General features: G+C 39.7%; 16 protein-coding genes and 1 non-coding gene across 28 annotated transcripts; 9 read left to right on the forward strand and 8 right to left on the reverse strand.

Annotated features, from left to right (window-relative positions):
* Positions 1 to 3,494: 3,494 nt before the first annotated feature.
* Positions 3,495 to 7,503, reverse strand: LOC134632390 (transmembrane protein 80-like). The gene is made up of 6 exons (XM_063481079.1): positions 7,467 to 7,503; positions 7,290 to 7,306; positions 7,111 to 7,204; positions 6,941 to 7,033; positions 4,588 to 4,789; positions 3,495 to 3,881 (listed from the first exon to the last, which is right to left on the reverse strand). The coding sequence occupies exons 1-6, from the start codon at positions 7,483 to 7,485 to the stop codon at positions 3,869 to 3,871; spliced, it is 438 nt and encodes a 145-aa protein (XP_063337149.1). The 5' UTR covers positions 7,486 to 7,503; the 3' UTR covers positions 3,495 to 3,868.
* Positions 7,504 to 9,739: 2,236 nt separating this feature from the next.
* myrf (myelin regulatory factor) lies at positions 9,740 to 30,789 on the forward strand. Of its 5 annotated transcripts, none has more exons than XM_063479556.1 (27): positions 9,740 to 10,349; positions 18,182 to 18,272; positions 18,403 to 18,684; positions 19,143 to 19,204; positions 19,825 to 20,047; positions 20,143 to 20,243; positions 20,411 to 20,525; positions 21,164 to 21,359; positions 21,459 to 21,535; positions 21,630 to 21,740; positions 21,834 to 21,939; positions 24,331 to 24,531; positions 24,704 to 24,812; positions 24,993 to 25,102; positions 25,184 to 25,344; positions 25,434 to 25,506; positions 25,611 to 25,693; positions 26,263 to 26,331; positions 26,438 to 26,521; positions 26,733 to 26,800; positions 26,913 to 26,987; positions 27,065 to 27,292; positions 27,474 to 27,567; positions 27,859 to 27,921; positions 28,203 to 28,308; positions 28,490 to 28,564; positions 28,701 to 30,789. In XM_063479556.1, exons 1-27 carry the CDS (start codon positions 10,298 to 10,300, stop codon positions 28,782 to 28,784), a joined length of 3,099 nt encoding a protein of 1,032 aa, XP_063335626.1. In that variant the 5' UTR covers positions 9,740 to 10,297; the 3' UTR covers positions 28,785 to 30,789. The 5 variants fall into 5 exon arrangements, with proteins under 5 accessions (XP_063335626.1, XP_063335627.1, XP_063335629.1 ...); XM_063479557.1 differs by having other exon boundaries at positions 21,834 to 21,924; XM_063479559.1 differs by having other exon boundaries at positions 20,143 to 20,222.
* Positions 30,790 to 31,255: 466 nt separating this feature from the next.
* tmem258 (transmembrane protein 258) lies at positions 31,256 to 33,413 on the forward strand. The gene is made up of 4 exons (XM_063479565.1): positions 31,256 to 31,380; positions 31,673 to 31,782; positions 33,012 to 33,140; positions 33,236 to 33,413. The coding sequence occupies exons 1-3, from the start codon at positions 31,378 to 31,380 to the stop codon at positions 33,136 to 33,138; spliced, it is 240 nt and encodes a 79-aa protein (XP_063335635.1). The 5' UTR covers positions 31,256 to 31,377; the 3' UTR covers positions 33,139 to 33,140; positions 33,236 to 33,413.
* A 316-nt stretch (positions 33,414 to 33,729) lies between these two features.
* Positions 33,730 to 36,836, reverse strand: tmem138 (transmembrane protein 138). Of its 3 annotated transcripts, none has more exons than XM_063479562.1 (5): positions 36,696 to 36,836; positions 35,632 to 36,164; positions 34,801 to 34,972; positions 34,637 to 34,712; positions 33,730 to 34,559 (listed from the first exon to the last, which is right to left on the reverse strand). In XM_063479562.1, the coding sequence occupies exons 2-5, from the start codon at positions 35,757 to 35,759 to the stop codon at positions 34,447 to 34,449; spliced, it is 489 nt and encodes a 162-aa protein (XP_063335632.1). In that variant the 5' UTR covers positions 35,760 to 36,164; positions 36,696 to 36,836; the 3' UTR covers positions 33,730 to 34,446. The 3 variants fall into 3 exon arrangements, with proteins under 3 accessions (XP_063335632.1, XP_063335633.1, XP_063335634.1); XM_063479563.1 differs by lacking the exon at positions 36,696 to 36,836 and adding an exon at positions 36,417 to 36,593; XM_063479564.1 differs by lacking the exon at positions 36,696 to 36,836 and having other exon boundaries at positions 35,632 to 36,380.
* Positions 36,837 to 37,158: 322 nt separating this feature from the next.
* Positions 37,159 to 46,571, forward strand: cracr2b (calcium release activated channel regulator 2B). 2 transcript variants are annotated; one of them, XM_063481081.1, is made up of 18 exons: positions 37,159 to 37,186; positions 38,884 to 39,140; positions 39,429 to 39,540; positions 39,639 to 39,786; positions 40,240 to 40,386; positions 40,526 to 40,616; positions 40,702 to 40,797; positions 40,876 to 41,063; positions 42,433 to 42,504; positions 43,204 to 43,258; positions 44,362 to 44,441; positions 44,537 to 44,657; positions 44,879 to 45,005; positions 45,136 to 45,217; positions 45,290 to 45,404; positions 45,619 to 45,726; positions 45,818 to 45,894; positions 46,384 to 46,571. In XM_063481081.1, the coding sequence occupies exons 2-18, from the start codon at positions 38,886 to 38,888 to the stop codon at positions 46,466 to 46,468; spliced, it is 1,959 nt and encodes a 652-aa protein (XP_063337151.1). In that variant the 5' UTR covers positions 37,159 to 37,186; positions 38,884 to 38,885; the 3' UTR covers positions 46,469 to 46,571. The 2 variants fall into 2 exon arrangements, with proteins under 2 accessions (XP_063337151.1, XP_063337150.1); XM_063481080.1 differs by having other exon boundaries at positions 45,136 to 45,404.
* A 296-nt stretch (positions 46,572 to 46,867) lies between these two features.
* Positions 46,868 to 51,401, forward strand: cd151 (CD151 molecule). The gene is made up of 8 exons (XM_063479567.1): positions 46,868 to 46,999; positions 47,881 to 47,965; positions 48,384 to 48,575; positions 49,206 to 49,280; positions 49,946 to 50,050; positions 50,179 to 50,334; positions 50,438 to 50,524; positions 50,623 to 51,401. Exons 2-8 carry the CDS (start codon positions 47,882 to 47,884, stop codon positions 50,680 to 50,682), a joined length of 759 nt encoding a protein of 252 aa, XP_063335637.1. The 5' UTR covers positions 46,868 to 46,999; position 47,881; the 3' UTR covers positions 50,683 to 51,401.
* Positions 51,402 to 51,502: 101 nt separating this feature from the next.
* On the forward strand, positions 51,503 to 54,109 carry gatd1 (glutamine amidotransferase class 1 domain containing 1). Its single transcript, XM_063479568.1, has 7 exons — positions 51,503 to 51,645; positions 51,787 to 51,863; positions 53,183 to 53,288; positions 53,379 to 53,486; positions 53,596 to 53,687; positions 53,783 to 53,876; positions 53,970 to 54,109. The coding sequence occupies exons 1-7, from the start codon at positions 51,597 to 51,599 to the stop codon at positions 54,083 to 54,085; spliced, it is 642 nt and encodes a 213-aa protein (XP_063335638.1). The 5' UTR covers positions 51,503 to 51,596; the 3' UTR covers positions 54,086 to 54,109.
* Positions 54,110 to 54,219: 110 nt separating this feature from the next.
* Positions 54,220 to 58,392, reverse strand: chid1 (chitinase domain containing 1). The gene is made up of 12 exons (XM_063479566.1): positions 57,985 to 58,392; positions 57,672 to 57,815; positions 57,185 to 57,317; positions 57,040 to 57,084; positions 56,846 to 56,952; positions 56,692 to 56,753; positions 56,514 to 56,603; positions 56,290 to 56,391; positions 56,053 to 56,202; positions 55,131 to 55,211; positions 54,982 to 55,024; positions 54,220 to 54,895 (listed from the first exon to the last, which is right to left on the reverse strand). Exons 1-12 carry the CDS (start codon positions 58,087 to 58,089, stop codon positions 54,797 to 54,799), a joined length of 1,161 nt encoding a protein of 386 aa, XP_063335636.1. The 5' UTR covers positions 58,090 to 58,392; the 3' UTR covers positions 54,220 to 54,796.
* A 122-nt stretch (positions 58,393 to 58,514) lies between these two features.
* Positions 58,515 to 65,682, forward strand: ighmbp2 (immunoglobulin mu DNA binding protein 2). Its single transcript, XM_063479570.1, has 16 exons — positions 58,515 to 58,628; positions 59,365 to 59,447; positions 59,687 to 59,856; positions 60,314 to 60,509; positions 60,596 to 60,693; positions 60,843 to 61,006; positions 61,104 to 61,304; positions 61,387 to 61,528; positions 61,615 to 61,789; positions 62,570 to 62,752; positions 62,844 to 62,962; positions 63,057 to 63,151; positions 63,868 to 63,991; positions 64,118 to 64,927; positions 65,023 to 65,222; positions 65,355 to 65,682. Exons 2-16 carry the CDS (start codon positions 59,371 to 59,373, stop codon positions 65,550 to 65,552), a joined length of 2,952 nt encoding a protein of 983 aa, XP_063335640.1. The 5' UTR covers positions 58,515 to 58,628; positions 59,365 to 59,370; the 3' UTR covers positions 65,553 to 65,682.
* A 60-nt stretch (positions 65,683 to 65,742) lies between these two features.
* On the reverse strand, positions 65,743 to 71,300 carry LOC134631822 (zinc-binding protein A33-like). Its single transcript, XM_063480377.1, has 6 exons — positions 71,289 to 71,300; positions 68,790 to 68,936; positions 68,418 to 68,648; positions 66,586 to 66,608; positions 66,386 to 66,504; positions 65,743 to 66,302 (listed from the first exon to the last, which is right to left on the reverse strand). Exons 1-6 carry the CDS (start codon positions 71,298 to 71,300, stop codon positions 65,752 to 65,754), a joined length of 1,083 nt encoding a protein of 360 aa, XP_063336447.1. The 3' UTR covers positions 65,743 to 65,751.
* A 7,528-nt stretch (positions 71,301 to 78,828) lies between these two features.
* LOC134631823 (zinc-binding protein A33-like) lies at positions 78,829 to 82,615 on the reverse strand. The gene is made up of 6 exons (XM_063480378.1): positions 82,223 to 82,615; positions 81,959 to 82,054; positions 81,576 to 81,806; positions 79,655 to 79,677; positions 79,455 to 79,573; positions 78,829 to 79,379 (listed from the first exon to the last, which is right to left on the reverse strand). Exons 1-6 carry the CDS (start codon positions 82,613 to 82,615, stop codon positions 78,829 to 78,831), a joined length of 1,413 nt encoding a protein of 470 aa, XP_063336448.1.
* Positions 82,616 to 84,779: 2,164 nt separating this feature from the next.
* On the reverse strand, positions 84,780 to 88,637 carry rapsn (receptor-associated protein of the synapse, 43kD). Of its 2 annotated transcripts, XM_063481083.1 has the most exons (8): positions 88,413 to 88,637; positions 87,398 to 87,736; positions 86,610 to 86,768; positions 85,903 to 86,001; positions 85,674 to 85,796; positions 85,505 to 85,558; positions 85,116 to 85,315; positions 84,780 to 84,852 (listed from the first exon to the last, which is right to left on the reverse strand). In XM_063481083.1, the coding sequence occupies exons 1-8, from the start codon at positions 88,635 to 88,637 to the stop codon at positions 84,780 to 84,782; spliced, it is 1,272 nt and encodes a 423-aa protein (XP_063337153.1). The 2 variants fall into 2 exon arrangements, with proteins under 2 accessions (XP_063337153.1, XP_063337154.1); XM_063481084.1 differs by lacking the exons at positions 85,505 to 85,558; positions 85,674 to 85,796 and having other exon boundaries at positions 88,413 to 88,604.
* Positions 88,638 to 89,808: 1,171 nt separating this feature from the next.
* On the reverse strand, positions 89,809 to 94,648 carry kbtbd4 (kelch repeat and BTB (POZ) domain containing 4). Its single transcript, XM_063481085.1, has 5 exons — positions 94,561 to 94,648; positions 93,212 to 93,686; positions 92,982 to 93,123; positions 92,412 to 92,518; positions 89,809 to 92,332 (listed from the first exon to the last, which is right to left on the reverse strand). Exons 2-5 carry the CDS (start codon positions 93,671 to 93,673, stop codon positions 91,472 to 91,474), a joined length of 1,572 nt encoding a protein of 523 aa, XP_063337155.1. The 5' UTR covers positions 93,674 to 93,686; positions 94,561 to 94,648; the 3' UTR covers positions 89,809 to 91,471.
* A 2,317-nt stretch (positions 94,649 to 96,965) lies between these two features.
* Positions 96,966 to 101,694, reverse strand: ddb2 (damage-specific DNA binding protein 2). Of its 4 annotated transcripts, none has more exons than XM_063481089.1 (11): positions 101,617 to 101,694; positions 101,386 to 101,524; positions 101,197 to 101,306; positions 100,809 to 101,000; positions 100,127 to 100,293; positions 99,250 to 99,349; positions 98,822 to 98,999; positions 98,502 to 98,647; positions 97,581 to 97,736; positions 97,460 to 97,505; positions 96,966 to 97,372 (listed from the first exon to the last, which is right to left on the reverse strand). In XM_063481089.1, the coding sequence occupies exons 2-11, from the start codon at positions 101,516 to 101,518 to the stop codon at positions 97,128 to 97,130; spliced, it is 1,473 nt and encodes a 490-aa protein (XP_063337159.1). In that variant the 5' UTR covers positions 101,519 to 101,524; positions 101,617 to 101,694; the 3' UTR covers positions 96,966 to 97,127. The 4 variants fall into 4 exon arrangements, with proteins under 4 accessions (XP_063337159.1, XP_063337157.1, XP_063337158.1 ...); XM_063481087.1 differs by having other exon boundaries at positions 101,386 to 101,520; positions 101,617 to 101,683; XM_063481088.1 differs by lacking the exon at positions 100,127 to 100,293 and adding an exon at positions 100,498 to 100,643 and having other exon boundaries at positions 101,386 to 101,520; positions 101,617 to 101,683.
* Positions 101,695 to 102,134: 440 nt separating this feature from the next.
* On the forward strand, positions 102,135 to 116,937 carry LOC134632396 (kinesin-like protein KIF23). The gene is made up of 23 exons (XM_063481092.1): positions 102,135 to 102,304; positions 102,552 to 102,618; positions 103,650 to 103,778; positions 105,525 to 105,630; positions 105,789 to 105,925; positions 106,028 to 106,140; positions 107,006 to 107,176; positions 107,346 to 107,390; positions 108,091 to 108,203; positions 108,474 to 108,595; positions 108,700 to 108,802; positions 109,261 to 109,340; positions 109,423 to 109,542; positions 109,635 to 109,794; positions 111,317 to 111,478; positions 111,585 to 111,751; positions 111,831 to 112,004; positions 112,247 to 112,486; positions 113,651 to 113,884; positions 114,274 to 114,362; positions 116,315 to 116,384; positions 116,480 to 116,550; positions 116,648 to 116,937. The coding sequence occupies exons 1-23, from the start codon at positions 102,291 to 102,293 to the stop codon at positions 116,661 to 116,663; spliced, it is 2,703 nt and encodes a 900-aa protein (XP_063337162.1). The 5' UTR covers positions 102,135 to 102,290; the 3' UTR covers positions 116,664 to 116,937.
* On the forward strand, positions 108,248 to 108,345 carry LOC134632531 (Z30 small nucleolar RNA). The gene has a single exon (XR_010094537.1). It is a non-coding gene; the product is annotated as a Z30 small nucleolar RNA (small nucleolar RNA).
* A 4,686-nt stretch (positions 116,938 to 121,623) lies between the features above and the next one.
* LOC134631825 (kinesin-like protein KIF23) lies at positions 121,624 to 127,476 on the forward strand. The gene is made up of 11 exons (XM_063480380.1): positions 121,624 to 121,767; positions 121,864 to 122,005; positions 123,649 to 123,810; positions 123,916 to 124,082; positions 124,163 to 124,336; positions 124,576 to 124,815; positions 125,423 to 125,770; positions 125,987 to 126,220; positions 126,543 to 126,631; positions 127,234 to 127,303; positions 127,402 to 127,476. Exons 1-11 carry the CDS (start codon positions 121,624 to 121,626, stop codon positions 127,474 to 127,476), a joined length of 1,845 nt encoding a protein of 614 aa, XP_063336450.1.
* Positions 127,477 to 136,203: the final 8,727 nt, after the last annotated feature.

Genomic DNA, 136,203 nt, shown 5'->3' on the forward strand with positions numbered 1-136,203 from the left:
AAGGTTAATTCAAATCTATGTGCGTGCATATTTCAAAGTGGATTTTCTCCAGGAACCCACATAATTATGAAAACCTCAATATTTCTTTGATCATAGTACGCTACATACAGTTTGGACTAAATAAAGAAAGGTTTCTTTAGTGCAGGATTTGCAGAAAAGGCAATAGCTACAATAAAATACAGAAACATTCTACAAGAGGCTATTTCAGTTGCAGTAGGCAGAAATTTCAAAAGACAAAGTAAAAGTCTGCTGGCCTTCACTCTCTGCTCTAAGCCTGGCATATCCACACACATGAAATCTCTCGGGGTTCTCACACCCCAGGAGACTGCAGCTCCTTAAATTACGTTCAACGACAGCTCTAAAACAAACAACATATAAAAAGCATTCCAGCTCCAAGCAACACTGCAAACGCCCCACAACACACCTGAAGCTGCACAAATGAGTCACAGCCTCATTACTGTGACATAGTCAGCACATGCTCATTAGGTGCCTCTTGTATAAGGAACACTTCTTTTGAAGACTGATGTCAAATGAGTCCGACTACAACAGATACGCTTATTTTAAAAACATCAACGCTGCAAAGTTAGAAAACCAACAGCTTATATAGTAAGTGCTGCATCAATGATCTCTTATAAGTGCCATTACCATTGACCCATGGTCTTGAAAAACAATCTCATTAGTGATAACAGTTCCTCGCTTTTATGTAACTCGCTCACACTGTTATGATAGCTGGAAGTGAAGTCTTTTATAAAGACTGTGACTCTCATATTAGTAGCTATTACTTCTCTTTCGGTGATTAATGTGCAGCATATTGGGAGGTTACTCCTACACCCATTAATCTGGAATTAAACCATGATCCTTTGACTATCGAGTTAAATGCTGCAATTAAAACGGTTGGTGAAATCAGATGTAAACTAGGGTAGCAACGTGTACTTTTCTGCTCTGTTGCAAGCAAAGCAAATACATGCACGCTCAAAAACATGAAGTGATAGCTTTGTGTAAAATGCACCTAAAATATATCAAATCAAAGCGTTGTTAATTCAAATAATTCTTCATTGAGGAAAATGTGCTTGGTATAAACTGGATGTGTGCTAATTGAGCAAATTTCATTTGACCAGACTCCATTAAATGTAACACTTTACCACGTACTGTGTGAAATTACATAGGAAAATCTACATGTAATCAAATTACTTTTGATAATGCACATGCAGTACCTGATGCACTGCAAGAGTGTCAGTTATACTTCAGAGTAACAAGCTTAACAAAATGTGATAACAAATAAGCTACGAGTCTTTGTCTAATAACACATTTTTAATTAAAAATGCTTAGAGGTAGTGTGTGTGTGTGTGTGTGTGTGTGTGTTTCAAATAAAAAAAAACATTGACTACTACTATCTGCAGCTTATTCCTGAATTTTAGTCTTTTTTAACTTATAAAGTATTTGCACACTTGCAGGTTAATATCTAGTTTTTATATCTAAATAATGAATGTTCTGTATCAGTCAGGTAATATAGATCTCAGCTGGATACAGTGGCTTTATGTGAGATTATAGACTACACTATATAATATTTTTTAAAAAATCATGTATATTATAAGCTCATTCATTAACATGTAGTCTATGCTACCAGACCACCACCATTTTTTTTCTCTGCAAAATAATTGAAACTTTTTATTATATATATATTTTAAAACCTCAACACACCACGTCTAAAACAACAGCAAACATGACTTTTGACCACACAGGAACCAATTACTTGTTTATTATACTGCCATCTGCTTTCTTCCATGCCAGTAACTGACTGCTTCCATGAAGCCTGGTGGTTCCCATCCATTTGGTTCACATTGATGTACACAAGGTTACACAGAGTTTATAAATGAATACGTTTAACTAATCACGCAGCCTTATTAGATAAACTTAGACAAGACAAACTTAAAGGGCAAAGTTAAACTTTTACTGGCGCACAAGATCGTATGACACGACTGAAAAGCTCCAGTGTAGTCAATTTGCGATTTATGAAGCAAATACTTATTTATTTATTCGTTTTAATGTAAATTTAATGTAATGGCTTTAGAAACAAACAGTTGACTAGCATATCTTTTACCCATCATTGTAACTTACTGTGAAAATTTCCGGATTGGATGCGCAAGGTGACAAACGTGGATGAAACAGCGCCTTAAACATCAGCCAGCCATCCCAACCTGCAGCTAGAAGACTAAAAGAAAACCCTCCGCTGCAAATCTCGCACTATCTCTAATCTCAGTAAACCCGCTGGACTCCAAAACCGCACACCTGTAGCACAAGAAGCTTCCAGTCGGTTCTCAGAAACTGCGCCGCTGAGAAGGTGACTCTGCAGGTAACTTTAGAGGGGCGGAGCTCCTTGGACACCTTGTTTGGAAGGTGGGTCGGTCCTTGTGTTTTTCTCAGAATCTGTCAGGATGGTGACAGTTTTGAAATATGCTGGTGGTGTAACTCAAGTCATCCGCTAAAAAAAATGTCGGCAGTCACTATTCTTTACGATATAAGTTAATGCAAATGTAATCGTTTGGCGCCAAACGGGGGGGGTAGTCCTTCCTTATTCTCCCGCAGTTTGATTTTAAGGGATTTAAGTGGTTGAAGGAGTAATTGTGCAAACAGTTCTTTAAAAATTGTTACTTATTCCGGTTTACCGTGGGGGATCCTTGCGCAACGGTTGGAAGCATTGTTTCAAAATATAAACGACACGTGGGATCTCACATGAGATGTCGTGGGTGACATTCTACCAATGACAGGGCAAAAAAAACCCGTCAACTTTACATGCATTGATTGAAACGCATTTTCCATGAAAGCTCTTCTCAGGTGGAAGCTTTTAAATTCTGCAGGTTTGTCGTTGTGCAGCAGCACAGAGACTGGTCTAAACTAGTCGAATTCAGTGGGGGGACTGAAAGAGGAGCAACAGCGTGGAACACTGCCCAGGTTTCAGTGTCACCAGCTGGTAAGAATGACCACTCTTTGTATATTGTGCTGTCCTTGCAAAGAAAACCACTAAGATAATGCAGTTCTCAGAGAGGCCTTATTTTTGGTTGACCCCCCTGAATCACCTTAGAATTCACAGCACAAAAGTCTTTGTATAAACGTTGCTTCTGACATCCAGCCAGTGTTTGTGCGTGCTTGTTGCTCAAGGACGGGCACTCTGAAATGTGGATTGTTTTGAAAGTGGTTACTCTGGAAACATTGTCCCTGGGTTTGATCATTAACTTCATCTGTCAGCGGTGAGAAATCACCTGTTTGAAGAAAGGAGAGTCGGAAATGCCTCAAAGAACAACACTGACAAACTGCTCTGAGTGCCTGATCTGACATCTGATATGCTCAGCTGAAGTCTAAGAAGCTGGCATGCAGGATTCATATTTGATATGTGATATTTTCAGGTCACTTCAGGCTCTGTTGGCACTTAGAAATGTGATTTGTACATATGTGTGACCATGCTCCAGTTGACTTATTAAAACATCCCACAAAAAAAACCTATATTATTTATTTCAAAAATATTTTCCAAGGAAAATCATCTGTGGAGACTAAAACCTTTATCAAAGCAACTCTGCCCTCTACTGTACAAAACAGCAACACACATAAAAAAACAAACATATTTTAATATGAAAAAAAAATCCCTGAGAACCTCTCATCACAGATTAACTCATATTTTTCTATCCCTGCATTTCAACTTATATTACTTTTATAATAGTCACAACAGTCCAAATAAGTATTTACAACACAATCCAAGTGATGCTGTTAATTTGTGGTTTTCTTCTTGCAAAAAGAAATCACAGTAGACACACTGTGAGATAAGATGTAAAGAAAAAACAACAACAACAACATGACTTCTTCATGGGCTTCTTCATGAGTGGACCCTGAAAAACAAACAAAAAAATAACAACATATAAAAATAAGCTGTATCATTGCACATTCATTATACGCACAACCCACTCATGAAACGAGCTGTCCAACAGGAGGATTGTTAGTTTACATGGTTTTTCACAAAAACTAAACCCCTCTGACACAGATTTATTCACTGATCTGCTCCTCATGTACACAATAGAGATTCCGATCAGAATAAGAGAGGGAATTATCGTCGTTGCATCTGCCCTGGGAGGAAAATTTGAGGATGTGACGACATTGCACAAGGTATACAGTATCACTTGAAAGAATACTGCCATTATCAATAATTCAGACATGTCCTAAAGGGAACCGGGGCTTATTTGTTTCATAAACAATAGCATGAACACAAAGAAAGCGCGGCAATGTGGGGGCTTTCAAAACATACGTATGAGATGCTAATGATGTCGACAAATCAACTCAATCAAAATAAATGGAGCCTAAAATGTAGGCCAGCCTCCTGTGGGAATAATGAAGTGTTTTATCTGTGCTTGACACCAGATATTGTAATTTACCAACCTGTCTGTCAATTGTGCTGACTTGTCAAAATAAAAAAAGGGGGAGGCATAGTAGGGGTAATACAATAAAAGCCTCTTTGCCTGTCATGAATGAAGCCGTTGAGCTTGAATATAAAAGCTTTTGTTTAGTTTTGAGAAGTGAAATCATGAAAGTGAAACAAACCTGGCAAATCTGGTTAAAGTGCTGAAAGCCAGCACTCCGTCTAAACCATAGAGACAGAGTGAGACGCTGCTGATGATTACATCCGCCCTCATCACGTAGCTCTGCCACACTAGGAAGTAGACCGTCAGCAGGATGGTTGCCCCCGTCAAAAAGAGGTTGCCAAAAGCATAGGTCTCGCTCTCTGTCAGGTTGCCCTTCACACCTGTAGACTCAGAGAAAAGCAATGTGTAAAGACTGTCTTTGAGTTTACTGACGAATGTCCATTTGAAGCAGTCACATTCGTCCTTGACTACCCTCAGGCCGCACAGTGCCACAGTGGTTAGCACTGTTGCCTCACAGAAAAAAGGTTATGGGTTCAAAAACACCAGTCAGCTCTCTGTGCTAGCCTCTTTTTCTTTGCATAGCTGGTTAAGAAATTGGCTTCATGGATGGACTATGTTCGAATTATAAGTGCATGTATTTAGTGAGAACAATGCTTACAATATTACCACATGTAAACATATGATATGAAAACGCTATTATTTTGTTTTTAGATATTAATATCATCGCATTCAATTTACTAACAACATTTCTCAAAGCATATCAATAGTCATTCTGTTAATATGTATTTTCACAACCCAAGCCCTCATTTTTCACATATTTCAGTGTTTGCAAAAACTTTCAAAACCCTCTTAAGGTACAATTTGTGTCCTCCTTGCTAACTAGTAAGTGAGGATTAATAACATGAAGGACTCTCCTCTAACCTTAGCTGGATAAGCAACCATAAAACAACAAATTAATGATTATTACTTTTTTTGCTTTACTTTTATTACCTGGTTAAAAATATAATAAAATTATATATCCTCTCTTCTTTACTCACTTAAATGATTCAGGATCTGTTACCAGGCAGATATTTGTAATTGTTAATGTTTAAACTGCATCACATCGACTGATGTCAGCACTTTTCAGCTTAAGATAAAAAATCCAAGCGATGATAAGAGGATTATGAAGGAAACAAACTGAGTGTAAGGGGACTACTGGAGAGTCAAAAGCACTGCATGTGGTGGTCACTTTATTAGGTACACCAAATATCCCAACTTGACATTTGTGGCATTGTTTGTTGTCATTGCTGGAAGCAGCCATTAGAAGATGGCACAGTGTAGTCATAAAGGATCAGATGCGGTGTTTAAATGATGTTCAGTTGATACTAAAGACCTTGAAGTGGAGCCAAGAAGACATTCTGTATATACAACAACCAGCAGCCTGAACCCCATTGATACAAGGAAGGCTGAACATGGATGCATGTTTTCATGTTGTTTACACCAAATTCTGATCATACCATCTGAATGTCGCAGCTGAATTCAAGAACCACACCTGGCAACATTTTTTCAATTTTCTGTTGTCCAGTTTTAGTGAGCCAGTGTTGTAGCCTCAGTTTCCTGTTCTCACTCGACAGGAGCGACACCTGATGCTGTCCTCTGCTGCTGTAGCCCCTCTGTTTTTAGGTTCAATGTGTTGTGAGATGCTCGTCTGCATGCCTTGGCTGTAACGAGTGGTGAAATCCAAGCAGTCCTCTGACCTCTGGGATCAACAAGACATTTTCTCCCAGAGAACTGCTGCTCACTGAATACTTTCTCTTTTTTGGACCACTCTCTGTGAGGTACAACTGGTGCTATTGCTGCATATGGTAAATGGACTGGTTTATAAATAGTGCCTTTCTACTCTCAAAGAACCCTCAAAGCACTTTATTTACCCATTCATATGCTGAAGTGCTTTCTATCTAATGACATATATGTACCTTTACCTCCTGACCTACAGCACACCAGCAGCCAATAAACAATCTTTGCAATGAAGAGATGTTGCAAAGACCTAATTAGTAAGCCATAAATAAAAATCTGATATAATTTTAAACGGATTTTTTGCAATTTCCTATTAACTAACACCTTTGTAATAAAAAGTTACCTTATTTAGCCTTTTATAAAATCAGATTTGAAATTCTTTGAATCCAGGATCTTGTGATAATAAACCAAATCTGGTTAATCTGGTTTATCATGAGTGCGTGTAAGCGGTCGCACATGTTTTTTTCCCTTCTTTTCTCGTTTACATGTTGTGATAAAATGTAAATAGAAACTTGGAACACAAATATTTACATGTATTAAGTATATGTATCACACTTCACAGTTTAGACCTACAAATTGGATGGGTAGGATAGTTACGGGTAAGGAGTAATAAAGTAAATGTGAATTTGTGCAGGGTCCAGCATGTTTTCTATCAACCTTGCCAGCTTCAAGAAGCTGTATTAAACGTATAATAAGTAGGGCATGATAACAGCATGCTTGAAATGGTGCAACCGGCTTTTTGATCGTTTTCTCACCACTGTAGAAATGGAGAAACTCCAGAGCAGCCAGCAGGAAGAGCAGAAAGATGTCACACACCAGAGCATCGGAAGGATAAGACAGCACCAAGCCTGAGAGCAGCAGACACGGTTACTGAGTGCAGGTACATCAGAGTCTTTGGAAAAGTCGCGTGAGAGACATCACTCACTCTTTTTGATGATTAACCCGAGAGTGAAGAGGAAGTAGAAGACAAAATAGGCGGCTGTCACATGGAGCAGCAGCTGCAGAGTCACAGACGACAGCTGGGTGCAAAGTTAAGCATCACTCGTTATCAGATACTTTTCTGACTGTGGCGTGCACGTTTTAATAATAAAATGAGAAGGATACGACACCCGCCGGCCTCCCTGCAGACACAGACACACCGAATTAGACTCGGCACAGTGAACCAAAACAGGAAGAACACCGCTGTGAAGTTTTTGTGCGTTAAATTAATACAATTTAAACGTTGTGATACGTTTACTGCTAAGGTTTGTGTTTAGCAACCATAGCAACGCGTCCACCTACCTGGTCTGGGCAGCGCCATTTTGATTTTTTTACTCTCTTTAAACTACAAACGTTAACGTCGCCGCCTGCTGGTGGGAAGATAAAACTACACTCTGGACCTGGCCAGACACCCCCCCATTATAGCTAATATAGAAAATGGAAAATAAATAAAGTAAGTAAAGTAAAGTCATCTTTATGGCTGGACTGGACCCTTTTGGATCACAGGTGTTGGCTTTCAGATTAAAGCCTATGTTTGATACCACTGGTATAAACGATAGATTTAGTCATCTTAGATAGAAAAACATGTTTTTGTATGGTTTAGATATAATAAACTACACATCAGAAAGACATGCTGAAAGGGATAGCAGGGATAGCAGAGTAGGTAGAGTGCTTACCCCATGATCGGAAGGTCGGGGGTTTGACTCCATTGAACGGCTACCCTGAGGTACCCCTGAGCAAGATACCGTCCCTACACACTGCTCCCCGGGCGCTGCATTGGTGGCTGCCCACTGCTTCACTGGGTGAATGGGTTAAATGCAGAGGAGTAATTTCCCTACGGGGACTAACACATACACATTTTGAAAGAAAAACAACAGAACCATACATTCATCTATACCTTAAATAAAACACATACATGTTTAATTAGTGTGTGGATTTGACTTCCCAATCCAAGGCTGATTCAACTGAAGCCTTGCCCCACTGACCACACTGAAAAGCCAGATATTTCCTACAGGAGCAAAAGCAGAGCTAAATGGAGTCCATATGTGTTGGATTTTAATTAGGTCACTGATTGCTCACTTGATTATTAGGCTATAAAAAGTACAAATTGATTCTGTTTTGTTCATTTGTTCCAAGTGGCTAAACAGTCCATCAGTAAACCGGGTGAGAGTTGGAACGCAGGTCACAGAACAGTCTGCCAACAAAGTTTTTAGATTTGGAGTATCAGGATATAATTTGTCATTTGTTTTTAACTGATAACTTCAGTATTTATTATTTTTGTTGCTAAGGAAGACATTCATGGTCAAAACCTCACCCCACACTTAACCACACTCCAAAGTCTCCATATGTCTTTGTTCGCAGGGTTTATTTCGCCACAACATGTAAGATTTGTGCATGTGTGCAGCACAGTCATTCACACACATACAGTTCGCGAGCTATATGAGATAAGACATACAGAATACCAAAATGAACTGCTTTAACATAGCCAGCTGTTTCATTGTCCTCCGCAGCCTCTATCTGTTTCTCTTTCTTGCTTGTCCTCTGAAACAATCTGCATAGTGTGGCTGGAAGAACGGAGGCGTTGTTGTGGTTGAATGGAGGAAAAGCAGAGGGGTGAAGGGGTGGAGAGGGAGATGGTCCAGCTGTGGGGGAACAAGACAACACAACGGCATCTCACATGTGGGGGAACGGGGGGCGGGGTGGGCGTCAAGGCAGCGGGGGCTGCACACAGTGGCATTGTTATAGGGGGAGGGGGGTGGGATGCAGCTGATAAGGTTGAGAGAAATGGATCATTCCTTCAAATCCTCCCCTTGGGAAGCTTTGACACAAAACACTCCTGTTGCTGCTCGTTTAAGCTCAGGAATTCAAAAAGAAGTCTTTTAAACCACGAAACTGACTCCAGGTCAAAGTTTCACAAATGTTTTTATTACATGAAATGAGTGAGAAAATGTTTATTTTGGGGATCATAAATCATCTCCTGCTGAAAGAGAACTTTAAACTGTGCTGATCAAGTTCTGGAGTGCCCTTCTCTGAGCTGCGTGCTGTTTGTGATCATGGAAAAAAAGGTGTTTTCTGAGTCTAGTCAGTTCTATTTATTTTTTTCCCCAAAATCACAAATTATAGATTTAATTTAGAGATTATAATATGATTAACAGTACCTGCCAGCCCACTATTAGAAAGAGTAAATCTTTTTGATTCTGTAAAAAAAAAAAAAGTTTTACACACAGAAAAAGAAAGTGGCAAAAATAAAATGACAACCAACAGATTGGTTTAAAGTTATTGCCCATAACTTGTTTAGGAGCATTATAACACTGAATTAAAATAAATAAAAAATAAGATCTAGTTAAAGGAAATAATCAGTTGTTTTGTAAAGGAATGGTGAAACTAAAAGAAAACCACTTGATTCCAACTCCAAGTTAAAACAAAATAATGATAATAAGAGTGAAGCAATGCCAAATTCATATTGAAACTATCTGTAAAGACAGACCACAGAGTCTCTGGGTCCTCAAAGAAACTTTAAAGTTTTTTCCTTTTTTCCCCTGGGACGTTCGCAGCAGCACATCCCTCACCTGCCTCAGCTCCTCTCCTCCGACTCTGCTGCTCACATCCTGTCTGAGAGGGAGAGGCAAAGGAGGAAGAGACTCAACCTGAGGGAGTCAACTTTAACCCTTTTTAATTCTTTTCTAACTTTTCATTTAACCGTCGACTTTTTCTCCCCGTGTCCCCCAGGAGGCTGCAGATCGCTTTTAAGAACGCAAACCAAACATTACTATGAAGCGTGTAGGAGCTGAAGGGAAGGCGCGACTAATGGGACGTTTCTAATGATTTTCTTACAGAGACTTTTAGTGACAATTTAATTGAAAAAAAAACAAATCGACCGATACTAAAGCTTTAAAGTTATATTCAGCTGAAACGGCGAAGAACATACAGAATATTAATCCAGTGCCAAGTTTTGATTGTCTGAACAGGAGGAAAGAAGTCGCAAACGGTGGATTTAAGCGCAAGTAGAAAGAAAAGTCGCGATAATTGTAATCTAGAGTCCGGGATGTTCGTGTGAATGTTTCCCCGATCCGAATTGATTTCGTTCGGAAAAGGGGAGACTTTCATGGATTTTTTATGTGGGACCCGCTAGGATGGACCAGGACGTGGTAGATGAAACAGAAGCGTTACAGAGATTTTTTGAAGGTAAGACTTTCTGATTATTATGGTTTATTATAAAGTTTCTTCTTAAAACTTCAGAGAAAAGTGGTCTTTTTAAATTTATATAACCCGACCTTACTTCTAGAAAACTGGATTTCGTGAAGAAAATAAGCCCCGATCTGTTTTTGAATGTTTCTTTTTGTTAATTCCACTTTTACGCACAGCATCAGTGTGAAAAAGCCTCAGCTGTTTTAATTTACCGGATACGGCAGGTGGTTAACATGAGATGATAGACTGGGTGGTCATATGAGAAAGTTTCTCTTTCACAGTAAATGTTTCCCATTTGCTGCTCTCCTAAAAAATAATAATTATATTGTTAAAATTCAGGAGGGTTAACGGGTTCGGGGAGAGTGGATCGGTGGGTGAGGAGGTGGGGGGCAAAAGTGCTGGTGATGGGGAACAGATCAAGTAAAACTGGGAATCCTAAGAGCAGAAAATGAGTTGGAGGAGGGTGGGGTTGAGGGTTGAAAGGGTGTAGGAATTCAAGTGAAGATAAATGTTGTGTTTTGTAAGTGTGCTGCAGGCACAGTGTGTGTTTTAGAGACGCGATCATCATGTTGCAAACAAATGTGTCACGTTAGCCAGCAGTTGTGCTGAAAGGCTTTGGACAAAATCAGTCTTCAGACTTGAATTTCGTGTAATTTCAGCTGGTAGACTTTATTTTTCTAAACTGATGTTTCTCTTTGTTTGGTTTCTGCTGTGACATTGACGTCCTCAGTTGAGCTGCCTGTCTTGAGTTCTATTATTCAGTCGCAATTTGAGTAATTGCCTGACTTCATGAGCCTTTTTTTCTTCTCTGAAATTTCTCATCACATGTGGCACAAGAAAACCCCATTATTCAAATTACAAGAGTTTCCCTGTGTATTGAGAGACTGTGTAATTTGTGTAAATAATAAAAGAACAATGAAGACCAAAAAAAAAGAAACACAACAGAAGGAAAAAAATAAGTCAACATAACAAATTCACACTTTACCAATTTGTTTGTTTTTTAATTGAATAAATAACTTTTCCAGGCAGCGTCAGGTGCACGTATACAAAAACACTCTACATGACAAGTTATCTGTGAAGAGACTTAGCACTTTATTATAGTACACACTTAGTGCTGACTTAAATATACACAGCCATCCATGACTGTCAGAGGTTTCTTGCCATTCTGAGAGGAATTTAGTGTGTTTACATTCTTGCTTTGGGAGTAAGAGAGATGTTCTTACTTTGGCTTTATTTCAGCCGCTCTCGCTTGGGCTAAAATGTCAACTTGTCCATGAGAAGCATAAAGTACGTGCTTATTTTCCTCTTTCTCCTAACTACCCCTTATGATTTTGATGCCACAAGTGTTCATCTGATATTGAATTGAAGACTCGACTTTAAAGTGGAGTGAAAGTCGAAAATCTGCAAATCTGAATACATGAGATAATTAAGCTGGGGTCTTTCAGTCATGCCTGAAACACAAACAGGCGTGCACGCACACTCACAGCTCTATAATGGATTTCAGGACCAGGTAAACGGTTTTAATGGTGAAATATGTATACATTCACTTTAATGTACATTCCTGGCATAGCCCTGGTAGCTGTTAAACGCAATGAGGTGAGACTGGTGTTTCTCCTCGGGTATTTGGCCTCTCGCTCTCTTTCTCTCTGACTCCATTAGAGTGACAGTTAGCAGACAGGGCGAGGAGGTGAGATAGTGCAGGCTCAGGGTGGAGAGAGACTGGCTGGGTTGAGGGAAAACCCAACGAAAGCACCAACCCCCTCAAAACTTGACCTTCTCCTCTCTGACTCACTATAGTGACTCGAAGTCGAGCCGTGTGTGAGCGCAACGTTTAACAGTAACATTTGTTGCTGTTGTCTTGGGTTTCTCCATCAGGTAAACAAACGATTGGTTGAATCATCTGTGTGAGATTTTCCAGCCTCAAAATGAGTTCGAATTTGGTGGGGAGGAAAAAAAGTGTGGATCCAGTTGACGTTACAAGGCGTGTTAGTGGGCCTGTGTAGCTGCACCTACACAGAGGAATCAGTGACGCCTACCTTACTGATCAAATCATTTTTTGTAAAATATTTTCCCGATTAACAGATTCATTACTTTCTTTTCAAAATGACACAAAGAGGCAACACAATCACACAAAGATATCCAGTCTACAGTCACAAAAAATAAAGAAACCCAGCAAATTCACACAGTTAACAAGCTGAAACCTTGGAACAAAAGGCCACGAATGATGAAGTGATATAAAAATATTGCTAATGAATGCTGCCGGCTTTCCAGGCACTTGGTTACAAATCAGTTTCATCACTTTCAAACATACTCATGCAGATGGAGGATGCTGTTATTTCTGTATCTGCCAGAAATAAATAATAAAAAAACAATCTTTGAGCCTGTAACCACTTAACAAGTCTAAAGGTGGATTAATAATTTTCTTGGTTCAAGAGCAATCCATGACCTGGGTTACTAAGTCCCGCAGTACTCCCACAGTCACGGTGAATAATGGATAAGAAGGCTGTCACTTAGACGGTTCCTCTGATTCATGGATTTAGCAATGAAATGCTGGTTGAGGAGTTTATTGTTTTTGAGCAGCCAGGCTTACTACGCTTACAAGTGGGTTCTATTTTTCATTGTCCCGCCCCACTCCCTTCACTTCAAACTGCCATCCGACTAATCCTCAGGTAGCGAATGTTGTTTACAGCTCCACTCGACATCAGGAGATTAAGTTCATGTTTGTGTGCAATAATTTGCAGGCAGGTAATAGATAGTGTTAACAGAACAAATTTGCTGTGAAGACTCTGCTTCTTATTGGATGTTTAGACTACATCTTCCATATTTTATTAGTAAGCAATAACTGAGGTCTTCTTTACTTCTCTGTGTCTAAACGTATTATCATAAGAAAACCTTTTTTTTTTTTCATCATCTGCTACATGTTGCTCCGCATCTTATCTTTATTCCTCTATTTTTTCCCCTTTTCAGTGTCTTCTCCCTCTTTGTTTCTCCATGCTCTATAACTCTGTCTTGCGCTGACCCTCGACCTCACAGTTGCAGTGTTTCGCTACTTTGCAGCCTCTCTCTCTGTGTCCCGGTCCCAGCCGTGTTACTCCTATAATCTCCTGAGCCAGGTCCACCGGTGCGACCAGTGCTTGTATGCGACAAGGGCTGTGTGTGGTAGCCTGGTACAGCCCTTTCTCATGACTGGGAAATAATCCTCATTATAACAGCCTTTCTCACACACACACACGTGAACATATACACAGTATGACACACACACACATACACACACATTTAGGTACTCTAATCTACGGCTTTCAGGTCTGCAGGAGAAAGGTTTTTCAGCCCGAGTAGGGAAACATGTGAAAAATAGACAGGAATTGTTCTTCTCATCTTCTGTTTCAGGTGTTTTCAACTCAAGGACTTCAACATGCTTTGGCTACGTGCAGGTACTCTGAGCCGCTCTGTCCGCTCTGTTTCTGTCTAGATTCAACTTGTTAGTCTGCACCCAACGAGGGGGCTTTCTGTTCATCTCACTCAATAATATCTGTGTCCAAGGGATGCTCTGCACTCTTTTAATGGTAACTCTGTCATGTAAACAAATAGAGAAGACCAGTAACCTTAGAGTTATGTCCAACTAGTCTAACACCTTCTACTGATGATTTCACACATTAACTGTAATCTGTAGGTGCTATCCCCATGTCTCTAGTTTGAGCTGCATTTTTGAGAGCAACTGAGTTATTGTTAGGCTGTGCGCATGGATGAAATTGACATTATCTGAATGCATCAGGTTTTTTTATTGATTTTTATGGGGAGGGGGCTAGTTCAAATGGGACGGTGAAAAACAGATAAATAGAGAACCTTTTTCTTAAAAGCAGGCTTATATATCAATGAAATCCCAAATCCAGACTCTTTATTTACAGCTAGCAATGAATACTTTCTACAAATATAACTTTAATGCTCGTTAAAAAAAGTTGTTTTTTTTTTGTTTTTTTTTACTGTAATTATTATTGTTGGTTAATCGTGCACTGTGTTCTTGGTGTGCGTATGTGCGGCCAAGTTCACTGTAGTCCAACTGTTTGCTAATCAGGTGGACTTTGTTCACTCTTAGTTAAGATACTCACTAAGTGTTTAATTATTAACATGTTCATGCAAGCACATGCAAATCTCATTTGGATGCGAAAATCAATAATGTTTAGAAAATTTGTTGAAGATTAGAATTGGGTTTTTTTTGTTTGCTTTTTTCTTAACTGTCATTAACCTTGATAATAGTTTATATATGTGTCCTTCAATTGAAAGTGGTGCCCTTGAACCCTCCGTTTAGGGAAAAAGGAGGGAAAAACTGAGGAGGAATCTCTGTTCAAGGATCTAGATGTTGCATGTAATGGAAAAACAGCCCAGTCGATTCACACTGTTGATGATAAATGTATAGTTTGGAAAGATGTTAAGACCGTGATCCAAGAGGATGATGAGTAACCTTGACGTGGTGCCAAAAACAAAACACCTGAGTAACATGACACCTTTAACTGAAGAGGTCATGTGACTCGGGATTCTAACTTCATGATGCTTTGACTTAGCACAACCTCAGCCAAGGCCACTGTCCTATTTTACACAGGGAAGTGATGCCGATGCAGCTTGGGAGGTATTATTTAAAAAAAAAAAGTGGAAAGAAAAATTAAATTTGTGCGTTTAACCAAATGCTATGAGTGAAACTGTGATTAACAAGCACTCCCACACTCAGTCCTCTGTCTTTACAAGCAAGGCATTGAAATGGTGGCAAAACACACACACTCATGAGCATAAAAACAAGTGCGTGTTCACATGTGCACGCTTATGCGTACTCACACAGGCACACACACACACATACACCCCTCTCAGCCCCTAATCTCTCAAAGGGCGAGTCTGTATCGAAGTTGGACTGACAATCACTTCACTGTTCCTCACTGAGCACAGCTGGACAACGAAAAACATGGAGGACAGGGAAATGTATACATCCAGTTCACAACAACTGAAGAGAAAGTGATTTAATAATCGGGGTTACAGTTACTTAATCTTTTATTCTACTCTTCTTACTAATACTCAAATAGCATTCCAGGAGTGCATTTATATTAGTAGTAATACACAAAGTGATGGGGTAAAGTTGCAACAGTGAAAGTGTATTCAAATTCCTGACATCCTCATCTGGTGGTAACTGAACTTTACCCTTGCTTTAGCCCCAATATTTAGACCTGTGCCGTTGTACTGGTGTCTCTATCGGGTGTCCAGTCTTTATTTAAGTCACAGTCGTTTGATTTTTATGTCATTTTGTGGTTTCTGACATTCGTTGTATCAGGTTTGAATCGCATGTTGCAAAGATTTTACTCTTACCAACACAGTGATAAATGGAGCTAACTGTGATTTTCCATTTATTTTCTAAAGTCGCTGCTTATGTGGACAAACAAGGTTTAACTTAAACATATAGCTCCCTTTAACCCTATGAGATTTCACTGTTTAGCTGTTCTTCCACTGCTTTACTGTTAACTGGACTGCTGCAACACTTATGGTGTTGTCAGCTGGAGCAGATAGCTGTTTTTTGTTTGTTTGTTTTTTAACACAAAGGCTTTTAGTGAAAGTGGAGGAACTAAAGAGTTGGTAGAGACCAAAACAGAAAGACAGCAAATATTAGCTCTACATTATCTAACCAGCCACAATGATTTTTCAAATTGCCCACGAGCTTTTGCTATGCCAACCTAAAAGCTGACATTATCCAACTATTGTATTCCTGAACTATTTCCATCTCTGCTGAGTGAAAAAGAAATATAATAACTGCAGATTTAAGTAATTGAAGTCCATAAATGTTATGTTAGAGACAAAGTAATAATTCAATAAATACATTTAAGTCACATCTCTGTTTGGTAGGGATCGGTTTCTACTGGGCAGAAAGATGGTCTGTCTCATATTTTCCCCTCAGTTTTCCTCTCTGGTTTTCCGCTATAGTTAGAACCCTTAGACATTAAACTTGCATTCTGCCCATCCTGCCCCCCCCCCCCCCCCCCCCCCCCTTCTCCTTAGCCTCCATCTATCTGCCCTCCCCTCTCCCTCTATCTCTCAATTTTTTCTTATCAGTCCTGCCAGCTCAAATTTACTGCCTCTTTGGGTGGGGTGCACATCTGGATCTTATTTAAGGGGAACCATCCTGCTTTTCTCCCTTTGCACTGGCATGTATTAGGAGACATTCACCATCTGTTTCTTTCCAGTGAAAACAAGACAGTTTACATCATAAATGGTGCACCATAAGGATTTATGATGTCAAACTGTCGAATTTTATTTGATTAGCTTGAGACCAGCGGTTTAGTCTGTTGCCTTGATGATTAAGACTTATAACTTTTTCTTTTCTTTTTTTTTGCTGTACACTTTGGGGTGTTTACATATTATTCAAAATACAATGCAGTCTAATAAGCTGTTTGTGGTGATGAGTCAAAATGTTTAAAGTGGGTTCAGAGAAACTGTGGCACGAGTACTATAAAGCGACCTTTCTGTTTGGTTTCAGGTAAACTGAACAAAGTTAGTAGATGTTTTTATTTTAAAAGGAAAGTGAGAAAAATTTTCCAATGTTAACACAAAAATTCCTTGCATTCCCAACTGAGTAGCTGCTTAATCTATCAGAGGAAGAGTATGTGTGAGTGTGTGTGTGTGTGGGTTTGGGTGAAAGAAAGAGAGAGAATGAGCAAGAGAAAGAAAGTCTCAGGTTCACTGGCCACCCACTATACCAGCCCCCCCAACCACACTGTGTCCAGCACAGTTTGGGACAATTTTAGTGACAGCTTTAGCGAAAGTCTCACCTTCGTGTAACACTCAAGATAAATGTTCTGTTTGACATAGTAAATGCCAGTTTTTATAACCTGGTTTACTCTTTTCTAAATATATCCATAAGAATGTGCTCGTCTTACATATTGGCATTTTAAAGATTAGGTGGGGTCATGTGTTTGGGATTTGTGAGGCTTTGCCTCTCAAAGGGTAAAAATGCCACAGGGTTGGAATAAGGAATAAGGATTTGGAAATGATTGAAAATGTGTTTCTAACTCACCTTTAAGATGAACTTAAATTTCAACAAAGAAGAAAAATACTGACAATAAAATCATGCAGTCATACTCAAACAAGTGTATGCCCAAAATTTTGATTGCATGTAAATTTTCCATGTAATTTCATTACAGAAGTACAATATTAAACATTCAATTTAATGCAGTCTGGTTAAATTAAATTTACTTGATTTGCACACATTCAGTTTGCATTAAAGATTAATTATTTAAACAAATAAACCTTTGATTTTATATGCTTAAGCAAAATTATAATTTTTCCCTGTTTAGAAAAAAAGAAAATTTTTTCTGAGGCTTTTGTCCAAGCTTGAAACGGTGACGTAAAGTGATTCCAGTTGCTTTGCGTAAGATTAGAAACATGCTATCCATTTACCATTCCAGTCTATATGTGTAACCACTTAGTGGCACTGAATCATAGGCATGTAATGATGACTACCAGATCCTAGTTGCTCACTCCTGAAATGATGATGTTTAAATTGTTTAAAAGCCAATCAGAGCTCTTCTTTTTCCACGATTTTCAATTATATGTTCAAGAAAAGATAACGACCTTTTAATCCATGAATGTGTTAATAACACATGCTCTACTGAATTTATAATATGTTTTAATGTTCGTTTTGTGGTATGTTTTTAGATAGGGAATGGTTACAACACAGGCTTATGTGGAAACCGCAACTCTTGTGGCACTGAGTGAAGTTGCTGAAAGACTCCTTTTGCTAATCCCCAGATGCTCTCCATCTCCCCTCCATGTTCCCAACCCTCCCTTCACCACAGGTCATGATATTACCAGCTCTCTGGAACCAGCCAACATCGACACCAGTATCCTGGAAGAGTACATCAGCAAGGAGGACGATAGTGCTGACATGTCAGTAGGGACTCTGAACCAACCCAGCAACGTCAAAACAACATGCGCCAACCACATCAGATCATGTTGTTACAAAGGAATTTGTTTTTCCTGATAAGGCTAATCCCTTTTTCTTCTTCTTTTCTCCCAGCTGTTTCTCAGAGGTCCACAGCACCCCAGGACCAAATTATTCATCTCCCCAAGCAGGAGTGTCCTCCTCTGGAGGGTTGGTGTGTGGTGTGAGCCCCCCTATTCCACTACGCCAAGGAGCCCCTCCACCTGGGCCCCCTAGCTGCCAGAACGCCTACCCCCCAGGTCCATCGCTGGGCCTCCGACACGGCTACCCCTGTCTGGCACAGCAACAGCAGCAGCAACACCAGCAACAGCAGCAGGCTCACGTCAAACCTGAGCACAGGGGCCATTACGCTCCAGGGTGAGCACAATAGCATGGCGTTAGATGGATAGAGGTACAGGGAGGACACAAAACATAACGTGAGTTGATGAAAAGGAGTGTAGATCCTAGATGCTCTTGGCACCTCACAACCTACAGCTCCATTATGCAATCAATACTTAATCAAGCGTCATTTGAGCAAATAAAGCTTCAGACGCTCAAGAGGGGGAGGGAGACTGATAACAGCCAGAGAGAAAGAGAGTCAAATTACGTCCTGCAAAAAAACTTCAGACGCACACATCTCGTGTAAAGGGCTTGTACATGAGAGTGATCCCAGGTTCTGCCTTAGATATAATGGCAGTTAGAAAACAAGAAGAATGTATGGGGACAATTTCTAGCATGGTAGAATTTTAAATATAGCTCTGATTTTAAAATCTTGCTATTGTTAGTTTGTGAGGGTAACATCTACTACCTTATTTGTTTTTATATTTGTTTATTAGGACACTACCTGAGTCACCCCCAGACTCCAGCTCAGAACCGTACTCTCCCCAACAGGTGAATGGTGAGTAACAAGTGTTTTTTTTTCTCTCCTTAAAAAGAGAAAAGTCAAACGAGCTCCAATAATAAGGAAAAGAAGTGGTGCTTTAAATCAAAGAAAGCGGGAGAAAATATGAAAGGTTTACACAGGTTAAACTTCTCTGAGTCAATATCTGTTAGTCATCAGTTTGGTGTGTTTGAACAAGCAGAAACTCGAGTTCATTTGCAAACAAATCGATACCTAACAAGACACTAAAGGAAGCTGGTGTCTGGTATTTATTAATGTTTTAATCATCTACATTTTCTGAACACGTTCATTTCAGGTGCACTTTTCAGTTCAGCGTACAAGCTGAATACCGGCCGTGCCCAAAGTCAAATTTCTATGCCGCTCAAACACCTGTGTTGGTATTAGTAAAAAGGTGTGGAATGGTGTTATCTGATGGGCACCACTTCAGTTTGAAACAATAGAAAAAGACCTTTAGCCAAGGTTGGAGGACAGCAGAATAAACTGCAGAAAGAAATGCAAAACAGGAGGATTGATATGTAGGAGGAAATTTACATTCTGAGTGTGAAAACGGAGCCACAAGGGCCGACAGTTTGTAGAACAATGTAACCATAATTATCCTTTCCCAATGGGTTTTTTAGATCCTCACATGATCAGGACCATGACTCCAGAGAACATGTGCCACATGACTCCAACGCCGCCTCTCCCGCCACACGGGCACTATCCCAGCATGCATCGGGACATGTACCTGAAGCCTGAGCCCATGATATCCCAGTACTCCATTGGACCGGCTGCAAGCGGAAGTGGAGACATGCAACAGACGCAGATGCTTCATCAGTTACTTCAGCACCCTCAGGGTCAAGAGTGAGTCATGACGATGAACAGGGATGAGGAGTTGGGGGGGATTGCGTTGCCCAGAGAGAATGATGGCTAATCTTTACAATTTCTTTCTCTCACAGCAGCGTTCCTGTTCATCAAGCGAAGAAGAGGAAGCACTCTGACTCTCCCAACAGCACCCTGAATTCCCAAATCCTCACAGGTATCATCAAACAAGAACCAGGTAGGCAGGCATCTTCTTTTCCCCCCTACCTCACCTCCTCTACTTCACCTTCTCTCTGCTGCCCTTGAACTCTAACACAGATAAAGACTCTTACAGAACAAATGTGAACATTATTAACACTCCTTGGTCACCCTTTAATAGCCCACATTTCAAACTGTTTTTCACAGGTTTAATGCAGGATGCAGACAATGCCTACCTGGACCCAAATTATCAGTGCATTAAGTGGCAACCTCACCAGCAGAACAAGTGGACGCTGCTATATGATGCCAACTGCAAAGAGCTGTGGGTGGAAGTTCATTTGCACACGTTGTAATGTTTATTTGGAACGAAAAGAGCAGAAATACCCCCACAGAGGCTCAAAAAATGAGAGGAGTCTTAATTAGTTAAATGGATAATGTGAACAAAGTGTATAGCGGGAGTGCCAAAGGAATAGGAGTGTTGCAAAAAAGGCCTCTAAATTCCTCAGTGGTGAGCTGTGCGGGGGAGTGATGAGCACAGGGTTTCGGCTTAGAAAGGCAACCTGAGGAGGGGGTATAGGGAAAAAAAATTAGCGTGCACCTTCTTATGCACTCACAGTGCCAAAATAAAAAGAAGTATAGGTAGGGAGGAGGGTTAGAATGAACTCACTAGACCTTTCAGATATGTTATCAAAACCACCTGGTTGACCATCACAACTTTTAGAACGCCATGCCTACTTAAAACAGAGAAGAAAGACAAAGAAAAAAGTCTTTTCATTTATTATGAAGTTCTTTTTTTTATTCAGATCTTTTAGGAATCTCAAATACATACACCAATTTTATTAGGCTACAGTGTAATTGATTTAAAATTAATGTCTTTATGTTTAGTGATAAAAATACAGAAACTATGAAGTTTCCTGTGTGTTCCTAGTGTTAAGATGCTTTCTCTTTCCCTGCTTTTAGCCCGATGCCAACCTACCGCGTTGACGCTGACAAAGGCTTCAACTTCTCCTTAGCTGATGATGCTTTTGTTTGCCAGAAGAAGAACCATTTTCAGGTCACGGTATACATCGGCATGCTTGGAGATCCCAAGTACGTCAAGACAAGCGAAGGACTGCAGCCCATTGATTGTTTTTATCTCAAACTTAATGGAGTAAAGGTGAAGGCAACATCGAGGCAGCAGTATTATGACTGGCTATAGTACTTATTAGTTCTGTAGTATATTGACTGCATGGGTTATTTCTACCTTCACTGCCAGGTGGAAGCCATGAATCAGTCCATCAGTGTGGAACAGTCGCAGTCTGACCGCAGCAAGAGACCTTTCAAGCCAGTCCTGTGAGTTTGAGCTTTTTAATTGAGAAACAGTAAATAGCTGTAGTGGTTTTGTTTTTTCATTTTTAAATAATCTCTTGATTTTTGTCTCTTTCAGTGTCACTTTGCCTTCAGATCAGGTCACTAAGGTCACAGTGGGACGGCTTCATTTTAGCGAGACCACAGCAAATAACATGAGAAAGAAGGGCAAGCCAAACCCTGATCAGAGGTGAAAAGCCACTGCACATAAAAATACCACACGCTTTGCTCACAGGCCAAGTTCTGGTAGTCACATCTACCTCGGATTATTCTGCCTTTCCAGGTATTTCATGCTGGTGGTGGCGCTCCATGCACAGTCCCACAATCAGAGCTACACTGTGGCTGCTCATGTGTCTGAGAGGATCATCGTCAGGGTAACGTCTGGCCATGTCTGTCTGCTTCCTACAACAATCATATCCCTTGTGAATGTGACACCTTACTCTGTGTCTGCTATGCACACCTTTCTGTAATACACTATTTCTCACATCATCTTCTCTCTTTTCTGTTCTTTCCATTCGTTTTATCTGCATGCCTGTAATCTTCATTACACCTCAAATACTTTTGTTTAGAAGAGTTCATATTATGAAACAAAGCACATTGTTACTGTCTTGTGAAAACTGTATATCTTTTTTAAAAACCTACTATTCATGAACTAAGTACAACAGTCTGGATTTATGCTTGCATTTTAAATTCATCAAGTTTTATATCTTTTGAATGTATCTAAAATGTTAAAATCTCCAAATTATGAAAACAATTGTTTTTGCTGGACAGTGACAGTGTTGTCATTAACCTACTCAGATAGCAATATTTGCTTACAATGTGGTTCTCTTGTGGTTCACGTTTAGCCTTTACTGACAGTGATGAGTGTTGCTATCTCAATTCAGCCACACCTTAAACAGTAACCCTCATTTCATTATATTTTGCTTCCAAAGAGACAGACTTTCTTGTAATTTTTAAAGTGGTTGTTATGACGCTCCCACACTCATGAAAGCCATGGCTTGCTGTTGATTGGCTGCCATGGGAGAACCATCAGCTAATGCAGGGTACCTGTGTCTTGCAGGCTATAAAAGCTGGCCCAGATGAACTGCTCAGTCTCTCTTCTACTCCACCTGACACAACCTATTGATGAAGTTTTGATTAGGTTATGTTTATTACATCATTTTATATTTTAATATATTTAAACTCTCTCCTTATCACCTACTTTTACCCAGTTTGTGATAGTGGTCTTTAGCATTCTTTTGACATTGGCTTTTTTCCCCCTCATTTTTGTTCGAGTCTTTGTACCTGATATTTTCATAATAATATTTTTTTTTGTAAAGCCACACACATACCTATAACGCATTAAAAAAATCACCTAACTGAAGGGAAGATCCGGTGGTGTATCAATTTTAAATTGTATCTTTAGGCACTCACTACCAAACACATCATTTGTTTCTATTTCTTCACTCAATTTTACAAAAAATGCCAAAAATAACATAGTTTGATGGGGTTAAAATAGCATTTTTGCACCAACAAGGTGATTTCCACAGAGCTATGAGACAAAAACTTGGCACATCTCAGCATGGTGTGGAGCGTGTTCTTAAAAATGTATGAAAACTGGACAATTGTAGGACAAAACAATAAGTTGCAGGTCTCGAGTATGTAAACAGTGTCTTAAAGTCATGTCCTAAAAAAAATATACTGATCCATCTACTGTTTACTAAAGCCTGACCAGAAATGGCCCCAGTAAAAAGATGTCAAGAAGCCTTCTTAGGGAAGGGAAGCAGGGAGAAAAGGTTGAGGTACGCTAAACTACACAAGACCTGGACTACAAATCAATGGCAACAGGTCTGATAGAGTGATGAATCTTTAAACCTTCAGCAATATGTTCCAAACTCATGGTTTGGGGCTGCATTTCAGAAAGCGGTGTTGGGGATCTTGTCAAAATTGATGGAAGTATGAATGCAGAAAACTCTCTGATTTTGATCTGCCATGCAATACCATCTAGAAAGCCTCTGACTGGCTTCTTTTTTCAGCATGACCACGATCACAGTCTGTCATGAATTGACCTCCCCAGAGTTTGAATCTCAGTATTATTGAAGCAGAATGGGTCCATCTTGACAGAGAGCAAAAATATAAAAAAATGAGGGGTGGCTTGAGACTTTTGCACAACACTGTATATGAGCCAGACCTTAGGCACATCAGGCCATTACAACATTTGACACTGATATAATTGACCTATAAGTGGCAAAGGTAATCCTGACATATCTAATATGTATGCTATCTGGGTAGATTTGTAAAGCATATGATTACAAAGTATGATAGCAAATATTAGAAGAGCTTTTTGACTGTGACACGTACATTTGCTTATTGTTAGACAATGACTTATTAAACACTAAATAAGCTTGTCTGCTTTCTTGCAAAAAGCAAGTTGAGAAGACGTTTAAACACATGTCTGCACGGTAATGCCGGTTAGCTTAGCTTAGCCTAGCATAGCAGCAATACAGAACAGCTCGGTTACTTTTGGTTGTTTGTATGATGTGTTGCCTGTCCATGTAAACAAATGAAAAGTGTTTATAGTTGTAAGGCAGAGTCATCATTTTATAATGACTCACTTAGAAAACGTCTGCTTGGATCTTCTTATCTTGTTTGCAGGAAAGCAAATAAGCATATATTCCTAAATGTCAACCTGTTTTTTGGAGCATTGCACCTATCTTTAAAAAAAGCTTTTTTATTATAACATTTTCAAAATCCCAATCACAGGTTTTCTTTGTATCTCCTTCTTTGCTTCTCTGCGACAGGCATCCAACCCAGGCCAGTTTGAAAGCGACAACGAGGTGCTGTGGCAGCGTGGACAACTGCCAGACTCCGTTTACCACCACGGGAGAGTCGGCGTCAATACAGACAGACCGGACGAGGCCCTCGTTGTCCATGGCAACCTGAAGGTCATGGGCTCCCTTGTGCACCCATCTGACATCAGGGCCAAAGAAAATGTCCAGGAGGTCAGGATGGCACTCACAGTGTACATGTGTGCCTCAAAACTCTCAGCGTGTCATTGTGTGTTTTCAGCACACCATCGTGAATCATGCCATCCAAGTCATGTCATGTTGTATTCTTCATCTGCAACATTAGCGTTGTGTTTTCATACCATCTGCACATTCTGTCTGCGTGTAGGTCGACACCACAGACAATTTAAAACGGATTTCTCAGATGAGGCTGGTCCATTATCAATACAAGCCTGAGTTTGCTGCCACCGTGGGCATAGAGAACACTGCAGAGACTGGTAACAACTTCATAAAAAAAACTGTACAAGTTTAAATCTTGCATTTCAGCATCTCATTTGTTTGTACAGTATATCATGCTATCATCTCAATGTCTTCATTTAGTCCATTGTTAAGTATATCCTGCATTAATCTGTGAGGGCTTGCTTTCTTACTTTTGGATTTGGTGTATCCTTCTGCAGGAGTGATTGCTCAAGAGGTTCAACAAATTTTGCCTGAGGCAGTGAAAGAGGGGGGTGATGTGGTGTGTGCAAATGGAGAAACTATTTCCAACCTATTAGTTGTCAACAAGGTAATGAAAGTTCAGGCATGCATACAGTACCGTGCTCAAAGTCATTACCATCAACTCTGATTGCTTCCTCTAATTTCAAAGGAGCGTATCTTTATGGAGAATGTCGGCGCGGTGAAGGAGCTGTGTAAGCTGACGGACAACCTGGAGACTCGTATCGATGAGCTGGAGCGTTGGAGCCGCAAACTGGCCAAACTGCGTCGCCTTGACAGCATGAAGAGCACCGTGAGTGGGGGCACGGTCAGGTAAGAAAAATTCATTTACACATTATCACACAATGACAGTATGACCGTAAAAGTTAAAGAAATTACTTGTGTTTTTCTTGTTAATGTAGCCAGTCAGGAAGTTATTTTAGCAGGACAGGAAGTGGCCCACTAAGGAAAAAGACAGTCAAACCAGGAAGCAAGGTGCGTGATGATGCTAGCTGTTTTTTCCCTTTGTAATTGTTGTTATTGTTCTTTTTTTGAAGTAAAATGTGCTCATTTAATTACATCTGATCTGCTTATTGCAGAATTTACCTCCAGATCAGGGCTGCATCAGTCAGAAGTTCATGCAGGGAACCATCCTGGCACTGGTTGTGGTCATGGCTTTCAGGTTAGAGGAGATAATGTGTTTGGTGAGGAGACATTAAACCCTAGACTATATATAAAAGATGGACATAGACGCCATTCATCATCCATTTGTTCAAGCCCCAACTTTATGCCTCAAGTTGAGAATTTTGGCTGTTTTTTTTCCCTTTTTCTAAACATCACAAGCAAGTGGTGGATCTCTCTGATACGCTATAACTTAAAGTATACTTTGCTTTGTCATGTATTTTACTCTAAAAGTATTTCACTCAAACCAAATAAGACTGAATAAAAACAGTTGAAACTACCAACTGAGATGATAAACTCATTAGCAAAATGTTTACCAATTTCATAAATTAAGTGAGAAAAAGAGCTATTTTCTGATAAATTTCTATGTAACTGTACTTCTTGCTGCAACAAAAGGAGTCGCCCCCTGCTGACCATTATAAACAATGCAAAAGTTTTTAAACCAGTCAAACAGCAGATGCAACGCCCATTTTTTTTTTATTGTCTATGAGTGGACCAATAAAAAACGGATACATTCTGCAAAGTGGTGATATGATGATGTTGATTTATTGGATCTTTATTTGTCCACAGTGTCATTTCCATGTCTGTCCTTTATGTACTCACTCTTCACCACAGAGGGGATGTCACTGAGAAAGATGGGTATGTGTTTTTAACACACAAACACCTAAGTCTTGTAGTAAAATGAAATTCATTTTTCACTTCTTTGTTAATGCCTTTCTATATAATCTGTCCCTGCTTTCTGTAGCTATGTTCCTTCCTGTGTTCTCTACATCTCTTGGATGCCCATCTTCACTGCCACTATAACTGTCTGTCCACCTGTCTGCCCATGGTACACAATCAACACCCAGTCCTACTACTCAAATTTCCTGATCTGCTCTTTCAGTCTTATCTTTGACTGCTTAGTAGGGTGTTTCTTTTGTTCTGTCTGAAAGGAGATCATGAGTCACATATCTAAGCATTCTTAAACTGTCTTTTACATTAAGTGTATCATTACTTGAACTAAACCATGTCCTCCTCCTGTACCAATGAATCTGATGCAGGTCAAGAGCTGAAGTGGGATCTTCCCGCAAGGGTCCAGATACTCCATTGTCCACTACCCTTGCACCAGGTGAGTGGAGGCTCTTATCAAATGACCAAGCGGGATCAATTTTCACTGTTAAGTAGTAGTGTGAATAGTTTTGCTTATCTGATTTCATTCTGTTTCCTCAAAACTCCTGCAGCTTGCTGTTCAACCACAGCCATAAACAACCAATCAGCTACTGTTTCAACAATGAGTAACAACCAATCCACACCAGGTATCAAAGTCTCTGGTAATGTGAAAAAAATCTTATTTCTGAATGTCCATACACATTTATTATTTCTCCCTCTCTAGCTTTTAGCAGCCTAGTTCCTACACCCGGCCTGATTAACAAGAAGGCCAAGTCCAGACTAATGGACAAAGATCACAACAGAAACCGTCTGAGTCACACATCAGCACCCATTTATTTTGCCAAGTCCAAAAGGCCGAGCCCTGAAGAGACGGATGGAGTGGGAGCCATCAACCGTCTTCCTGGTGGGCAGCATCCACTGCCACGCAGACAACGCAGCCTGCACACAAAGGGTAAAAATCACAGCCCAGCCAGAGCACTAGCCAGAGCACTTTCTTGACACGCATAATATGCAGTATGCAAACACAGTAAAGCCTTTTGTTTGACGATGGCAAACAAAGATTGTCTGCATGCTGTACAAAGGAATGCTATTAGTTTAGCGTCTAATGCTATTTTATTCCCTCTTTTTTTCAGGAGTGAAATCGTCTCCCTCTCTCAGTAGCTTATATATCATGGAGACAAACCAAGAAATCAAACTGCAAAACTGTGCAACAGCAGAAAGCTGCAGGTAAACACACAAAGGTTACTCTAATGTAGAGTTATGTGTACATTTTCACTATGAAAAGCAAGTAAACACTAAAAAGAAAGAAACAAGAACAGTTTTATTGTGCCTTGGATGTTTTTGAACCCTATTGTAGGGATTTATTTTTATTTTTTTGCTAACATGGCTGGAGTTGGGAATATGGTCACTATCAATCCAGTATCGCTTCATCATCTGGAGTGTTACGTTATCAGTGCATTACAACTTTGCATTATTAATGTTGCATGTTAATGCACCTCTTCTCTGTCTCATCTCTAGCTACACGGTATCACTTCATGGAAAAAGAAATTCCTCCATGTCACAAATCACGTTACACATGACGTGAGTACGCAAACGCCATCTGCAATAACAATAGCAAAGTTTTGATTTATAAACAAATGAATTCATAGTAATGTTTTAAGTTTCCTAGAAAGACTTGTGGGGTTTGGTACTAACTACAAACTAATGGATGGAACTACTGTAGCTGCTTTCTCATGAAATCATTTCTCATACATTAAGCTTCAAATTGCACATTTACATTTTCAACGTTCAACATGCGAGATATTGTTGGGAGATTATCAGGAAATTAAAGACCAAGATAAAATAAAGCTTTACCAACACAGGTCTACAAACAGCGTGTGGGTACGACAATGTGGAGCCACCAAGGGACGTTTATGCCCCAACCACACAGAAACACAGCTCTATAATGAACAGAGTACATCAACAAAGGTACTTAGTGGCATTTATATATTCCTCATCTCTCATATAATGAAAATATTTTTCATTGTTTTGTCAGTTGATGCTGCCCTAATTATATAATACTGATATTATACAAAATATTTCCTACATTACTGTAATTTTCTCATTTTTTGAATGAGATATTCTTATGTTCTTTCTGCTTCTCTCTAAGGGGACTCATCACTTGTGGTCGGTGCCTGTGCTGCCTTACCAAGACATCACCTATCACTTTCGTGTCTCCCTGTCTGTGAGTAACCTGGTCCTCCAAAACATACAGTCATCGTGGGTGCTCTTCTGCGTTCTGTAATCTGTTCATGGTTGTTTTGGTAAAGTCAGAAGTGAGTAATAAATTCTGTTTTTCTTACACTCTTTTTTGTTAACAGAGTGACAGAGTGAGCTGTGACACTGAAGGAAAATCTACACCGTACTCTGACTACCATTTTCTCATAGAAAGCAGCTGCGTGTGAGGAAGCAGATGATGCATCCCAGTCCCTTTACAGTATACCATATTTCTCCATTTGTATGCGGTTATGATGGGATCAAGCTTTGTCTAATTATTGTACATTATTTTAAAGATATTCAAACAGAGCAAACGATTTACTGTACCACCACTGTAGTCCCTTTCATATGTATATGCATTAAGACATCTCCTTTTGCTGTGATCACTGGAGTTTGAAACACTGTATATGTCTTTTTTTCTGTCACTGGAAATGTTGATGACTGAAACTGAAAACTGTGTCGTACCACTGTTAACTGCTAATGTAAAAGTAACGCACTTAGTTCATAGCTCAACAATTTTTATTTTTTAAATTTGTTACTCATCACTATGTCTTCCATTCCTAATATAAGCCGTAACATTGTTTTTAGCAGAATTTTCTAAATCAAGTCCAGGCTACGATGTTACAACAGAAGGCACTGCAAACATACACTATGAATCTGTTTGTACAACAAAACCAGTCACAACTGGTTTGGAAGAATACTTTTCAATACTTTTATACACTGGAGAGGAGATCACTGGCTTCTGCTGAAGGCCACGGTAAATGGTTGCAGCTAGCACTGAAAAGATACCTCAGTGCACAGTGTCTGCAGTGGAGCTTTGTGCTGAGTCTGCAGCAGTTAACTGTACTGCCTATCCTAATGCAGCCCCTGACTAAAAGCTGTGCACAGAGGTGTGCACACTCTGCAGCATTTCTGTCTCAATCGTGACACTGAATTAAACACCAAGTTGTTGCATGTTAATGCATATTACTACATAGAAACTGCTTCTTAAATGCATTAAAAACACCTCAAAACCTCTGAGCTGTGCACATTGTAGCAGATTCCTTAGAGGATATATGTTAAGACTGGAAAGCATACAAATCACAGGAAATTAACATGATGCACTGAGAGCTCGCTGAGTCCAACACTGACAATATTTCAAGAAACACTGGAATAGCTTACACTGTATCTTGCTAACTGGACAATGCTGGTAAGGCAATAAATATGAATATGAAATATGTCATTTCATGTGCATGCCCAATCAATTTCTCTAAAACGGTACATTGTAGCTGAGATGCTGCTCCAGCTTGGAAGTTCTTGTCTTAATGCCTTGATCACAAACCTACGAGGAAATTCATTTACACACATATAAAACTGGATTCTATACACTGGACTCTTTCCTCTGTTTTTCTGGATGTTTTTTAAAACAATTTTTCCTTTGCTTATACAGCTAAGTATATGCAGTGATAACACGTTTGATATAACTGATTTGTATTATGTTTTCTTTTTGTATTAGCTTCTCTTGTCTCAAAGGAAATCTCCATTTAACTTCAGACGTTGTGGTTTTGTTGCATTTACTGAAATTTGCTTTTCAATCCTTGTCCCGTATGTGTCTTTATGAAGAAAAAAAAACACATTTATATTAAATAGGAAAAGCCATCAGATAAAGTTTATGGACTCTGTAATAATATGAATATTCTGTACATGCTTTCACTATAATTATTATGACTTCAGTGGGTATATGGTACTATTTTAGCTTATTTATAATTCACCAGCTAGCATAATGAAACCACTGTAGCACTTTTTGCACTGTATATATATATATATACGAAAAAGGCTTTTGCTGTATCCAGTGCACCAGACTGGTGTCAGACACTTTGGTAGAACTGGGTTGTTTGTAACTGTATAGCTTCATTTTTTTTGTCACTACCAATGCTCCTTTTTATCGGGTGTGTTTTTAGCATATTGTTGGGTTGTTGTTTTGTTTTTTTTGTTTTTTTGTAGTTGATTTTGATATCAATAATATATTAACTTTCAGCTACTGGAGCCAAGGAATGATTGATAAACATTAAAACATGCATATATTAAAAGGCCCATGTGTAAAGCAAAAAAAAAAAAACAACGCAAAAGACTAAAGCTCAGTGACTACATTAATATCACTACTTTTCATTTTCAAAGCTTTTGTCAATAAATATGCTGTAACACTATAAATGCATGCAGTAAATAAATTTACTATTACATTTCCTGAGGTTTTATTTCATTTTATGCTGTTTAGTCTACCTGCTCTATAAGACCACTATGGATGTGTATGGAATAATTTTAGTTATTATCTCATTATTTTCACTTACTAAGTATCTTGAAAATTTCCCTCACTTCTGACTGTGAAATTTCAAGATACTAACCCGAGATAAATCAGAAAGAAACAAACGGTGAGCTGAAAAATAGCTGTTCATTCAGCCCGTTAGATGGCAGTCGACGGTTTATGAACAGTCTTTAAACACAACAATTAACCCTGAAATTTGCCTGGTAGGTAGCAGGTATGTAGCTGGCAATCAACACAGCAAAATCCAGCAAATGATTAGCATATGAAAGCTTGGGCACATGTAGAGTGGACATGAAGACCTGAAAATCGACAGTCCAGGAGAAAGAGACACTCAAAGAAATAAGCGCCTGAAAGGCTAAAATGAGCAGGGAGAATGTCCCCTTCCTTAAACGTCATCTGTGCGTCAGGATACCAGGAAGTGTTAGTCAGTACGTGGCCTTTTCATCTGTGCAGCAGCAGGAGCTCCGCTTCATTACAAAATGGTAGCAACTGTAGCTTTAATATTATTTAATTTACTTTGACTCTTAAATATAGATGTTTTATCTGTGAAGGTGATTCTGCAATGAACCAGTAAAAAACGAGTTTTATATGAAACTTTGTTATCAGTGAAAATCATTGACGTTAGCCGATGTGTTAGCTAAATGAGATACTAGCTCATTTGCAGTACTCCTTTGAAGATTCTCTATATTATGGCTGGAGTCTGAATTAGAGCAACACCTTTTTTTAACCCTTGTGCCGGCTTGTTTCTGTTTTGTTTTTCTTCTGTGGCTGCAGGAACTCGAGGCCATGACCAGATACACCAGCCCGGTGAACCCGGCTGTGTTCCCCCACCTCACTGTGGTGCTGCTGGCTATCGGCATGTTCTTCACCGCCTGGTTCTTCGTGTATCCTTTTTACTTTTTGAATGTTGCAGTCGATGTACTGTAAGTTAACTTGAATCAGAGCTGGAAAAAGTCGTCACTAAGTGCAGTAATTAAAGAAAACAAAACTTTATACTGGAACTTGTTTTCATAGTCCATGCCATTGGACAGTAAACCCCAATAATCAGATCATTGCTTGTGAGCCAGTACTTGGAGACACTGGGGTGGAATAACCCATTTTTTTATAGGAAGAAACGTTAGCAGAACTAGGTTTAGGGAGGAACAGCTGTCGACTGCCTGAGGGGAAGGAAGACAAAAGAGGAGAGCATAAAGGAAGGAGGACAGACTTTGGGAAAGATGAACGTTATCAACACGGAGTAGTGGGGTGGAAACAGCTCAGCATTCTGAGCCTGTATCAGCATAAATAATGAGCAGTTACACAGTCAAACAATCCAGCAAAACTATCAGCTTAATGAAAAGGAAAGCTTCAAGCCTGATTTTTAAAATAAAGAAGTCGTCTCCCAAACTGGGGTAGGGAATATGTCTAAAGTTAAGTATTGCAGGATGTGAATCAAGCCATGTTATGCAAAGACGATTAACATGGTATTGTGCGTCTCATGGTATTACCCACTTGTTTGTTTTGCAAGTTAATTTAATTTCAGTAGTCTGTTTAGATTCCTCTGTCAGCTGATATAGAGATTATGTAAATGACTGAGGCTACGGTGAGTGGAATTAGATAATTACTGGATGCCAACAACCCTGTACAACACACCACAGGTAGCAGAACAATGTCTAATATCTGTTTTAGCTCCACTCACACAACAGATGGACACAGAAACTCTAAAAACTCAGACCACAAAGCCCCTGTTTATATGTTCACTTTTTAAACATCTTACGCCATAAGAATATTTTTATTTATTCAGCCATTTTTTTGAAAAATACTGTATAAATCAAACTTTAATGTTGACTTTCTCAGTTAAGGATTTTTGCAATAAGTGGTTGTTAAAGAAGTAGTTTTTGATGTTAGATAAACATCTAGTTCATGCCAATTAAGCACTGGTATCCATCTGTTTATTTTGAAAATCTTAATTTTAGATTGAGCTGTCACAATTCTTTAAAAAAAATAATGAAGGCAGTACATCTTGTATAATAAACCAGTTGCATAACTATATATTCAGCAGTGCTGCATAAGAGATTAGGCTTAAAATGGAACAAAGACTCTAATCTTTGAGTTGGCCTTAACTTTTCATCAGCTATGAGGTGACATCAACAAAATACACACGGGACGTCTACAAAGAGCTGCTGATCTCCCTCGTGGCATCACTTTTCATGGGGTTTGGTGTGCTGTTCCTACTACTCTGGGTTGGGATATATGTATGAAGGTACATTCAAACTCTGTTCTTATTTTTTAAAAATGCAGTAGTTTTAATTTAGAGTTGCTGAAACCATCAACACTCATTGTTTTCTGCCGTTTCAGGTGACTGACTTAAAAAAAGAAAAAGAAAAAAAGAAATGAAAGACACATTCCAGTGTAACAAAGGACATCACTCACAACACGAACTGGATTTTGGATTAATTGGACTGCACTGACAATATTTTGGGATCACATGGACTCTGGATTTTGTTTCACAAGTAAAGGGGATTTGTACAACCTTTGGTGTGTTTCTTTGTTCATCCTGACAGCTTCAGTGTTTACAATAATAAACACATCCCATAATGAAACAGATTTTACGGTTATATAAAGTGTTGATGTGTTGGGATCTGCCCAGACCTGAGGTGCAACGTAACCTGTCACTTCTTTAAGAAATCCAAGGTTATTTTGACACACACAGGGCTATTCGCAGTGTGTTTCAGTAGTGGCGCCTAAAACCCTCAATCCCTGATTAATCTTTGTGTTAAAAATAGAGCAGTCTGTTTCACCTTGTCTCCTGGATGATACTGACTACCCCCGAGTTGAAGGATTACACTGGATTAGAGATGGCTTATTTAATAAAAGCAGCGGAGACACAATTCAAAGATCTCCAAATAAAGAAAAGTGGGTTCACGTGAAAATTGAATTATTAAAATAACAATCGTGTAAACAGCACATACTAATCTTACATAAGGCAAAACAGACCACCTGATCTTTCACTGCAGGGGAAACCTGCTTTCCAACAAAACTATGAGCATATGCTCTTCTAAAAGCTACCCATTGAAACAGTTAAAAAAAAAGAACTTGCCCAGGTGTAAATGCAAAATCTGCATTTACACCTGGTCATTTTCAAAACATTCGCTCAGTGTGTTGCAGTCTGTCTGCAACCCAAACTGATTTACAAGGCCACATAGATTAACTGACTCAATCCTTATTAATACAATACTCACAAGCCACACTTGGCTTACCTGCTACTGTAAACCATTTAACCCCCAGCCTCTTGGCTACAAAGAGCCAGTAAACACAAACAGTGGTTGACACTTTGCTTCATCCTTATTATGAGTTATTGAGTTCCATTTGTGTGGAAAAAAAAAAAAATATATATATATATATATATATATATATATATATATGTCAGTGTTGCTTTGTTAGATATGGTTAATAGTGCAAGGATTTCCAAATATAAAAATGGGTTAAAAAGAAAAATCCAAAGTTAGGAATAGCTAGTGATGCCCAGTGATATGTTTTTCCACAGTCTCTTAAAAAGTGTCTCTGCTTCACTGACGAGCTCTGGCAAAGGCATCACGCAGCCACAGAGAGTCCTCATACAGCCTCGGGTCTCCCATGTACTCTGCTGTACGTTTGTATAAGTAGTAATAAAACACAGCCGCTGTTAACAGAAAGAAGCACAGTTAGTGACAACAGCTGGGGTGGAAGATGTATCTCTGAAATTAATTTGCCAATTACCTGTTCTCTGAAAAACAAAAAGAGCTTGGAGACCATCTGTCCAAACAAAACTGTTTGAATTAAGCCATCTTAGGTTCTGGCAAAAAGAAAAACAAAAGAAAACACTCAGAAGATGGATCTTCATATATGACTTCTAATTTGCACACAACAGTTTGAAAGCATACCAGCACCAAGCAGTGGAAGCAGATGCTAAGGGTCAGGTAAAGAGTAGAGAATACCAGCAGGGCCCTGAACCTCTCCAGAAGCAGCGACACCAGGCCGACCTGGAACACGTACGTGTTGAACATCATCAGGAGGATGATGATCACGTTGAACAAGATGGCAATGTCCTGGATGCTGCAAACACAGTTTTTTTAATAGTTAATTTGCAGTACAGCTTTCTTTTTTATTGATATCATACCAACAAAAACTAGATTGCATGTCAGACATTAAAGTGAGACGCTGTCTGTGTAACAGCCAAGAATTCTTCTAATGAATGTAAAATGTTTGATGGCAGGAAAACTGGCTATGTAACAGAAACCAACCACTTAATAAATGACACATAAATGGTACAAAGAGTAACCTTTCAGGAAAAAAAGTATTATTTTATTATTATTAATAGATATTTTAGTATTAAATCAGCATAAGCCTGGGCTTTAAGTTGTCTATGGCATTAGATGAGAAGAATTAGATGATTAATAAGCAAGGGCTTAACTTGCATCTGAAAACGTTAAATATTTAGTGTAACCATCACATTTTAGTACTTATTAACCTATTAAATTTAGCAGTAACATTCTTTATAATGCACTAAAAACAAGAAAAGCAAGTGACATAAACACAAAAAATGCACAATGTTAGAACATCTATCAAATTCTAGAGATCTCAATTCATATAATGAAAGATGACATCAAATATCGCTAACTCTGTATGTAGTAAAAAAAAAAGAAATTGTGCATGTGTTTGGTAATCAGTTATAAAATAATTCAATCTCATCAGCACAGAGCTCTGTGACTCACATGAAAAGCACAAGTTGGATGACAGCTGCTCCTCTCAGAAGTTCACTGAAAGAGTTGACAAAGAGGTCATAGGCCAACAGTGTCAGCTGGATCAGCAGCACCAGTGAGTAGTTGCCGGTCTGAAGCATCTTCAAGGGCTGGTGGTGCAACCCCACAGCTCCACGGTGTATTCTCTTCAAAGTCTCCTTCTACTGTTGGATTTTCTTGGTATTTGATGATGAAACCGATGTCTTTGGTCAACTCTACCCTCCTACATACTTCAGCAAGAAACGACTTATCTGGAGCAAGACATTAATGAGCCACAATAATCCATTTGCAGTAAGCACTGGTGGCTTTTAAGTTAAATTGTACATATTATATTCTCCAATCCGGTTTGCTCTGCTGTCATTGAACATTTTAGTTGTCCTAGATGAATAAAAAATATCTGCGATGAGTGCCGCCTGTCCAAGATATCTGATGAAATGTATTCAATCCTGCCAAAAGCAGCATGCTGACATCTCAGATGTGGGAAATCTCCAGATATGCTGCACTACCTGGGAGGAAGAAGAGAAGCAACTTAAACAACAAAGACATTTTAAAAGCGATGAAAATGCCCACCTAGTCCAACTCATATCTTAGCCCGCTAGCCATCTCCACTGTGAAAGAGGGGTTGATGAAATTTCTGTCTCAGTCGAGCCAAATAAGCATTGAACCTAATCACGTAAGGTCAACGTGCTCATGTTGTTATACAGGCGGGCATGGAAAGGTCACTACTAGGATTATAGATCTGACCCAAGTAAACTTACTCAGACTGAAACACCTCTAGTTTAGTCGCTGTTTTCGAAGTACTCTTTCTCGTTTTCTTTTCATCTATCTAATCTACATCTTACGGTTGCCCTTTTAGTCCAGTCTGGAGTTAATCCAAAAGACGGATAATAGAGGAACTATAGGCTTATCTTTTCCACAACAAATCACCCGGCTGGCGATGAACTCCCCCCAGACACGTTTGCTACGCTAACACAACATTGCTGCTCATTGTTACGCAAGCAGGGTTCACAAACATAATTTAACTGACATATACTTACGAGAAAAAATGGATGTAAATGATGAAACCAAGTCTACGTGAGGCAGAAAGCACCAATAAATCACAAAAACCTCTCTTTTTATTCGCAAACGCCGCTACTCAAGCATCTACTTCTGATTTTCGGCACTAGCAGATGTATTTCCGCTAATTCCATGGTAACGCTTCTTGTTACCGTAATAACGATAGTACGTTTTTGTCCGAGCTTTCAGCAAAAATACAAAATTCCCAAAGTAATTAATTTTTACTGATTTGGCAGGGCATTAATGTGTATCTTGGAAACTTGGATGGTTGCTTTCTAAAAAGTGAACGAATAAGCATATCAATTTAGTAGAAATTTCCGAGTGTCTCAAATCCGCCTTGCTGCGGCATATATTACGGTAATCTCCCTGTCACGCGAGGTCGTCACTGCCACCCAGCGGCGTAAGTAAGTGTTTGAACGCCTCCGAGGTGATCAAAGGTAATGACTGGAGACCTGAGTTCAGCACACCGCAGGTAAGTTGTGAAAGTTTCTTCAACTTCCTAGAGTTGTCAAACAGCGCAGTAAAGCGAGTCATTTAGAAATACTATTCGTCGCGCTAATCGCCACCTTCTCTGTGTTGTGTCAAGTTGACAACCTGTTGTTTTGTAGTGCAGGTTCTCTCCCCCGTTAATAATAAATGCACACGTCTCCTTTCGCTGGTTTTAGTTTCCTGTGCTTGACACTTTGCTCTAAAACGGGGCATATTTACTCACTTTAATTAATTGTGAGTGATCTTGCTAAATTACAGCCATCAACACTGAACAGCATTTTACAAACTGTCGCATTTAATGAAGAGGAACTCAGCACATGTTCGACATATGTTCTAAATACATTCACACAGTCAGACAGGATGTGATCTAATGCTTGACTCTTAAGTTTGCCTCAGTTATTTTTGTACCCTACAGCATGTTGTCTCAGTCCCCGGGGCTGCCTACATTTGCACCAAACTTAGAGCTTACTAAGAAGTGTTTTTAAGTGCTTAAAAGTTTTGATATGACCTTTGGCTTATTGGGAATCTGAGGTGTCATACAAAATCCTCAGCATACAGTGTTTACACAGGTCTCTTATCTGGAATTGCAGTGTATCCCTTAATATTACACCCAAGTTTTGAAGGCTTCATAGATAATCAGTATGATAATTTACTGCGATAATCAGTGTTTGGGATTTTATGCCTTCATAGATAGCACGCCATGGCAAGAAAGGCAATATTTTATCAACCACTGAGGCAGACCTTATTTTAATTCAATGTAGCGTAAGGATGTCCAGAAAGAAAGTAGTTCTTACTTCTGGATCAGTTTAGTAGTATTTTTAGTTGTGTTTACACTGAAATGGCTATCCTGAGTAATAGCAATGTCATCTTACTTGCAGAATGATCATGTGTGACGCTGGTAACCCTTATAAATCACTGTTTTATATGAACAGTCATGTTGTCATGGAGGCTGTTTTTCCCCCAACAATTCCTGCAAGTAAAATTTGTTTGCAATTGTGGTTGTTCTGACAATGCAAACAACTGCAAATGTTTAATTTGCATCTCCTCTCCCGTAGCTATCCTCCCTCCCATTCGAGGACACTAATTCTTTTCACATGACACCATCCTGTTTTTTACCTTCCACGCATCCTGGTGCTTATTCATAGGTTAGATTTTTTTTTAATCTATATAAACAGTGAGGACAACTGGCTCATCTGAATGAGGAGTTCTTGTCAAGCCTTTCAGGGGATTCAAAATTATCTATGAAAATGTTTTTAGAACTAAATGTGTTCTATGAAAACCATTTTCTTTATCAAAGTGTGTCGCACTGCATTCCTATAAAATGTCCTAAAATGTAGCATAGACACGACTGATCAGACAGCCGGTCACAGGAGGTCACATGATGTGTAGAGTCAATAGCTAGTTTTTTCTGCACCTCTTGTTTGACAAGGGAGGGTCAAGGTCCTGTTTCTTGCACTATCTTGCAATACTAAAAAGTAGACCCAAAAATGTAAGCAAATGTAATTCTAAAACTGTGCCGGACAGGCAGCGTTATTCATGGATGAATAAATTTAGCATATTTGAAATATTATTACGATCGTGTGTTCACTATCATTTGATATACTAGAAGATAAGCATGTTTACATAGCCTGTACTTAATGATAGACACATTCAAACCCACACCCATCTGTCTCTGTGCAGCAATGTCTAAGTGGCTGGACGATGATGAGGTGCTGGTGGGTAAAGGCAGTGGCGAGGCAGTGCAACTGAGCCCCAGAGCGCGGACTCTGCCTCCTGGGAGCCCCAGATCAGGCCACGGGCGTAGTCCACTAGCTTCACCCCGCAGCAGGGAGCCAGTTCCACTGAGCCCGCTGGCAAAGACCATGAGCAAGGCCAAACAGCTGTTTCTGCTCTGTGACAAAGAGGGAAAAGGGTTCATCACAAAGCAGGACATGCAGGTGAGCAGCTAATGTGGTAGAGGAGCAACATTTAGACTGACTGCAGAGTCTTGAACTTTGTCATCTCCTCTACTTGCTCAGTTTTCTATGCATTAATGTTTTGTATTTTCATGATCCTCCTTTTCTTCTTGCGTTCTCTTTCTTACTTTTTAACTTATTTTCAGCTTTCATGACCTCGTCCTTCTGATTATTTTTGACAGTTTCTCAAAGCACTTTTGAAAGTCTGATTATCAAATTGATATTTGATTAAAGTTTTTCGTGTTATTACTAATATTATTGTGCTTTTAGAGGTTACAGTGGGAGTTGCCACTGACCCCTGAACAGCTAGAAACAGTCTTTGACAGTCTGGACAGAGAGGGCAATGGTTACCTCACTCCTGTGGAGTTCAACACTGGGCTCGGTGAGCACGCTGCACTCAGTCATTTTAGAACTGTTTTAAAAGCGGATGATTAAATAAGCACATTATGTAATTCCTCGGTTCTATTTTCTGTGGTGTAGGTGAGCAGGTGGAGCTGGAGGAGGTGACAGACCTGGATCAGGATGAAGCAGAAGAAGAACTGGACGAGGCGGACTTTTCTCAGGACCCCAGTGCTGTTAGATTTGTAAACATACTAATGGAGCTTGGCACTGACAAACTTTTCAAAGAGTGAGTACTCTGCCCTAAAACCATTACCATTAGCTTCCCTTTAGACTGTCCACCAAGATTTCCCCATTCAGTTTCAGTGCAGCAGCTGTGTACAGTAACGTCACCTTCATCCTCAAATGTTAGCATATACACTATGTTCATACTGTTCTCATAAAATGGTTTAAATGCATCATCTGCTGCGATTGAGTTTTATTTTTAACTGAAAAATTGACACCAGGCGTGGTCTTCTGCTACTTCAAGGTTTAATGTGATGTGCATTAGGAGATGGTAATCTTTCAAAGGAATGTTTATTTAAAGGAATCTTGTGCTGGACTTCTTCATGTACATGTATTTATGCAGTTCAACATTTAAACTCAGCACCTTCTCTTTTCATGTAAACAAGTGATGTCGTGCAGTCACAGTTAGTTTTGTTTTTCGGTCATATTAACAGTTGTGTATTGTGCTGTGTGTCAGTCAGCAGGAGCTCTGTACTCTGTGGTGTGAGCTCCAGAGAGACCGACCAGAGATGCTGAGTGTCCTGGAGGGCATCTTGGTCCATGCAGTGTCCCATTTACAAGACACCATCAAAGAGAGAGACAGTCTGGAACAAGCCTTACGCAGGTCGCACCTTCCTTTCAATACATTATTATTATTATTATTATTATTAATACAATACATACAATACATTATTATTATTACTTTTAAGCAGTTTAACTGTGAGTGTTTGGATTATGCTGAGTTTTTTTTTTTTCTGCATTAGACGGGAGAGCGAACATGATCAGGTTGTTCGGTCTATATATGAGGAAATGGAAAGTCAAATCAGAGAGGAGAGAGAGAAGCTCCTTGCTCAGGTATAGATATGTGGTAGTTGAACTGTTGTTCCATTTAGCAGGTGTACCTCAAATTAGCATTTAATGAATTTATTGTGAAATCAAGGACAGTATTAAACAGAAGGAGAAAGGGCAAAAACTTGAGGAGGAGCTGAGGATGCGGGAACAGGAGTTGGAGAATACGCTGAAAAAACAGACGGAGGTAGGCATCCAAACTGTACTCATGTCATTATGAAGAGTGTTATATTTTAATGCGAACAGGATCTGTCTTTGTTCTCAGCTTGAGACCCGAATGCGCCAGCTGAGCCACAAGCAAGTAAACATCAAAGAGCAGAACCAGCAGCTTCAGGACCTCAACATGCAGTTACAGGAGCAGGTGGAGCGCAACAAAGAACAGTTGCAGGCTGCGTTGGCTCAGCTTAACTTGGCACAGATCAGCAATGCACAAGAACAACTGGCCAGACAGAGGTGATTAACCAAGGTCCAGATGATGCCTTAGCACCAGCTTTGAAGTCATTAAAAACATAGTGTCTGCATGTGGTATGGCTGAAACTTTTTTTAAAAATTTAATTTAATTTAATTTAATTTATTTGGCACAAATTCACAACGACAGGCCCCATGCCCTGGATATTGTAAGGGAGATAATATTAGAAAGAAACCCCAGCAATCACACAACCTTCTATAAGCAAGCACTTTGCAACAAAAGGAAGGAAAAACTCCCTGTTAACACAAGAAACCTCTGACTGAACCAGGCTCAGGTAGGGGCAGACATCTGAGTCAGTCAAGAGTTTGTGTGTGAAGAGAAGGATTATAAATTCTATTCTGAATTTAACAGGCAGCCGATGAAGAGAAGTTAATATGGGAGAAACATGTGCTCTTTGTTTCTACTCCTGGTTTGTACTCTTGTTGCAGTGTTCTGGATCAACTGAAGGCTTATCAGGGAGCTTTTAAGACAACCTGATGATAGTGAATTAGAATACTCTAGCCTACAAGTAATAAACCTAGAAACTAGTTTTCAGCATCACTCTGAGACAGGACGCTTCTGATTTTAGAGGCACTGTGCAAATGAATGAAATCAGCAATTAAACAAAATATTTGTTTAATGTGCTCGCTGAAGGACGTATTCTAGATAGACACCATCTTTGTAAGGATTTTAGGACCGAGTACAATAACCTCAGATTTATCTGAATTTAAAAGCAGGAAATTAGAGATCATCCAGTCTTTATGTCTGTAAAAGATTCCTGCAGTTTAAGCAGTTGATTTTTATCATCTGGCTTCATGGATAAACAATGCTGGGTATCGTTTTCATAACTATGAAAATGTATGCAGTGTTTTTTAACAATATTGTCTAAGGGAAGCATGCATAATATTAAAAACTATTGGTTCCAGCTCAGAGCCCTGTGGAACTCCATAACTAACTTCCATGTGTGAAAAAGATTCCCCATTTTCATGATTATCTATCTATAATTTAAACCAGTGCATCTCACATATATCTCTACCAAGTACCATATGTATTAAAGGCCCTTTAAGACAAGCAGTGTGTTCTAATCTCTAGTAAAATGTTGTGGTCAGTGGTATCAAATGCTGCACTGAGGTCTAACAGGACAAGGATAGAGATGAGTCTGCTGTCAGAGGCCACTGGAAGATCATTTGTAACCTTCACTAGTGCTGTTTCTGTGCTATGGTGAGAAGGCTGAACTCTACTTAAATGATCAGTTAGCCATTTTACAACAACTCTTTCAAGATTTTTTTAAATAAAAGATTAGAAATAGGTCAGTAATTAGCTAAGACATCTGGATCAAGTAAAGATTTAAAATCTTTTGTTTGCTTCACTTAGAAACGTGATGAAGGTGTCAAGGAACATGAAGAAGGAGAAAGAGAGTCTTTTGAGACAACTGGAGATATTGAGGTAAGTCTAAAAATGTCTGCTGTTTCAGTTAATGCCAAGTTCACAGACTACAGGTATGTTTGAATAGTCCAAAAATCCAGCCACACTTACACTAGACTCCTTAACACCGCCATAAGATAAACTACAAAATTCATATCTTCATCTCACCTTGTTGTTTTATCCAGGTCATAGAAATGAGAACAGTCAGTGAAAAATATCACTTCATTGAATGAGACCTGTAGCAGAAAGCACATTGGCAATTCAGCAATGGACATTGCTAATGTAAAGTGAATTATGAAGACCATTAAACCCACTCTATCAAATGTCAGTTTCCTTTCCTGTGCATTTAACAAGCTGTTTTTAAAAATTCAAAACATATCAGTAGGTTATGGCATGAAATGATTTTGGGACAGCACCATCTTCTCTCCTTTCATAAGCTTGGTCCGGTGTATCCTGTAATAAAGGAAGCATCAAAGCGCCTTTCCTTATTTTTTGGAGAGTTCAAACAGCTCCTACTGCGGATGCCGTGCAGATATTTCCTTTTCAGATTTCTCAGTTAGGAAGCTTCCCAAGGAAAATGCACTATTCAAACTTACCCGTGGTCTTTTTTTTTTCTTTTCTTTTTTTAAATTTAATTCACCATTTGAGACACGGGTCTCCCCGTGTGAGGATGTCTCTAAATAGATTTCTTTTGTGTGTGTGTGTGTGTGTGTGTGTCAGGGATATGAACAAAAGGCTGCGAGATGAGAAAGACGCCCAACAGTCTCAGAAGAGGGTTAGTCACAGACATGCTGTCCTTCCTCCTCTGCCCTTAACATATTACCTACCTAGTGAAGATGTTTGTATGCCGTGGACACAGCAGGTTGATCCACCCTAAGCTAAAACTTGGAATAGATTCATGTTTTACGTCATCTGTTATTATTTATATGGGCAGCTGTTATTTTTTTGGTTATTAATTAATGTTGCTGACACAGCCTTTTGCAATGTTGTTTTTCTGTGGATGTGCTCAGTGAACTGAAGGATTTTGTTGACTAGACGTTTATTCTGTCCTGTGTCAACGTGAAGGAAAAGAAAATGTTCTATTTATATTTATGTTTATTGGTCACATTTCACTGTACAAATCCAGGTGAACTAAAGTATTTTATTTCAATCTAATAAAACTTTTTCTCAGACTTTTCATGACTGATAATCTAATTTAGCAACTTTCAGCAGGTTCAGCTCATCCTCGTTGTTTCACAAAACAAACATAAAGCATTTTTGTATAAAATGTGCAAAGAATCTCATGAGTATTTATTTATTTTTTAAATATCGACCTCGACGCAAAGACTGCCTCTTTCTTTTTTTTATCTATTGTATTTTTTGAAATCTACAAACACACGAGTGCACAGTTGAAAATAAATGAATAATCATAGTTGGACTGCATTCCTGCATTTTAAATGTACACTGTAAATAGTTTACCAGTGGAAGCAAGTGGAATTACTACAGAGATCACACACTCATGAGTGCAGTCCTGTGATAAAATCAAGTACACCATAGACATAATTCAGTAGTTTGTAGAGTTCAGCACAATAACTTGAAGTAGTCGTTTTGAATGAAGCCAATATTCCCAAGTCTGTGGCTACAAAACACCCAAATCATAAACCCTCCACCACCACATGAGGCTTTTGTGCTGATATCCTGTGTTTGGTTTTCACCAGACATCGCACTGAGCGTTATAACCAAACACTTTGATCTCATCTGTCCAAAGTGCATCTGATTTACCTTGGATATGCACCATGCTACATCCATAAATCTTTAATACTTTATAAATCTGTGGACGAGTATGAAATCTTAATGCTACATATTTCTTCTGCCTCACTTTCTACAAAAACCTTGTAGACTCCAAATGTCACACAGGCTTTGCAGAAGAGAGGGTCAGTTATAGGTAACTACTTACTGGAGGACAAGCCAATGAAAAGGTTTGTATAAATAGTGCATCTGTTTGTCATTTTTGCAGTGATGTAGCAGATGGATATAGGCAGCCACTAATTTTGTGTATTTATTGATTCTGAAGACAGCCGTGCTCTGCTGATGAGTTGGAGCAGGACAAAAAGACAGAGGTGAAAATATCCTCCAAGAAACACCAACCGTCATGTAGAGTCAGGGGTGAAAATGTTGAACAGACCCAAACTCAGGTAGGGAAAATGTAAAATCTACAAATACACATAATATATCTGAGAAATACTTATTTAATAACACAGATGCAGCAGCAAAACTGAGCAGTAATTATGGAAATTATGTTTTGAGGCTTTTGGTTTAGGGCTTAAACAACCACTGGTCACTCAAAAAAAAATTAAACTTTTCAAATATTAAATTGATCAAAATGTCACCTTTGATTCTTTTATCTGAATTCTAGAGCAAAGCTGTCAGTACTCAGCAAGTGTTCAAGGTTGTGTTTCTGGGTAACTCGGGGGTGGGTAAGAGCTCCTTCATCCAGTATTATTGCACAGGGCGCTTCGACAGTAAAGTCAGCACTACCGTTGGTAAGTCTTTTACATGGATACATCTACAGTGCTCATCAGTGTATAGAAAACTACTGTGTGTATGTTGAAGTAAATGTTTGATGTATGTATTGAAGTCGAGCATGAAGTCATAAGGCTTTGTTGTTCATAGGTATAGATTTTAAGATGAAGACTATAACTGTGGACTCCACCACCATCATCCTGCAGCTGTGGGACACTGCAGGGCAGGAGAGGTCAGACATGTTTACACAAGCACACAAAATCATCCGAGGTGCAGAATGTTTTCCATCGAATCTGCTTTTTAGGTTTCGCAGCATCACCGAGCAGTACTATCGAAAGGCCGACGGCATCCTTGCCATGTATGATGTAACGCACTCCGCCTCCTTCACTGCAGTGAGAGGATGGATGGACTCCATCAGGGTGAGTAGGCGGCACTACCGTGGTTTGAAAAGCATGCAAAAAAGTGGATCCTCATTTGAATATACGTGAAAGTTACTGGCGTAATGGTGATGCACGAATCTCAGTCCTAACTTTGATTCCTTTTTTATATTTATATATATTATTGGGGTGACCTCTTTGGTGTATCTCCTTTATGTATAGCGTGTACTATAAACCTGCTGTATGTTTGTCTCAGGAGAAGATGTGTGAAGGTGCTGTACTAATGCTGCTGGGGAACAAGCTGGACTTGGCAGACAATCAGTGTAGAGAAGTGAGAACAGAAGAGGGTCAAAAACTGGCAGAGGTGAGGCGCATTAGACTATTCACCCAAATTTCTAAAATTGGAAAGCCACAAATGTATAAAAAAAAAAGTCTATTTTTTTTGGGTTATACAGCAACATCAAGCTTTGTTTTATGAGTGCAGTGCCAGGAATGGATTGAACGTGGAGGAGCTAATGAATCACCTGGCAGGGTATGGCATCACATTTTTGTGATTTACAGAATCACATTATGAAAATCCTCTGGAGCATTTATATAATATTACAGATAATCCTTCTGTACTTTTCTGTTGTAGCTTTGCCCATTTGTGACTTTTAAATGTAATCCCTATTAAAAATCCTATTAAAGGCTAATAATAAATGAGAAGAGGGAGGTGCTGAGTGTAAATGTTGTCTTTTGTTTTGTTTTGTTTGTTTGTTTTATGCACCCAAATCTTCAGAGGGAGGCTTGGGTAACATTTTTTAAATGTGCCATGGTAGTTGTTTTATCTGACAAATCGACAAAGGAGTCAAAGTAGCAAGCAATTCAGCATACATATATTCTATCTCAGATTCCACAATAGATTCCACTACTGTTAATCTATTAATTACCTAATAAACTGGTAGCTGGATGAACTTCCTCTGATATTACAGTAAGATCACAGATTTTTCTTCTCATATGTTGCGGTTTCTGTACATTTTAGGATGTTGGTAACCCAGCATGAACGCCAGTGTGAAGATGCACTTCTACTGAGTGAGACCACGCCTAAAAGAAGTTGCTGTACATGAACAGTTGAGGACAGGCTTTTGAAAAGACTGAAACTGCCTCCAGGTGTTCTTCTTTGGTTCAGTGGAGCCATGTTGTATCCCACACCAACAGCAGATCATCACGTCGTGACGTCACGTCAGGCATTTTTCTGTGAACAAGTTTACTGAATAGAATAATGTTTTCCTTTGGGTTTATGCATCTTTCAGATATGTCTAATAAAATCTATTTTTGATGACTGCTCTTTTGTCATGTGTCTTAAAAAAAATCAGTTAAACCTTTAAGCTGCATGCTTTAAAGCAAGTAGAGCTTGTATGCATTGGAAACCAGCTGGGGGCAGACAAGTACAGCTTGCAGAGGGGCGAGCAGCCTGTTGTGCCAAAAGAGGACAGACGCTCAGACGCTTGAGTGGGAGGCTCGAGTGTGACTGTCAGCTGAGAACTTACACTGTTGCGCTCAACCTTCAAAGACAGTTGGACGCTGAGGTCGGTGGACTCTGAGAAGACGTTACCCTGATAATCTACATCCTTTGGGAGGTCCACCATCTAAACCAGGTAGGAGTATTTTGGTCTGTGTGAAAACAGAGAGCAGTTTTTCCATGACACAATGAGTTAAAAATAACTCTGAATATGACCATGGTGATATTGTTTTCAGTCGTACTTACACATTAAGATTGTCTTAAAAGTATATTTTAATCAGGTTTATACGTGTTATCTTTTTAACCGTTCTTTGTTTATTTATGTTTGTAAATAAAGATGTTCATTTGTGTTTAAAATATAAAAAAAAGAAAAGAAAAACATTTCCCATGATGCTCAGGGTCATGACTTCTCTCAAAATAGAAGCACCAGGAAAGTTTTGTTTAGGCAAGAATAACAACATTTGACTTGAGCCTGAAGTAAAGAGTGAAAAGCTAACACAAAATCACTGAAGAGTGAGACGATCAGATTATGTTACTGAAACGGGGGACGGATGTCTGTCTGCTGGATGATATGTGACACAGGACGTTAAGTATGTTTTCCCCACAACATATTTGATTTCATCTCTGAGCTCTTTTCCATTGCACTCTTATAGCACCTCGAGCTACTGTGCAAAGAGTCAGGTACAATCTCAACAATAGCTGTCACAAAAAGCCCATTTGCTCTGCAACCCACGGCAAAGGCGGAACTAAAGGGAACTGAAAGAGGAAACTGATATACAAATAAACTGCATGTATAACTACATCACATATGACACTAATACAGCTTTCCATTATAAAGGATAGGAACAGAAATCTGTGTAAATCTTGCAGTGGAGTGGTATAGCCTGCAGTTTTGCTCTCAGTATCTTGTAGTAATCCCTTTAGGGGGAGACTGAGATGTGCCATCTAATATTTGGTTGTTTCTTTATTGTATCAGCTTGAACACTGCTAACATTAATAATTCCCCCTTTTTAACAGAATGGAAGTTCGACGTGAAAAAAAGCACACCTGTGGGACGATTTGTCTGAAGTATCTTCTTTTTCTTTTCAATGTTCTTTTCTGGGTAGGTTAATATAAAAGTGCAAAGATTTTCATTGAATTTTAGATTAAAAAAGCAACTTTTGAACGATGTCATATTAATTCAGTCAGTTGTAATTGATTTAAAGTTGCAACATTAAATTTGTGCAGTGCTTAAAATGCCATAGACATTAAGATGACTTCTTTTGTACACAGACACATTTAAAAAAACAAAAAAAACAAAAACATACAAACTTTTTTATTTACTTATTTTTACTTTATTAACTGCAATTTCCTTTAGGCTTTAAGAATAGACTGATGTTCTAGTCTCTTAGGGCTTACAGTGAAAGAATGAGGCGTTGTCCAGCGTGATCACATTTTAAGAGCAAAGTTATAACTTATGTGCTGCATTCTCACTACGAGCATCTGGTTTGAGTTGCGCTGGTAACGGTATGTTCTGTCAGCTGGCAGGTGGGGCTGTGTTGGCGGTGGGCGTGTGGACTCTGGTGGAAAAGAGCGACTACATCAGTTTGCTGAGCTCCAGCTTCTACGCAACTTCGGCGTACATCCTGATAGCTGCTGGAGTCATTGTAATAGTGACCGGGATAATCGGCTGCTGTGCCACGCTGAACGAGATGAAGAGTCTTTTGATTGTGGTACGGTGACCACGCCCACAAAATACTGCCTGTTACAGAAAAACTGATTTTTCTTGGCCGTTTCACTTCACTCCACAGAAGCTGAAATCCTTTTTTCATTAGTTCACATGAGAAACCATGGCACTTTTAAGTCCATGTTTATACACTCTCACCCCCTAGTCCAGGTTGTGTATTGAAAGCTTATCCTTGGTGACCTTCTGTCTTGTCTGCCTGCACTCAGTGCAGCTCATTATGCCAGGCATGCCTGTCAGATATAACAGATAAAGTCATGCACAGTGTGTCTTTAAGAGTTTAGATATAGAGTGTGGCTCATGCCAGAGGAATGAAGGGCATCACAAGCTGCTGCTTGGACTTAAGAGTGTGTGTGAGTGAGACAGACAGACAGACATACAGAGGGTCTGTGAGGCTATCACTCAGACTCAGTGGTATATCTCTATGGTCATACTCCCCGCAATCTTTATAACGAGCACCTTCCTTTCCCACCGTTTAATCACTTATTTTCTGGAGTATGATGTTTGTATTTTGTAGCCATGCACGGATATGTTCAGTGACATTATATTCTGCAAAATGGTGCAAAATGATGGCATTTCACTGTATTCATAGTCATTTTTGTTATGTCTCTGCCTACAGTATCTGATCTTGTTGCTCTGTATTTTCCTTCTGGAAATCATTGCTGGTGTTCTGGCATACATTAACTACCAAGAGGTGAGGTGCCATACTTTCTATTTGTTTCTGTTTGTACATAGAGACAAAAGTAAATAGTGACATACAGTTTATTTTGCTATAACTTGCACAGCTTCCAGTACTTTTTATGGTTATATCTATTTATCATTTAAATTTCACTCCAGAAATTACAAATCTGTCTTTTTTTGTCTTTCTGCTTGCATTATGTGTATTTTATTAATTCTACTTTCCTTTCAAGTATTTTTCCTAGCTTTGCATCATTTTAATGTCAAATCTAACAACCACTCAGTTGCTGCACTCCTTTGTGAAGTGTGTTCTGCATGCTTTTCTGTGCATGTTCATTTGTCCATTTTTTCCCCCATCCTTCTCACGCCTCTCTTTCTTCCCCCCTTTTTCTTGCTCCAGTGTTTCCCTTTCTGCTACCAGGTAATCTACTGCAGTGTGTTTCTCCTTTATATCAGTCTTTTTTAGTTCTGACAGGTTGAGGTTATTTTTATTTGCAAGAGTCTTCATTGAAGAGTCTTCATTAGAATCAGGGAGTGAGGTCATAGAATCTGTGCTCATATATTTTGAGTTATCTGTGGGTATTGCTCAGGTAGACAGGAATGTTACGGGGGAAGGAGGAAACTTGATCAGGAGCTATTTTTGTTGATGGGACGTACTAAAGAGCTTCTCCTGTCTCACAGCTGGATGAGGAGCTCAAACAGAACCTGAAAGTGACCATGCAGCAGAAATACCAGCAGCCAGGAGAGGAGAGCATCACACAGGCTGTGGACAAACTACATCAGGAGGTGTGGAAAAGGAGAATTTGTTTCAGAAAAAGGCTCGAATAAAAAAATGAGTAACATCAGTAAGACTGGACATGATTAATAATGAAATTCTGTGTTAACTGCAATTTTCTCATTATTTTCCCTCTCAGTTTAAGTGTTGTGGCAGCCACAACTTCTCAGACTGGAGCGACAGTGTGTGGATCCAGGCAGCAGAGAACAAGCGCCTTGTTCCTGATAGCTGCTGTAAAACTCCAGGTGAACTCTGCGGCCGCAGGGACCATCCCTCCAACATCTACAGAGTGGAGGTAAAAACGAGAAAGCTCTCCATCGACGCAGCGTGGCTAAATTTCACATGATAACAAGATATTATTATTTATTCTTTTTTTTTCCCTGTTCTTGTGCTCCCAGGGAGGCTGCATCATGAAGTTAGAGGAATTCCTCTTGAGTCAGTTATATATTCTCGGTGCAGTTGGTATAGGGATTGCATTTCTACAGGTAAAAGCTTTTACTGCTGAGCAAAACAGAGATAAATATGAACATCTATTTTAATGGAGTCTGGAAATAATGAGGTCTTTGTGTCTGTTTTGTTTCAGCTTCTGGGGATGATGTTTACATGCTGCCTTTACCGGAATTTGAAAGAAGATCCATACTAATTTTGTACTTCCCCCCTCCCCATCCATCTATTCATTTTCTTCCAATTGTCCAATTCATGACTGTGGGGATGGGTGCTGGAGCTTATCCTAGCAGTCATATGGCGAGAGGGAGGGTACACCATTGGCCAATCTGTCACAGGGCTAATACATGAGGACAGACAACCATTCACATTTACAGAATTTAGAATCACCAATTAACCCAACCTTATGCACATCTTTAAACTGTCGGTGGAAGTTGGAGTACCTGCAGAGAACATGCAAACTCCGGGCTGGATTTGCACCCAGAATCTTCTTGCTATGATAATGCTAACCACCACACCACTGTGACATCCTTGTAGGGGTCACTGTAGTTTTTTTAAACATCACAAAATTTAACACGACTTCTAAAATGTTTTCTAAATTATTATAACCCCACCACCCCAAAAAAGTATTTTTTCCCACAGTCCTACGATGCTGCATAGTTACTTCAAACACTGCGATGCTGCTGGACAGCACTGCTCATTTGTTCTCGCAAAACAGCTTTGCATGTGTTTATGTAGTCTTTAATTTAGGTCACAAAGGATTTTTAACTCTTTAAATATACACCACTCATTTTAAAAAGCAGAGCAATATGAGCATGTTGTGGCCGCTTCTCTGTTTGTCTTTTTGATTGCTTTTTTTTATGTATAGTCATTACAAATGTATATTTTAAAAAAACTAATATAAAGAACTATTTTTCTTTGTTGGATGCAAATAAAAGATACTTCCTTATTATTTCCACCCACATTTTCAGATAATTTCTCCGACTGAACTTTTATTTTGAAACTTATAAGCGGATGTTGTTGTCAGCTGACTGTACACCCTCCTCGCGTATTTCTTTTGCATCGTCTCACCCTCAAGGTTTTTCTTTATAATTTAAAGCAAATATTATTAAAATGTCAGCGAAACCAACGTGTTTGATAGTGGCGAGTGCTTCTTCTCAAGGTGAGCCCGTTAGCTTTACTTTGAACAGCTCGGCTGTTCTCAATCATTCATGAATTTGTCCGTTAGCTTTGACTTACTTAGCGCTGCAGAACTAGCATGAGCTCTCTGAAGCGTTTTATCTCACATATTTTGTTTATTCAGGGGTGTCTGCGAAATCTTTCCATCAGTCCTTCAGCCTTTGTAGTCCGGTCTTTAACCTACAGACAGCCACACCTGGGGTAAGACTCCACCTGACAAGCAAATACCAGCTACACGAAAAGCCGTCGTGATCTCAGCGCGTTAGTCCGTACTTACGTAGACACAGTCTCCATGACAACTGCGTAGATTTAGAAAAAAAATTAAAGGAGAAATTTATATAATTAAAACGTTAAATAAATAAACACGTCTTTTCTTCTTTTTTTTACTTTTTCTTTTCGTTTGCTTGTTTGTTTTTAAATATGGTGGTAAAAAAAATATATAAATTCCACGATATTTTTTTTGGGGGGGGGGGGGGGGGGGGACGGGACGGGACGGGACCTTATTTGGGGGAAATTCAGCAATCTCTTTATCACTAAACTTTTGTGGTGATTCCTTGTATGCGGTTTTTATGTCCTGGTGAGTACTGAAATTAAAGTTCATTCAAATAACTTTAGGTGCATGTAGACTAGATAGTTACCAAAAGGACCACAGAGTGGTGCTTCTAGTCAGTGGCGTGTTGCTAAAATTAGAAAGCTTTAAAGCAGGGGTGCCCAATCCCAGTCCTCGAGAGCTACTGTCCTGCAGCTTTTAGATGCATCCCTACTCCAACACAGCTGAATCAAATGGTTTGATTGCCTCTTCAGCATGCCATCAAGTTTGGCAAATGCCTGATAACAAGCCATTCATTTGATTCAGGTGTGTCGGAACAAGGATCCATCTAAAAGCTGCAGGACGGTAGCTCTCGAGGACTGGGATTGGGCACCCCTGCTTTAAAGTGATGTATCTTGTAGGATTTTTAAAAAAAAAAGAAAAAAAAGACCAGCGGTATAATCAAGGGTGATGAATGAAAGAAGGAAAAGAAACTCCAGGACAAACAAGTACCTCGTTTCACTGTGACATCCATTGTCCCTGTGCACCAGAAGCATCGCATTTATACAAATATATAGGTGTTACTAAAAAAAAAGTGTTTTTTCCTGAAATCCAAGTTTGTTATAAAATTGCAGCTACATTGCCAATCACAAAATCCATTTTTTTTCTCCTACTGGTAGCTCATCCTGGCAGGGCAGGTAAAATGATCAGAGCCCTGAGTTTAAAATATTTATCAACCACCAATTTCAAGAATTTAAATATTATCGCAACAAAGATACATTAGTAGATCCATGTTTGTAGAGATGGACTAACACACCAGAAAAAAAACTTGTCTTTTATACCCTGCTTTCACCCTACTACTACATCTGAAAGGTCACGGACATGCACTTTAAGATGCAACCCAGTTCTTGGAAATAGTTCTTATCCACTTTGTGGTCATTACCCCGGGTGTGTGATGTTACCCTGTACAGAAGTGTTTCTGTGGTTGCAGGGGAAGCCAATAGACTTTGTTGGGGTTGATGAAAGCACAGCTAGATGGGTGCAGGACTTCAGTGTGAAACCCTACGCAACACCAGCCAAACTTGAATCCATAGATGGTGAGAATACTTATTTCATGCCGTTTTCATGTCTGCTGCTTTAACTACCATCTCCTCCTCCTCACTTGTGTCATGATGACCCCTTTTAAGGTGCCCGATACCAGGCACTGCTCATCCCACACTGCCCTGGAGCGCTGAATGACCTGGCACACAGCGGCTCTCTGCACCGCATTCTCACGCACTTCATCTCTCAACAAAGTGAGCTTGGGGCTTGTTTTAACATCTGTATGTATTTATGTATTTATCTTGTTGTTTTTTTAGGAACACATGTACATGCAGTTTGCTTGTTTTTTCCCCCTCTACACAGAGCCGGTGTGTGCAGTGGGACAGGGAGTGTCTGCACTGTGTTGTGCCACTGAAGGACAGAGGTGGATTTTCAGTGGCTACAGCTTAACAGGGGTTAGTGTTTGGTGTATTCACTAGGGGAAATATAACCCATATCAGCTATCACATGTTTGCTGTATTTAGTAACACCAACTTGTTGATCTTAAAAGCCTTCAGTGTTTGAACTGGTGCGGGAACCTGATTTTGCCAACCTGCCCTTGATTGTAGAAGACTTCGTGAAAGACAGCGGTGGATCGTACACAGGTGAGCTGACCCTGCTAATAACAGAAGAGTCAAATACCAAATAATTATTTTTTAAAACAGTCTGATGTTCGTCTCTGTGGGGTTTTTTTGCAGCAAGTCAAGAAGATGCCATGCATGTGGTCGTAGACAGACACCTCATAACTGGACAGAATATGCAGTCAACCTTGCTCGCTGTAAATAATCTAATCCTGCTCTGTAATGCCAAATAAAAACCTGAAATAATACACGAGGAATGCTCCGATTCGACAGCTTTGTCGTCCCACTTTTATATTCATGTAATTAAACATTTATTTTGAACAAGTATCAGAAAAATGCTGGGTCAGAAAGAGATGTTTGGCAAAACTGCAACATACCACTTCGTTATTTGTTGATGCTGTTATTATAAACCGAGTAAAAGCAACATAGGATTGTGTAGATTCAAACATAATAAAAAATAAAGCATCAGGAGCAGATGTATTGTTGCTGATGGATGAATCTTTTTAAGAGCACAGATGATTTTAGGCGTTGGACTGAAGCGATGTCGCAGATGTCTGAAGGCCTCCAAATATAAATAAACCCTTATTTAAAATGGATACATACTGATAATCATGCAGCTTCTTTTGTTGAATGCAGAGATGTACTAATCTGTACTTTCTTTTTTTTTTTTTTTAAATCGTATCATCACAGAAAAGAAATAAAATACACTGAAGTACCTTTTTTTGTTGGTTGCAGATGCCTAAAAATAAACCGCCGCGTCATTCAAGAGCTCGATACATTCACGACCCTCAAACAAGTTGAGCGTTAATTAAACCCCGTCAGTGGCTCACTGCAGATGTCGAGATAGGAAAAAATAAAACAGCACTGACTTCAATGACAAAAAAAAAAAAAAAATATTGTGTCAATAATCCGAGATTCACAGTGTTCGCCAACAAGTCCAACTCTTATAGCAGGTCGTAGAAATAATCCAGTCCTTGTCCCAATTCCCACAAGGAAATTCCTGTTCCCAGTTCAGCAGCTAAAGAAATCCTCAGGTAGATTGACTGTAAAAGAGTTGAAATAATATTAATCACTCATTGATGATTAATACTCCTACTATTCTTTTAATTGCAGAAGTGAACAGTTTTACCTTCAGTGAAGGGTAGTACACCACATGCTTAACTGCATTGTTCCTAAAATAAAAGGCAAAGGACAGGATATTTAATCAAGAAAAGCTCTTGGGACATTTAAATAATCTCGAAATATTGTTTAAACCCTGATGTTTTATGAAATTAATACCTCTTGTAAGTGAAGTAATGCTCTGCGGAGTATTCATCCCAGAGAACCTTTGGCCTGTGTTCTCGCAAAATCTCGATGTACCTGCAGGAAACCACAGACGAGTGTGGTAAGAGGCTTCAAGTCCATATCAAAGTTCTCAATCGACTCTTTACTCCAACTTCTCGCCATTTTGTACTATAAATAAAAACCTCATGCTACTTGCAGTCAGAAAATTATGTTTAGTACTGTGAAAAAGTCCTGAGCCACACCGTAATTCTTTTTATTTTGCTAAAAGAAAGGGAACCAATTTTTTTTTTAAATCCATGCAAACATACATGGAATTACCAAAGTTTCTACAATTCTAATGAGCTTGAAAGTCAACACAGTCTGAATGCTATGCAGTAAATTTTTAAGGATGCTGCACACCATGTCGAGGTATGCTGAGTTTACTCTTTGAGAATCACCTTTTTATTGCAAAAATATGATTTTGTGTCTTAAACTCCAAAACTGGTTCTTTGCTAAGTCGTCTACTATGTGTAGACACAACACTAGTTCGTCCTTCGAGTTAGGTACCTTTTTTATGCTTGAGTGATTTATAGATCAGTGTTAAGTGGTTTAACAAACAAACAAAAAAAACAGTAATGGAAATGGTCAGGACTGGACTGAAAATGTGTGAAAAAGCAGGAAAAGACTTTTCCAGAGTTATGATATTTCATTTTTAAGGGAAATATTGGAATTTTAAAGGAGGAATCCCTTTAAAGTTTTCATGGCCCCAGAGAGAGCCAGAGAGTCAAGGTTATTAAACCGTCCATTTTAAATTATTGTATCTTTGTATTATTTTATGGTCTTGACCTTACAATATAAATCACCTTGAGGCAACTGTTGTTGTAATTTGGTAAAAGCTGTTTAAAGTATTGCAGCAATAGCCAGAGTTTCAGCTCACCTTGTTCCCAGGACTGGCTCTGTTCCCTGGCTTGCAAAATCAAGGCCGTACAGATTGAGTCCAAGCAGAATCTTCTCCCTCCACTGAGAGTTTGGTGCAAGCTGGAGGACACAGTCTCTGACCCAGGGCAGCGGAGAGCTAGGGCCCGGCCTATAAAACCAACAGCACACAACTCAGAAAACTGGATTAACGCCAGTTTGAATCCTCTTGTAGCATCACCTGTGCCCATGTACTCACCTGGCACCGCTGGAATAGTCATATGTCATGAGACTGAATCCATCGACGACTGGGGCCAACTGCTCAAACTCCTCCCTGCCAAACATACCCGGCTGCCCTGTGCTGATAATTCACAGGAAAAACAAATCTAAACCAGTCACACTGATTGTTTTTGTTGTTGTTGTTTGGGGGGGGGGGGGGGGTTCAGCATTTATAGCTGCTGAATGCAAAATAAATGAATTCACCTTGTTACTGCTGGTGGAATAACAAGAATGCAGTCTAATCTTTTAGCTTTCAAAGTCTCGCATATGTGTTTCACCAAATGGACCAGTTCCCTGTGTGGGTAGATCAGAAATGCTTGATTATTGAGTAACCTCAGACAAAGCAAAACTTATGATCAGGGCTTGCAACAGAATCACTCACTTTCTTTTGTTACCTCCCAGCTGACTCCACAACTCCAAAGTGAAGCCATCGAAACCTTCAGTCTGCAAAACCACGGTATTTACGTTAATCAGTCACTGAATAAACCAAAAAAAAGGTTTCATTGGAATTAAAGACACAAACGCTACTTGTTTACTTTTGCAACATCCACCAGCTCAGTTCCCAACTCGTCAATTTCATCCTCACTTCCAAATACTGCCATGTAGTCCTGGTAGGACCAGCCATCAAATAAGAGCCGAGGCACTGATGGTTAAAAAAGAAAATGAACTAATCTGAATCCACACAATCAGACTTGAGTACCTGTGGGCAGTAAAGTTGGCATTCACTCACCAATCGTGACTTTTTTGTTAGACTTGCGTACAGCTTTGACCCAGCCTGAAAAGATCAAAAGACGCTCTTTTACCTCATGTTCATCCGTGACTTAAGGTGAGGCTTTAATCAGTGATAAAGTTAAGGAAAAAAGTGGATCATCTGCCTGGATCGTGATCGTGGAGTCCCGTAACGTCAAAGGTTTCAGGTCCTCGTCTGCGCAGCTGAAGCCACACCGGTGACACCGAAGTCAGCTTGGACCCAAACATCTTGGCAATGTCATAGCCGTGGGAATTCCACTGCAGGATGAGAAAAATAAGTTGTGTCTTTGACTGTGCTGAAAGGTACATATGAAACCCTAAAGGGCAGGTTTTTAATTTTCTTACGTGACCGTAAGCATATTAAATTAAAGTGTTACCACTCCAGTGTCATAGATGGGGGGGATTGGATAGATTTTTTGGTGACAGCTAATAAAGATTAAGAAATTAGAATGTGATTATCAAACCAGTTTATGATTCATTATCTATAAACTGATAAATCTACTCACTGGAGATCACATGGCTGTGGTCTGTCCCATCACTTATACTATTGTCACACGTTTAAATTCAGCAGGAGAACAAGGAGATACAATTGTGACTGGATTCCAGACTTACGGGTGTCACATATCCAAGCACTGGTCCTTGAAACGTTTTCTTGATGTGTGCACAGTATCTCTTTTCCTCCTTCGCTATGTCTTTCCAGTGCGGGTCTGACACAACAAGGTTTCTCTCCAGTACAGATAATTCTGCTGGAGATGTCTAAACAAGTGAGATCAAAGAGAAAAGAGCCCGTTTCAGTAACAGATAACCACGACAGGACGGAGACAGGAGACCAAGGACATTTTAGGCAAACGCATTCAGACCTGTTTGACCTGACAGCACAGAACAGCTCGAACCAGTTTAAAGATTAAGACCTGAAGTTACTCACCTCAGCTTCAGCTTTGTGCGACTTCTTTGCATCGCTTTTTGAAAGTGTGGCACTGACCAGCCAGCAGCATGAGACGATATGAAGGAAGACTAACGAGGCTCTCATTTCCAAAAAGCCAATTAAAAAAACACAGAGCAGATAAATATAAGATTGGCTAGCTGAGGTCTGCAGATTTGCAGTGCAAGTGCTTCCTTCCTTTACTGGGATGTGTGAGATTAGAAACCACCATATCCTCCCGCGGCCTGAAATCCTGCAGAGCAATAACCCAAAGCGGCCCGGCTCGTCCTGCTAAAACATACTACCCGAAATAACCATAAACAGACTGAAAGCTTTGGATGTCAGGCGGTTGCTGTCTGTTTGACTGACAACTTATCTCAACGTGTTTCTGAAGCGTCAGCCTCGCCAGGAAACTTCCGGGTTTTGCGTTTTTCAAAATAAAAGGCGCGTGTTTGTGTCATCCGAGCCTATAGGTGGCAGTGTGGCGAGTTTATCAACCAGTAAAACACAAACAAGGAAGAGAACAGGAACCAAACAAATCCACCTGAGTAATGACAGAGAGGAGGGTGTTACATTTCCAAGTTATTTTACACGATTAAACAACGTTAAATTTGGCTTTTCTGTCTTTAGGTTTCAGGCACTAACAGGTAAGTGCAGTTCTCGCTTGCTAACTGCTCGTAAAGTAAAATGACCGTGGCTGTGATGTCAGCATTTAGCTTTAAGATGTTTGTGCATTGAAACGATTTACCTATACCCTGCTTCTTTTTTTAAGGGTTACTTTCATCTATGATAAGTAAGAGTGGGTCCTAGTGCTTTTTATTTTACAACTTTTTAATGTAATTTTCGTTTTTCCTTTGTTTGTTTTTTTGTCGTTTTCCCAAAATTAAAAATAAAATAAATACAGTAGTGGGTGTACAGGCTAGTAGATTCAGTTTCGGACGAATTATTTAGGAGGAGAAGTACAGAAAAAGTAAAAAAAAATATTTAAATATGGTTAAAAGACCAAATTTAACCTGTGTAGTACTATGATCATGAATAACTGTTATTGCTTTGCATACAGACGTTTTTATCTTGTTTGCTTTTTGTTTTTTGTCTTTTTTCGTAGAACATTAAATAAATTTTTTGTAACACAGAGAAGTGATGTATAGTAATACAACTGTAAAACAGTTAAACAGAAGGTAGAAGATGCGTTAAAGTTGGAAGCAAAACTATACTTTAGCATTAAAGTGGGTGAAATGTCGATTTAACTAATCCACAAATCACAAAATTAAGATTATTTATCAAATATAATCTGTTGCACATTATAAATATTATAGCATGTAGAGATGTTTTTCTAAAAATCAGATGATGTGCTAGAGACTTCTTGTTCTGTTACCATTTCAGTGAGTGATGGCCTTGGAAAAGTTTGTGTCCAAGACACTCGAGCTTCTGCAGGAGGAGCGGGAGGCTGAGATAGAGGAGACCAGGTATGTAATGTGACATCTGCACTGTCAAACAGTCACACTGCAGATTTAGTTTGCTGAACTGTGCGACATAAAGATGTTTTTATTATTTTTATTTAAAATGGATGTTTTCAGAGAGTTTAAGGTATTGTTTTAAAGAATGCATTTGTTTAGAAACACAAAGATTTCTCCTGGAGATAATATAAAACTAAATCTTGTCATCCACAGTTGTTACTCGTGATTGCCCTTTTTTGTGCCCCCAGAGTATGGCAGGAGAACATTTCTCTCAAGGATCTTCAAAACAAAGGTGTTTGCCTGCTGAAACTGCAGATAGGAAGTCAGTCCACAGGCCTCTATGGCCGCACAGTCGTCATCTTGGAGCCAAGAAAGCATCTTGGGTTCTCATCTCTGCCGAGCAACAGCTTCGGACCTGGTGAGATTGACGTCTGTTTTTACTTTACGAGGCAGAGTGCTCAGCTTTAAGGCCCTTTTCCTTTTAAGATTAGGCTTAAAATTGTCTTCTTTAATAAAGCTTATAGTTAAGGCTGGATCAGGTAACCATGAATCCACCTTTAGTTATCCTGTAACAGGACTAGGCTCTCTTCCACAGTTTGTCTTTTTGCCTGTCTCCCCTCCTTCACCACCAACAAGTCGCAGCAGATGGCTGCCCCTTCCTGAGCCTGGTTCTGTCAGAGGTGTCTTCCTGTTAAAAGGGAGCTTTGCTTTCCCACTTTTGTCAAGTGCTTGCTCAAAGGACATCTCCATTATTATAGAGTTTTACCTCACAATATAAAGCACCTTTAGAACTGGTTGTTCTGATTTGCACTATATAAATAAAATTTAATTAATTTATGTTTATATTACAGTGAGGTATGTGTCTGTCTTTGCAGGTGATATAGTTGGCTTGTATGACACTACCGGATGCACTGCAGCCTCACAGATCAGTACTGGGATTGTGACAAGGGTCGGCCAAGCATCTATAAGTGTGGCCTTTGATGATTTAAAGGATGGCCACAGTTTTGATTCAGATGCACTTTACAACCTTTTAAAGTTAGCAAACGATGTCACTTACAAACGAATGAAACGGTGAGGAATATCTGTAACCAAAAATACCTCGGTGCATGTGAATCAGTACACCTTTGAAACTTAACCCATGGGGTTTCTGCTTGCAGTGCTTTGAATACATTAAATGGATACAACAATGGACCAGCTTCCAATTTAATAAGTGTTCTCTTTGGAGACACAAAACCTACTTCTCAGTCACAACCAAGTGAGTAAATATTATTTCCTGTTTTAATTAAATGATGGTTTAGAAATCTAAGTTTTGATATGCATATACAGAATACTGTTAAGTTTAAAACTTAATAACTTTTATAAACATTCAGTGCATTGGTGTTTGCCTCTGTTTTGTTTCATCAGATAAGGTTGAATTCTTTAACTCAAACTTGGATGACTCCCAAAGAGAAGCTGTATCCTTCGCTCTGTCACAGAGAGAGCTGGCAGTGATTCATGGGCCTCCGGGCACTGGGAAGACCACCACTGTGGTGGAGATCATCCTGCAAGCTGTCAAACAGGGGCAAAAGGTGCAAAAATGTGAATTTATTAGTGTATAAAGAAGAATGTTATCAATGCCACAGCTCTAATCTAGACAGGATCACTTTGGCTCTTGTGACTGTGCAGGTACTGTGCTGTGCTCCTTCAAATGTGGCGGTGGATAATTTAGTGGAGAGGTTAGCCCAGTGCAAAGCCAAGGTCCTGAGGCTGGGTCACCCGGCCAGGCTACTGGAGTCCATACAGAAACATTCACTGGATGCCATCCTGGCTCAGAGTGACAACGCAAACATCATCGCTGAGATCCGGAAGGACATTGATAAAGCATTTGTGAGTATTATAGTGTGGTGTCCCGCTAACATGTCATTTTAGTGCCGTCTCAAATGATTTGTGATGTTGTGATTGTTCCAAGACGGGAATGAAAAAGGAGAAAGGAGAACGGGGGAACTTGAAACGAGAAATAGGAGAGCTGAGAAAAGAGCTGAAAAGCAGAGAGGCAGCAGCCATCGCCCAGATCCTTAAAAGTGCTGACGTTGTGTTATCAACCAACACAGGTGAGTAATGGCCCGATGACAGTGTCATTCAGATGCTGGAGTAATGATGAAAGGTAATCTGAGAGCGCTTGTCTGCGTGTGTGCAGGTGCCTGTGATGACGGGCCTCTGAAGTTCCTGCCAACTGAACATTTTGACTGGGTGGTGATAGACGAGTGTGCTCAGGCACTGGAGAGCAGCTGCTGGATCGCCCTGCTTAGAGCGCGCAAGTGCATCCTGGCTGGAGACTACAAGCAGTTACCACCTACCATTAAATCACAAATGTAAAAAATTTAAGTTTGGGTTTTTTATGCATTCATAATATTAAGCATTTGGTATCTATACCGTTGTGACTTTTTTTCCTCAAGTCCCAGAAGTTTTTAACCTTAAAATACACTATTTAGCATTTATCTATTGCCAGTATGTAAATGAATTGTAACATAACCTGAATAATGAGACCTTCACCGCCTCGCACAGTTGCTTTTATTAAACCTCTGGAGTTAAAAGTGGAGGGCAAAATCCAAAGGATGTCACTAGAAATAGTTTTTAGAATTTTAATTTTTCCTTTAAAAAACACTTTTGACACATTTTCTGAAGCATTCAGATTTCTGATTATAAAAACAACAAGCTTGGTTAAAGAATAGGTTACATAGTTTTCCAGTCTGTTGCTTTTAAAAACACCGAAACAGGTTTTTCTAGCTCTAATCAGCTCTTCTGTGTGCACTGGTGGTTCAGAGATCCTGTCCTAATGCACTTTTAATCCCAGTATCAAATCATCAGTTATAGAAAGAAGTCATTGATGCGCCATCCATTTTTTTCCACTTTTCCAATTCAGGGTTGTGCAGGGCGGTAACCTATTCCAGTTGTCACAGGGCGAGAGGCAGGGTACAGCAGGGATCTCTCCTGGTATTCTGGCTTTCTCCCACAGCCCAAAGATATGCAGTTAGTGGGGTTGGGTTAAATGGGTATTCTAAATTGGCCGTTGATGTGAATGCGAATGAGGCTGGTTTTCAGGAATTAAAATGTAAATCTGTGAAATTTTTATGTTGTTCTGTTGCATACAGGGCTGCATCAAAAGGCTTATCTCTGAGTCTTATGGAGAGACTTATCCAGATGTACGGGGACTCGGTGGTTCGTATGCTGACAGTTCAGTACCGCATGAACAGTGCCATTATGCAGTGGGCCTCCAAGGAGATGTACCATGGAAGACTGACCGCTCACAGCTCTGTGGAGGGACATTTACTGAAGTGAGACTCAATGTATTATTTTAAAGCATCTCATATTTGTTCTGGTGAAGGATGAATCTTTGGATTCATTTAAAAATGTCGCTCAAAACAGAGATCTAGCAGGAGTCGCATGCGTTGAAGAGACCAGCACGCCGCTGCTTCTTATTGACACAGCAGGGTGTGGTCTGAGTGAAATGGAGGTCGCAGATGAGCAGTCCAAAGGCAACACAGGTTATTCTTTTTTAATTTTAGCTTGTAAACGAGCAATCTATGTTTACTGCTTATGTGGTATGACAGTTTAACAGCGTGTGATCTGTTTGCTCAGGTGAGGTCGACATCGTCGATCTGCACATAAAAGCTCTGACTGAAGCTGGAGTTAAAGCTAAAGACATAGCTGTTATTGCTCCATACAATCTACAAGTAAGTTACAGAAATGAGACTGGCAGCACCAAAAGTAACTGATTGGTTTCAAAATTCCAGGGAGAATTATTAAAAATTTTCCTGAAGGTCAGATCATCATAGCACAGTGATTAGGGAAATGCAAAAAGGATGTAAAGACTAGTATAACGAATGACTTTCTCCTAGGAGTAATTAAGTAACTTAATGCATTACTTTAAAGAAAAGTGATATGTGTAATACATTACTTAAAAAAATAAAAAATAAATAATGCCCCCAACACTGATCACAACAAAGAGGAGAAATACCTCCAACGTGCACAAACATTTGACCACACAGCGTGTAATAAATTTGCATGTATGTATGTAAAACATCTTTCCCTTTGATAAAAATAAACACCCAAAGCTTTATCATTTAAATGGTACATGGTAAACACACTGGTACTTATATAATGCCTTTCTACTTAATTTTGAGCACTCAAAGCCCTTTCTAAGTCTCATTCAGCCAATCAAACACATTCATACAGTTCTTTTATCTAACATTCACACACTCACACTGCAATTGGTGGCAACTCGGGCTTCAGTATCTTGCCCAAGGATACTTCGACACAGGTGGACCCATCAATCCACCGACCTTCTAATTGGTAGACATTCCGTTATACCACTTAAACCACAGCTGCCAAGGAAAATCGATATAACAGTGCTGTTTTGAATATAACAACCATTTTTCTCTCCGTACAGGTCGATCTTCTGCGTCAGAAACTTTCTGCAACGCATCCAGAGCTCGAGATAAAATCAGTGGATGGATTTCAGGGCAGGGAAAAAGAGGCTGTCGTGTTGTCGTTAGTTCGATCCAACAGAAAAGGTAATTCATGACATTCCTTTTAATTCTGTCACAGAATTGTAGATGTTAGCTGCATTAAACATAAACAACAGTTTATCTTTCTACTCACAATTTTTTTTTTTTTTCCACTGATTCCATTTGTTTTAGGTGAAGTTGGATTTCTAGCAGAGGACAGAAGGATAAATGTTGCCGTTACTCGTGCAAGACGACACATCGCTGTCGTGTGTGACACTCAAACCGTTCAGAATCACGGTTTTCTGAAATCCCTGATTGATCACATGACTGAGTTTGGTGAGGTCAGAACAGCGTTTGAGTACATTCAAGACATCGTACCACAAAACTACACCCGTGACCACAAAGATGCGAAAACTGCCTCTTCCAGCACCTCCACATCTACCAAACACAAGGTCAAGGATCAGCCCTCCAGTAAAGCAAAGCCAGGACAGAAAAAATCTGCTGGTAGCAGCAGCAAGGAAAATGCAACTGGTTCAGAGAAGCAAACAAAGTCTAGCACATCAGCAGAGCAAGAGCAGAGTAAGGGCAGACGTGCTGAGATCAGAGAGCAGGTGGAAAGGTTTATAAAGGACTTAAACCAGAGTGAGCTACAGTTTCCGTCATCATTTAATTCTCATGACCGCCTGCTGGTCCATGAGATCGCTGAGGAGCTGGGCCTCATGCACGAGAGCAAAGGGGAGGGAAGTGAGAGGTGTATCACTGTCTCCAGACCCCCAGTGTCAAAACCAGCCAAAGAAGAAGCACGAGCACCAACGGAAGAGGAAGAGGAAACGGTCCCAGATTCAAAAAGTGAGCCATCGTCTCAACCCCTCTTAGACCTGAAAAGTTTACATTTAGAGAGGATGAAGAGGGAGCAGAAGAAAAGGGAAGAAAATACTCAACAGAAAAAGCAACAGAACAACATTCATCCAGCTCAAGCCCACTCATCAAAAAAAGCAAAAGGTTTGCATCAGAAGCGTCAAAACAAAGCATTTAAAGGTGTTTTCTTACCCATCAGCTTTCTAACAGTTTAACTCTGCATCATGTTTCAACCTCAGGTAAAAATCAAGCCAAGGCAGGGGCCTGCGACATCGCTGCTGCCTCTGCTCCAGATGATGACTTCGACACACTCATCAGTAGTGTCATGAAGGCCGACAGTGTTTGTAGTTTTGTCAAGTGCAAAGCATCTGTGCTAACACTCGGGCAGCTCTGCTTGTTCTGCAACAGGCAGTATTGTCTCAGTCATCATATACCAGAGGTAAGAGCCATGCCTCAACTGAGTAGTATGTTTGACGTGTAGGTTAACAGGTAACACCTGCCAAGCATCTGTGGAATTTTTTTTTTTTTTTTTACTTGAAAGTCTGATTGACGTCTTGCAAATACTTTTCAGGTGCACGGCTGTGGAGATAAAGCCAAGTCTCATGCTCGAATGAGGATAAGTAAAGAGGGTGTTCTTTATGCTGGGAGTGGGAAGAAAGACAAATCTATGGACCTCAATAAGAAAGCCTATCTGCAAAGAAAATTGGACTCTAAGCTAAAAGACATGGCGTCACAGAGGAAGCCAAAAAGCAAAGAGAAGGATGGTTAATGCCACCACTTGACACTAAATTTAAATAAATTTAAAGACTTTGTTCTGAGAAAGCTAAAAGAGTGTTTGAAATTGTTTCTTTTCTTGCTCTTTGGACCTCAGTTTGATACAGTGCAGTACGATTTCCTGCTGAAAAACTCTTATTTAAATAAATAATTTTAATTACAAAACATTTTCATTGTGTTTCAGAAATGGGAAACTATTCTACTTTCACTTTAATTATCTGGGGACAGATTGTCAATGGACTTGCATTTTGCACATCCTTACACAATCCGGGGGAAAAGTAGGGGAAAACCTTCTCAGTAAATTTGTCTTTGAATGTGTGGATCTTTGTAGAATCTGCAGCATTGATGAAAACGATTTTTCCCTTCTCGTAGTCCAGCTCTACTGTAATCCTGTTGGGCTTCTCCTTCATTGGGAGCTTGGAGCGAGGTGTGGTCTGTGCCCACAGTGAGTCTCCATTGCTCAAGCCAATTACCCAGAAACCCTCAGCAGGGCTGAGGAAGATGGTATTCTTTCTTTGGATGGAGTCTAGAACCACTCCAATGTACCAGTCTTTGCCTTGGCCCATATCTACAGTCCAGCTGTGCTTTCCAGATGTAAAACCAGTGGCTCCCAGCACAGAAATACGGTTGATGAGACGTTCAGGATTGTTGGGTAGGAGCTTCTTGCTGCTGTATTGCACACAGGACAGTTCTTCAGAGAACTTTAAGTTGGACTGGGCAGTGTTTGGATCCAAAACAACAGGAACTGGAAACCATAATATTCAGTTAGTTGAAAATATGATAGAATTTAGAGTTAACTTTAGAGTAAAAATTTTTTCTTTAACCCACCACATCTGACAATGTCTTCCATCTTCTTCCAAATGTGAAAACTAAGCGATCCCAGATGCTTTGCAGAGTTTATCAGGATATCTCTGATAACCTCTGGCTCTCCAATTTTCCACTGAAGCCTGAAACATGTTAAAGTTGTTACAGCATTCTCTCATGGAAAGGATCAATGCTGATTTTAGCACATAGTGGGTTATGCTTACATTTTCTTTGTCTTCTTGTAGTCCTTAAGTTGAAGAGAGAATGTGAATAAGAGTACATTATGAAATCATGTGTGAAATAGAGTTGCACATCTGGAAATGGCTGAAAGTATTAAACCTGTACAGTAATTCAAAGCCACACATATGTACACTACCGTTCAAAAGTTTTAAAACACCTCAATTTTTTCAGTTTTGTATTGCAATTCAAGTCGTTCAACTCCAATGAATAGCTAAATTGGTACAAAGGTAAGTTGTGAACAGCCAGAGGCTAAAAAAAAAGGTAAGGTTACCCAAAACTAAAAAATAATGTACATTTCAAAGTTATACAAAAAGGCCGTGTTTTTTTTTGTTTTTGTGTTTTTTTAGAAACACAAAATGGGTTAACAATTAAAAGCTGTTCTGCAGCAACAGAGGTTGATCAAGCCTTGAAAGTTGGTGCTATTAATTCCTACAAGTGTTCCAACTTTTCTGGATTACTTACAACCCCCTCTGTCTGTGAGCTAACTATGACATCAGAATAAAACAAAGAGGCTTGCCTGGGCCATGAAACACCACTGCCATCGAGTAGGCAAAAGGATGGTTCCACAGTGTTTGGCATCAACTGTCAAACATGGAGGAAGAAGCGTGATGGTCTGCATTTATTCATAGTTCCTTCCAAAACATGCAAACTGCCTGTACTGCATGCACTTACGCACTCCCATACCATAATGTTCGATTTTGAACTTTACCCTGGAGGACACAGCGTCCACGATTATCAACAAGAACGTCTAATTTGGACTCGTCTGAACACGAGCAAATGAAGCAAATCAGAAGTGCCAAAACTGTAATTGCCAACTAAACTAGGTTTAAAAGTTCAAATTATGAGCTCTACACCAGGAAAAAAAACACTTTTACAGCCTGTATTTATGCGTTATGTAGTGTTAAAACAGGTACAATGCTGTGAAAAAGTATTTGCCCATTCCTGAGTTCTTTTTCTTTTTTTGGATTTCTCAACAAGATGAAGGTAACAAAGAAAGATTTGAGGCTCCAAAACAGGACACAAACTATTGGGTTACATCCATGGACACCGTAAGAGATGGGTGTAGCGATTTTGTAACTGGATGCAGTGAGTCGGTGCAGGTCTGACTGTCAAACCATACGCTCATTGATTAACAACTTGTCAATCACAAATTGATACTTCCTTTCTGACAAACAGTATAACCAAGATGTATGAAATGAACTCCTTTTTAAAATTTAATATGACCCTAAACACATAACTGAGACCATGAACTCAACAGGAAAGTGTTAACAGTAAAAGTAGAAAACGATATTTCTATAGACTTCAATGGGTCCAGAAGTCTTTTTGCAATCACAGGGATCACCCCCTGGTGGCCATTAAAAAGAACGCAGGTTTAAGGCACATTGAAGTTGGCTCCACTTGTCAGACGCTACATGTGTCTTTAAAACTGACCATACTGATTAACCAGTACAGTATAATAACATTTTGCATGTGGTCATCCAGACTATGGAAAATAGGTCTGTGAGAAATGCTTGTCTAACATTTTATGTTTTATGTCCAAGTGTGAATCCAAGAAATCTAAAAAATATGAAATTTTCAATTAAATAAATAAAGTTGGTAAACATTTTGTGCAAAAATTGATTTTGGTTAATATTCAGTAATTTTCTTGTTTGCATGTATACTAACTAAATACTTTTAATTTTACTGTTTTGTATGCTGTGTGTTATATTGATGTTCATTATCAACCTGGGCGTCCTGCTTAGCCATTTTCACTGTTTAAAAACCTTAGAAGTTAATATAAATAAAAACAGCTTGTAAATAATGATAGTAAATGTACCTGTAGAAGTTGTATATCCTGTGCTTTGAGAGCTGTTTCAATATCATTGATGGTGGAGGAGAGAGTGTTGATCTGCTCTTCAATGTTTTCCAGCTTCGTACACATGATTTGAGTCTTGGTTTCCTCCTCCTGTTTCAGTGCCTGCAATCTGGTGTTTTCCTCCTCCTTAAGGAACTGGTGGAGCTTCTTAAACTCTTCCTTGATCCCTGTCTCCGTTTCACATGCCTGCGTCTGTAATTTTAAAGAATGTGGGGTTTTTTAAGCTAGTAAATGGAAGGAATGTTTGTCATGCCGGGGATTTTTTCGTCAGAAGCAACATTAAAAAGTCCCAGTAAGAGTCAGCATTGTCTCACGAAACACAAAAACCTTTACCTGGATATAGGTTTTTATTTCCTCCCATTGTTCCTTTGTGTTGATTAGTACTCTGAGTTTTTTCTGTAAGGACTCGAGGCTGGCTGAGATTTCTGTCTGAAATGTACAAAGAAGAATTTCAAAATCTAGCTTTTTTCTGTGTAGTTCCTGATAATCAGTTTTCTTTGTGGTTTTGTTTAATATCACATTGAATTAAAATTGTTAATTATTTGAGTCATATTGGGTGCACTCATTTCACTATTTTCTTACATTTTACAAACATAAGAATAATGAGAATTTATGGAACAAATGACACATTACGTGATGATGGAAGTCATTAATTAAAGATCTGCTTCTGGCATTGTGATGTAAGTCTACCAACAACTTCACCCCAGTATTAGTTTTTTTAAATGTGTATTTTTACGTACCTTTTTCTGTTCAGCTGCTTCTTCTACTGGGCAGCAGACATGGACTTTGTGCTCTTTCGATTGTTGGCAGATAAGACAGACAAGCTCTTCATCATTGTGACAAAAACTATTCCGCTTCTGGTTGTGGAGAAAACATTTGTCTTGATTAGTGGTGGACATAACTGAGATCCTTTCTGTTTCCAGTTAAATAGTCACACTCTGCAAACAGTGGTGCACTTCCCTGGCTGAAGGCTCAGGTGTTTCTGCCAAGTGATGTTCTTTGATTCAGGTATTGTGACAGTAGGCGGTACAACTGGGAACATTTACAGCTTCCTGTAGAAGTTGGCCAACTAGTATAACTGGGTAATCATGCAAGTCATCCAGACATATAACCAAAGATGATATAGATGCAGACGTTGACTAATGTCCTCAATATATGCTTAAAAAAAAAAAAAATTCACAGAAACTTTACGTTCATTTCCAACTAGCTTTATTTTAATAATGTGCGTGTTCTGTTTATGAGTTTAAAATCATGAATGAGAAATGGCTGAATTAATCTTACTGATGGATCAGCTACTGATAACCACTGCAGCTCGTGTTCCAATCATTTATCTTCTTCCCCATTCCATCTACTGACTGCAAAAATATAGAGCCTGCACCATGAACATGGCTGCTTTATAATAACATAATAAACAATTTTGAGCGAATCCCGAATCCCAAGCAGAGAAGCCCAGACCTCCCTCTCCCCAGCCACCTCCTCCAGCTTGTCCGGGGGAACACCAAGGTGTTCCCAGGCCAGCCGAGAGATATAATCTCTCCAGCGTGTCCTGGGTCTGCCCCGGGGCCTCCTCCCGGTGGGACATGCCCGGAAAACCTCGCCCAGGAGGCGCCCAGGGGGCATCCTTGTCAGATACCCAAACCACCTCAACTGGCTCCTTTCGATGTGGAGGAGCAGCGGCTCTACTCTGAGCCCCTCCCGGATGGCCGAACTTCTCACCCTATCTCTAAGGAAGAGGCCAGCCACCCTTCGGAGGAAGCCCATTTCCGCCGCTTGTATCCGCACTCTCGTTCTTTCGGTCACTACCCACAGCTGGTGACCATCATCTAGCAGTCCTAAAATGTTGGAAGTTTTGGCACCTTACATCAAGATGCAGACATGCAGTGATGTTTGTCTGCAAAGTTGAGTAATATGACTAGTTGTGTAATTATTTCATCTTTGAAGGTTTGTGTGAAGAAGGAGTTTAACCCTCTGAGGTCCAGGGTATAATTCGTAGTTTTTGACTACTTTTGATTTTCACCTCTACATTTCACATTTAAAGAATATTTATCCTACCTTGTTTGGTATCATTCATTTTTTAAGCACATCCTCACATTATTTTCATTTTGACATACTATATTAACACAATTGATCTAAATTCAGACAAAAAACATAAAATCAGAGTAGAAAAAAGTTATATTTTTTACTGTAACAAACACAAACAAGTCTAGCGAATCATTGTCATAACTTGAAATGCAAATATAATTTGTAAATTTGTAAAGCTTCTACACACTAGGAGACTCTCCAACTACTACAATAATAGGACGACACCTCCTAGCGGTGCTATACCATAATAAGGGTCATTACAACAAGCAAACACACATCATCACTCTCGTGTTGAGCAACGCTACAGCTCCCTGCATCTGTTTGTTCAGTACAAAAAGACACACCATAGTCACTTAACCGGTGCAAGTCAACAATTCGGCACATTTGTCCCGTGGTCTGGCAAATGGTCGTAACAGTCAATGGCAGAATCCAAAGAGAAGCAAACCTGATGTCGCTAGCTGTAGATGCTATTTGTTTTTGCATTTTAATTTCAATTGTTTTTCTCTTGACTTCAAATCAAATTGATTCTGAACTTATATCAGATTATTTTAACATATGTTTCACATAAGCCTTTAATTTTCCTCTATGGAAGTGGAAAAAATGAGGATAAACCTAATGTCTATATTTTCAACCTTTTAGCAACATAAGAAAATATCAGTGCCAAATTTATTTGGCTCTAACTGGACAATGACAATTTTAATTAAGAAATAGCTAATAATTGGGGTATAATAGTGTTTATTAGGCTCTTACCATCACAGTCATGCAAACAACAGTTAAAAACCCAGCCAGTCACGGCAGATGGCTGCTCCTTCCCGAGCCTGGTTCTGCTGGAGGTTTCTTCCCAAAGGGGTGTTTTTCCTCCCCACAGTTGCCAAGTGCTTCCTCATACACTGTAAAATATAACTTGTTGTTTCAACTTAAAAATATGAGGTAAAGGGCTGCCTTAAAATTTTAAGTTAAGTCAAGAAATAGAGTTTGTTCTTATAACACAACCAATTGTTATCTTAATGAAAAATCACATGTTGTCTAAACTTTCATCTTAGTTTAGTTGACTGAGATTTATTAGTCAGTTCAACTCCTTTAATTGTCATCTTTACTTGGGAAAACCCTTTCAGCTAAATTAAAATAATCTATTGTTTAAACTCTTGTCCTAGTTCAGTTGACTTGGGTTTTTTAGTTAATTCAAATACTTTAGTAGTTCTTTTAACTTAGGAATCTATTTTAGCTTAACTAACATAATCTGTTAGCTAAGTTGATTTAAGTTTATTAATTAACTGAGCTCCTTAAGGTAGCTGAGTGAACTTGTAAATCAGTTTCATTTTAATTATCAGAGTTGATTGACTGGATGTAAAGAAAAATGTGTATTAAACATCTTAAGTTTTGTTTTGTTTTTTTTTGGCTTTCTAACATCCATTTCAGCAAAACTACCTGTTAGGTTTATCTTAGATCTCAGGTTTAAATATCTACATTCCTTTAAATTAATTTTCTGTTGTTTACAGAAAAAAAATAAAACCCCACAGATTCCATTAAAGTCTATCTGATCATTTCATACAGAAAGTTTGTTTTAAGAACATGACAAGACAATTACTCATGAGCACCCAACATTCACCATTTATTGTGCCATCTTAGTCATCTGAGAAACAGAAAAATCAGTGACGTAGCTCATCAGGCTCACAATCCATCAAAACTCAAAGGCTGCTCCCTGTGAAACAATAAATTTGAACTTGGTCTTGAGCCCAGTTTGGGTGAAGATGAAATTCTGACCAATACTCTAGGAGCAGTAGTGATTCTTGTGAAGTAACAACATAAAGTCTGCATTAATGTAATGTATCAACGGGACACTTGCTATTTTAGAAAAGTTATTCTTTACATTTACAAAATTTTTAAACTTCATTGTGCTCAGTCACACCTGTTAGCATAAAACTTGAAATATTAAAATAGTACAAAACCTTTGATAAGTGACAGTAAAGATCAGTTTATAACAACTAAGACATCAAACTCTTGTATTTGTCTTCGTTTACAATTGCAACAAATTCCACAGAACCAATATCTCTGAAAATGACTGCATGCTTCTGAAACATTTGATAATATGGATATTTCAGAAACATTAGTTTGAGTCTGCTCAATTGCAAAACAAAGGAAAAACTACTGACTTGCATGAGATAAGCATCTGCAAAGTCCAGCATTATATTGTTGTTCACATAAGTTTCTTAAACCATGAACAAATGAGTAATTGTCTAATCTGGAATGTAAAGTGTAGTCATTTAGTGACATACAAAAGTGAGAATGAGAACTTGCAAGAATAAAAAAACAAACAGTAAAATAAAAACTGTCCTTAACACTAAGGATCATACAATTACAGTTCTGCATGGCTTTCTGCAAGAGTCTGTTTCTTAGACCATGCACTAGTGAGATGCACTGCCTTCCACCAATGTTCATTAGGATGTTCTGAATGACTTCAAAGATGTCCTTAAGTTCCTTTGGATAGTGTATGTTGAGGGCAAAAAGAAGGCCCATCAGCATGGAAATGGCACTTGAGACATCCCTCAGATTAGACAGGATTACTGCTGCCTCAAGGACAACCAACACATCGATGTCTTCTTCTTTCACCATCGCAATGCCAACTTTCATCCTCTTAGAAAACGTGTCTTCAATACCTGTCGGCTATAAAAGGGTTCAAAGACAAAAAAAAAATAAAATTACACAATTACAATTACACAATATCCCGTGTGCTTAACAATTCATGTCTTTCCAAAGAAGAGCCATACTGATGCTTTGGATGATGGTGATTGGCTTTGGGTAACACTTATTAGTTGTTAAAGTTTTTTCAGAATGAGATATGCACCCCCATGTTACAAATCCATTTCTTGCTTTAAACAAAGACCATGTTCATAAATAACTGAGCATGTCTTCAATTGCAGAATTCAAACAAAATTTTCAATTTAAATGGTAAATGGCCTGTATTTGTATAGTGCTTTACTAGTCCCCTAAGGACTCCAAAGTGCTTTACACATTCAGTCATTCACACACATGGGTGGATGACTGAATCGTGACTCAAGAGTTGACAGTTCGTCTTATAATTGGAAGGTTGCCGGTTCGAGCCCTGGCTCCGACAGTTTCAGTCGTTGTGTCCTTGGGCAAGACACTTCACCTGTTGCCTACTGGTGGTGGTCAGAGGGCCCGGTGGTGCCAGTGTCCGGCAGCCTCGCCTCTGTTAGTGCGCCCCAGGGTGGCTGTGGCTACAATGTAGCTTGCCATCACCAGTGTGTGAATTTAAATCTACTTATGCTAAATATTGGCTGTGCTCTAAACCAAATCTGGCTGAGAATACATGAAATGTGCAAACTGCAGCTACACTACAGGATCAGATTATGGCTCCATAGACAATGCTTCTTTAATCAGTTTATTGATTAAAGTTTATTTTTTCCCCCTATATTAACAGCATGAAAAAAGAGCATATAGACATGGCTGAACAGGTTGCATAATTGGCACTGAATATCAACATCCACCTTTACCCAGCTGCCCAATGACTCTCGGCCAGTAACCTTTAATTGCTTACCCAGTCTACACAGTCTCTTTTCCAGGGTCCAGGACATTTCATTGTAGCAGCCACTGCAGCCCCTTAAATATCCTAATATCTCTGCCATTACAATATACAATGTGAGAAATCAAACGTAAAGCTGAAGTGAACAGTACAGCAGCGAAATGTCAAAGACCCTGGTGAAGACATGAATAAACACAAGACACTAATAATATCAATGCTAGCTTGCCAGTTAGTTTCTCTGAAACCCAGACCAAATCCAGTGTCAAAGATCTTGTAATAATACATTTGGTGAGGAAAAAGTACACATGTACTTTTTAATTTAAAATCCACTGTGGTGCTGTCATTATTAAATTTACTAAAAGAAACAATGCTAACCTTCACAGTCTTGAAAGTGTGTGAGGGATCTTCCTTTAGAAAATGAGGTCCTCTGTCCTCTTCCTTTGTGTAGGGCTCTGGTCAAAGAAGTCAAAAAGAAAACAAAAACACTTTTTAAACAGTGTTTATGAAGCATGTAGACAGCTCCAAATTCACAGCTTTTTGATGCATAATTCCATCAATATATGATTATCATTGGAGATTTTGAATCAGGCTTATCAGGACATTCAAGTAGAATATGATATCCAACCTACCACCAATATACATAGATTCTGTAAAAGTTACCACACTAAATGTCCAGTTGTGAAATATGATGACAGACTTTACTTATCAGCTTTCTTTCAATGAGTTCATCAGTTGAACTGGATAACCTAAAACTTAAACAAAGGATTAGATTTCGCAGTTGAACACTTACATCATCTCCGAAGCATCTTATGAGCCTAGTTAGCCTTTCTATGCCGCTCTTGATTTTGTACAGCTCCACGAACCTCTCCATAATGGTCAAGCACAGCAAAAAGGAACCCTTTCAGGTCAACAGATGTAAGACGGGCAAATTCTGCTTCAACCTGAGCAATAGAAGAAGAGGGGTGGAGAGTACAGGCAGAATTAAAAAAAGATTCTTTGAGACCCAAATTTAAGCAAACAGTCATCTGAGGCCCATTAGAGAAAACACAAACACACAAAAGCAAACAAACAAAAAGATGCACTTTACCTGCCGTTCAGCAAACAAGGAAGTTCAGAGAACAATAAGCTCTGTCTTGAAATCTTTTAAAGTAGAATGATTGTGAAAATGACTTATGTGATGTAAAACTTTAGTAAACGTGCGATTAAAAGAACACTGAGTAAAAGGACAAGTAACAGTTTCCTTATTCCTCAGATGTTTACCTTGATGAGCAATACTGTTTTAGTCCAACTGCCTCATTAAAGTTACACAACAGGCTTTTTACATTAAAGCCAGCAAGTCCATTACATACTCCCTTTTTAGATCTGAAATACTGTGCAGATTCTGTGTATATGTAGTGGACAGCAATTTACCCCAAAGAGCGCAAAGTTTGCAAGTCCACCTCATTTAAATGACAAAGTCAAATGTGATCATCTAGACCTGTGAAAATAAATTAATGACAAACTTGCAGTTATGGATGTTATTACAACCACAAGAACCTAAACAGTCTGCTCTGTTGCTTTTGTTAATGAATCATTTGTTGGTAGCACGTCTGAATATTTAGTTTATGCCACCTGCATGTGATCATCAATAGTGCCATATTACTTCTTAAGAAGTACCCTGACACTACAATCTTTATATCATTTGTTCTACAGAGCTATTAAATTACAATATAATCTGAGGTGTTTCCAGTATGACAAAATGCACAAATTGTAACTTACCATTTGACTCCACTGACAAAAATAAATCCCCAGCATCAAGTTTGGCTTCACAGACCTAAAATAAGTAAAATAAAAATATATGTTATAATTATATTGTTTTCGCCATTTATTCATGTTTGCTAATTTTCTGACATATAAACAATGTTAGTTTTGTTACAATACAGAGAATGCAGTTTAATTAAAAGGTAAATTATGCAAAAAAAAAAAACTTCTGCAGTATACCATGCCAAAAATCAGTGTCTCTGATGCCAATTATTTTATCACTACAGCTCGTTTAGTATGGAAACTCACACAATCTAGTCATACTGATCACAAGAGTTCAAAAATAAGTCAAAATAGTGAACTGTTGTTAAGCATAAAGCATTTCAGGGTAACAAATAACTGCACAATATAATTAAAGCAAAAAATAAGCACACTGGAGGACTATCTGATAAAAACTAATATAATGCTGGTTTGTAGACCATATTTTGTCTCTGTCCTCAGTGCACTCTTGCAGCTTAGCATGCAGCAGTTAATAACACCTTAAGTGATTACATAGGGATAAACAGATGACAACAAGCATCCGAGTCCTGCCAAAAAGGTCTTTTTGAACCCAGCCAGTTATTGGAAATATTGCCAAAATGAACTTCCACCAAAATACAACAGCCTGTGAACTTGAAAGGAATTTACAAGTACAGAGACAATATGAAATAAGCTTTATTAATTAGCTGAGTTAGCTTGCTAATATCGCAACAGTGGTTGAGTGCACAACCTTAAAGCTAGCGGCACAATACTTGTGATTTGCTCAGCGCCACATTAAACCCATAAAAAAGGCCATATGTCAGTTTATTAGGTCAAGTTTGGTCATGACACACAAGCTGGACCTTGTCGGCTAAAGTTACATTAGCTAAAGCAAACATTTCGGTAAAAGAGAAAAACACACGTCATGCCATAAATTCAAAACATGTTCCAACTTTTGTAGCTCTCTTTCCTTATAGTTATAACCAATGTTACTCACCTTGAAAGCATATTCCAAAGAAGACGATTAGAAAACGTCCAAGTAAAGTGAGCATGTCGTTAACCGCCAATTCCCCATGATGCACCTCGGTAGCAGTCACGTGAGGCAGTTTTGAATCCTGCTGTGCTCAACTTACCCGCATTGTCAAGTTCACATAAGTTTCTGATTTAGCTGGACATGAGTTTTCAAGTTAGCTTTTTTTGGTGTAATTGGGACGTTTTTAACTTGTAATTCTATGTTATAACAACAACTTCAGTCATCTATCGTCAAACTGATATAGAATAATATGTTGAAATAACAAACAGCTAGAATTACATTTTACAGTGTAGGGGATCATCAGATTGCTGGCCTTGTCTCTAACACCTTACAGTATTAGAGACAGGCAGCTGTTGTTTGCATTTGAAGCCATATAAATAAACTTGAATTCTAAATTAAATAAATGGATTTTATTGCTTTTTACCTTCACAGGAATCCTTTTACTTCAGTTTTGTGTTGTGCTGCATTAATAGTTTGTCAATTAATCATCCTGGCCCCTTCATCCCCATGCTCTCCTCTTTTCTCCTAACAGAAAAGCCTCAGGCTTTTAAACCGGAAACGTTTACGGCGATGTCACAGAACAACACACCTGCAGCCCACACATAATAGATAACACCTTTTTCCACTATTCAGGAACTGACAGCACTAATAAGAGTGTCTGAGTGCTTACCAGCAGTGCTTAGTTTCCTAATATGTGTTGTCACAGAAATGTCATTAACCTTTACACTAGATGCCAGCTATTTCACGTCGTTTGTTGGTTTCTTCTACATATGGAAGTATCCTTGGGTAAGATACTGAAGCTTTACTTTTCCAACCTCTGTTGCACAGTTAGATAAATAAAACATTTTATTTTAAAATCTAAAACTGGTTTTTATTTTTACCTGTCCTTGCCTGTCATAGTGTATGCTAGAAATACTTGAAAAGGGAAACTATAAATATTCAGAGAGAGAACAACCTGTCTCACTTCTTGTTTTCTCCATCTCCCTTTGATAAAGGATTAAAGTTATTTTGTTTGTTTTTTTCATTGTTTTAGTGTTTATGTAGTTATTTGAATTTTGTTGGGCTGTGAAAGAAAAAAAGCTTAGGTCCTTTAATTAAGAAGTACTAGCAAACAAAGGAAACATGCAAACATCTGCAGCCATGGATTTCACTGCTTTTTAAAGTTGATCTGTATGTGAGGATGGGAAGAACAGACACAGAAACCACATCCTCAAGAATGAACAATAAACTGACCTCATCATAGGGATTAATAAAGTTCTATACTATTCTAATCTAACTCTATTTGACATCAGAGAGCTGCATGTAAAGGAAAGATGTGTCCAGAAGAGAAGTTAAGCCAGCACCACTGAGTCAGATCAAAAATGATCAAAAGCAAACGATTCCACCCTGTTCCTGAAACTGTTTCTACGCTTTCTGATATGCTGCTCAGTGTCCATGGCTCCCTCCTTTTAAATCCCATTTATCAGTTTTAATTCAGATAATTCCCTCTGAGGGTAAACACAAGCTCCAGCAGCTCTAAGCTGAGGAAACAAAGTACATTAACTTAGTTATAACGTAATGATGTTACATTATATCAAGCAGGCAGCTTCCCAAATTAAACTGTGACTATCACCAGGTAACCTGGGAGTCTTTCCTAAGTCACTAGCAGGTGCGAATCAGTTCACTACTCCAGCACAGAAACACGGTTGATGAGATGTGGGTTTTTTTTTAATTATTAACCTTTGTCACCATGTTTGAAAATGAAGCTAAAATATCACTTTGCCTGAAAACACAATGCCTCTGTTTTTTCCCAGAGTTATACCTATGCCACATACAAAAGAAAAACAGTGTCTGAAATAGGTTCATGTCTTGTTTAATCAGTTCCACTCCTCAGACAGTTGTTTCCTCCTGAATTCCATGTGTAAAGCATTGATTTATCAGTCAGCTCAGCCTGTTAAATATAATGTAGCCTCTGACTATTCTACTTGTACTTTTATTACCTGGGGACAGATTTTCAGTTTGCTTGATTTTTTTTTGTCTTCACACAATCCGGGGGAAAGGTAGGGGAAAACCTTCTCAGTAAATTTGTCTTTGAATGTGTGGATCTTTGTAGAATCTGCAGCATTGATGAAAACGACTTTTCCCTTCTCGTAGTCCAGCTCTACTGTAATCCTGTTGGGCTTCTCCTTCATTGGGAGCTTGGAGCGAGGTGTGGTCTGTGCCCACAGTGAGTCTCCATTGCTCAAGCCAATTACCCAGAAACCCTCAGCAGGGCTGAGGAAGATGGTATTCTTTCTTTGGATGGAGTCTAGAACCACTCCAATGTACCAGTCTTTGCCTTGGCCCACATCTACGGTCCAGCTGTGCTTTCCAGATGTAAAACCAGTGGCTCCCAGCACAGAAATACGGTTGATGAGACGTTCAGGATTGTTGGGTAGGAGCTTCTTGCTGCTGTATTGCACACAGGACAGTTCTTCAGAGAACTCTAGGTTGGACTGGGCAGTGTTTGGATCCAAAACAACAGGAACTGGAAATCGTAAAATTCAGTTAGTTGAAAATATGATAGAATTTAGAGTAAACTTGAATTTTTTCTTTAACCCACCACATCTGACAATGTCTTCCATCTTCTTCCAAATTTGAAAACTAAGCGATCCCAGATGCTTTGCAGAGTTTATCAGGATATCTCTGATAACCTCTGGCTCTCCAATGCTGCATTGGAGCCTGAAACATGTTAAAATTGTTAAAGCATTCTCTCATGGAAAGGATCAATGCTGATTTTAGCACATAGTGGGTTATGCTTACATTTTCTTTGTCTTCTTGTAGTCCTTAAGTTGAAGAGAGAAAGTGAAAGAGAGTACATTAAGGGCATGCTGCATTACAAAATCACATATGCAGTACAGCTGTATTATTGGAAATTATTGACTGGAAGGTAACAAACATGTACAATAATTCAAAACTACACATACTGTATATGTACAAATGATAAACTGCGCTATGGCAGGTTTCATTAACCTCCTAACCCTAAATTTAAGACATACACAGTGAAAACTGCGACAGATACATGGACAGGAAACTCAGATACAATATATGAAACACATATGAACTATGTAACGTGCAGTGGAGATGAAGCCAGCTGCGGAGGTGTGCAGGTGGATAGCGAATGAGCAACAGCTTCTGACTTTCCACACGTAGTCATTTATTTAAAATATCAAAAATAAAAGTGCAACCTCTGCCACACATTACTTGCGAGCACACTAGTCCGCGTACACACGGGAGAATCCATTACAGGGAGAGTGCAAAGAAGAACAAAAAGTGGGTGACACACCAGACATGAGACAGGAGGTGCCGCCATATGGCGATACACTGCATTACAACAGCAACTGTTACAACTAGAAATAGAGAGGAACAATTCTGAACAATTGAACTTGTCTGGAAAACGTTATGCTATGCTTGATACTAATGATCATAATAATGAGGTGACATTTGGCTGAAATTTAACTCTGTAGCACCACCATTAGGCCAACCTTCAGTGTGTCCAATACTGTTTATGATCAAATAGCCTTCTAAACTATAACATTCACATCAGTTTGATTTATACAGTTTTGTATCAATTGGCAACATGCAAAACATAATACAATGAACCACCTAATTTGCTCAGATTATACTGTGGATTAATATAGTGGCCAGCCATCCATTCATCCATTTTCCATCCACCAGGCAAGCATTTTGACAGGGTGGGAAAGTAGATTGACAACTTTACTCTTATGCCAAATCTTCCACATCACTCTCCCCTCACTCATAAACAAGATTCCAAGATGCTTAAATTCCTAAACTTGAAGCAGTAACTCTTCCATACCCTTCAGAGTGAGAACCATGGCCTGTGGCCTGTGACTTATCCAAGTCCTCCAAAAACCTCTAGATTACTTAAGCAAACTCCCACCGACCCTCCAATATGTTCAGGAGGACAAAAAGTTAATCTAGTGCTAAATTACCTGAAACTCCATTGTTCCCCCTGAATCTGAGGATCAACTCATGTGCTTTCCCAGGGAGGCTGAGAAGTCTGATTTCTTTGAAGCTGGAAAACACTTTTGATTGACCTTCTTGAAAAGGTCAATCAAAACCCCAGTCGGCCAATCCAGAGGTACTGTACTCACTTCCTTGCAATGCTACAAAGACATGTCAGCCACAGCAGTGTCACAATATCCAGAGCTTTGAGAAACTCGAGGTGAATTGCAATCCATCCTCAGTGGCCCTACCGCCCAAGAGTTACTTAACTACCTCAGTGACCTCCCTCTCAGTGATGGTGTTATATTAGGAGTGTGGCTGCTAAGTGATAGGTGGATGCGTGCACATGTAGCTGTAGCCAACAGCTGTGGTTTTAAATGAACACGATTTAAACTCTAAACAAAAACCTCAGGCTTCAAAGGCGGACTTCATGATGAATGCATTATACCATGGTTAATCTTTTGTTTACAGCCTTTTCTCTTAAACAAACTACAATAACAGGAAAAAGTTACTGTCGGGACTGTGCACAGCGAAGCTTCATAGAAATGTTTATTTGCCATATATAACATCCGATGTTTCTCTACTACTACTGTGCTGTTTTTAATATTTAATGTGTTGTTGTTTTAATTAAATCATTTTTACTTGACTGTTTTTAGGACAAATAATCTAGAAGTTAATATAAATAAAAGCAGTCTGTAAATAATGACAGTAAATGTACCTGTAGAAGCTGTATATCCTGTGCTTTGAGGGCTTTTTCAATATCACTGATCGTGGAGGAGAGAGTGTTGATCTGCTCTTTAATGTTTTCCAGCTTCTTACACATGATTTGAGTCTTGGTTTCCTCCTCCAGTTTGAGCACCTTCAGCCTTGTGTTTTCCTCGTCCTGAAGCAACTGGTGGAACTTTTTAAACTCCTCCTTGATTGCTGTCTCATTTTCATATGCTTGCGTCTGCAAGTTAAGGAATGTGGGGTTTTTCAATGCCAGTAAAGAGAAAGAATGGTTGTCACGCGGAGGGATTTTTCAATCTAAGCTGGAGGCAAAATAAAATTGCATGCTTGGAGTCGCTGTCAAAATGTTAGAGGCAGTGGAAAATTTTTTACCTTGATATAGGTTTTAGTTTCCTCCCATTTCTCCTTTGTATTCTTCAGTCTTTTGAGTTTATTCTGTAAAGACTCAAGGCTGGCTGATATTTCTGCCTGAAATTCAAGAAGAAATTAAACATTCAGAGCTCAAACAAACAGCTGATTAGTCTTGTTAATCAGTTCAGGCCTCCTAAGATTCTTTCTATTAAAATTTAACAAATAGACAATATAAGTGACTTTCTTCCACTGTGTTGTGGTTGAAGTATTTCTATTTTCACAAACCTTTTTCTGTTCGGCTGCTTCTTCTACTGGGCTGCATTCGTGGACTTTATGCTCTTTTGAAAGTTGGCAGATAAGACAGATGAGCTCTCCGTCGTTGTGACAAAAAATCTTCAACTTCTCGTTGTGCTGACAACATTTGTTTTGACTGCTGGTCATTATAAGCACTTTGTGTTCCTTTGCGACATTGTGCAGTGCCAGATTAATAGGAGGTCTCTCGGTGTCAGACACGATGCCACAGACAGGACACTCTCGCAATCCCTTCCACTCCCAGTAGTTCAACAGGCAAACTCTGCAAATGTTGTGGCCACATTTTAAAAGAACTGGAAGGCAATAAATGTCCGTGCATTGAGGACAAGTTATGTCTTCTTCAGGAACCGTGGTTTTCGCAGCCATCAGGTTGAAGGGTTTCTATCGAGTGAGTTTACAAGAAAAATTCCTTGAAACTTTCAAGGCATTGTGACTGTAGGCGGTTTCAGTAAAAGATGGCCAACTGGTATTTCTGGTTAATCGTGCAAGTCATCCAGAAAAAGCATAATTCCCTGAAGCCGTGGTAGTGGGTTGGAAAAATTATTTTGTTACCAAATTACCAAACAAAAATACAAAAATACAGTCACTTTCAGAGTGTTTTTATTTACCCACATGTTAAACACAAGAAGGTGGTTTGACTAAATGCATAAACATACTAACAATGCATCGTAGTCAAACTCTTACAGTCAGCTTCTCAGACATGGATTAAGCCTCATCCGAGACAGAAAGAAAATTTTAGTGAAGGTCTCCATGATCCAGGCTCAATCCATGTCTGGACAGCTTAGACATTATCGAATAAATCATGTTTATATCAACATGACGTCTAGAAAAACATAACAAATCTACATGTATTTAAATGTTGTGGTATTACTGCATTTATCCGCAAAGGCAAAAACAGAGGTAGTTTAAATTGTTAAAAGATGAGCGGCGGCTGTACTGTCAGTAAAGTTGTTTTTTTATACTACAAACAAGACAACAAGAATAATATATGGCAGATAATATATGTGCATTACAGCGAGTGAGCTACAGGTAAACAGTCAATCAGCATTATTTTGAATGCAGAGAGCGCAAATAAGATTCAGATGCCATTTAGAAGCAAGATCAAATGGTGCTCTTATAATCAGAGATGTAAGTGCTTATTCAGAAACACTTGTGTAAATGTGTTGCTCTCACTTTTCTCTATCTCCAATGTGCACTTAAAGTATTTCAAAAGGCTCCTGTCATTTGTCAACACAAAATCAGATCTTTATCTCCTTATCACTATGCTGTTGAATTGATCAGTGTGTCCCTTTAATGGCCACGGGAGTACTTTAAAGCTATCTACAAGCACAATCTCAACAGGAAATTTAGTGAAAGGAGTTTTAGTTTTTGAGACAAAACGACTTAACGTGAGAAACCTCAGTCTATGACGGCTCTTTTCATATCGTTCCTTAGAAATGATTTATAGGGGATACGAATAATAAAAGCCACTAAATAAGAAATAAATAAAGAAATAAATACTTATGCAGTCACATTGGTGCATATTTTGAAGTATCTAAACTTTTTTTTTCAGAATCGTAAATAAAAAAAAAACATGCAACCCCTCACTGACATGATATCTCAGTTAAAGTGGCTTCGCTAAAATACCTTTCCAAGTAAATATTCTAAATATACAGAGATTTCACCATTTCACAAATACAATACATTAAAATACACTGAACACATTTGCCCCCAAATAACTGTGTGTAAGTGTGTGGTTGGTCAAAGATCCTTTCCCCGTAGGGTTTTCTTCTCAAAACGCTTTGAATTAATGAATGTGAAACATTCCCAGCAATGAAAGGAAAAAGGAAACTGGCTGGCTCCTGGATCTCTGTGAATAAGGACAGAAGAAAACAGCTGCATGTACCTGTTTTGTAAAGACATACTAGTTTTTGAATGGTTAAGAGATTTTAGTTCGTTTCAGGACTTACAAAACACGTCAAATAAATCAAACTTTTAAAAGAAATTAACATGAGAATAGTATGTACACAGGTTTCAGTAATAAATATGGCTCAACTGTTGAGTAAAGAACAAAGTGTTGTGCTGTAAAAAGTCAGCATTGAATCTTTGAATCTGAACAAAAAGTCACGACACTAAGTCTGGGGAGATATAATTTCGTCTCACTTTGTACTAAGCAATTCCAGTGTATAAAATAACAATCGCACTATGCTGTAAATGTTCTTTTGACGGTCCGTCTCCTGTTTAAATGCTGCAACAAACGGCCAGTCATCAGAGACCATGTAGGCTCTTCAGCTTATCTCGAATTGCAACACTTCCATCAGTTATACCTCCTCTGTCAGCTTCAGACTGTTGTCTAAGAAAGATGGATGCCTTGATCGTGTCTTCTGAGCCACACGCTTCGACACTCTGGATTCAGTTCAGCATCCTCTGCTCAGAGCAATGAAACACTCCTCAGCACATCCTAAGGCTGCCTGCGTCTCTCAGATCAGTCAGGAGCCTGTGAGGCACCATGCCGTGTCTGCAGATCCAACGCGCAAACACAGCCTCGCAATCACACAAATCCCGGCTTCATGGAGGACTTGAAGCATTTAGGACATCCTTTTGTCCCATTTGTCTGCAGACACCTGAAATACAAAGAAACATGGGAAATACACTCTTTAAACTACATCTAGATTTGGTTATGAGAACAATTTATAGGTGACGAAAATCCAAATCACAATCAGCACTTTGTTGTTTCTGCAAAGTCGTGATGCATGCCCAATCGAGCAGGATCAGTGGCAAAACATTTCATCGTTCGTCCAAGTGCCTTGTTTTTCTCCCACTGACATCATTGCATTTCTCCAATGTAATGTAACTAATAGCAGGCGAGATTTGAACAGACACCCACTTGAGATGGAAAATGTGGGAACAGGGTAAGGCCTGCAGCTTTTGGTCCCTGTCCCCGATGGACTCTCCACACATGCCGCAGTAGAGCTCCAGCTCCTCGACACACTGGAGGAACTTCACCACCTGCTCTCTGACCTCGTTCAGCTGCCCCCTGCTCCGATAAATCCCTTCACTCAAGCAGTGAACCTTCAGTGTGCACAGCTTGTATAAGAGAAAGAGTCACAATGTCATTGCTTTACAGTTTAAAAGCATGAGAAACTAGTGTTTAAAATCTTCAGGTGTCTTGTTTTGTTTAACCAACAGTCATCTTTACAACCACGACTGAAAGAAAACAAATCTAGAATAAGAAATGGCTAAACTATCCCTGCAGCTTTTTTCCTGTTCAGTTACCTTGTTTCCCATTCCATCCGCCAATTCCTGTGCTCGCTGCAAAGAATCAAGAGCCTGGAACATGAACAGGAACACTTTATAAATACCAGATGATCACTTATTTTGAGTACAAATAAAACATTGTGTCCCTTTACTGTCAGAATTTATATTTGTGTAAACTGTAGGGCACCTTGTCAAATTCTTTCTGCAGAAGCCAGCACTTTGCGACTCCCAGATGGACGTGTGCTTGCCCAAGACGGTTTCCTATCTCAGTCATAATACCCAGCGCAGACTCATAACGAGGGAATGCTTTCTGAACATATGAAGAGAAAAAACCCAAAAAGGTAATTGCACAGACTAGTTGTAGATGACCAGTTTTGAAATTTTACATTAATGTGAATGCAATACTGGCACTTTACATCAACATCATGTCTGCAGCGATGAATGTCTGCAAAGTTTAGCAAGCACAGTGCCTGAAGAGGCCGGTCACCATGCTGCAGGGCAATCTTCATGGACTCCTGTTGAAGCAAAAGACAGATTGTTTATTGGTACAAAGTAAAGAGCAGACATCAGAAGAGTCCTACCTCCATCATGTAACACCAACACCCTGAACTAAATCGAAACTCTAAGCTGCATCCTCTTAACTGCAGTTACACAGATTTATTTGTATCACAGTGTGCATTGAAAGAGAGATGTGATAGGATAAATATGAGCTGTTGTCCGTGGTATCCTGAATATGTCTGGATGTATAAACTGTTGGGTTAAATGTAATAAATCTGAAATGCATCCTGCTGTCTTGTTACTATACTTCTACACTTAGAGGCAATGACATCGAGTTATCTTTCACCCCCCGGTACATAATTAGAACAGAGCAAAGACTAAAGCCACCCTCTTCATTAACACTTTAAACCGCGCCTCTCTGAGCATATTTTTGTCAGGGTCTAAGGCCTCGTACAAAAGAACAACTGCCACTTGCACCTGTTGGCAGCGCAGCATCTACTGTCTCTGCAGCTCCAACTTCAGAGCAATCAAAGGCATGGGGGTTGGGTCAGCAAGATGGCTAGGAAGGCTCTGAGTTATGTAAGTTTGTCTCCGAGGACAGTAATGATGTGTTATAAAACAATACCTCACAGCACTCCATGGCATCTGGCAGGCGCTCCAGTTTCCTGTAGGCTACAGACATGTGGTACTGGCTCATGGCTCGATACTTGAGGCTCCAGCCTTTGCCGTAGTCATTGACAAGTTCGGCCGCTTTGCAGGGGAAGAACAGGGCTTTCTCAAAGTCCTGTAGGCACATGTGAATGACCACTTAGGTGACACCAGAAAAGGGCGCCACATCTTTTTAGATACTACTAACATTAGCATTTTGGTTTTTAATCTTCTTAACAAGAGCACTCAGACAATATTTAGTCTGTGTGCCCCCCGCGTTGCGATGCAGGATGTAATATTTTTTTGTGTCATAAAATAACATGACACATGAGTGCATTCTTCAAGCAGAACTTCATCACTATCCCATTGAAACCAATCCTCTCTGGGAAGCCAGAGGATTACATATACAAATCTCAGATGTCAAGGGTACTACAAAAAAAAAACCCACACACACCAGCCGGCCAACTCACTCAGCTCTTGTTTTACAATGCCCAGCACTACACAGGCTAAGCATTGATGATGTTGGCTCAGATGTTCTGCAGTGTTGTCATACTCTGTGAATACGCTGGCAAAATCATTGATTGTGGAATCACACGTGCAGTCCAGTGAATGTTTTACTCAACGCAGCGGAGACGTTTGGAACGGCCAAAGTATGTAAGATTTTTACATTTATTTATCGGTAAGCGCTCATTTTTAGGGAAATTGAGCAAAAAGTAATGATGGGAAAACAAGAATCACTTGTCAGAAAAACAGCTTTTTGAGTACCTTAAGCTGGACGTAGATATTTCCCAGACTGCAGCAGACTCTGCACTCCAGCATCTTGTCGTCGTTGTTGTGTGCATAGCGCAGGGCTTTCTCGTAGCTCTCCAGGGCCTTCTGGAAGACACTGAGACCCAGGAAGGCATTGCCCATGCTAAGACATACCTGGCCATTGAGTTGCAGGCTGACAGTGGTACCCTGCATGTTTAAGCAGGTCTTACAGTATGAGACTGTTTTCTGGAAGTCGCACAGCTTCTCGTTGCTGCGTGCCAAGTTCAGGTAGCCCTCCGTCAGGTAGTCTGGGTCCTCCATTTCTCTGGCTGTGTCAATTTGTTCAAGGGCATACTGCAGATAGAGTAAGAGGATAAATGTTGCAGGGAACATGCATAGTCTTCAACTTCACCCAGATTCAAAGACTTTTTAATCCGTTAAATTCATTCAGACATAAGACCCCTACTTTTTTACAGTTCTCATTAAAGCTGAGTTAGTGAGAGCGGGCGCTGCTTCAGGAAGGATGATTATGTCAACAAGACACCCCACACTCATACTTAGGTTGCAGAGCACTTATTTACTCCGCATCATGTGGAAGCTACAAATTAACCCATGCTTCTCAAGATCGCTGTGGTTGGAAGAAGGTAACCTTTGACCTCTTCTCATGAAATAATCACTGACACATTGCGGAAATGTTACAATGCTACAACTGTGTAAACGGTGGCACTTCACAGCTGACATGATGACATTTAAAATTATGAGATATTCAGTGACATTTAGTAACTGGAACAGGAACTGCACACACACGCCTACTGCTGGTTGCATAACAGAAAAATGTAATCGCACAGTATGCAAAATGTGAATAATGTCTTAACATTAGTAATATAAATAAAGCGTGGCTGTTTAGTCTTGGAATATGAGTCATACATGTATGAGCTACAGTTATTGAGGTAGATTTTTTTACTCCTTTACAGAAATGCTAGATATACTATACTATTATACGTGGCTCGCTGTGGTTTTGATAGCCTACCTTTAGCATGTCTTTGTACTTTCCCATTTCTGAGTGAGCTGTGATCAGGCACCCCAGCACTCGAAACTTTCCTCCGGGATCTGAGGTCTTTTCCAACACTTTTGTCCACACATGCAGAGCTTTGTCTGTCTGATTGGACTGATACAACTTTAGACCCTTCTCTATCTGCTGCTTGGTTTGGTCCTGGCCCATCTCTGGTGCAAGGTGCCTCATAAAAATATTCATTCGTTTAGGCCATGCAATTTCAGTGAGGCAGCAAGAAAATAGATCCTTGCCATGAACAGTACAACTCCAAAGAAGATCCCCTGAAGATGATCCCTCTGAGAGGTTTGTGCCAGAAGGCCCACAGGATCCCGCTCTATCAGCTCCGGCTGTGCTGAGATGGAAAGGAAACTGGATCCACCAAAATGAGAAGGCGACACACCAAGACCATTATTACCAAACGGTTTACGGAGAGCTGAAGGGCCAAGCAAATATCCTCCCCATTTAACCGAGCCACGTTTCCCCTTCACCATTAAGCATTTGCAAAATTCTCTCTCAGATTTCCTTTCGAAACACGTCAAAGAAAAATGTTTCCCAAGCAGTGTGATAGCAGTGGTATCCCAGAATATCTAGTCCCTCCACACCCACCAAAAGGAATTCTCAACACCCCGGTGTCCAACCCCCCCCCCCCTCCGCCTTCCTCCTACTGCTGGCGCTACAGCAGATGGCCCTGTCACTCTAGACCATGTGTCCCTTCAGGAATTATGTTCTGCCCTCAGCAAACCGTCCCAAGGTCACTACAGCTCCTAGCAATCTACCTTTACACTAAACATTGCTCAAGGACTAACTACACGAGTGACATCACAAACTTCTGTAGACTTAAAAGCACTCATCCGCAAAAACATCCGACCAGACCCTCACATGGGCGGCGGTGAACTGTGACACCGTTTCGCGAGCAGCTTATATCCAGACACTCAAACTGCGCCCGTCTTACTGGTGCTCTTAGCTTCAATTCCTATTGCGAGTCCTTATGGAGACTCATATGTGGCCCCAGAAACCCCCACCCCTCATCTTATCGTCAGCAACTGATGCTTAGAATAGTTCACAAAGTCTGACATGTTACTGGGCTTGGGTTTCAGCTGCATAGCCTCCTGCAAAACATCAATGGGATCAAAGTTTTGGCGTCTGTGTGGTTGCTTTCTCTCCTTCGATGCCCCTTTTCTCTCACAAGGACATAAACAGATAAATGTTATTTAAGTACTTTTTTTTTTCTTCAGGAAAAGTTTTCCAGACCTACACAGGCACAATTTGTAAGTGCATCACTGTATCTAAACACAGGATCAATGGTAGCATTGTTAATTCATTAAAGGTTATAAATATCAAAACAACCACTCAAAGCTTGTAGCTACAGCAATATATTTAACATTTCAGATAATGGTTAACTTGAACATGTATGGTGTACATCAAAAAATACAATCTTGAGACAAGAAAATCTGAAAAGTTAAAAAACACCCTTTGTTATCATGTCTATGCACACACCAACTTAAAGTGCCCGTACTATACTTTCATGTTTCCATTAACCTTCAGTCTGACACATTTAGTGCATGTAAACCTACCAGAAATGCCACATTTGTAGCCCAGGCTTCTGTTCTGTGACTTATCTTATGTAACACATAAGCATAATACCCGCCCGATGGTTAGTTTTATTTTAAAAAAAAAAAAGGTGCCTGAATTACATCCACAATCCACCATAATTTCCTGGGAATCACAAAAAACTTTCCTGGTACAATACTACAACAATGGTTATCATAATGCAAGTATCCTCTGCAATACTTCACATCTGTGGAACTGTAGAAAAAATAATCCTAAAAAGGCATTAAAAGTATGAGTTATGTATTTAAGCACTGTGGTGTCAATAATAATACATGTATTATTCTTATTATTTTTATTATTACTGGCACGTTGTGCTTCAAGCCTTCATTCCAGATTCAGTGGTGATTCAAACAAAATTCAGTCAAAAAACAAGAAACAAATGGACACAAAAATGAAAAGAATTAAGATTTATAATCTTTTTATAAACCTATAGTTATTAAAATCATTACAGTAAGATTTACATTTTAATGCCAATTCATTTTATTTAGCTCCCCGTGAGTTTCTTACCTATGATATATACTGTGTTATTAATATTTTGCCCCACCTTGTCATGTTCAAACTAAAACAGCTGTTGTTTTGTTTTGCTTCTTTTTAAAATAGCAAATTCCCAATCAATATTTTCTCTTCACAGCTAAAATCTTGCTAACAGCAACACTGTGTGACGAAATGTGATGACCATTCACATACGTTGGAGCTATCGTTTAATATTTACAGATAAAATAGTCGTTCAGAAAAAGTCAGAAGCTGCAATATATTTTGAATATAGGTTAAGCTTTCATAACCATTGTGGGTTATGTACATTAGGCAACTTTGCTTTGCTTTGATCATTCTAACAAACCAATCAGAGCAAAGTGTTTTTCTCCGGAGTGGGCTTTAAACAGACAGGGCAATAGTTATTGGAATGAAAAGGCCGTGTACACACTCAGAAAAAACGTGTTTCTCAACATTAAAGTATGTAAACTTATTCTAGTAGACTCTGAAAACAAGTATAACATGAGCACTTTAAAAACATCTTGTGATATCTGACCTACAATATCATGACACACTTACAATATAGTGAAAGATGCCTTGTGTTCATTAATATTTTTACACTGAAGCTGTTCATGCGTGTCAATAAATGAGGAGTGCACAGAAAACAATAGATTAGTTCATCACTGTTCACAGCATCACCACAAATTGGATTCTCGGCTAAGGAGCCGACAACGAGACACGTTGTAGTACAAGCGACACACCGCTGAACTGTTGTTGTGTGGCCGGTGGTGGAGTCTGAATGGAATAAGTGACACAGCTGAGTAAATACAACTCGTGGACAAATTTCTTCACAGGACGTCTCCATGAGTGAAGTCTTGGTCAGTCAACCAACAGTCTTCCCTGATTCTCTGTGGCTGGTGTGTTGACCACAGTGTGAACGTACCGCGGAGAGCTTAGGCCAAAACAAACTGCCAGTTTGTGAGGAGGATCTTAATACCTCTGATTACGGAGACGACAGACGTGGCCGGGTTAAACTTTAAAGTATTTGCGTCTCCTTTCTTACATTTGTCTCTGAAGACGTAAATACAGCCATTACAACTGGCCACCTTCCACAGTGAAGGGACACAGCTCCACGCTTCGGGGAAGCGCAGGCGTGTGAAGCTCTCGAGCAGTGGGTTGTAACACACCAGTGAGTCTCCTTCTCCTACGATAAAGATCACGTCCATGTGGACTGCTGCGTGCATGCAGCCGGCGAACGGCAGCATGTAAGGTTTGATCTGGCACTTTTGGGAGGAGGTGTCGAAGCACTGAATGAGGCGAGAAGGCTTTGTGAAAAAATCCATGTCATTCTCCTCCCCTCCCAGCAGGTAGATGGTGCCTCCCAGGTTGACGCCAGCAGCCCCCGACACCGCGGTGTCCAGCTGGTTGGTCTCTGTCCACATGTTGTCCTTCACTGTGTAGTAGATGACGGCATTAGAGAGCGTGTCCTGCAACGTTTTGCCTCCCAGTGAGTAGATGGCATCCTCAGTGGAGACGGACACCATAGTGTGGTGGAGGCGGTCTCTGGGAAGTGGTGCGCAACGCTCCCAGTCCATCGTGTGCATGTTGCACTTCCACATGCGCCGCGGGATAGAACCCCCCACCACATATAGGTCCCCTCCATGTTTGCAGGCTGCGGTGATCTGATGACATAAACTGTTCTGGCCACTCACGCTGATCGCATCATCCTCATCGCAGTGCAGCGACACGGCCAGAGAGTGAGTTCTCGTCTCCTCCTTGCCAATCAGGTAAATATGGACATTCTCACCAATTTCCTGAAGACGAAGAAAAGGAAACATCAGCAATGTAAATCTTTTTTAAAAATATTTCACAGCTCCATATGAGAAAAATTACCTTAAGATTTTCTTGAAGGATGCAAGAAAACTCCTCTCTCTCGACTTTATTGTGATTTATCCATGACTCGATGGCCACTGTTGGATTCTGAGAACTTGGAACACCATCTGAACACAAACACAAGGCATGTTTGAAACTAGATCAGAAGATGTGGTTTTTTTTCCTGTTAAAGGATCATAAAAATGTTTTCTCTGTTAAAATTGTAAAAATTTAAAAAGGCCTTTTTTTGAAGAATATCTAGATTTAGCGTTGGGTTTTTGTTTTTTTTGGGGGGGGTTTTTTCAGATTAGTTCAGGCACAGTGTTCATTATTCACACATCCTACTTTCAGGATTTAAATAAATATTAATGCATCAATTGTTGAACTCAAAGCCAATAATAATACCCTTGTTTAAAATAATAATTAGCCCTTGTCAGCAGCAGATGGCCACATTTTTATTTGATTTATTCATTTATTTTTTAATCATACATGCATCATTTTTTTGCAATGCAACATTAAAATCCTAAATGTATTTTAATAAATATGTAAAAATAATTGCTAGTCTGGTGACAGAGAAGCAAAGTGTTATACCTTTGATGATATCTAGTAGTAGACAGAGGGGCAGATTTAGAAACTCTTCAGTCTGGTGCAGCTGGGCCAGGTGGATTTTGGCACAGTGCTTCGCTGCAGTATACAGCTCCTGATCACTGTGTCTGTCTGCAAGCCACATCACCTAGATGAAAAAGGAATTACTTGTATTGCAGCACCATTGCCAAGAAGCAAGGACTATGAGAACAGGTGTTACAAAAACAATAATCCACCTGCAAGCAGTTCTTGACCTCCACTGTTCGGGAGAGGAAGCGCGAGCATTCTTCAAACAGAGCAGTCAGCTGGTACATGTCCGCCATCTCATAGGTGTCCTGCAGCTCCTCCACCCTCAGTTTAATGGTACCATGGTAGATGTAGTCAATCAGCAGCTGGAAGACGGTAGCGCTGACATCCTTAAGCTCAATAATGCGGTTGTGCGACTCTTTGAGATTGGAGGTGAACATGGAGCGGAAAAAGCTGCTCTGCGCAGACAGCACCAGGCGGTGCAGGTGAAACTCTTTGCCGTCAACGGTGATGGTGACATCAGCAAACAGGCCGTCCTCCAGGCAGAGATCCATAATACTCTTCACCACTCGGCTCGAGTGGGAGCGGTCCGTGAATGTGTACCCCAGGAAGTAGTTTTCCTCGCCCACCGATCCCCCAACACTGAGGCCACCCTCCTCACTGGACTCCATCTTTTCTGCTCGCCTGTGAAAAAGTAACAAACACTGATCGACATGTTTATACTCAGATGTCAGTATATTTTCAGCATATCTAGTTAATAATAACACGCCACTTTTCCAATAAAACCTGTCTCCAATGAGATGATATGGTTCAAATTTCAGTGAATGTAACTAACTAGCCTATTCGCATAAGTATATGCGAATAGGCTAGTTAGTATAAGTATATGCGAATAGGCAATGAGTCACTTTTGCAGTATAAACTAAACACAGATGATAAAGAAAACTCTCGAACTCTTTAAAATTAATGACTATTTGAATTATTATAACAACATAAATGTAAACCATTCTAACACGGTTAAGTATGTAACTCTGAATAGCTGTCCTATACATCCTTAAAACTTAAAACAGAAAGTCTTTCAGAGCGTTTACACATAACCTTGCCATTTATTTTAAGTTGCTGCCACATGCTTTGTAAATTTTATTCGTTGTCCGATTAAGTGTCATTCACAAATGTTTCTAAATTCTCGCCAACATCAGGAATTTAGCGAGTTAATTCACAAATAAACAACTGAGTGCAGATACCATGCTAGCTGCTCAAAAACTCTATCAAGATGCCATTAAATGTAACGATAAAACCCTGCAGTTACATTATGTGTGAATTCATTGACATAGCAGGATGCTAGTTTACATTTACTACGTTAATCGTGTTAGCTGTGCTGCGTTCACGGATAGGATTAGCTAGCATTAGCACTAAAGCAGTTAGCAGACTACAATCCTCTGGAGCACAAATTCAACCGTAAAATTATGTCGACTGTGTTATTACTAGGGCTGTGAATGAGGCAAAAAATAAAAATAAAAACGCAAGGCTTTAAATGTGAGTAACAAACAAATACGGTTACCTTTATCTCCACTATTCTATCATTCAGAAGGAGCTAAACTGTTCACCGGAAGTAAATAAACTTTTTCAGCACGCAAATATGACACATTCACCGGCACCAATGGGTGCTACTGCATCCCTGTGGTTAAGCTGTGTTACTGCGGTTTCTGCAACTTGCAATTGGGTGTGTGGCACAGCCCCCTGCTGGGCCCTAAGGAAACTGCACGAGGGCCGCGACAAGTCGCTTAACATTAAAAAAAAACTGTAATTAAATGTTTACGTCAAAACGAATCCGTAAAATCCACATGGTTTACACACCTGTTTAACTGTCTAATCTGCCAGTCACATGGCAGCAACTCATGTCATGCACTCTAGCATTTAGACGTGATCTCATGTAGACGTGGGAGACGTACTCTCTCTCTCTCACTGCTATGACACATGGGACGGTATGTGCATCTGTGTGTTGTCTTGATATGGGTGGCATGCTTCTTGAATAATATTTTGGGAGCTTGCCAGTTTCGTCTTGCCTTTTATGTTCTTCTTCTTCCTCCTTCCTTTAGGGGTCATCACAGCAGATCATCTGCCTCCATCTCAGCCCATCCCTAGCATCCTGTCACACCAACCATCTGCATGCCCTCACTGCATCCATGAATCTTCTCTGTGGTCTTTATCTTTTCCTCCTGCCATATTCAACATCCTTTGTCCAATATATAGACTATCCCTCATCCGCATGCGTTCAAACCATCTCAGCCTTGCTGACCACCAGTATTGAAACTCAACTACCTTAACTGGCTTTTCTCTTTGCAGCTTCATTGGAACAGGAGTCTCCTTCTCATTCACATACGTGTATTCTGTGTTGCTTATACTGACAGCAACATTCGATCATGCATAATTTAAAAAAAAATGGCGAGGGACACATGTGTTCCATCGAGCTGCACTTATTAACAAAGAGGGTGAGGTAAGACAACTTGAATGAATGTCATCCATGCAGTGAATTCTTGCATAAAAGATTGTGAATCAGTGCAGGAATTCTGCTTACATGTGCAGAGCTGGCTGACTCACTGACAGGGAGTCCTGGTAGAGATAAGAAGTTTACACAAAAATACTAAAGTTTATGAAGGAAAAAAATATGGACTCACCATTTTTCTTTCCTTGAATTATTTATGTTGAGAGGTTGCCTCACTTTGAATTCACTTTACCTAATTTCATGTATTTATATTTTTTCTTGTTTTACATGAATATACTGTGCATTCATGTGCTTCCTATATTTGATGTTCATGCTGGAAATTTGCTCAATAAAAGAACAACAGAATTAGTTGCCTCTCTGAGCTCTGCTCGCTGAAAGCTTTCCATCCGTTTCTGTCTGCTCTGCATCACTGCCAACTGGCTTTTGGTCTCTTTTTCCAAGGTGGAAAAATGCACGGTATTCAGTCTAAGCTGCGCCTGCCTGAAGTCACAAAAGAGTACTAGGAAGAGTAGAGGTGAGGAGATGAGGTGAGGAGTGTATTATCTGCCGATAACAATCAGAAGAAGAATGACCGCGAGCTCCCAACTGAAAATCTTCCTCCAGGTCATTTTGTGGCTTTGCTTTGAGCAGGTGTTGCAGGGTGAGTAACAGAAGGTCCGCTGGCATGGCTGCGAAGAAAAGAGAGAAATTTGAATGTTGTCACTGAATGCTGCATGCAGTTGTGCAGTATGTATCAAAATGGATGAACAGGTGTTTATTTGAACCCTGACAGTTTGTCACCACTGACTAATTTAGATTACAGTGCAGCTAAACTTCATTGTTTTCCTGTTTAGATGTGGCTGAAGGCTTAAGTCCAGCTTCTCAGAACACCGACCCATTAGTTTCCAATGCAAACCTGATGTATGAGGTACTTTTCTTTGCTTTACTTAAGGCTACACTTAGGCAAGCTAAATATTACAAATAACTGATGAACATTTGTCTCCCCCCCCCTACTCGTGCAGCTTTTGCTGGGTGGGGTGGAGCTCGATCGGGACAATAACATCGTCCTGCTCGATGAGGAGATGGCGTCGATGAGACAGGGGCGAGCTTTTCTGTCTCTGATCAATGACAATGTTCCCAGAAGTCTGAGCTCCATGGAGCAGATGGCAGATGCACTCGAGGGCCAGAGGAGCAGACCGATGATGGAGCGGCAGTTTGAAAATATCGTGCTGAGCATGGTGTACGCTGCGCATCAGGCTTGGCATGAGGAGAGGAAAGAGAGACAAGAAGCTTGGGGTGGAGTTCTCCTCAAGCTGGCAAACATCACAGTACATGAACTGCGAGGGAATCATCTCTTCAGATATTCTTAAAATAAAGTTGCATGCAATTAACCACTTGCCTTAAATGTTCCTGGATTTTGTATTAATAAGAAATATGTAATCAAAGAAAGACTCAGCCATATATGAAATGAGCATCTTTATTGTCATACAGTAAAAAAACAAAAAAAACCACTGCTTTTGAACACATTTATATATATAAAAAAGACTTTTTAAACATGCAGACAATCTCTGAACATGGAGACTCAGTAACAATGAATAAACAGCATGTGAAACAGCTTTTTAAGACCCCGGCTGTTTTATAGTTCACTTCTTCCTCATCTGTGTTTGTTTTTGTTTAGTGCAGCCCTTCTTGGTTTTAGTCTCAGTTTCTTCCAGTGAAGCTAGCTTTTTCTTAAGCTTTGCATCCACAGCAGGACCCCTCCGGTTCCCACTGGAGCGTGGCTGACTCCTCCGCTGCCCTCTTAAAACTGAGTTCAATGGTCCTTCCTGCTGAACGTGGTGATCGCCCATCAGTGACTCGTTCTGGTCCCAGACCAGCACAGTTATACCTGGGGGGTGAGTAGGACAGCGCTTTAGTGGGAAGTAAATAAAAACCATGGCTGTTAATAATGTGCAGTACTTGTCCAAGTGCTCACCCATGCCAGATCCAATTGCGTCGCCCATTGGGTTGAATTTGTTGATCTGTAAAAACAGAAGCCATGATCTTAAAATAATGAAAGTTCTAGTTCTTGATGTTTACAATGAAATGATACTCACAGATTTGATCCCTGAAGCAGTGGGATCGTACAGCTGACACACGAGCTCTGCTGTGTTGGAGTCAAAGATGTCAATGGTCCTCAGGTCGGCCCCGCAGAAGCGATCGTCGGGGTAACGGCCGGCCACAATTAGATCATACATAGGGTGCCATGTGGCCTACAGCACAATTAAAGCAGAAAAATCTGTTGTCACAAATTATATGAAAATGTTAACATCTCTCCAACAAATTCTTATACCGTATATCGATGCAAACGCCTATAGGAATATTTGCAAACTGGAGCATTTTTTTAAATGTTATTTATATTTTAATGGTAGAAAATGCATGTCTGCAGGAGATATATTGGTCTCAGAACCGGCTCAGTTTATGCACGTTAAAAAAAAAATGCTGCAGTCTATCACAATGATGTCATGTTGTGGTCGACAACAGCCCCGACTATACAAAATACAATCTGTATTCATCTAAAAGATCAAAAATATTTATCAAAAAGATCAGCAACCCATGATCAAAGCTGTATTTGGTTTTCATGCTCTTTGTACTTCAACCCATCCATCCACCTATCGTTCTTCTGTTTAGAACTATATTAATATAATAAATTCCAATAACAATAAATTACTTAAGCTTCTGGAAGAGCCTTCCCAAAGCTCTGACCTCAACCCTATTGAAAATCTGTGCAGTGTGCTTAAAAGCCGGGTCTGTTGCAGGAAACCAACTGATTTAAATGAACTCTTGCAAGAAGAGTGGTCAAATATCCAGCCAGAATACTAGTGCAGGTGTGTGTATACTTTTGACCCTGTGTAGAAAATCTATAATAAACTACTTGTGCACGCAATTCTTGTTTGTTAAAGACATTAAAGATGCATGTTGTACAATAATTCCAACGTGCAAAAAGAACAGCTTAAGCCCAAAGACAGGAACCAAACCTTGATGGGTGTGAGGTGCTGAAACTGCCTGTGCGGGTGCTGGATGATGTGCTGAGGCTTCGACCAATCAGAAGATGAGTAGACGCGGATCTCATCGTGCTGATCTGTGGTGAGCAGCTTGGAGCAGTCCAAAGGGTTGAAATACGCTGTGAGGAGATATGAAAATCTTTGTTAAGAGGTTTTGCAGATCTTTTAGGTTTAGAACTTAAAAATCTATCAAAGAAATGAATTAAAGACAATTAGAAAACGTTTTCTTTCTTTTTTAATTTTTTTTTTTTTAAGTAGTAAGCATGAGAGGTTTTTCCATGAGGAAGTGTTACCTGAGTTGACGGCTTTCTCGTGAGGCATTTCGTACAGGAAGCTTTTCTTGTCCTTGATGTTCCTCAAGTCCCAGAGCTTTACCGTGTGGTCAACTGAGGCCGTCACCAGCAACCAGTCGCATCGGGAGTTGAACTCTGCGTGGGTCACTTTGGCTTTGTGCAATTTGTCACTGAAAATCTGAAACATTAAAACAGAGCAAATCGACATTAACATTAAATTGCCACAGAGGAGGTTCATGGATGTAGCAAGGGAAGACTTGCACAGGAGAATGCAATCGATAGGAGTGATATGTAAGCAGATGATTGGCTTGGGCGACCCCTAAAGGGAAGGGCCGAAAGAAAAAGTGCTCTGTGTTAAATAAGAACTATAACTGATCATTTAATTTATCAAAAACAGTGAAAGCCCTCATTAAGAAAGAGGCACACACCTTTTGGCCATCCAAACCCAGAAGTAAAAGCTGCCCCGCATTGTCTCCTGTCACGAGCATCTGTCGGCTTACAGACACGTCAACGCAGCAGTACCAAAAACTACGAAAGAAAAGAGCTACATATAAGAATTTACAAAATAATGTATTCCATAAATCATAGCTTTAATTGAAAATAGGATGTAATATACTACGTGACACTTCAACAAGAGATAACATTATATATGCACAATGTTCTCAGCTATCTATGTTTTCTCATTTACCTCTACTGATGTGTACCCATGCAGATAGGCATGCTTCCTACAAAGAGACTGACTCTGACACTGAAAACTATGGAGATGAATTAAACTTCTTTTTTTTTTTTTATGAATTAAAGAGAATGGTTTTGCAGGACATGACCCAGTTACTCTTCACCTAAATCTACAGATTGTAGAACTAGTTTTACTGAAGTAATGTAGGACCATTTTTCCAAAATCATGACAGTAGTTAAATTTGGAGCATGGTGTCTCTTCTCTTTGGTCCTAGTCTTTTAAAGGGAAGAAGAAAGGTGGAGGTGTGCTCTCTAAGACAGGAACATGGGCAAAGGAAGAACACACTGAAATACTGGTGAAGATCTGGATCACCTTCAATTAGATGGCCTGTTATGGGCCTTGGTCGAGGATGTGCCCTCCAAGTGTCCTACTAGATTTCAAATAGCATTACTTTTTTGTATTATAGCTCTGACAAATTTTATTTCATAAAATAGGAAAAGAAATATGAAACCTTTTTAATGCTATTAAAAAATGTGGCAGCAGGAGTCCTACAGACACAGTAGAGGGAAATGAAAAAACTTTCCATTTTTCATAATGCCGAGCATCAGTCTTCTTTGGGAGTTTCTCACCAAACATTGTGGTGAGCGTGGCCGCAGTCTTGAGTTCTGGACAAAACGGTGGGTGCGCGGCCCTCAAAACTCTGTGCGGTCAGTGTGCCCTCGCCAGAGGCCACATAGACTCTAGAAAGGTCCGTGGGGCAAAACTTCATCCCTCCGATAAAGTCTCCTGCTCCGTTCTACACACACAAATACAAATGTAGGCCTGTCACCAGGCAGCAGTTATGACTACAACTACCACACAAATGTTCACACCAGCCGCCTGATAACAAGTTCCCTTAAGAGATCTCTGAACTCTCTGTAAGAAGACTGATGCTAGACTAACCCCTAATGCTTTTTGATTTTAGTGCACAGAAGAAAAAAAGGGGACACTCCAGTCTTACTTCAGTGTTTCTGTGCTGGCAAACACTGTTAGCGTTGTCCCACTGAAATCCCGAAGTGCTGTCGTACCCCCCATTGATGAGGTGAACAGCTGAGTGGGATTTAAGTGGTTAAACTTCATGTCTGTCACTGAGTCTCCAGCGCCCATCTAACCAGAGAGCCAACAACAGTGTTTCATTAAGTACAGCTACATCGCACCGCTCTGAAATGCACCACAGCCTGAAGATGCATCTGACCTCTGTTAAAATCAGTTTGCCGAATGTCTTTTTGATCAATCGAAAGAACATATCAAAACCATTAAACAGGAACTCACCCCTTGAATAAAGGTCTTCTTGGCAGGCGCCTCAAAGTCCCACAGATAAATGTCTCCACCCTTGGACCCCACAGCCAGAGTAGTAGGATGTGTTGGATGCCACTCAAGACAGGTGATCCTGCGGTTGAAGGGGCTGCTGCCACCGTGGAAGTGATAGGATGACAGAGAGCGAACGAAAGGCTCCTGGAGACACTGGAGAGACAAAAGAGCTAGATTCACACCTGCACTGAATAAATCCAGTCAGAGGAAACGAGAGGTAACAGATGGACTATGACTTATGAACTTGCACATGTCCCTGGATTAGATTTTTTTTTTTTTAATTACTATTGGAACAGCGTGTGAGTATTTTGTTCAGCATTGGGGCCAGCACCACATCAGTCTCTCTTACCTGTCTCATCTGTGAGTGCAAACTCTGGCCCAGAGTGCTCTTGTAGATATAGTGCAGTATGCTCCCGTCCCAACCTCTCTTCTGAACTCCTGCAGACTTGAGAGCAGTCCCTAGAAGACACACGAACCCATTCAAGTGTCACAAAGACAGTGCTGTCACTGGACTGACGGTGTTTTCAGAGCCTCATACCTGATTTTGACGTTTCGCCATTTTTTTTGTCTCGTAGTTTTCTGGAGAGAGTTGGACCGGAGACCCCCTCAGGTGTTTTCTTCACTTTATTCTTTGATCCAGCTGCAGCTGACTTCGTGGGCTTGCTTTTCATTTCTACCTTGTAAACACGCACACAAAGCAACAGTTACTCGTCACAACGCGGACGATTGTGCACCTGTCTGCACTTCTAATGTTCATATTGCTGCTTACCTGTGATGTTCAGTGCTTTAACCCGGCAGTTTAACAGCAAGAACTTCTCTGTTTGCATAACATGACAGTACACGTGACTATGTGCTGAAAAATGTCTGTTTTGTAACTTGTGTCTGTTAAAGCTGGTGAACGGTGGGTGGCACTGTAGAGCCACCATGAAATCTCAGTGTGCACCATGTTTGGAGTTCAAACAACTCAAACTACAAAGTAAGGTAACGGCAACGAAATGCTCACAGAAGATTGCGAAGTAATTCATTGCTCAAATAAATAAAAAATGTCACGTTATGTCAATGTCATGTTAAATTATTAAACTAAATAATTTTCATAAAATATTTAAGAATTGTGTAAAACAAAGAAAGGATTTAAATTTCGCTGGTAGCAGACATCAAGGACTATTTATGAAGATGAAGAATGAAAGTGGCTGAAACAAGTTTGTATATTATATTTTATATTTTACTGCATTTGCCAACTTACCAACTTTTTTTTTTTTTTTTTTTTTTTGAGGCGTAAGAGGCTCGGAAGTAAAGGCGGAAACACGTGCTTGCCGTTGCCAGATCCCATTGGTTGCTTCCGGTCCGTTTTGAAAAAGTCGCTGATTTGAGGCTTTGAGGCGGAGGGAAGATTCAAAACTAGACAAACAGAAACGGTGAAACCAGCACAGACACCACGCTACGATGACGAGGCAACTGTAAGTACAAGTTTATGTTCTATATGTCGCTGGTAGGCTGTATTGTTTATGTGTTTTACCATGTCACGAAATGGCGAATTTAAGTTTAAGGAGTTATCAACGAACGTTGACTCTCTGCTTTACCGTTAGCAGGGGGCTAATTAGCCGTCTAGCAAGTGGCTTTGTTAAGCCATCACATAGTCATTAATGGCTAACGCTTACAGTGTGTTTGAATTGTGAATGACTTTGTATTTATTTACTTTTACAGGAAGGGTAAAACCCCCCGCAGGCCTCCTCCAAAAAAACCCTCCAGCAACCAGACGGACCCAGTTGGGGTGAGTGTCTCTGAATTCTTAAAGAAGGTCAACTTGGCAGACAGTACAAATGTGAATCTCATACATTTCACTGGGTGGGAAAAAAAAATCCAGTAAGGGAATGTTTAAACCTAGAGTGGAGTAATTTACTGACAGAGTGAAAATTCTTCTGGACACTTTCTCGTCAACCTGACTGTGAGCCCACAGTTTCGCTCTACAGCCATCAGTTTTCTTCCTCAAAGGCAACAGATGTAGACTTTTTGATCTGGAAGAGTTTTATTGAGAGGAGTGCCACCTGACTGCCATCTAACTGAGGTTTACAACTTGAAGATAGTAGTAAAACCTGCTATGATGTATGGTTTGGAGACATTGGCACTGACAAAAAAGATGGGAGGCAGTGCTGGAGTTGGCACTTGGCAGAGTTATAGATGTTAAGATTTTCATTGAGAGTGACCAGAATGGCCAAGAATAGAAATGAGTACATCAGACTGACAGCTCAGGTTGAGCTGTTTGGAGGCAAGGAGAAGATCCATGGATGAAATGAATGAAGACATGCAGAAGATGTGAGGTGCGATATAGTTGATGCTGGGTGATGATGGGGTGAGCTGGAGGTAGATGATCTGCTGTGGTGATCCCTAAAGTGAGCAGCAGAAAGAAGAAGTTTTTGCAATAAAAGTTTCGATTGCTATCTCTCCTCAGTTTTTTTGGGCCAACCAAAATCCCCCCCCCCCCCCCTTTTTTAAAAAAAAAAGAAATGAGCAACAGTATAAAGACCCTGGCTGTGAATAACAAGACTCCTCAGTTTCTTAATAAAAGTATCTTTAAAAATTTCACCAAGTGGCAACAAGCTGAAACAAATGGTAGCAATAATCCTACTGCATCCAAGAATGTCAAAGTCTGTTTGGTGTGGGGTTTTTTTGTTTTGTTTTTTTTTTTTTTAAATCGTTCATCAGATATTCTTGGGCAAATTAAATATCTTTGCAGTAGTAACAAGCTCAAACCGTTACTGTACCGTTAGAGCTTGTTTTAATGTGTGTCGTTTTGTTCTTCAGGTATATTGCCGTGTGCGACCCCTGGGTGCTCAGGATGAGGAATGCTGCATTGAGGTTATCAGCAGTACCACCATCCAGATGCACACCCCGGAGGGCTTCAAAACAAACCGCAATGGAGAATACAAAGAGGTAAGAAATCAGATAAGTTAGGAGTAGTTATTGATTAAAGGTAGAGAGATTATGTGTTTCTGATATTGTCAGGAAAAGCTGCATAAAAGACTGAAACCAACAATAACTAAATCCAGTCATAAATATTGTTTGCATCTTTGGAAATTTCGTAGCTTACTCCTGTGTCATAAAACTCTACGACTGTTAAAAACAAATTTTTAACAGACTTTAAACAGTTTGTTTTTTCCCTCCACTGATAGAGTGCCAGGACTGGGCATGTTTTGCCCTGATGCCTTTCTCTGTGTAATTTTACATGAGATGTAGTAGGGCTGTGTGATATGACCAAAATCTCATATCCCGATATAAGAATTCTATGGTCCCGATAACGATATAAATCACAAAAATGTAACATTTTCTGTAAATTCTGTGAATCTCGGGAAGCTAGTCTTGCGGGAAGTGTTTCCAGCTGCGCGTCATGTAGCTGGAGTCGAGTGTTTTAACCGATGCATGAAACTATACATTTTTAGACATAAGTTGTAACGGCCGCCGTTTTCTTTGAGTATTTATTACACGGCGTGCTGCGGGGAAAAGCCTGTTCTAACGTTTTAGTCTAAGGTTTATTTTTTAGCACCTGGCGGCTCTTTTTCACTTCTCATCCGTAAATAATCTGCTCTTTCACGTGATTCAGTTTATTTTGAAAAGTCTCAACAGGATCTTGAGCTTTATTGTGAAAGGTTTATGTGGAACATAAACAAGCAGACACGCGGTGCTGTTACCGTCGTTGTTGCTAACCACAACGCATAAAAACAGGCGCTTGTCCGTCCGTAGTGTGGTTAAATAAAACATAAGAGAAAGAGAAAACTTTAAGAAATTAATATAGCCACTACAGTGACCATCAAAACAATGAAAAAATATTGCCATAAACAGTTTATTTTGCGACACCACGAAACAAACGATAGCGTAAAATGAAACGATAGACGTTTTTATATCGTCATCCGATATATATCGTTATATGAACAGCCCTAAGATGTAGTGATGTTGGACAGGTGGGGGCACACTTCCCAGTTTGTTGTGACTTTTGCTATCACCTCTCATAGCTACAAATGCCTTGAAGACCACCATTTATTTTTTTAAATTTTTTTGTTCCACACCACTAGGTGTGTCTATATATCTGTTTCCCACCATCATGTGCAGTTACCTGAAAGAGCTGTGAGAATGCAAAAGTATGAAGCGGTCAGATTGGATATTAAACAGTCTTAACCATGCTAGCTAGCTAGCTACCTAGATTGACTTATTTACCATCATGTATAAAAATCAATCCCTTCTTATTCAGTCCACATCATTTTGCTGCATCTCCATATCCCAAATATAGTCTTTTATAATTTGATGTATCAATATCTGTTAAATTGTACAATGCATTGTTTATGGAGTTACTGAACTTTTGTAGATGTGGGGAACAAGGTGTTCTAAGACCAGATTAGATGACATCCTTGAAGAGTGGAGATTAGGCATTGAGAAGGCACTATGAATAGAACTACTCATCCTCTGTAGCAAATGAGCATAGCTGAAGTGGTTTGTCTAGCCTTGTAGAAAGCTTCATTTCAGGCGTATCCCTAGAAATGCTGAAGAATTTAGAAAGTACAAGAGAAAAAATAACACATGGTTGATTTTGGTCTTCCAGAACAAGCAAAGCATGCATACGTATGTTTGTTTATTTTTATTTTTTTATTTATGTATTTATTTTTTGTAATCCCTTTTGGTTCACAGACACAGTACTCCTTCAAAAAAGTCTTTGGAGTTTCAGTGTCACAGATGGATCTCTTTGAGCATGTGGCGAAACCTCTTGTTGATGACCTCATCCGTGGAAAAAATGGTAAAAGCAAAGGCCACATCAGTAATATGCAATGATTATTTTAAAGTACAGTGACCTGTTTCCCCTCTTAACAGCTGCATTTTAACCTACTTGGGAGCAAAAGGCACTTTAGCCTTGAGTTAATTATTGGCAGCTGATTTCTTCTCTGTTTGTGTCAGGTCTGCTTTTCACGTACGGGGTGACAGGAAGTGGAAAGACTTTCACCATGACAGGCTCTCCAGGCCAGGGTGGACTTCTGCCTCGCTCCCTTGACATGATTTTCAACAGTATAGGTCCTTACCAGGCCAAGAGATATGTAAGAAAATGGCACATAAAAATGGTTAATTATGTTTGGCACCAGAATAACTGAGTAATTTGCTTATTTATTAATTTAATTTCCTTTTTCCTCTTTGTTCAGGTATTTAAGACTGATGAGAAAAACAGTATTGAGATTCAGACTGAAGTAGATGCTTTGTTGGAACGCCAAAGGCGGGACAACAACTTGTCTGTTCCTAAAACGCCCTCCACCAGGTAAAGGCCCATTTTACATTTTTTTAATTATGGGTGTGAAAAGTAAGTTTACATTACTGAGAAAGATGTGGTGGAATCTGTGGTTAGCAATCCAAAAATCTACATCCCATGGTGAGATGTGCCTATTGAACTGACCTGGAGCTTTGTTGCTAAAGAAAGACTACAGCAAAATTCAGAAAAACTCCAAATCCCAATATCACATGAAATTATGCATCACAGCCTAGCTGGTGTGATGTGTTAGGGTGTTCAAATTTGACAATGAAGACATGCCGTACAGTCCTGCATTTCAACAGTGTAAAAGTCATGGATGACAAGAATTATCAACACATTTTTGCTCTTATACTTCATTTACTTTGTACAACTAAATAATCTGTCTTTTAAACTGAAGTTCTATAGCCTGACACAGATTTGGATTTTATTATACCCATTTTATCCATCCAGTGGAATGGCAAGAAATGAAACATACATTGTAAAAATCATCACTGTCTTTGAAGTAGGACTTTGACTTATTCAGGTAACTTCCGGTTAGCTGAATAAGTCAGTCCTAGGTTTATTAACTATTGCAGAGTAACTTGTGCTGCTACTGCTGTGGAGAAGATCATGTTCAAAATTAGAGATCAAAATCAAATTGTCACCTAGTGGCCAATCAATTCAAGAGTCTTTCTTACCATTTAGGAAGAATCAGCACTGTAAAATTGATAAGACTTTATTTCTGTGTCACTGTTTCACCTGACTGGTGATGTTAGGATAAGTGAATCTAGTTAACAGAAAGATATTTTGGGTTTGTTAAGCTTGCAGTGTTGCCTCGGTTCTGAGTATAGTGGGATGTTGGTTTTAATGTGCAACTTTCTACTTTGATTTTTAGGCTAAAGGCTGATCCTGAAATTGCTGACATGATTAAGCCAGAGGAGGCCTCTAAATCAGATGGCGTGGATGACGACAGCAGCTACAGCGTCTTCGTCTCCTACGTAGAAATCTACAACAACTACATCTATGATCTCCTGGAGGAAACTCAGGAAGATGCAATCAAGCCAAAGTGAGTTAAGAAAATATAAAACAAAAGGAACACAATTCATGTGTACAGTATGTATGTGGATCATGTTGTATCTCATTAGAGTAATAGAGTAAAATATTAGGTGTAGTTCAGTTTATTTTCTATGGCAGATTAGCCAGGACACAAAACTGTTGTCTTTTCTTTTTACTAGGTGGAATGGTGGAGGCACACCAGTGCGCCAGAACACTGAGTTGATGTATGTGACCAGTGAACATTTGTAGCAGCCTGATTTTTAGCTGAACTTCCGCTGTTGCATACAAATGTGCAAAAAAAGTAACCTGTCAGTGTTGGAGACATTTCCTAAGTTTCGCAGATGTTTTTGCTGTCATAAAAATGAGTTTTGATGATTTGACTGATTACTTTTTTTTTAAAATAATAGTACACTGACTATATTTTTGGGATGATTGGTGTGCAAAATTTGGAACGTCTCTTGTTTTTGAGCTCAATGTATCAGTTATTTTGTCCACAAAATAATTGAATTGATCATTAAAATAATCAGCTGTTGAGTTACGTCATGATGAAACAATGAGTCATGCAAAAAGTATAAATCTGGGAGCACATTCAGTGGTAAAAAATATGTATTTTGGACACATTCATTCTGAACCACGCACAACTATGTGTAACAGAGCTGCAGATGGGAGGTAATGTCTCCAGTGTTGATGAGTGTTACTTTAGCCTTGAAAATCCTTATATTCCCCCTGCTGCTTTTGGTGTTTGTTCTGGCAACGCTGAATGTTCTTACATCTGTTTGTGACGCTTTATGACTGTAACTGGTTACTTTCTGTGGCTGGAAACAACCAGCATTAATGTCTTCGACTCCCTGCAATGCTTGGTATGCAACATTTTGCAGATTGAAGGAAAAGCAGTTCCCTAATATGATTATTTTCTAAATGCAGACCACCTCAGTCTAAAATCCTCAGAGAGGATCAGAATCACATCATGTATGTGGCTGGTTGTCTGGAGGTTGAAGTCAAATCTGCCGAGGAGGCTTTTCAAGTGTTCTGGAGAGGTGAGTTGTTCTCATATAAATGTAAAGAAAAAAAATAAAGTACTCTGCAGTGATGATCATAGATGTGACTGACCTGGAATTGCTGCCCTCTGGGGTCGGCTCTGGCCAGTAAATGACCTCAGTTAATCTTCTCTCTGAGCAGGTTGTTGAGGAATGTCAATGCTCAGTATGAGTTTTGTGTCTGAAATAGTTTGGCTTTTAAATTGTGCATGAAAATGTCTGGAAAGAAATGTGGTTTTAGAAATGGCCTGTACTGTGTTTTTTTTCCAGGTCAAAAAAAGAGGAAGGTTGCGAACACTCGGCTGAATAGAGAGTCCAGTCGCTCCCACAGTGTGTTCATTATTAAACTGGCTCAGGCGCCGCTTGATGCAGATGGCGACAACGTTCTCCAGGTCAGCTAAAAGTTGAACCAAATTTCCCCACACCAGAGCCATGTTGGTAACATGCTTGGATAAACCAAATTGACAAATATTTTTCTTCTTAATTTGACTGTCAGGATAAGAACCAGATAAGTGTTAGTCAGCTGTGCCTGGTGGACTTGGCAGGAAGCGAGCGAACTGGCAGGACAGGGGCAGAAGGAACTCGTATACGTGAAGCAGGTTTGTTAATATTTAAATCCTTATTTTGGACAAGTTCGGTAAACTTGAAGCAGAATTCCTTGAAGTTTTGAATGCAGTGGTGACCTTTAATTTAGATAATGCTCCACAATAATGGACATTATAAAAGTGGCTGCTGATTTGTTATCAGTTACAATTTAGTCAATTTAGCCAAAAGTGTCCCAAACTTCTTTTTACTAGAGAAGAATATGCTTAAACTAGTTATACTTTACAAAACAAGATATAGAAAAAAAACAACAACACGTATGTCTGTTAACAGATTACCGTTGTAGTAGTCGTCGTCGTCACTTTCTTTTATTCATATATGACTTATTTATGTAGCATACAAGGGCTGTCTCCTGCTGGCCTTTTGTTAAGACAAGTCCGTTGTTTATATACAAGCCTATGGACTTGCGTTTAGCTGGGGTTCATTTGAGCTTTAATCACTTTTTGCCTTTCAGGTAACATAAATCAGTCTTTGCTGAATCTGAGGACATGCATCGAGATACTTCGAGAAAACCAAATGTGTGGCACAAACAAGGTATGTGTTGCCAAACTGAAGATGGACTTGGATTGCATTTCCTGATAAATATATGTAGGTAATTGACATTTTTCTCTTACAGATGGTCCCCTATCGAGACTCCAAAATAACCCACCTCTTTAAAAACTACTTCGATGGAGAGGGAAAAGTTAGAATGGTTGTCTGTGTCAATCCCAAGACTGATGACTATGAGGAAACCCTGGTAACTTCACCGCGCCCTCTTACTTTGTGTATCTTTTTAATTACCCCCTTTTTTTCCCCCCCTGACATATAACACCTGCTCTGTTTGTGCAGCTGGTGATGCGGTTTGCAGAGATGACCCAAGAGGTGGAAGTGGCCAGGCCAGTGGACAGACCAATCTGTGGCTTTACTCCAGGCCGTCGTCATAGAAACCAGGCATTCAAAGATGAGCTGTCTCGCAGATTGGAAGAACGTGGTGGCCCCATAGATCCTGGTATGTGTGTGAAACATCCTGTTAATCAAAAGATTAGCCTAAATGTAAGAACACTCAACCTTTTAACAAGAGCAACACCAAGTGTGTAATGAGGGGTTTTCCACTTCTGCTAATTGTTGTTATATTCGCTAATCACACTGGACACATTTTTGTGTGCTTCTAAATTCAGATAAAACCAAGGTTAAGCTGGATGGCATTACCTTGACCTCCAGTAACACTGTGAGGAATCTTGGGAGTAATTTTTGACCAGAATATGTCCTTTATTGCACATATTAAACACACATGTAGGACTGGTTTCTTGTATTTGTGCAATAGCTCTAAAATCAGAAAAAATAGTTCATGCATTTATGACTATGACTCTTATAATTCATTATCAACTTGTCCCAAAAACTCCCTGAGAAGCCTTCAGTTGATCCAGAACTCTGCAGCGAGAGTGCCAACAGCAACTCAGAAGAGGGCATATTTGTTTTTGCAGACCCAGATCCCAGTTTGAATTTGAGATGCCGTCTTTCTACTTTTAAGATTAGGCTTAAAACTTTCTTATAGTTTGGTATGCATCAGATGACCACAAACTGTCCCTTGTTTATGCTGCAGTAGGCCTAGGCTGCTGTGGACTTCCCATGATGCACTGAGCAATATCTTCACTTACCTCTTTTCACTCTCTTCCACAGCACATCTTTTATGCTGTCTTCCTCCCCTCATCCCCTCATTTCTATTCCTATTAAATGGAAGTTTTCCTTCCCACTGTCATCAGTTGCTTGTGAATTGTGTATTAAATGGCCAGAAATGTCAGGATAATGTATCATTTCTCTGAAATTACAACAATGATTTAGATGATACTTCAAAACAACAGCCCAAATAAGGTGGCTGCACAGTGGCAGCTTTTAGATGGACTTTTCATTTTCATTTTATCATCTCAAGGAGAATTGTAGTTGGAGGTGGCTGTAGCTCAGGGGGAAGAGCAGGCCATCTGCTAATCGGAAGGCTGGTGATTCGAACCCTGGCTGCTTCAGTCTGCATGCCAAAAACCCTTGGGCAAGATACGAACCCCACTCTGCTCTCCAATGCATCCATTGGAGTATGCCTGTTTGTGACTGTTAGATGGAAAACAATTTCATAGAAATTAATGGGTTTGAATGGGTGAATAGAGCGCTTTGAGTACTCATAATACAAAACCGCTATATAAGAAACAGTCCATTTACCGTGGTTAAATGTAGCAACATTTAATGTATTATTCAGCCTTGTATTCACACTTTTAGAAAACTCTGGCATCAACTTACTGTGTGTAAAGGTTTAATTTGAAAATGAGAAAATGCATTATTTTTCAAGAAGTTCTTTGGAAACACAAAACATGCAAATTAACAGACAAGCCAAACTCTTGCAAACGTAATTTCCATCAAAATTAAACAGAATTAATCTGAACTAGTACTGTGTAAATGTTTTAACAGTGGAGTATTGTGTGTGATGATTATTAAAAACCACACAATTGCTTTAAGGACTTGTGATTCTTTGTCTTCTGTAGACATGCCTGCTGCTGCAAACATTCAGATCCTCAGTCTCCCATCTCTACCCTCCTGTGAGCTGACTGACCCACATGATGACATTACCCTGCCCAGGCTGATTGAAGCCCTGAAGAACAGGCAGAGGATCAAGCAGATGATGATTGAGGAATCCAGTAAAACAGGTGTCTGTTCTCATTTTTAGCTCACCTGATACTTTTTGGCTTTGAAAGATCAGTTTTTGAATAGTGTTCTTTCTCTTGGCTCACATTTCTCTTGATGTTATTTCAGCCAACATGATGAAGTCTGTGCTTCAGGAACTGGATACCGGCCTAATTTCCAAAGACAACTTTATTCAGGAACAAAACGGCAAACTGATAGAGAAAGACAAAATCATCCAAGGCAACAAGGCAGAGATTGAACGTTTAGAGAAGAAAACAAAGATGCAAGAACACAAGGTGGGAGACTAATCCATTCATGCTGCAGATTTGAAGGTTGTCACTTTTTTTTTTAATGTCTCACATGTCTCTGTTTCAGATTGACATCCTGCAGAAAACAACTAAAATCTTTGAAGATGACAAGCGCTCGCTGCAGCATGAGCTGGAAACCAGAGAGCAGAGGCTGCAGAGGGAGCTGTCAGAGAAGAGACGCATGGAGCAGCGCATGCATGGCGTGATCTCGGACACCCAGTTCAAGTGGGAGAAAGAATGTGTGAGTTTCAAATATCTTTTTTTTTTTTCCTTTTATTCAACAATATATAGATTTCCAATAAAGACCACAAACAAAAAAAAGACCTACTTTGGTAGTAAGATCTAAATTTTACACACATTTCAGTTTTGCAAACAGCCCTTGTTGGTCATTGTTTTAGTTTTTATAGTGGAAGCCAATTTGTCTTATTCACGCAACTTGGATAATATTGCATTTGAACATTTTGCAATATCCTCACTGTGCAGGAGAGACGTGTTAATGCACTGCAGTTTGAGATGCAAAATAAGCTGTGGGTGAAAGACGAAAAGCTGAAGCAACTCAAGGCCATCGTGACAGAGAGCAAGACTCCAGGTCGCCCTGAACCTCCACCCCGTCAGACGCAGCCACAGCCTCTACCACAACCACAGCATCAGCCCCGTTCTCAGCGACCCTCCAAAGAGGACCGCCTACCACCAAAGAGATCAGCATCACCCTCACCTGTCCCTGTATGTTGTGTTTAAAAACCATAATGATGAATGTTTTTAAGGGAGTTGAATGGTATTCTGCCCATTCAAAGTTAAATTCTACTGCACTCGTCTCTCTTAATCTACTAACATCACTAATCCCAGTGCCACAGCAGCAGGCAGGTTAGAATAAACGCCTCATGCATATGATCATGTAGTCCTTCAGCAATTAAGTACCACTGTGAAACTGAGGAAATTACATTTCTGGTGAATTTGTAAAAGAGTTATTTTGATGCTGTAGATTTCTCAGTAGGTTGGTCTAAATTTATTGGTCTGAATCTATAGTTTTAAAAATCAAAGATACTAAATTTACAACAAATAAGACAAACTGTAAAATGAATTATGTTGCAGATAAATTTGCATCAACTCACAGATCATTTTAGCTCAGCTTTGGTAAATATACATTTCAGTGTTCATGTTTTTCACCGGCTCTTTGTACCTTATGTAGTGTACTTTACTTAGCTACATAAAGTGGTTGCTGCATTTGATTACATTAGACTGTAAATGTATCCCGTTCCTATAACATCTAATTTTTGCATGTCTAACTGTGACCATTTAGTCTTTCCATTTCACTCTCCAGTGCCCAGTCGATTCCCCTCATGTCAGTCCAAAGCCAGAGTCACAGTCAGGCAGTGCTGCTAGTGATGAGGAGGATGAGATGAACCCAAGGCCCACCTGCCCCGTCCCCAGCAGGCAGGTGGCTAGATCTGCACGTGAGGAGCAGGCAGCTCAGGACAGCATGCAGGGTTACAGTTCCCCTAGTACACCCACAAGAACACCCACAAGCCCCCAGGCTTCAACAGGCACTTCAGTTGGCCAGGCCAGGAGGAGAGCTGTGTGCTTGAGCAGAGTGGATGAGAGAGACTGCTTCCCTTCCCCTTCGTTTCATGTAGACCTAATTGAAAGAAGATACAGGGTCAGTGAGTTAGCTAAAGGCAGCAGCATGAGGTTTGTAATGTGTCAGGATTTTGGTTCCTACAAGTTTAGGGTGTGGGGTACCCTGCCCCCCAAAATGTATAAGTTTTATGATTTCTTTTGTCAAGCTTTGTAATGCTTTGTCAAGTTCTGTGTTTTTGTTCACTCTGGATTTTATTTATTTATTTATTTTTTTCCCTTTTCAAACCGTTTTACCATTGATCTGTTCAGACAACAACACCAGTACGCCCGCGTCACCGTCGTTCCCGCTCTGCTGGTGGGGAGAAGTGGGTGGACCATAAGCCAACGTCAAGCATGGACTTGGGCACAGTTTTGCAGCCGGTCATCCCCAACGCCATCCAGGTGTCTGCACCCAGCGAGAAGGCTCTGTCCAAGTGTGACAGATACGTGCTAACGCACCAAGAAGTTGCCTCCGACGGCGAGATACAGACCAAGCTTATAAAGGTCAAGTATGCAGCACAGCATATTACTGACATTCAGAATGATATATTTGGTTACACTTCCTTACTCATGCAGACATTTATATTAGCAAGTTTTCAGCAAACCAGCAGCATATTTGCCAACTTGAGTTTGAGTCAGTGTGGTTTTGCAACTGTTTGTTTTACACTTTGCTCGAATAAGTTTGTCAGTTTTAAGAAGTGAATTTAAATAATTTCTATAAAGTGGTTCTAAATGTTCTGTTGCATGATTGTAGTAGCGTGCATGCTTATCCTTAGAAAGGAAACTCTTGTGATGGTTAAATTACTGATCACAAGAAGGGCTTCGCACTGTATTAAATATTAAATAATAACAAAGATATCTAATGGTGGTTCTTTTTGGGTTTTTTTCTTTAGGGCGAGGTCATCAAAACGAGAGGAGGAGGGCAAGCTGTCCAGTTCACTGACATTGAGACGCTGAAACAGGAGCTCACTACAGTCCCAAGGTAATAATTTATAACCTTATCCAAAAAAAAAAAAACCATTGAAATGTTTAATACAGGGCTTATACAGGTGCTTGAAATCCTTGAATACACTTGAATTTTAATATTGTCTTTTCAAGGTGTTTTTTTTTTTTTTTTTTTTTTTGTGGCATATAGGAAATAAGCATCAGTATCTGATGAGACGACTTATTCTTATTTTTTGGGTGTTTGGTGCAGTTTTCTTGTTTTGTGGGGGCGTTTTTTTTGTTTGTTTGTTTTGTTGTTTCTCAGCAGGAGATGAATATCTCAAACAAGTTGATTTATTCACATTTGCACATCTTAATTTTTAATTGAATTGTGCGTTTTGAGTTTATACACTTATAAGGCAACCTTTTCCTTTTGCAGTATTTTTGTGTAGTGTTTTTCTATGTTTTAACAAAAGGGGAACAAAGGCAATTAATAACAGGATAACAAAAAAACTGGATTTGCTTTCTGTGCTGGCCTTGTTCTGTCTGGTATCCAGACAGATACCAGACAGGAACCGGTATAATAATTTATAATTATAAAAATGTCTTGAATTTGCACCCTAAAAAAATTGTTTAACATTTTTAGATGTGTTACCTGACCATATAATGTTCCATATGGTGAGCTGGATTTCTGGATACTGCCACATTATCAAAAAATAGATAATACTTTTCTTCTTCTTAATGGAAAATAAGACTTAACCACCAAGTTTATTTCCATTCTTGAATGTTATAATCGATGTGTTGCTGAGGTTTAAATATGTTTCACTCTGTAATAACAGGATAACAAAAAAACTGGGGTTTGCTTTCTGTGCTGGGATTGTTCTAGAGCAGGGGTCTCAAACTCAAATGAGCCGCGGGCCACTTCTGGCACCATCATCTCATTGGAGGGCAACTTTAGTGTCCAAGCAGTACAAAAAAACAAACACGAAAACACCCTCTAATATTTCCTAAAATGTAGTGTTTTGTTTGTTTTATTTAATTCCAAATATTGTGTAACAAGACAAAATTGCAAACATGAACGCATTTTTTTTCTCACTCTTAACTATCTGAAGCCTTTCAGTTTCATTTGTCATATGCAAAAGTTAGCACAGGGTCAGCATTGCAATGAAATGTATTTGACGAGTAGCAGACAGTCACTCAGCAGTATAGTACAGTAGTTTCATTGAACTACCAAATAAACAGCTCTTTCTGGCCAGACACGTGGCAGCACTTTTGCTACAATTTTGTTTGTATTTAACAAAATAAAAATGCAGGCATAAGCGTACACATTAGTTTTTGACTGCAAGTGAAAATTGTTTTCTTTCCAAATAAATCTCTCACTGAACTAACACAGCCCTCAACATGTTTGCACTCTCTTGTTACCTCGGCCAGGTCCGCGGCTCCGAACCGTGGTAAGGAGACCTCTGGATAATACTTTGGGTTCGTGTCAGGCTCGTAGCCGGGAACTAGCTTTACTGTCTGGGTCAACTTTGCTAGAGAGAGGCGTTAAAAGGCTGCTCCAGCAGAACTTATTGTTTCAGAGGAAAACATGAACACAGTGTAAAGTCGAGGCTTAATAGCTTACTTACAACTGGGCTCGTCAGGCACTCTTCTTGGCTGCAGTGGTTATTATTATATTTACATGCTTCCAGCTCCCGTTTCTGCTCGGTGACTCTAGAACCCCTGTTCTAGAGTCTGTCTTTGACTGAGATCAACTTGACAGCTCAGTTGAGCAAAGACACATCCCTTATTCTATGACAGTAGGACACAACATCGGACATTTTGATTATCTTATTTCACTACTGTTGTCAGTTTGATATCCAGTTAAAAAAAACAAACATATTAATATTGTTAATAATTTTACTTACATTACCTAGCGTGCCTCCTGAGTCTTACATTTTTTTTAAGTTGTTAAATATGATTCCAAACTGCTGAAGGTGTACTAATGTTTTTACGTATCGATCTCTGAAGGCGGAAGAGGAAGTCTTCAGAAGGCGTGTCAGCCAGTGGAGATGGAGCTTTGACTGATGTGGAGACGAGGGTAAGCTGATTTAAAAAATTCTCCTCAGATTCGAGGCTGAGCTATTCAGAACACTTGCAGATAGATTTAGGTCCTAATTTTTTCCCTCTTCGCAGTGCTCTGTGGCTGTGGAGATGAGGGCTGGATCAAACTTGGGACCTGGATATGAGCATCATGCAGTCACCAAGTAAGCTGTCAACTTTCTGCATCGCCTCTGAGTAAAGTGTTGTTTTCACTCAGAATACATAACTACAGACTGTGATTCACTCGGTTTTCTGTTACAGGCGCAGAAAACCCTAAAAGCTGCTAACAGATCAACAGTGACCACTCCCCTTTATCCTCACCTGGCTGTTGTGCAATAGTCTGACCTCTGTTTTTATATTTAGTTCTAGTGATGATATTTAAATGCTTTCCATCTTTTTATATAAGTATGCAGAAGAGTATATACATAGGTCACCAAAGCATTGTGTAAAATAACTATCTATTTACTCAGATATATGCATCTTTAGTTACTGTGGCTCTATAGCTAAACAAAATTCTGTTTGCACATATTTTACTCTGCTCACGAGTTATTGTAAACCTCCATAGTAATGATTTTTGTCTCATGTATACAGTTTGTCTGATTTTGGTGAATTAAACTGAGCTTCAAGTTTGGAAAAAGTGTATTTGTTTTCATTTTACACTTTTCTTCACTACACTTAAAAAACATGCAACCGGGTGGTTGCTGAATTTGCATATAAGGATTTTGTGTATCCAGGTTGACTAATTTAAATTTCCCATCTAAACATAATTTAGTCTTTTAATGCTAACATATTCTGTAAGGATGTTCAGTCTATTAGATTAGAGCATATGTTCCGCTGCCCCTCAGGTGCTATAAATGCCAAAGATATGGGCACATCACTACAGTTTGCAAATGGGAAACGGGTATCCCAAGTGTGGAGGTGAACACAGATATGAGGAATGTGGGGATAGTGTACAGGATAAATGCAGTGGGGGGCAGCAAGGGGCAAGTTATGGGGTTGTGAAGTCAGAAAGAAGGCCATGGAGGTCAAACAAGTTAAAGTAGCTCACAACGTAAGTTACACCGAGGCTGTCAAGAGGGAACAGAAGGCACAGGAAGAAACGGGAAAGGCTCAACCGATGTCAACTCATACAGGACTGACAGTGGAGAAGATGATTTTGTTTATTGCCTATGTTATAAATTGCATAGATCAAGTAAAACGCAAAACAGAAAATTAAAATAATTGTGAAAGGAGCAGAGAGGTTTTTTGGCATTAAAGATATATCTCGGGAACATATCAATATAAGACTTGGAGGAGAGGGAGATAGGAGGACCAGGAGAGAGGACAGTATGATCATCTTACAGTGGAACACCAGAAGTTTGATTGCAAATGGACAAGGGTTCAAAGGATTCATCAAAAAATGCAAAAAGAAACCAGAAATAATCTGTATTCAGGAGACCTGGCTTAAACCTACTTTGGATTTTGTTATTAAAGGTTATGATGATGTCCGGAGAGATAGAAATGAGGGTAATGGAAGAGGATGTGTAAAATTTGTAAAGCAATGAACCCAATATAGAGTCCTAGCTATAGGAACACAGAATACTTTGTAATGAAAATCTGGTCAAGATATAGTAGCATCAGAGTGGTCAATTTTGTGAATCTGGGTAACACTGTTATCAGTAGAGGAACTTGGCACATATTTAAGTGAGAAAGTAATTTGGTGTGGGGACTTTAATGCACACAGCACATTATGGGGTAACTGTAAGGATCAGAATGGAGCAGTGATTGAGGGATTGATAGAGATAAAAAAAAAATATATATATGTGTGTCTGAATGATGGAAGTGGTACAAGAGTGAATGTTAGAACAGGTGCAGAATCAGCAAGTGACATTACATTAGTGTCACACTCATTGGCAGGTATTTATTCATGGCAGGTAATAAAAAAGACAACTGTAGGCAGTGACCATTATCCTATAATGACTGAGATAGAGCTGAGTGTAGAGAAACATAATATAGGGGGTGTGCAGAAGTGGTGTTTCAGTAATGCAGATTGGGATACATTTAGATTAGTTAGTGAAATGCAAAAGATCGATATGAATGTTGGGGTTGATGATTTAAATTATTATGTTTGTAAGGCAGTTTTAGAGGCAGCAAACTGGGTGATAAAGAGGAAAGAAGGGAAAAGAAGATTGTATCTTGTTGGACAAAGGATTGTGATAAAGTGATGAAATAAAGCTTTTAAGATATTAAAGAGGAATCACAGTTTTCAGAATTTCATTGAATATAAAAAATTACAAGCTAAGGTAAGAAGAACAATTAAAAATGCAAAGAGGGACTTCTGGAGGGCTTTTTGTAATTCAGTAGGGAGGGAGACAAAAATACACAATGTTTGGTCAATGATTAGAAGGATGAATGGTATAAAAAGGGAGTATGGATATCCAATCTTGAGAGATGGAAAGGCAACAGCATTAAAAGATGAGGAAAAAGCAAAACCTTTGTTAAAATCCATAGTTCAGGCAATGTTAGTGGAGAAGGGCGAAGTGGAAGAGAAATGACAACCGTAGAGAATAAGGATTTACTGAAACAAGTAGAAGATACAGATGGTTTATTAAATATTACTTTTACAAAGTCAGAATTGAATCGAGTTCTTCGGAAATCCAAATTATAAACACCGGAAAAAGATCAGGTTTGCTATATCATGATAAACCATCTTAGTGAGTCAGCTAAAGATCTTTTGTTAGAGTTATATAACAGAGTTTGGGAGGGTGGGAAACTGCTGCAAAGCCGGAAGGAGGCAGTGGTTGTGCCCATAGGTAAGCCAAGAAAGGATGGTAAAAATCCAGGAAATTGCAGACCTATAGCTTTAATATCTAATGTGCAGTTGATAAGACAAAGACAATATTTTTTTTTTACAAGGAAAAGAGTTGGTGAGGAAGTCAAGCTAAAGTTATATGGTGAAGAGTTAGAAAGAGTAAGTAAATTTAAGTTTCTGGGATTGTGGCTGGATATAAGGGTAACATGGGCTGTAGACATTCAGAAAATAGTGGATAAATGCAAAAAGGTATTAAATATAATGAGATGTTTAGTTGGGGTGGACTGGGGAGCGGATAGGAAGTCTTTGAGGGCCATACACACTGGGTTGATTAGATCAGTGTTAGATTATGGATGTGTAGCATATAATTTCGTGGCTGACACAAGTCTTTTAAAGTTAGACTTCAGTCAGTATCAGGCACTAAGACTCTGCACAGGTGCATTTAAAACAACATCAACAGCAGCTTTACAGGTAGAGATAGGTGAGATACCACTAGGAATCAGAAGAAAACAGCTAACACTCAATTACTGGGCAAATCTACAGGGACATGGACAGGATCACCCAACACAAGAAGTACTGAAACCTTGCTGGGAGGAAGGGCATTTAGTTTAAACTCACATACAGGTTTACATTGACCTGTATTATAATTATGTACAAATATATACAGATGCATCAAAGAATACAGCCAGTCAGACCAGTGTAGCATTTGTTATTCTGGAGTTTAAAGTCAAAATAGGGAAAAGGATCAATGATGGACTGTCGGAGAAATGGAGACTGGAGAAATGCTCACAATTCTGTTAGCTGTTCAGTGGATAGAAGACATGAGGCCGTTACAATCAGTCATTTGTTCAGACTCAAGCTCGTCATTGGCTAGTTTACAGTGTAGCCACTCAGAAAGTAGAGCAGATGTTCTAACAGAAATTCAGGAAACACTTTACAAAATACAAATGATGGGACTTACAGTTGTCTTTTTATGGATTACGGCTCACTATGGAGTAAAAGCAAATGAAATGGCAAATAGAGCTGCGAAGGAAGCCACAAAAGATGGGGTAGTTGACCTGGTTATTAACTTCTGTAAGAGTATTGTAAGAGTAAAGAGTATTGTAAGGCAAGAAATGAAGAAAAGATGAGAAAAACAGTGGGAGGGGGAAAGGAGGGGACTCTCCTATAAAATTCAGCGGAGAGTAGGAGAAATGAGAACCACAGGAAGGAGTAGGTAGGAGAAAGGAGGTGGTACATATCGTGGTCATATCGAGAATAAGACATACTGGTTTGAACACTACACTATTCATGATAGGGAAACATAATACAGGGAAATGTGACTACTGTGGAGAAAAGGAAACTAGAGAACATGTTATATTACACTGTCAGAAGTATCAGGTGGAGAGAAGACAACTGACCCAAAACCTCAGAAACATAAAAATGAAGCTAGATCTTATTGATTTACTGCAAAAGGTCTCAAGAAGTGAAAGTTATCAGGCCTTAATTCAGTTTTTAAAAGAAAGTAAATTGTTTGGGAGGATTTGAGGGTTTTTTTTGGTGGCGGTAATGCATCCTTCAGTTGTTTGCCAACCGCCAATCAAATTTAAAAGAAGAAGAGGCGTCGCGGTGGAGGGACGATTTAAAACTAGACAAATAGAAACGGTGAATTCAGCATAGGTACCACGTTACAATGACGAGAGAAGTGTAAGTATAGGTTTATATTATATATGTTGCAGGCGGGCTATATTGTTTGTGTGTATTACCCTGTCACTAAGTGGTGAATTTAAGTTTAAGGAGTTAACAACGGACGTTGACGCTCTGCTTTACTGTTAGCAGGGGGCTAATTAGCCGTCTAGCAAGTGGCTTTGTTAAGCCATCATAAAGTAATGAATTGTTAACGCTTACGCTTCTGTTTGAATTGTGAATGACTTTGTATTTATTTACTTTTACAGGAAGGGTAAAACCCCCCGCAGGCCTCCTCCAAAAAAACCCTCCAGCAACCAGACGGACCCAGTTGGGGTGAGTGTCCCTGAATTCTTAAAGAAGGTCAACTTGGCAGACAGCACAGATGTGAATCTCATACATTTCACTGGGTGGGAAAAAAAATTCCAGTAAGGGAATGTTTAAACCTAGAGTGGAGTAATTTACTGACAGAGTGAAAATTCTTCTGGACAATTTCTCTTCGACCTGACTGTGAGCCCACAGTTTCGCTCTGCACCCATCAGTTTTCTTCCTCAAAGGCAACAGATGTAGACTTTTTGATCTGGAAGAGTTTTATTGAGAGGAGTGCCACCTGACTGCCATGTAACTGAGGTTTTAAACTTTAAGACAGCAGTGAAACCTGTTATGATGTATGGTTTGGAGACAGTGGCATTGACAAAAAGATGGGAGGCAGTGCTGGAGGTGGCAGAGTTAAAGATGTTAAGATTTTCATTAAAACTGACCAGAATGGCCAAGAATAGAAATGAGTATCAGACAAACAGCTCGGCTCGAGCTGTTTGGAGGCTCCAAAATAACCCACCTGTTTAAAAACTACTTCGATGGAGAGGGAAAAGTTAGAATGGTTGTCTGCGTCGATCCCAAGACTGATGACTATGAGGAAACGCTGGTAACTTGACCCTGCCCTCTTACTTTGTGTCTTTTTAATTAACCAAAAATTTTATTTATTTTCTCCTGACATAAAAGCAATGCTCTGTTTGTGTAGCTTTTGATGCAGTTTGCAGAGATGACGCAAGTGGTGGAAGTGGTCAGGCCAGTGGACAGACCAATCTGTAGCGCTACTCCAGGCCGTCATCATAGAAACCAGGCATTCAAAGATGAGCTGTCTCACAGATTGGAAGAATGCAGTGGCCCGATAGATCCTGGTAAAAAAAAAATTAATGCTGTGCTTAAGTTTTTATTTATTTATTTATTTAACACCCTGTTAATCAAGTGATTAGCCTAAATGTAGGCGCACTGAAGTTTTACACTTAACCTTTTAAACAGAGCAACACCAAGTGTGTAATGAGGGGTTTTCCACTTCTGCTAATTGTTGTTATATTCACTAATCACACTGGACACATTTTTGTGTGCTTCTAAATTCAGATAAAACTCGTCCTATGTACTTTATTGCACATATTAAACAAGTAAAGTAAGTCAAATTTTATTTATATAGCACCTTTCAAGACAAAGATCACAAAGTGCTTCACACAGAAATGTAGGACTGCTTTCTTGCACTTGTGCAGTATCTCTAAAATGAGAAATCTCCTCTGTCAGAGTGATGCTGAAAAGTTACTTCATGCATTTATTACTATGACTCTTGTAATTCATTAGCAGCTTAAGATAAGATGACCTTTATTAGTCCCACACGTGGGAAATTTGTTTTGTCACAGCAGGAAGTGGACAGTGCAAAAGTTATGAAGGACAATTAGAATAAAATAAAATAAGAATAAATACAGTATACAGCTTGTCCCAAAAGCTCCCTGAAAAGCCTTCAGTTGATCCAGAACAGCGAGAGTGCCAACAGCATCTCAGAAGAGGGCATATTTGCTTTTGTGGAACCAGCTCTCAGTTTGAATTTGAGACACCCTCTTTCTGCTTTTAAGATTAGGCTTAAAACTTTCTTATATTTTGGTATTCATCAGATGACCGTAAACTGTCCCTTAATTATGCTGCTTGTTTATGCTGCAATACGTCTTGGCTGCTGTGGGCTTCCCATGATGCACTGAGCAATCTTCTTCACTTACCTCTTTTCACTCTCTTCCACAGCACATCTTTTATGCTGTCTTCCTCCCCTCATCCCCTCATTCCTATTCCTATTAAATGGAAGTTTTTCTTCCCACTGTCATCAGTTGCTTGTGAATTGTATATTAAATGGCCAGAAATGTCAGGATAATGCATCATTTCTCTGAAATTACAACAATGATTTAGATGATACTTCAAAATAACAGCCCAAATAAGGTGGCTGCACGGTGGCAGCTTTTACATGGACTTTTCATTTTCATTTTATCATCTCAAGGAGAATTGTAGTTGGAGGTGGCTGTAGCTCAGGGGGAAGAGCAGGCCATCTGCTAATCGGAAGGCTGGTGATTCGAACCCTGGCTGCTTCAGTCTGAATGCCAAATATCTTTGGGGAAGATACTTTGAGCGCTGAGTGTACAAAAGCGCAATATAAGAAACAGTCCATTTACCATAGTTAACTGTAGTGACATTTAAAGTATTATTCAGCCTTGTATTCACACTTTTAGAAAACTCTGGCATCAACTTACTGTGTGTAAAGGTGTATTTTGAAAATGAGAGAATGCATTATTTTTCAAGAAGTTCTTTGGAAACACAAAACAAGCAAATTAACAGACAAGCCAAACTCTTGCAAACGTAATTTCCATCAAAATTAAACAGAATTAATCTGAACTAGTTCTGTGTAAATGTTTTAACAGTGGAGTATTGTGTGTGATGATTATTAAAAACCACACAATTGCTTTAAGGACTTGTGATTCTTTGTCTTCTGTAGACATGCCTGCTGCTGCAAACATTCAGATCCTCAGTCTCCCATCTCTACCCTCCTGTGAGCTGACTGACCCACATGATGACATCACCCTGCCCAGGCTGATTGAAGCCCTGAAGAACAGGCAGAGGATCAAGCAGATGATGATTGAGGAATCCAGTAAAACAGGTGTCTGTTCTCATTTTAGCTCACCTGATACGTTTTGGCTTTGAAAGATCAGTTTTTGAATAGTGTTCTTTCTCTTGGCTCACATTTCTCTTGATGTTATTTCAGCCAACATGATGAAGTCTGTGCTTCAGGAACTGGATACCGGCCTAATTTCCAAAGACAACTTTATTCAGGAACAAAACGGCAAACTGATAGAGAAAGACAAAATCATCCAAGGCAACAAGGCAGAGATTGAACGTTTAGAGAAGAAAACAAAGATGCAAGAACACAAGGTGGGAGACTAATCCATTCATGCTGCAGATTTGAAGGTTGTCACTTTTTTTTTTTAATGTCTCACATGTCTCTGTTTCAGATTGACATCCTGCAGAAAACAACTAAAATCTTTGAAGATGACAAGCGCTCGCTGCAGCATGAGCTGGAAACCAGAGAGCAGAGGCTGCAGAGGGAGCTGTCAGAGAAGAGACGCATGGAGCAGCGCATGCATGGCGTGATCTCGGACACCCAGTTCAAGTGGGAGAAAGAATGTGTGAGTTTCAAATATCTTTTTTTTCCCTTTTATTCAACAATATATAGATTTCCAATAAAGACCACAAACAAAAAAAAGACCTGCTTTGGTAGTAAGATCTAAATTTTACACACATTTCAGTTTTGCAAACAGCCCTTGTTGGTCATTGTTTTAGTTTTTATAGTGGAAGCCAATTTGTCTTATTCAAGCAACTTGGATAATATTGCATTTGAACATTTTGCAATATCCTCACTGTGCAGGAGAGACGTGTTAATGCACTGCAGTTTGAGATGCAAAATAAGCTGTGGGTGAAAGACGAAAAGCTGAAGCAGCTAAAGGCCATCGTGACAGAGAGCAAGACTCCAGGTCGCCCTGAACCTCCACCCCGTCAGACGCAGCCACAGCCTCTACCACAACCACAGCATCAGCCCCGTTCTCAGCGACCCTCCAAAGAGGACCGCCTACCACCAAAGAGATCAGCATCACCCTCACCTGTCCCTGTATGTTGTGTTTAAAAACCATAATGATGAATGTTTTTAAGGGAGTTGAATGGTATTCTGCCCATTCAAAGTTAAATTCTACTGCACTCGTCTCTCTTAATCTACTAACATCACTAATCCCAGTGCCACAGCAGCAGGCAGGTTAGAATAAACGCCTCATGCATATGATCATGTAGTCCTTCAGCAATTAAGTACCACTGTGAAACTGAGGAAATTACATTTCTGGTGAATTTGTAAAAGAGTTATTTTGATGCTGTAGATTTCTCAGTAGGTTGGTCTAAATTTATTGGTCTGAATCTATAGTTTTAAAAATCAAAGATACTAAATTTACAACAAATAAGACAAACTGTAAAATGAATTATGTTGCAGATAAATTTGCATCAACTCACAGATCATTTTAGCTCAGCTTTGGTAAATATACATTTCAGTGTTCGTGTTTTTCACCAGGTATGGGGAAAAACATGAACTTTGTACTTTACATAGTGTACTTTACATAAAGTGGTTGCTGCATTTGATTACATTAGACTGTAAATGTATCCCGTTCCTATAACATCTAATTTTTGCATGTCTAACTGTGACCATTTAGTCTTTCCATTTCACTCTCCAGTGCCCAGTCGATTCCCCTCATGTCAGTCCAAAGCCAGAGTCACAGTCAGGCAGTGCTGCTAGTGATGAGGAGGATGAGATGAACCCAAGGCCCACCTGCCCCGTCCCCAGCAGAAGTACCTTTTTGTCTGTGGCTAGATCTGCACGTGAGGAGCAGGCAGCTCAGGACAGCTTGCAGGGTTACAGTTCCCCTAGTACACCCACAAGAACACCCACAAGACCCCAGGCCTCAACGGGCACTTCAGTCAGCCGGGCCAGGAGGAGAGCTGTGTGCTTGAACAGAGTGGATGAGAGAGACTGCTTCCCTTCTCCTTCGTTTCATGTAGACCTAATTGAAAGAAGATACAGGGTCAGTGAGTTAGCTAAAGGCAGCAGCATGAGGTTGTGACGTGTCAGCATTTTGGCTCCTACAAGTTTAGGGTGTGGGGTACCCTGCCCCCCAAAATGTATAAGTTTTATGATTTCTTTCGTCAAGCTTCGTAATGCTTTGTCAAGTTCTGTGTTTTTGTTCACTCTGTTTGTGGTATTTTTCCCTTTTTAAATCATTTCCCATTGATCTGTTCAGACGACAACACCAGTACGCCTGCTGCACCGTCGTTCCCGCTCTGCTGGTGGGGAGAAGTGGGTGGACCACAAACCATCGTCAAGCATGGACTTGGGCACAGTTTTGCAGCCGGTCATCCCCAACGCCATCCAGGTGTCTGCACCCAGCGAGAAGGCTCTGTCCAAGTGTGACAGATACGTGCTAACACACCAAGAAGTTGCCTCCGACGGCGAGATACAGACCAAGCTTATAAAGGTCAAGTATGCAGCACAGCATATTACTGATATTCAGAATGATATATTTGGTTACACTTCCTTACTCATGGAGACATTTATATTAGCAAGTTTTCAGCAGACCAGCAGCATATTTGTCAGTTTTAAGAAGTGAATTTAAATAATTTCTATAAAGTGGTTCTAAATGTTCTGTTGCATGATTGTAGTAGCGTGCATGCTTATCCTTAGAAAGGAAACTCTTGTGATGGTTGAATTACTGATCACAAGAAGGGCTTCGCACTGTATTAAATATTAAATAGTAACAAAGATATCTAATGGTGGTTCTTTTTGTTTTTTTTCTTTAGGGCGAGGTCATCAAAACGAGAGGAGGAGGGCAAGCTGTCCAGTTCACTGACATTGAGACGCTGAAACAGGAGCTCACTACAGTCCCAAGGTAATAATTTATAATTATAAAAATGTCTTGAATTTGCACCCTAAAAAAATGTTTAACATTTTTAGATGTGTTACCTGACCATATAATGTTCCATATGGTGAGCTGGATTTCTGGATAGTGCCACATTATCAAAAAATAGATAATACTTTTCTTCTTCTTAATGGAAAATAAGACTTAACCACCAAGTTTATTTCCATTCTTGAATGTTATAATCGATGTGTTGCTGAGGTTTAAATATATTTCACTCTGTAATAACAGGATAACAAAAAAACTGGGGTTTGCTTTCTGTGCTGGGATTGTTCTAGAGTCTTTCTTTGACTGAGATCAACTTGACAGCTCAGTTGAGCAAAAACTCATCTCTTATTCTATGTAATTCATAACAGCAGGACACAGCATCGGACATTTTGATGATCTTATTTCACCACTGCTGTCAATTTTGTTAAAAAACAACTAGTATTGTTAATATTGTTATTGTTGTTAATATTGTTAATAATTTTACATACATTACCTAACGTGCCTCCTGAGTCTTACATTTTTTTAAGTTAAATATGATTCCAAACTGCTGAAGCTATACTAATGTTTTTACGTATCGGTCTCTGAAGTTGGAAGAGGAAGTCTTCAGAAGGCGTGTCAGCCAGTAGAGATGGAGCTTTGACTGATGTGGAGACGAGGGTAAGCTGATTTAAAAAATTCTCCTTCTGGTATGAGAATCGAGGCTATTCAGAACACTTGCAAATAGATTTAGGTCCTAATTTTTTCCCTCTTCGCAGTGCTCTGTGGCTGTGGCGATGAGGGCTGGATCAAACTTGGGACCTGGGTTGGAGCATCATGCAGTCACCAAGTAAGCTGTCAACTTTCTGCATCGCCTCTGAGTAAAGTGTTGTTTTCACTCAGAATACATAACTACAGATTGTGATTCACTTGGTTTTCTGTTACAGGCGCAGAAAACCCTAAAAGCTGCTAACAGATCAACCGTGACCAGTCCCCTTTATCCTCACCTGGCTGTTGTGCAATAATAAATATAATATTAATAAAAAATGTATTTAAAACAGCCTTTCAAGACACCCAAACACACTTAACAATAGAATAAAACACATAAACTGAGGGAGAGAACAAGTGTTTCTTACATCTGGGGATAGAGAGTTCCACAGCCTGGGAGCAGAGCAACTAAAAGCTCTTTTTCCCATAGTGCTGAGGTGGAAAGAAGGCACAGCAAGCTGGATAGAAGAGGTAGTGCTTAACAGGTCAGAAAGGTAAGCTGGTAGGAGGAGGTTCTTGTAATAATCCGAGCAGCGGAGTTTTGAACCAGTTGAAGCTTATGGAGGGATTTTTGGGGGAGACCATGCAAGAGAGAATTGCAATAGTCAATGCGGGAAGTAACGAGAATGGGCGTAGACTGGGTGGAAAGAAGGACGTAATCGGTTAATGTTGCGTAGATGGAAATAGGCAGAACACGTGAGATTACTGATGTGAGATTTCTAGGATAGTGAACTGTCTAGGATGACACCAATGCTCTTAACCTGAGGTGAAGGGAAAACTGTGGGGTTATCAATAGTGAGTGAAAAAATGATTTGGCTTCAAAAGGTTAGATTTAGTGCCAATAAGGAGGATTTCAGTTTTATCCTCATTGAGTTTAAGAAAATTAGAGCTGAACCAGGATTTTAATTCGGATAGCCATTCTCTAAGGAAAGAAGGTGGGAGGGAGAAGGAATCAGGCCTGCAGGAGAGATATAACTAGATGTCATCAGCAAAACAGGTAAACTGAAGATCAAATTTGATTCCCTAGAGGGAGGATGTATATTATGAAGAGAAGATGGCCTAGACTGACCTTCAATGCTTAGAGATCAGAGGTAAACCATGGAGCAGAACACACGAAGGAAACTGGGTTTTTACAGCAACTAGAGAATCAAGGACATTGAGTAAACAATTATTATAATTATGGGTGGGAATTTAACACGTTAATAGCGATCAATTAATTTGAAAAATAACGTGTTAAAAATTAACGCATTTAATCGCACTTTGCATTCCAAGCGAAGGGGAACTTTTGTCAATGCACGATTTTACTGATGCACACAGCTACAAAAATGAAGACTCAGAAGATAGTACGTTGCTAGGACTGATCCGAGGCAAATTTCATTTAAAAAGACTACCTGATGGAAGCTTTGATAAAAGCGTGGTTTTGTGCAAACTGTGCAAAAAAGAGTTTGCATACCACCAAAGCACTTCAGCCTTACGGTATCATCTAAATGCGTAACATGTTGCAACAAGCACAGAAACTGTGGGAGCTGTTAGCGCTAGCTTTCTGCCTGCTTTCTGCCACCTGGCTCACACCATGGACCAGCCTTGAGGCCCTGTTGCAGGAACAGTGTGAAGATGCCACCACAAAAAGCCGCCTCCTCTCTTCATTGTCTTCAGACTGTGATTCAGATGAGGAAGCCCTGTGTAACAGGGCCCTGAGTTTCTACAGAGCAGAATCATCCATCAGCGAGACAGACTTTCCACGCTGCAGTGGTGTTCCAGTCAAGCAGCAACCCACCCACAGCTGTCTGTCCTGGCCCGGAAGTATTTCATTAGTCCTGCCATTTCTGTCCCACGTGAGAGACTGTTCTCACCTGCAGATCACATAGTAACAAAAACAGAGCTGCCTTGAGCTCTAAAAATGTGAACAGGCTAGTTTGTCTAAGTAACTGGCTGAAAGAGACGGACAGTAAATAAGCATGGAGGTATTGTGAGTCCAATGGGTTTGTTATTTTTTGCAATAAAATGTTTGATGATCACCGTGTTTTAGCCTAATGTACAAAATAATGTTGGCTAAGGTTACTCAGAGTTTAAAGGTGAAGCTGGTCAAATAAACCTTTATGTTTCTGCCTTATTTTTTAAGAAGAAAAGCTGCACTTTATGTTGAATTTTTTATTATTATTATTTAAAGACAATACCATTTTGAAAATGTACTTAAAGTACTTAAAATAGCACTTTGTTTTTAAGTCTGCCCAATTTTGGCCAGGGATATTATTATTTTTTTTCTCTGTTTTGCATTGAAATGCAGTTTAAATGCTTTTTTCATGTCCATGTCTATTATTTGATTCTGTCGCCCACTAAAACTCTTTAAAGTTAAAAAACAAAACAAAAACATTTGCGCTTTGGGGCAAATTTTCCTGTGCGATTAAATGCAATTATTCGAGATTAATTAATTACAAAGCCTCTAATTAATTATTTTTTTAATCACGTCCCACCCGTTATTATTATATGTAATTATATGCATTTTTCATCCATTGTATTTACCAACATCAAGAAGTCACAAGCAAAGCTAGACCACACCACGGTCCATGTTTAAATAAGGAAAGTTTATTGATGAAAATTATTTATTAAACAAATAAACATAATTTTTTTTTCACACGGTCATAATAGAGGTCATAATGAAGCAGTTCATTTTATTTTGTTGATTCAAGCTGCTCTTCATATTTTTGGCCACCAGATGTCACCAGAGAGGACTGTTGAAAGGCTTCGAGTAATGAAGCGTTTCAGTGCTTCAGAAAGCTTCATTTGGCCATCACTACAGTAGCACCAGCGTTCCTGCTTGAGTGAAGTGAAGCTGACGTCTGTTTTTTTATATTTAGTTCTACTGATGATATTTAAATGCTTTCCATGTTTTTATATAAACATGCAGAAGAGTATATACATAGGTCACCAAAGCTTGTTGTGTAAAATAACTTTATCTGTTTACTCAGATATATGCATCTTTAGTTACTGTGGCTCTACAGCTAAAAAAAATTCTGTTTGCACATATGTTACTCGGCACACGAGTTATTGTAAACCTGCCCTGTAATGATTTTTATCTCCTGTATACAGTTTGTCTGATTTGGTGAAATTAACAGCTTCAAGTTTAGAAAAAGTGAGTTTCTGTCTTCATTTTACTCCTTTCTCACTTTTCTTCACTAGATGGCAGCACAGGAACGCAAGACAATTATAAATCCTCAGTCACTGGGTGGATGACTGCAAGCAGGCCTCTAGTACTGCACTGTTCTGTAGGCATGAGAACAATACACCACACAAAGAGGATCATATTTTTTTTATGTAAACAAATTTTAGACCTTGTTTTTGTTTGTTTGTTTTAAAGAATCACTAACAGGCAGGTATGTTGAAACAAATGTATATCTCACAATTATAAAATGAGATTTAATGTTAAGCGAGTGCACTGGGTGGCCGGAGTAGTGCAACATTCTGTCATACAAATACATTTAGATTTTAGTTTGCTGAGACTGCTTTTCTGTGCTTAATAAGATGCTCATTATATTAAATAGGGCACCGACATCATGTGCTTCCATTGTGGAAAAATAAATTGAGCATTGAAAACAAGCTGATTTTCTGAGAATTATTTCAAGAAACTAAGGAGCTTGGAAAGAAAAGGAACCTTTGCAAATTCCTCAGTATGAATACTCTTTAATACAGCACTGATACTCAAAAGAAAAATAATACCTCATTCGTACATGTGTGTGTTTACAGTCTTTGTCTATTCCAGCTCTGGGGAGTTTTCTTCCTATATCTATGTAGGACCTGATAAAGACCTGATAAAGACACACAAAAAGCCTCATGACCTTGAACACTGTTTATAATAAGGTGCTTTCTATCCTCACACTCTTTTCACACAAAGAAATAACTTCAACAACTGTACAGCTGTACATTTGGCAGCCTCCTCCCCAAAATCAGTATTGCAGGCAGTGTGATTGCTTTTGAAGCAGACTATTTCCTGCTTTCTGCCACATGCGACTAACAGCAACTGTATCCTATGTGATGCTCCCAAGATTGTCTAAGGTTAGTGTGAGAAAACGGCTTGAAGGGAAACAGAAAAATATCTGTCCAGCACAATACACCTGTAAATATGGTAGAGTAGAACTTTGAGAAACAAAACCTCAGTACTCAAGTGAAGTACACGTACCTCAAAGCTTTTCTCAATTACACTATTTGAGGAAAGTTGTTCTTTTTGCTGCTGTGACTGACAGACAACATATGATGTAAATTATAAGCAGACAGGAGTTTGAAAATACGAGTAACTGTCTTATGAGCCAAGCACCGCTGGTGTGATGACCAGCTGAAGCTAGTGGTATAGTCATCCAGGCTTTGAGTAGACAGTTGAAATCTCATCTACTACCAGTCTGGCTGAGCTTCAATTGGAAAGCGCTGGAGAGTGACTAACATGGAGCCTCTTGGAGAGGGTCAAGAGCCCAGAGCAACCAGTGGCCATTAAATTCACTCCTATGAGATACTGAGTGCTTTGCTTTTTGACCAGGCTCTGTTTGATGTGCTGTACTGCATTATTATCCCCGGCTCCTCACCGCATGCCCTCCACCACCAAGTGGTGTGAGCATTATAAAGATGTTATTATGAAACTCCTGTTGAGCCCCTGATCAACATTGCCAGTTTTCAAAGAGACACTTGAGGGAAATAAATGAAACTGCACACAGAGACCTGCCATAAACACAGGCCGACTGTCAAAGACAAAGCTCCTCATCCAACTGTACTGTAAGACTACATCTTTCTGTATTCCACAGCTTCGAGCTTATGATTATGCATTATGCTGCTTATCAATGTTATTAAACTTGCTGAAGGGAATTCTGGGGTTCTACTTGAATACACAGTCAATTAGACTGTCTCAGATTTTAAAAGAGCAGCCCTAATTGCAGTGTTTTATTGACTCTTTGCTTGAATGACTCTGATAAAGAGGTCTTAAGCTGCCTTTTGGCACAGGGAGGATGAAGTAATTTTCACAGCCATCTAGGATGCTGATGAGGGCCATTCATATTTCAGTTATTCAAAATAGCATCGCCCACTATATTACCTGTCATGCAATAATTTCCTCTAAAGTCCTATATGATTGAAAGAGCATCACTGAGCCAAAACATTATGACCGATCGCAGAGGAAGAAAATGGTGTTAATTAGGCTCTAACAGTATATGATATTTGTTGGATATTAAGTTCTGTCTTACTGTGACGTTTCCAAAAGGATTTCTTAGAATTGATGCCTCACTGAGCTGTTTTGGTGAGCGACAGCATGTTAGACAGACTGGTCATAATGTTGTGGCTCATCAGTGTATAATTTCTGCTTTTATTATATGTTGTTGTACTGACTGATAGATTAGGAGCCTGCCTTTGGTCACCAGCACCTAGAAAACAAGCTGCCAACCCAACAGTGACATAGCTTCAGCTATTACATTTGTATGATGAACTTGTTGGCAAACAGTTGCCTGTTTACACATTCAGCACAATGCTAATGTGTTCAGTACACGCGAGCGATCATGTTTGCATCCATCTGGCACATTAGCTCAAAAATCCACTCCTCCTGGTCTGTTTTTGGTCTTGGCTCTTTAGCAGCTAGAACGCTGGACAACATTCACAGGCTCGTAGCTGCGTTGGGTTGGTGTTTGACGCAGAACAGGTTGCGTAAAGTAAGGGATGGAAATCGCGAAGCAGTAACAAATGTTCCAATCCAACCAGATTTTCACTGCTTTTCAATACCAGCCTATAATTTTTTGATAGCCAAGCTCTGCAAAACAACATAATACTCCTGGCAGTGTAGCTTCCGTGCACCTGGGTCATGTGAAAGCCTATTCAGAAATAAAACAGCTGCGTTCTTGATGAAAACCTGCACTTAAAAAAAAATCTACCTAAAATGCTGACTTTAACTCATTTGACTATGTCAATTTTCCACATTCATTTTTAAATAAATACAATGGAAAATGTTACATTATGGATACATTAATTAATGGAAATTAAATTCACTTGATTGGTATACATTCAGATTGCACCAGGCAAAATTTGCTTAATGATTAATTTTTTAAATAAATAAACCAAATTTTTTATATTTTAGTTGTGTTTATTAAGTATGTATTGTCTTCCTCTTCTTTTTCATGGAAACCTGATCAGGAATCAGTAAACAACAAAGCGTCTGTTACAGAGCAAAACGACACAACTGCCCTTAAAACCAAAAGAGTTGCACAGCGCTAAGGGGTACCGCAAAATCACGTATTATTATTTGTGGTTCAAAACTATGAGAATGACTTCTCAGGCTGCTATTTTATCCAACTTTTCATATAAAAATATCACTTACAGTGCCTTCAAGTTTATTTTGGGCAATCTGACTCGAGTAGCAGGTACTTTCTATGACCTCTATCTGCTTACGTGGTTAACATGCTGTGCTGAATCAGGCACTGAAAAGTGAGCATGAGTTTAAATAGGTGTGATGAAAGCGTAACCTGCTGTGCGGGGCACCTGAAGTAGGCTGTTTGCATTACCTCCAAAGCTGGATGTGCCAACGGTTACTAATTTCAAGGGCATGTCGGAGCAAGTGACTCAATCAGAGCCACAGCTGTCCTTTAAACCAGAACCCATTACACGGCTTTCTGCTTTCTCTTAGTGGCAAGGATAACAATCCCTGACAATTAAAGTCAATTAGTGGGAAACACACGTAAATACTGCATGAGAGCAGAGTTTGCAAACCAAAGCTCCGAGCGGGGTCTGCACACTACATCTTCATATGTCAAGGCCGTGGCTGTCTGCCAGCTAAATGAGTCGGGCCAGAAAGATACGCGAATGCAGATGAGTGCTGACAGCCAGTCAATTGTCATTCAGCCCATCGCCCCGGCACTCGGGACTCATCTGGCTTTTTTAACGGCGCTCCTCTTCACTGCTTGCTCGCCTCACACTCATCTGCCTTAATGCATACTAACATGCACCGTGGAGGCACGAGGCACCGTGTTCAGTGTTAATAAGAGGTAAAAGCTCCCACGCTCTCTTTTCTGCTGGTGCGGCTGTGACAAACAGATGGGTTTACGAGTCACGAGCTCACAGAGACTCCCGGAGGTAAAGTTTGGTTTTTCAGCTGTTTAGAGGCGCGCCGGCTGAGAATTGCTCTGACCCTTAAGTGCATGTGGTTAGTGGTTCAGAACCCCTCATCCCATCTGCTGCCTCCTCTCCCAGCTCTGCTTTTTAGCCCTTCTAGCCGCTTCATTCAGACTGTGAGCCACCTCCCTGATCCTATTCCTTAGTTTAAGCAGTTGACGAGTTTTCCAAAGATGACTAGAACAGATGTCTGCCACTGTCTATCATATTTCCTCCTGTCCAAGTTATCATTAAGAGCTCAAGTTGTTATGAGGAATCTATTTGTTGCCGTGCTTGTTGTTGTGGTTACACATGAGCGCAGAGAGAGCTGACCTCTGACAAACACAATTCAAGACATGACTGAATTCTTACTGAAAATATTGGAAGCTATTGTTGTGTTGGCTCATTGTAGGAAATTGGACTGAATAGAGGGTTTCTCCCCCCCCTCTCTGTCTTTGTTCTTGGCGGCCGACTAAGTGCTTGCAGCTGTCAGTTGAGTGTACTCTCTTTGCCCAGTATATGTGGCTTGGCTGCACTTTTAGCTGGCTGCGTCCTTACTGTGGTGACAGTACGCCATGACTGATTTCCGTTGACTCACTTTCAACGCGACCACAACGTGTCCTTCACAGAAAAGTCGGGGAGCTTTTTTACAAGTGGTTGATCTCATCTAGTTAACGCCGCGGCGTAACCGGGCTTTGCGTGCAGTTGGCTGATTATTTAAGCAGCGCTCCAAGCAGTTTGCTGATGAAATGAGAGGAGATGCCAGAAATGGTTGTTACTGACAATGGTACAATGCAGGATGATGTATGATGACTAAATGGTATTTGGATGCGCTTGAGACTGATTCAACTAGCTTCTGTGCTGCAAGGACAAAGAATAAATGAGCATTAACCCACTTAACTGATATCTATAGTCCTTGTTCGCTACAGAAAAGAGGAGAACGGCATTTCATACCTTTGTTGTGCTTTCATGCAAATTACTCACACTGGAGCTAGCTTATCTGTGAACAATCATAGGTGGCATTTGGAGGAGGGTGAAATGGCACCACATGATTTTCATATCTGCATAAAGCTCAGTCAGGTCCCTCCACACAAACTCCTACGCGAAAGCAAACACAAAAGCCTCTTTGAACACACACATCAGCTGTTTATCTTAAAATAGTCTGCAGCACTGCTGCTCTTATCCAGTACCTTGCACATTGCACTTTGTAAATGCTAGGCAATTACACATAGACATTAAGGAGCTGTTATTTAATTCATTGGATCCGGCTAAGCTGCAAAGTTCATTCATTCTAATGGCGCGCCAACTTTTATCACATAAGGACAGGTAGGAGTATAAAGGCTGAGATTACAGCATCCTGGCCCACAAATAAGATTAGAGTGTAGGAAGTGATTGCTGTTGACAAGGTGATTGGGAGAGTTGTTGTAAAAAGCAGAAAACAAAAAAACAAAAAAACCATTAGATGACTGGGTTTGCACAAAGCATGATGTTTTCATGGTATGCTTAACCAAACGATTAATGGCTACTCGGCTTTGCATTTGGACCTTACCTGAGGAATACATCTGCATCAGAATCGCTGGGTGCTAATGAGTCGGTGCACGCCTAATAAAGTGAAGTGAGAATTCAAATGAGGCCCAAACTGCCTGTGAGGCTAGCTTAAGCAAACACCAGGACAGCTGGCAGAGAAATCATTGTGA

This window comes from Pelmatolapia mariae, linkage group LG7 (genome assembly GCF_036321145.2).
Source record: "Pelmatolapia mariae isolate MD_Pm_ZW linkage group LG7, Pm_UMD_F_2, whole genome shotgun sequence".
NCBI classification, from domain to species: Eukaryota; Metazoa; Chordata; class Actinopteri; order Cichliformes; family Cichlidae; genus Pelmatolapia; species Pelmatolapia mariae.

What these genes read in the sequence shown, in the direction of transcription:
- LOC134632390 (XM_063481079.1), bottom strand. An exon ending in CGGGTTAATCATCAAAAAGA is followed by an intron (nt 7,034 to 7,110) that starts GTGAGTGATGTC and finishes TGCTGCTCTCAG; the next exon opens with GCTTGGTGCTGTCTTATCCT. An exon ending in GTTTCTCCATTTCTACAGTG is followed by an intron (nt 4,790 to 6,940) that starts GTGAGAAAACGA and finishes CTGAGTCTACAG; the next exon opens with GTGTGAAGGGCAACCTGACA.
- myrf (XM_063479556.1), top strand. Translation starts at nt 10,298, where the DNA reads ATGGACCAGGACGTGGTAGATGAAACAGAAGCGTTACAGAGATTTTTT. An exon ending in GTGAGTGGGGGCACGGTCAG is followed by an intron (nt 25,345 to 25,433) that starts GTAAGAAAAATT and finishes TTGTTAATGTAG; the next exon opens with CCAGTCAGGAAGTTATTTTA. An exon ending in ACGCAGCCTGCACACAAAGG is followed by an intron (nt 27,293 to 27,473) that starts GTAAAAATCACA and finishes TCTTTTTTTCAG; the next exon opens with GAGTGAAATCGTCTCCCTCT.
- tmem258 (XM_063479565.1), top strand. An exon ending in TTCACCGCCTGGTTCTTCGT is followed by an intron (nt 31,783 to 33,011) that starts GTATCCTTTTTA and finishes ACTTTTCATCAG; the next exon opens with CTATGAGGTGACATCAACAA.
- tmem138 (XM_063479562.1), bottom strand. Translation starts at nt 35,759, where the DNA reads ATGCTTCAGACCGGCAACTACTCACTGGTGCTGCTGATCCAGCTGACA. An exon ending in GCTTCCACTGCTTGGTGCTG is followed by an intron (nt 34,713 to 34,800) that starts GTATGCTTTCAA and finishes TCTTTTTGCCAG; the next exon opens with AACCTAAGATGGCTTAATTC. An exon ending in TTTTGTTTTTCAGAGAACAG is followed by an intron (nt 34,560 to 34,636) that starts GTAATTGGCAAA and finishes TTCTGTTAACAG; the next exon opens with CGGCTGTGTTTTATTACTAC.
- cracr2b (XM_063481080.1), top strand. Translation starts at nt 38,886, where the DNA reads ATGTCTAAGTGGCTGGACGATGATGAGGTGCTGGTGGGTAAAGGCAGT. An exon ending in GAGAGAAGCTCCTTGCTCAG is followed by an intron (nt 40,617 to 40,701) that starts GTATAGATATGT and finishes TGTGAAATCAAG; the next exon opens with GACAGTATTAAACAGAAGGA. An exon ending in CTAATGAATCACCTGGCAGG is followed by an intron (nt 45,895 to 46,383) that starts GTATGGCATCAC and finishes TGTACATTTTAG; the next exon opens with GATGTTGGTAACCCAGCATG.
- cd151 (XM_063479567.1), top strand. Translation starts at nt 47,882, where the DNA reads ATGGAAGTTCGACGTGAAAAAAAGCACACCTGTGGGACGATTTGTCTG. An exon ending in TGGACAAACTACATCAGGAG is followed by an intron (nt 50,051 to 50,178) that starts GTGTGGAAAAGG and finishes TTTCCCTCTCAG; the next exon opens with TTTAAGTGTTGTGGCAGCCA. An exon ending in CCAACATCTACAGAGTGGAG is followed by an intron (nt 50,335 to 50,437) that starts GTAAAAACGAGA and finishes TTGTGCTCCCAG; the next exon opens with GGAGGCTGCATCATGAAGTT.
- gatd1 (XM_063479568.1), top strand. Translation starts at nt 51,597, where the DNA reads ATGTCAGCGAAACCAACGTGTTTGATAGTGGCGAGTGCTTCTTCTCAA. An exon ending in CAAACTTGAATCCATAGATG is followed by an intron (nt 53,289 to 53,378) that starts GTGAGAATACTT and finishes ACCCCTTTTAAG; the next exon opens with GTGCCCGATACCAGGCACTG. An exon ending in GTGGCTACAGCTTAACAGGG is followed by an intron (nt 53,688 to 53,782) that starts GTTAGTGTTTGG and finishes TGATCTTAAAAG; the next exon opens with CCTTCAGTGTTTGAACTGGT.
- chid1 (XM_063479566.1), bottom strand. Translation starts at nt 58,089, where the DNA reads ATGAGAGCCTCGTTAGTCTTCCTTCATATCGTCTCATGCTGCTGGCTG. An exon ending in AGCTGGTGGATGTTGCAAAA is followed by an intron (nt 56,754 to 56,845) that starts GTAAACAAGTAG and finishes GTGGTTTTGCAG; the next exon opens with ACTGAAGGTTTCGATGGCTT. An exon ending in CATTACTTCACTTACAAGAG is followed by an intron (nt 55,025 to 55,130) that starts GTATTAATTTCA and finishes CTTTTATTTTAG; the next exon opens with GAACAATGCAGTTAAGCATG.
- ighmbp2 (XM_063479570.1), top strand. Translation starts at nt 59,371, where the DNA reads ATGGCCTTGGAAAAGTTTGTGTCCAAGACACTCGAGCTTCTGCAGGAG. An exon ending in TGTGTTATCAACCAACACAG is followed by an intron (nt 61,529 to 61,614) that starts GTGAGTAATGGC and finishes GCGTGTGTGCAG; the next exon opens with GTGCCTGTGATGACGGGCCT. An exon ending in GTGGAGGGACATTTACTGAA is followed by an intron (nt 62,753 to 62,843) that starts GTGAGACTCAAT and finishes CGCTCAAAACAG; the next exon opens with AGATCTAGCAGGAGTCGCAT.
- LOC134631822 (XM_063480377.1), bottom strand. An exon ending in AAATAAAAACCTATATCCAG is followed by an intron (nt 68,649 to 68,789) that starts GTAAAGGTTTTT and finishes TTAAAATTACAG; the next exon opens with ACGCAGGCATGTGAAACGGA. An exon ending in GGAAGACATTGTCAGATGTG is followed by an intron (nt 66,303 to 66,385) that starts GTGGGTTAAAGA and finishes TATGGTTTCCAG; the next exon opens with TTCCTGTTGTTTTGGATCCA.
- LOC134631823 (XM_063480378.1), bottom strand. Translation starts at nt 82,615, where the DNA reads ATGGCTGCGAAAACCACGGTTCCTGAAGAAGACATAACTTGTCCTCAA. An exon ending in AAGCAGCCGAACAGAAAAAG is followed by an intron (nt 82,055 to 82,222) that starts GTTTGTGAAAAT and finishes CTTGAATTTCAG; the next exon opens with GCAGAAATATCAGCCAGCCT. An exon ending in AAACTAAAACCTATATCAAG is followed by an intron (nt 81,807 to 81,958) that starts GTAAAAAATTTT and finishes CTTAACTTGCAG; the next exon opens with ACGCAAGCATATGAAAATGA.
- rapsn (XM_063481083.1), bottom strand. Translation starts at nt 88,637, where the DNA reads ATGAATATTTTTATGAGGCACCTTGCACCAGAGATGGGCCAGGACCAA. An exon ending in AGTACAAAGACATGCTAAAG is followed by an intron (nt 87,737 to 88,412) that starts GTAGGCTATCAA and finishes CTCTATCTGCAG; the next exon opens with TATGCCCTTGAACAAATTGA. An exon ending in CGGATGGAATGGGAAACAAG is followed by an intron (nt 85,316 to 85,504) that starts GTAACTGAACAG and finishes CTCTTATACAAG; the next exon opens with CTGTGCACACTGAAGGTTCA.
- kbtbd4 (XM_063481085.1), bottom strand. Translation starts at nt 93,673, where the DNA reads ATGGAGTCCAGTGAGGAGGGTGGCCTCAGTGTTGGGGGATCGGTGGGC. An exon ending in AGGTCAAGAACTGCTTGCAG is followed by an intron (nt 93,124 to 93,211) that starts GTGGATTATTGT and finishes TTTTTCATCTAG; the next exon opens with GTGATGTGGCTTGCAGACAG. An exon ending in ACTACTAGATATCATCAAAG is followed by an intron (nt 92,519 to 92,981) that starts GTATAACACTTT and finishes GTTTGTGTTCAG; the next exon opens with ATGGTGTTCCAAGTTCTCAG.
- ddb2 (XM_063481087.1), bottom strand. Translation starts at nt 101,674, where the DNA reads ATGCAAACAGAGAAGTTCTTGCTGTTAAACTGCCGGGTTAAAGCACTG. An exon ending in TGCACTCACAGATGAGACAG is followed by an intron (nt 101,001 to 101,196) that starts GTAAGAGAGACT and finishes TTGTCTCTCCAG; the next exon opens with TGTCTCCAGGAGCCTTTCGT. An exon ending in AGAAGACCTTTATTCAAGGG is followed by an intron (nt 100,294 to 100,808) that starts GTGAGTTCCTGT and finishes TTGTGTGTGTAG; the next exon opens with AACGGAGCAGGAGACTTTAT.
- LOC134632396 (XM_063481092.1), top strand. An exon ending in CCTAAAACGCCCTCCACCAG is followed by an intron (nt 106,141 to 107,005) that starts GTAAAGGCCCAT and finishes TTTGATTTTTAG; the next exon opens with GCTAAAGGCTGATCCTGAAA. An exon ending in TGACTGATGTGGAGACGAGG is followed by an intron (nt 116,385 to 116,479) that starts GTAAGCTGATTT and finishes CCCTCTTCGCAG; the next exon opens with TGCTCTGTGGCTGTGGAGAT.
- LOC134631825 (XM_063480380.1), top strand. Translation starts at nt 121,624, where the DNA reads ATGAGTATCAGACAAACAGCTCGGCTCGAGCTGTTTGGAGGCTCCAAA. An exon ending in TACAGACCAAGCTTATAAAG is followed by an intron (nt 126,221 to 126,542) that starts GTCAAGTATGCA and finishes TTTTTTCTTTAG; the next exon opens with GGCGAGGTCATCAAAACGAG. An exon ending in TGACTGATGTGGAGACGAGG is followed by an intron (nt 127,304 to 127,401) that starts GTAAGCTGATTT and finishes CCCTCTTCGCAG; the next exon opens with TGCTCTGTGGCTGTGGCGAT.